We start from the raw sequence: 144179 nt of genomic DNA, 5'->3' as shown, positions 1-144179 counted from the left end.
GTCCACGGATCGTCAGTTGGGGGAGGGTTTCTGGGCCCGCAGGAGAGGTTTGCACCCAACGAGTCCACGCCCGTCTAGTATATACATAAAACATGACTTACATCTCTTTTCAAAATATACCCTAACGCATAATCCATAGACACATAGATACATAGACAATAGATGCAGGAGGAGGCTTTTCGGCCCTTCGTGCCAGCACCACCATTCAATGTGATCATGGCTGATCATCCACGATCAGTACCCCGTTCCTGCCTTCTCCCCTTACCCCTTGATTCCGCTAGCCCTAAGAGCTCTATCTTGAATGCGTCTAACTCTCTCTTGAATGCATCGAGTGAATCGGCCTCCACTGCCTTCCGAGGCGGAGAATTCCACAGATAGTAAATGTAAAGTAGATGGCAGCCAGTTTACACACTGCAGGGGTAGAATGATAGGTTACTAGGCGATGTTCTTTGGGCATTGGTTAAGGGATAAACATTGGCCACAAAATAAAGGAGAACCATTCTGCTTTCAAAACATTGCCTTTGATTCAAGTACCTCCTCTTTAGGCTCAGAACACGTTTAACAGATTGTGCTTTTCAAAGGTGCCACAGCTGTAGATTTTAATGTGTTGCTGCTAGAAATTGTTCATGTTGAATTTAAGAAACTCACTTAATATTACAGAGCTCCAAAGGAATCCTTTATATACAAAAGCGCAGCGGGTAGAGCTGCTGCCTCACAGCGCCAGAGACCCGGGTTCCATCCCGACCTTGGCTGCTGTCTGTGTGGAGTTTGCATGTTCTCCCTGTGACCACGTGGGTTTCGTCCAGGTGCCCTGGTTTCCTCCCACATCCTGGATCTGGAGGCCAATTGGCCTCTGAAGAATTGTCCCCAGCGGCTGAGAAAGTGGGATAACATAGAACCAGTGTGAACGGGCGATGGAGGGTCAGCATGGACTCAGCGGGCCGAAGGGCCTGTATCTCTACGCTGATGTGTGAGAATTGATACCTTGTTAGAATTCAAAGCCAAGTTCTAAGGTTCTGTTCTCTCCCCAAAGTCATATACATTTCTCGATCTGAAATATTCATCTGCTTTTTCTTTAGAAGATTCAAGGGCAGCTGCTTTCACCACTGCAAGTGGCAAAGGTTTAGCACTCAAACAAATCTTTATATAAGAACGCTTATTCCCTCACTCTTCACCCTGTGCAACAATTTGAAATTGATGCCATTTTGTTTCATCTTCCACTCTGAGAAAATAGTTCTCCCCACATTTCCTTTCCAAATCCTCGCCATTTCAAAACCTTCCTTGCATTTTCTGCTGTGGTGGAAATAGATCTCAAGTCTTCAAGGGCGGCACGGTGGCGCAGCGGGTAGAGCTGCTGCCTTACAGCGCCAGAGACCCGGGTTCCATCCTGACCACGGACGCCGTCTGGCCAGAGTTTGTACGTTCTCCCCGTGACCTGCGTGGGTTTTCTCCGGGTGCTCAGATTTCCTCCCACGCTCCAAAGACGTGCAGGTTTGTTGGTTAATTGGCTTGGTGTAAATGTAAATTGTCCCGGGTGTGTTAATGTGCGGGTTGATCGCTGGTCAGCCTGGACTCGGTTGGCCAAAGGGTCTGTTTCCACGCTGTAAAACTCTAAAGTCTAAAGTCTAAAGTTAATGGAATAGGAGTAGAGTAGAGGCACAAGGAACTGCAGATGCAGGAGCAAAACACAATGTGCTGGAGGAGCTCAGTGGGTCGGGCAGCGTGTGTGGACATGGATGTTACGAGTTAGGACTCTTCTTCAGACTGATAGACAAATAGGAGTAGTCTACTTCCCTTCTCGTGTTCAGTCAGATGGTAACTGATTGATTGCTTCCCTCTGGATCCTTCAACACCTTTAGTTTGCAAAACGAATCAAATGCTGATCTAAAATTAGCAATTGATCCAGCATTACCACTGAGCTCGCGCCGACCAGCGATCCCCGCACAGTAACACTATCCCGCACACACTAGGGACAATTTGCAATTACACTAAAGCCAATTAACCTTCAAACCCGCACGTCTTTGGAGTGTGGGTGGAAACCGAAGATCTCGGAGAAAACCCACGCAGGTCATGGGGAGAACGTGCAAACTCCATACAGACAGCACCCTTGGTCAGGATTGAACCCGTGTCCCTGCGCTGTGAGGCAGCAACTCTACCGCTGCGTCATCGTGCCGCACTTATCCAGACTTTAAAGGTGAACTAAATATTTGAGAAGGCAAAACATGATGGGCCGGTATTCCTGTAATTGGAGAAGATGTTCCGAGCCGGAAAACTGCTGTGGGTGTGAACATGTTGCACAAAATATTCTCATTTCGGGCTATTAGTTTGGTAACTTTGAAAATTATGATTTGATGGTCTAATCAAAGCAACAGTTCGTATGCTTGACGAACATGTTTAATTCAGACTGTCTGCACAGCTGCTATTGATCAGATCATTCACTTATTTTTTTTAACTTGGAGGTTGCCCTAAGCACCAGAAATGTGATTTTCATATGAAGAACGAAGACTTCTTCATGACATATTAAATAATTGCATTCAGTCTCAAACTTAGGCCATGATATGATCAGTGAGGAAAGTTATCCACATTTACTGAACGGCCTGGATCAACGACAGAAGTGCCACTAGGAATGGTAGATGGAAATAAAACTCTGCCATATATATGTGTGTGTGTGTGTGTGTTTGTGTGTGTGTGTGTGTGTGTGTGTGTGTGTGTGTGTGCGCGCGTGTGTGTAAATGTATATGTTTATGTATGTATATATACTGTATATGTGTGTATGTTTATCTCTCTCTCTCTCTCTCTCTCTCTCTCTCTCTCTCTCTCTCTCTCTCTCTCTCTCTCTCTCTCTCTCTCTCTCTCTCTCTCTGTATTTGTAAGAAACATTTAGACAGGTACATGGATAGGATGGGTTTCAAGGGACATATGTATACGTACAGAAACACACACATACATACACACACATATGTATATATATGTGTGTGTGTATGTTTATATAAAACACACACACACACACACACACACACACACACACACACACATATATATATATATATATATATATATATATACAGAGACAGAGAGAAAGGAACACACACATGCACAAACATATACATACACACACACATATACTCTGCCATATAGACACATGTGTGTATATATATATATATATATATATGGAGACAGATACAAAAAGCTGGAGTAACAGCTGATCAGGCAGTATCTCTGGAGAAAAGGATTGGGTGATGTTTCTGGTCGAGACCCTTCTTCAGACTCGAAAGAAGGGTCTCGACCCAAAATGTCACCTATTCCTTTTCTTCAGAGATGCTGCCTGACCCGCTGAGTCACACCAGCATTTTGTGTCTGTCTTCAGAGTAGAGAGATATCTATGAGAGTGAGAAAGGAGTGAGAAAGGATGCAGAGAGGATTTGTGAGGATGTTTCCAGGACTAAAATGATTGAGCTAGAGGGAGGGGTTGAGCGGGCTGGGTCTCTATTCCTTGGAGAGCAGGAGGCTGAGGGGTGATCACATGGAGGTGTATAAAATCATGAGAGGAATAGATCGGGTAGATGCACAGAGTCTCTTGCCCAGAGTAGGTGAATCGAGGACCAGAGGACATAGTTTGATGGTAAGAGGGGGAAGATTTAATAGGAGCCTGAGGCGTAACATTTTCACACAGAGGGTGATGGGTGTATGGAACGAGCTGCCGGAGGAATTGTGGCTGGGACTATCGCAACGTTTAAGAGACATTTAGACAGGTACATGCATAGGACAGGTTTGGAGAGATATGGAACAAATGCAGGTAGGTGGGACTAGTGTAGCTGGGACATTGTTGGCCGGTGTGGGCAAGGTGGGCCGAAGGGCCTGTTTCCACGCTGTCTCACACTATAACTCCACGACATTCAAATGGTCTTTAACTCAGCAAAGCCAACACACTGAAAGAAAGGCAGACCTGGTGGTTAGTGAACAGTTTCCCACTGGCCGAGGGCCCTGTTACCTGTGGCTATACTGTTCTATGTTCCAATACACTTCACAGGTACGTTTCCCAATACGTTTTACACCACACTCCTCTGGATAGACAATAGACAATAGACAATAGACAATAGGTGCAGGAGTAGGCCATTCAGCCCTTCGAGCCAGCACCGCCATTCAATGCGATCATGGCTGATCACTCTCAATCAGTACCCCGTTCCTGCCTTCTCCCCATACCCCCTGACTCCGCTATCCTTAAGAGCTCTATCCAGCTCTCTCTTGAAAGCATCCAACGAACTGGCCTCCACTGCCTTCTGAGGCAGAGAATTCCACACCGTCACCACTCTCTGACTGAAAAAGTTCTTCCTCATCTCCGTTCTAAATGGCCTACCCCTTATTCTTAAACTGTGGCCCCTTGTTCTGGACTTCCCCCAACATTGGGAACATGTTTCCTGCCTCTAATGTGTCCAATCCCCTAATTATCTTATATGTTTCAATAAGATCCCCCCTCATCCTTCTAAATTCCAATGTATACAAGCCTTTACACTGTAGGTTGGCAGATCACATGGGAAATAAGATGGGTTTGAACATAGGGCAGTGGAGCTACATTATCGCAGGAAAATACATGAGCAGAAGGGGAGAACTGGACAGGAGGATTTTTTTGTTGTTGTGTATCAAGTTAATTATCAACCGTATTTAAATCAAGATTATTTTAACTAGCAATTACTCTTTGCGGTATTAACATATGTGAGTTTAATGGATCAAAACATCCATTAGATCAGGGAACAAAGGAAGAACATACATTAAACATTGATGAATTAATATCACAAGTTGCCCTTTCTAGGTTTTTAATGAGCTGGATGCGTGGCCCTTCAGAAGCATACTTATTTAATGTATTTGCAGTTCATGAAAAGGTAATAGAATTCATTGTCTGTCACTGGTTGATTTTAAGACAGAGAGTCTGAAGAAGGGTCTCGACCCGAAACGTCACCCATTCCTTCCCTCCAGAGATGCTGCCTGTCCCGCTGAGTTGGTCTATGCGTGGATATTGAAACTGGGTGCCTGGCACTTAATTGGCTACATTGTTTGAAAGATACAGCATGGAAACAGGCCCTTCAGCCCGCTGAGTCCACGCCGACCCTCGATCGCCCCTTCTCACTCACTCTATGTCCGTATCAATAGACAATAGACAATAAGTGCAGGAGTAGGCCATTCAGCCCTTCGAGCCAGCACCGCCATTCAATGCGATCATGGCTGATCACTCACAATCAGTACCCCGTTCCTGCCTTCTCCCCATACCCCCTCACTCCGCTATCCTTAAGAGCTCTATCCAGCTCTCTCTTGAAAGCATCCAACGAACTGGCCTCCACTGCCTTCTGAGGCAGAGAATTCCACACCTTCACACTTGAGGGCAATCTACAGAGGGGCGATTAACCTGGAAACCAGCACGTCTTTGGGATGAGGGAGGAAACTGGAGCGCCCGGAGGAAACCCACTTGGTCATCGGGAGAGCGTGCAAGATTCACATACACACGTAGCACCCGAGGTCAGGATCGAACCTGGGTCTCTGGAGGTGCCAGGCAGTGGCACTGCCACCAGGGCCTAGTGCCACCTCTTCACCAGTCTCAACCCTTGGAGCTTGTGGGACCAAATTCCATATTTATTTTCTTTAAATTTCCATCATATTTTGATACTACAAGATTCTTGTTGTCTGAAAGTAAACATAAAGAAGAGGAATCACTTCAAAACATACTATGTCCTGCTCCACATTTAAATTAACATTAAAATACAGAGGAAAAAAAAATCATTGATTCTTTTGCTGATGGGCAGATGATTATTTTTTTCTGATCCAAGAGACTTTTTTGAACTAATTCTGCTTTTAGCAAGAAAGATGCAATTTTAAGTAGCTTTGCAGCATTTAGTTTTTGATGACTTCTGGCTAAAATCAGATGAAAAGGATCTGATTGATTTTTACTTGTTTGATATTCTAACTGAGGCCAGCTGGAGGAAAGGCTGACCGAGGAACATGATTATAATGTTCAACCCGAGGAAATAAATACTAGGTCGGAAGGAACTGCAGGTGCTGGTTTGCACCGGAGATAGACACAAAGTACCGGAGTAACTCAGCGGGTCAGGCAGCATCTCTGGAGAGAAGGAATGGGTGACGTTTCGGGTCGAGACCCTTCTTCAGACCCTGGTCTCGGCCCAAAACGTCACCTATTCCAAATAAAAACTTGGTGTAAGACTCCTTGTAATCTTTGATTGTCATACCAGAATGGTGACTTTAGTAAAAGTAGATAGACACAAAATGCCGGAGTAACTCAGTGGGACAGGCAGCATCTCTGGAGAGAAGGAATAGGTGACATTTCGGGTCCTGAGCCTTCTTCAGGCTTTGTAAACAGACTTAGTTGACTTTAGTAAATGTGTGTTGCAATAAATTGTGCTGTTTTTCAGAAGTTATTGAGGCAAATGTCACCCATCTCCCAATCAACAGCTACCCCCCTCCCTTCCTCCTGCCTCTCCTGTATCCACCTATCACTTGTCAGGATTTGTCCCGCACCCATCTCTTGTCCAGTTTTCACCCCCCTGACTACAATCAGTCTGATGAAGGGTCCCTACCCGAAACGTCATCTAAATGTCAGAGTAACCTGCTGAGTTACTCCAGCACTTTGTGTTTTGTTCAGGATTCCAGCACCTGCAGTTCCTTGGGGGCCTCCACAGATTTACTTTCTTTTGCTAGTAGATTTGCACATCTGTCCATCCAGATTTTCCACAGCTCCATCACACCGCATTGCTAACGACCCATCACGCTTTTCATGAGGGTTTCCTGCTTGAATAGTGGTAGTGCTTGGTAAATTAGTCCTGTACAATCCTGACTACCCTAACACTTGATACAAGGAACAGTGTGTGATCAAGAGTTTTATGAAGGACCCAAGTTTTCTTCCTGAGATCGCACTGTATCTCTAAACTAAACTAAACTAAACTAAACTAAACTAAACTAAACTAAACTAAACTAAACTAATCTCTCCATCCATCAGAGATCTATTTTCCACTTTTCCTCACCATTGTCTGCTTTGATCTGTCGTTTTCTCACCTTACCCTTCCATATCTCCAGACACCCTTTCCCCTGACTCTCAGTCTGAAGAAGGGTCGCGTAGTTCTCCAAACAGTCTGACTGTCATCCTGATTAAACTTTACATTGTATGCCTCGTTGCCATCTTCCCCGAGCTAACAATGATCTGTACTACATTTTCCTTAAACTTCGCCCCCTTTGATCTCTCATTTTCACACCTTACCCTTCCACAACTTTAGATAGATCCTCTGTCCCTCTCTTCCCCTCCCCCTTCCCAGATCTCCCTCTATCTTCCTGTCTCCACCCATATCCTTCCTTTGTCCCGCCCCCCTGACATCAGTCTGAAGAAGGGCCTCGACTCGAAACGTCGCCCATTCCTTCTCTCCCGAGATGCTGCCTGACCTGCTGAGTTACTCCAGCATTTTGTGAATATATTACCCTTCCACATGCTCGTTTCCCTCTCCCCTGACTCTCAGTCTGAAGAAGGGTCTTGACCCAAAACGTCGCCCATTCCTTCTCTCCAGTGATGCTGCCTGACCCACTGCGTTACTCCAGCATTTTGTGTCTACCTTGGGTGTAAGCCAGCATCTGCAGTTCCTTCCTACACCGATATTCTCTAGATATTTGGCACTGGTCTGGAATTCCTGTTGGGCAGAGTCCTTAGTGGAATCATTACGTAAAAATGTGAAGTGACACACCGTGAGAGGACTAACATTGAAAGATATTACAGCGAGAGTTCAACAATGAAAAGTGTATAAGCCTGAGTTCCTGACTTCATTGTCCTTTAAGGACATAAGGAATAGGAGTAGAATTAAATCCACGAATAGGATTGAATCCACTCCGCCATTCAATCATGGCTGATCTATCTCTCCCTCCTAACCCCATTCTCCTGTCTTCTCCCCACAATCCCTGACACCCGTACTAATCAAGAATCTATCTATCTCTGCCTTAGAAATATCCACTGACTTGGCCTCCCACAGCCTTCTGTGGCAGAGTTCCACAGATCCACCACCCTCTGACTAAAGAAATTCCTCCTCATCGCCTTCTTAAAAGAACGTCCTTTAATTCTTCCACAACAACCACAGCCAGAATATCAGGAGGGCATAGCAGTCTTATCAACAATAGTACAATACAATACAATACAATATATCTTTATTGTCATTGTACCCAGGGGTACAACGAGATTGGGAATGCGCCTCCCATACGATGCAATAATTTAGGTAATTTAGACAGCAGCAACCCAACGAAACGAACAGTTGTAACAGTTTTGGACAGGGTAAAGTGCAAGTTGATCTATGCGTTGTGGCCATCCGGCTCAGCAGGACCGGTTCATAGCAGCTATGGCCCTGGGGATGAAGCTGTTCCTGAGTCTGGAGGTGCGGGCATAGAAGGCCTTGTATCGTCTGCCCGATGGAAGGAGTTCGAACAGACTGTTGCAGGGGTGTGAAGAGTCTTTGTGGATGCTGGTGGCTTTTCTGAGGCATCGTGTGTTGTAGATGCCCTCCAAGTCTGGTAGCTGTGTTCCGATGGCCCTCTGAGCTCTATGGACTACCCGCTGTAGAGCTTTCCTTTCTGCCTCCGTGCAGCTGAGGTACCACACAGGGATTCCATGCGTTAGGATGCTCTCTATGGTGCAGCAGTAGAAGGTCGTCAGCAGCTGTTGGGGTAGACCAGACTTTTTCAGTGTTCTTAAGTAGAACAGTCTTTGTTGTGCCTTCTTGACCAGCGCAGCAGTGTTATTGGACCATGTTAGGTCCTCCGAAATGTGAGTGCCCAGAAACCTGAAGCTGGACACTCTCTCCACACTGACCCCGTTGATAGAGATCGGGGCATATTCCCCGTTATGTGACCTACGGAAGTTGATGATCAGCTCCTTGGTCTTGGTGGTATTTAGGGACAGGTTGTTATCCGAGCACCAGTCCGCCAGGTTCTGCACCTCCGCTCTATAGTTTGTTTCATCCCCGTTGGTGATCAGCCCGATCACCGTTGTGTCATCTGCAAACTTGACAATGGTGTTGGTGTCGAATGCAGGAACACAGTCGTGTGTGAAGAGGGAGTAGAGCATGGGGCTCAGAACACAGCCCTGTGGTGTGCCGGTACTCAGGGTGATAGTGGAGGACAGGTGCGGGCCCATTCTCACTGCCTGCGGTCGTTCCAGCAGGAAGTCCAGGATCCAGTCACATAATGACGAGCTAAGGCCTAGCTGGTGGAGTTTGGTGATGAGCTTGGTGGGGATGACCGTGTTGAAGGCGGAGCTATAGTCTATGAATAGCATCCTCACGTACGTGCCCTGTCTCTCTAGGTGAGTCAGGACAGTGTGAAGAGCCAGAGAGATGGCGTCCTCTGTAGATCTATTTGCCCTGTATGCAAATTGATGTGGGTCCAGTGAGTCAGGGATGCTGGATTTGATGTGTGAGAGGACCAGCCTCTCAAAGCACTTCATGACTATCGGCGTTAGGGCAACCGGGCGGTAGTCGTTCAGGTTGGAGATCTTTGCTTTTTTCGGCACCGGAACTATGATAGCCAACTTCAGGCACTTGGGGACCGTAGCCAGAGAGAATGACAGGTTAAAGATCCTGGTGAATACCTCAGCCAGCTGTTCAGCACAGTCCTTCAGTACCCTTCCTTGAACACCATCCGGTCCTGCAGCCTTGCGTGGGTTGACCCTTTGCAGAGCGCGTTGTACCTCCTGTGTGCTCAGTTGCAAGACCTGTCCCACCGCCTCGGCTGGGGTTCTTTCACTCAAGGTGGTTTTGCCAGTTTCAAAGCGGGCAAAGAAGGTGTTAAGCTCGTTGGTCAATGCCATATCGCTGTGGGGGCAGGCAGGGCTGCTCTTGTAGCCAGTGATGTCCCTGACACCCTGCCACATGCTTCTGGTGTCCGTGGTGTTGAAGTGGTCTTCCACCCGTTGCCTATGGGTGTCTTTGGCCCTTTTAATACCTTTGCTTAGGTGTGATCTGGCAACACTGTATGCTGAAGTGTCACCAGATTTAAAGGCATTGTTGCGTGCCCTCAGCAGGTTCTGTACCTCCTTGTTCATCCAGGGTTTCCGGTTTGGGAACATCTTTATCACCTTGTCCTCCGTGACATTCTCCACACAGCAGTTGATGTAGGAGAGCACAGTGGATGCGTATTCCTCCAAGTCTACCTCTATCTCTGAACCGTAGGTGGCCTGTTGTGCAAACAGGTCCCAGTCGGTGCGATCAAAGCAGTCCTGGAGTTGTAGGGTGACATCCTCGGGCCATGTATGTAGAAGCATGCATTTGCTTTCCTTTTCTTCTAAAGAGCAATTTCACATTAGATTACATCACCTTGAAAGTATTATGCTCATTCCGAGGGAATAATGTAGTGTTGTGCACAGCTACGAAATCCTCCTTTCCCATGTACCTGTCAAACTCTCTTTATAAAACATTTTTTTGGGTGAGACAAACTTCTCCTCATCATTCAGAACTGCCAATGTGTTCAAATCAATCATCTTAGATTTTAATCTGTTTGCCATATGGAGTGTTTTTTTTTCTTCTATGAAAACCTCCTTTAGGTCAAACCTAAAACTTTGCTGCCCTGAGCAGGCCAAGAACTATCCCACAACTGATGTCCCTCGTCGCTGAGAACGCTTGTTGCGAGGAGAAGGCAGCAGAATGGGGTTAGGAGGGAGAGATAGATCAGCCATGATTGAATGGCGGAGTAGTCTTGACGGGCCAAATGGCCTGATTCTACTCCTATTCCTTATGACATTAATACAGGGAAAGTGTAAAGTCTGAAGAAGGGTCCCAACCCGAAACGTCACCTCTCCATTTCCTCCACTGTTGCTCAGAAACTCTATGAAGAGCTTGCTAATGTTGCTAATGAATCCCAATAGATACAGATTGCACAAAAAGTTGGAGTGATTCGGCAGGTCAGGCTGCATCTCTGGAGAAAAGGAATAGGTGACGTTTCGGGTCGAGACCCTTCTTCAGACCCGACCCGAAATGCCTAGACCCGAAATGTCACCTATTCCTTTTCTCCAGAGATGCTGCCTGACCCTCTGAGTTACTCCAGCTTTTTGTGCCTATCCTTGGTTTAAACCAGCAGCTGCAGTTTCTTCCTGCACAGACAGACCGAGCTTGCAGGTTGAGGTGCAATGGGGTGTGTGGAATTTTGCATTTGGGCGGTTTTTAATGTGTGTGGTGTAGTTGTTAAAATTGGCACTTGTATATACAGACTTTGACGTTGCATAAATTTAGTTCAGTTTATTGTCACGTTTATCGTGCTACAGTGAAAAGGTTTTTGTCGCGTGCTATCCAGCCAGCAAAACGACGATGCATGATTACAATCGAGCCGTTCAAAGTGTCCAGATACAGGATAAAGGGAATAACATTCATGCGAGATAAGGTCCAGTGAAGTCTGATTAAAGATAGTCCGAGGGTCTCCAATGAGGTAGATGGGAGGTCAGGATCGCTCTCCAGTTGTTGAGAGGATTGTTCAGTTGCCTGATAACAGCCGGGAAGAAACTGTCCCTGAATCTGGAGCTGTGCGTTTTCACACTCTTGTACCTCGTGCCTGATGGGAGAGGAGACAAGAGGGAGCGGCCAGGGTGAGACTGGTCCTTGATTATGCTGCTGGCCTTGCCGGGGCAGCGTGGAATGTAGATGGGGGCAGTGGAAGGGAGGTCGGTTTGTCTGATGGTCTGGGCTGCGTCCACAATTCTCTGCAATTTCTCGCGGGCGATGATGCAGCTGCTCCCGAACCAAGCGGGGATGCAGCTGCTCCCGAACCAAGCGGTGATGCAGCCTGCTCCCGAACCAAGCGGGGATGCAGCTGCTCCCGAACCAAGCGGTGATGCAGCTGCTCCCGAACCAAGCGGTGATGCAGCCTGCTCCCGAACCAAGCGGGGATGCAGCTGCTCCCGAACCAAGCGGTGATGCAGCTGCTCCCGAACCAAGCGGGGATGCAGCCTGCTCCCGAACCAAGCGGGGATGCAGCTGCTCCCGAACCAAGCGGTGATGCAGCCTGCTCCCGAACCAAGCGGGGATGCAGCTGCTCCCGAACCAAGCGGTGATGCAGCCTGCTCCCGAACCAAGCGGTGATGCAGCTGCTCCCGAACCAAGCGGTGATGCAGCTGCTCCCGAACCAAGCGGTGATGCATCTGCTCCCGAACCAAGCGGTGATGCATCCCGATAAAATGCTTTCTACGCTGCATCTGTAGAAGTTGGTGAGAGCTGTTGGTGACGTGCCGAGGTGGTAGAGGTGGTAGTGTGCTTTCATGGCCATTGCTTCAATGTAGAGGGGGGAGGGGTGTCCAGGCCAAGTTGCTGGTGATATTTATTCCTAGGAACCTGACGTTTTCAACCATCTCTACTTTGGCACTGTCAGTGTATGTGTACTGGTGTGCAAGGCCATTGAACGTCTTGTGGCATTACAGCCAGATCTTCAAGCTTTGGTATTCCACAGCTATTGCCACTCGTTGCCTTCTCAACACATGCCTGAATGGCCTCCCAATGTAAAAGTTACAGGCCCGCGCTGCCAGGGGTGGGGGCGGAAACAGATCCAAGAGTGACTTTGAAGTGGCTTCCAGAGAGTCACGTGGATAAGCAGGGAGTGGAAGGATATGGGCCACGTGCAGACAGAGGAGATTAGTTTATCTTGGCACCATGTTAGACAATAGACAATAGGTGCAGGAGGAGGCCATTTGGCCCTTCGAGCCAGCACCGCCATTCAATGTGATCATGGCTGATCATTCTCAATCAGTACCCCGTTCCTGCCTTCTCCCCATACCCCCTGGCTCCACTATCCTTAAGAGCTCTAACTAGCTCTCGCTTGAATGCATTCAGAGAATTGGCCTCCACTGCCTTCTGAGGCAGCGAATTCCACAGTTTCACAACTCACTGACTGAAAACGTTTTTCCTCATCTCCGTTCTAAATGGCCTACCCCTTATTCTTAAACTGTGGCCCCTTGTTCTGGACTCCCCCAACATTGGGAACATGTTTCCTGCCTCTAACGTGTCCAACCCCTTAATAATCTAATACGTTTGGCACAGACATGTGGCCCAAAGGACCTGTTCCTGTGCTGTACTGTTCTATGTTCTAGGACATCTACCTATTTTTGCAAACACAGTATTCAAAGCTTGGGACGGTCCTCTTTGCTATTTGCTTTCGACCTGCTCCAGTTACCTCCAGTTTATGAGCTGCGAGCAGGTTGAAGAAGTGCAGGCTGATCTTATTTGGAGCTCAGCCATTCATGATGTTGCCCTTCTGTTGATGTGTCCAGCACTCGAGCTGCTTGGACCTTTGCTGACAGCACGCAGAAATCATTCAAAATTTTTGGTTTATTCACAAAATGCTGGAGTAACTCAGCAGGTCAGGCAGCATCTCAGCAGAGAAGGAATGGGTGAAGGAATGTTTAGTTTAGTTTAGTTTAGTTTAGAGGTACAGCGCGGAAACAGGCCCTTCGGCCCACCGAGTCCGGGCCGACCAGCGATCCCGGCACATTAACACCATCCTAGACACACGCTAGAGACAATTTTACATTTATACCAAGCCAATTAACCTACAAACCTCTACGTCTTTGGAGTGTGGGGGGAAACCGGACAATCTCGGAGGAAACCCACGCAGGTCACGCAGGAGAGAACGACCTAGCTCTGTACAGACAGCGCCCCTGGTCAGGATCGAACCCGGGTCTCTGGCGCCGTAAGCGCTGTAAGGCAGCAACTCTACCGCTGTGCCACCGTGCCGCCCAATGTGTGTTCTCCCATTTCTTTTAACGCCTCCAGCTCTCAACCTCCCCCTCCCCCCCCCCCCCCATCACTTACTTTCAGTCTGTAGAAGGGTCTCGACCAGAAACGTCACTCACCCATCTTCTCCAGAGATGCTGCCTGACTCGTTGAGTTACCAGTACTTTGTGTCCCTCTGCGGTATAAACCAGCATCTCTAGTTCTTTGTTTCTCCTGCTTATTTTGATTGCTGCCTGCATTAGAGTGCATGGGCTAGTTTCAACACACGTCATGATCCCTGTATCCATTCTTAGGGGGAGAAAGAGGGGTGCTATACAATTTAGCCTCCGAAATATTTTCAGGTACAGCAGTTGGTAAGAGTTTCTTTTATAGTTTAGGTACAGCACTCATTACGGACATCAAGCATGGATGATAGAAAGCAGAACAAGTTTACTGATGCACATGGTTGACATTTTCATCTTGAGGTTTTTAAAGAGCACTCTCTTTAATCTCTGCTGTGCATCTGTGAAAGAGCCAAAGTAAAAGGAGACCCTCAAAAGCTGCAAAGGTTTAGTTTAGAAAAGAAAACTGCAGATGCTGGTTTAAATCGAAGATAGACACAAAATGCTGGAGTAACTCAGCGGGTCAGGCAGCATCTCGGGAGAGAGGGAATGGGTGACGTTTTGGGCCGAGACACTTCTTCAGTCTGAAGACCCGAAACGTACGTCCCCCATTCCTTCTCTCCAGAGATGCTGCCTGACCCGCTGAGTTACTCCAGCATTTTGTGTCTACCTAAGGTTTAGTTTAGTTTAGTTTAGAGATACAGAGTGGAAACAGGCTCTTTGGATCACTGAGTCCGCACCGCCCATCAATCGACACGAGGGACAAATTATAGAAGCCAATAAACCTACAAACCTGTACGTCTTTGGAGTGTGGGAGGAAGCCGGAACACTTGGAGAAAACCCACGCAGTCACGGGCAGAACGTACAAACTCCATACAGACAGCACCCGTAGTCAGGGTCGAACCTGTGTCTCTGGCGCTGTAAGGCAGCAACTCTACCGCTGCACCACCTTGACATATGGAGGAGTCTTTCTCCTTCTTAACCTTCTGAATGTGGGTTTGATCGGTTTCCCTCACACGCACTCTGGATTGGGACCAACATCATCTCTTCAAATTAGTTTTACGACTACATGCGTGTAGGAAGGGACTGCAGATGCTGGTTCACACCGAAGACAGACGCAAAATGCTGGAGTAACTCAGCGGGGCAGGCAGCATCTCTGGAGAGAAGGGATGGGTGACGTTTCGGGTCGAGACCCTTCTTCAGACTGAGAGTCAGGGGAGAGGGAAACGAGAGATATGGAAGGGTAAGGTGTGAAAACGAGAGATCAAAGGGGACGGAGATCAAGGAAAAGTTAGAATAGATCATTGTTATCTAGGGGAAGATGACAACGAGGCATACAACGTAAAATTTAATCAGGACAACAGTCAGACTGGTCGGAGAACTAGGATGGGGGAGGGTTGGAGAGAGGTGGAAAGCAAGGGTTACCCTTATATTTCGCTTGGGCAGCTTAAGTGACCCTTGGTAATTACATAATGACCACATATCAGAAATTCAGGCTAATATACTACAAATAACAGAAGTTAAGCACATTGCTGTGTTGCGGTGGGAATTATGTAATTAAATTGTCAGCTTTAAGTGGTTAGATCTGAAATACATCTCTAAACCAATATCTCCAAACTAAACTAAACTAAACTGAACCGTGAAGAGAAGATAGAGGCATAAATCCAGTGCAGGAATATACAGCATTTATATTTATAATATTTAATATTCATTTGCCAGGTTCAGTTTCAGAACCAAAGCCAAGTGTGCAGAAACAAAGCGTATTAAATGCTTATGGCAAAGGACAATGGCGGAATGGCGGGACTATCATATGTTGAAAGTCTGGAGCGACTAGGCTTGTATACACTGGAATTTAGAAGGATGAGAGGAGATCTTATCGAAACGTGTAAGATTATTAAGGGGTTGGACACGTTAGAGGCAGGAAACATGTTCCCAATGTTGGGGGAGTCCAGAACAAGGGGCCACAGTTTAAGAATAAGGGGTAGGCCATTTAGAACTGAGATGAGGAAAAAAAAATTCAGTCAGAGTGTTGTGAATCTGTGGAATTCTCTGCCTCAGAAGGCAGTGGAGGCCAATTCTCTGAATGCATTCAAGAGAGAGCTAGATAGAGCTCTTAAGGATAGCGGAGTCAGGGGGTATGGGGAGAAGGCAGGAACGGGTTACTGATTGAGAATGATCAGCCATGATCACATTGAAAGGCAGTGCTGGCTCGAAGGGCCGAATGGCCTCCTCCTGCACCTATTGTCTATTGTCTATTGACAAATTTGTACCATTCTGCCATCTGTTAAGAAAGAACGTCAATGAAACACATTAATTAGCTGGTCGAGCTGCCGCCTCACAGCACCAGTGACCTGGGTTTGATTCTGTCTATGTGGAGTTTGCATGTTGCCCCTGTGACCGCGTGGGTTTCCTCTGGGTGCTGCAGTTTCTTTCCTCATTGGTCCCTCCCTCTCTCCATCCCTCCCCCATCCCAGTTCTCCGACCAGTCTGACTGTCCCCTGATTCGATTTTACATTGCATGCTTTGTCCTAAAAAATTTGTGTCACCACCATCTGATGCAATCGCTGGTCTGAGGAACGTTGAGAACTATATTCTGCACTCCGTATCTTCCCCTTTGCTCTACCGATTGTACTTGAGTTTGTACTTGTTACTGTGGCTTTAAACTAAGTAGTGGGGGGGAGGGGTTAACAAATTGTGAATATGAAGATGAGGTTAAAGGGAATACAGGAGATATTGCAGAAGACTCTCGGAAGAATGGGAACAGAAGTTCTAGAGGGGGAAAGAGATTAAGGGCAGGGCCATTTGTGACCGATGTGAGAGGGGAGGTAAATACAGAAGTTAAAGTGTTGTACTTAAATGCGCGTAGTATAAAAAATAAAGTGGATGAGCTTGAGGCTCAGTTAGTCATGGGCAAGTGTGATGTTGTAGGGATCACTGAGACATGGCTACAAGAGGACCAGGGCTGGGAACTGAATATTCAGGGGTACACAACGTATAGAAAAGACAGACAGGTGGGCAGAGGGGGTGGGGTTGCTCTGCTGGTAAGGAATGATATTCATTCCCTTGCAAGGGGTGACATAGAATCAGGAGATGTTGAATCAGTATGGATAGAAATGAGGAATTGTAAGGGTAAAAAGACCCTAATGGGAGTTATCTATAGGCCCCCAAACAGTAGCCTCGACATAGGGTGCAAGTTGAATCAGGAGATAAAATTGTCACAAATGTAATGCTACGGTGGTTATGGGAGATTTCAACATGCAGGTAGACTGGGAAAATCAGGTTGGAAATGGACCCCAGGAAAGAGAGTTTGTAGAGTGTCTTCGAGATGGATTCTTAGAACAGCTTGTACTGGAGCCTACCAGGGAGAAGGCAATTCTGGATTTAGTGTTGTGTAATGATCCTGATCTGATAAGGGGACTAGAGGTAAAAGAGCCATTAGGAGGCAGTGATCACAACATGATAAGTTTTACTCTGCAAATGGAAAGGCAGATGGGAAAATTGGAAGTGTCAGTATTACAGTATAGCAAAGGGGATTACAGAGGCATGAGGCAGGAGCTGGCCAAAATTGACTGGAAGGAGGCCCTAGCAGGGAAGACGGTAGAACAGCAATGGCAGGTATTCCTGGGAATAATGCAGAGGTTGCATGATTAATTTATCCCAAAGAGGCGGAAAGACTCTAAGGGGAGTAAGAGACACCTGTGGCTGACAAGGGAAGTCAAGGACAGCATAAAAATTAAGGAGAGGAAGTATAACATAGCAAAGAAGAGTGGGAAGACAGAGGATTGGGACTCTTTTAAAGAGCAACAAAAGTTAACTAAAAAGGCAATACGGGGAGAAAAGATGAGGTACGAGGGTAAACTAGCCAATAATATAAAGGAGGATAGCAAAAGTTTTTTTAGGTACGTGAAGAGGAAAAAAATAGTCAAGGCAAATGGTGGTCCCTTGAAGACAGAAGCAGGGGAATTTATTATGGGGAACAAAGAAATGGCAGACGAGTTGAACCATTACTTTGGATCTGTGTTTACTGAGGAGGATACACACAATCTCCCAAATGTTCTAGGGGCCGGAGAACCTAGGGTGATGAGGGAACTGAAGGAAATCCACATTAGGCAGGAAATGGTTTTGGGTAGACTGATGGGACTGAAGGCTGATAAATCCCCAGGGCCTGATGGTCTGCATCCCAGGGTACTTAAGGAGGTGGCTCTGGAAATAGTGGAAGCATTGGAGATCATTTTTCAATGTTCTATAGATTCAGGATCAGTTCCTGTGGATTGGAGGATAGCAAATGTTATCCCACTTTTTAAGAAAGGAGGGAGAGAGAAAACGGGTAATTATAGACCAGTTAGTCTGACATCAGTGGTGGGGAAGATGCTGGAGTCAATTATAAAAGACGAAATTGCTGAGCATTTGGATAGCAGTAACAGGATCATTCCGAGTCAGCATGGATTTACGAAGGGGAAATCATGCTTGACAAATCTACTGGCTTTTTTTGAGGATGTAACTAGGAAAATTGACAGGGGAGAGTCAGTGGATGTGGTGTACCTCGACTTTCAGAAAGCCTTCGACAAGGTCCCACATAGGAGATTAGTGGGCAAAATTAGAGCACATGGTATTGGGGGTAGGGTACTGACATGGATAGAAAATTGGTTGACAGACAGAAAGCAAAGAGTGGGGATAAATGGGTCCCTTTCGGAATGGCAGGCAGTGACCAGTGGGGTACCACAAGGTTCGGTGCTGGGACCCCAGCTATTTACGATATACATTAATGACTTAGTTGAAGGGATTAAAAGTACCATTAGCAAATTTGCAGATGATACTAAGCTGGGGGGTAGTGTGAATTGTGAGGAAGATGCAATAAGGCTGCAGGGTGACTTGGACAGGTTGTGTGAGTGGGCGGATACATGGCAGATGCAGTTTAATAGAGCGCACGGTAGCGCAGCGGTAGAGTTGCTGCTTTACAGCGAATGCAGCGCCGGAGACTCAGGTTCGATCCTGACTACGGGTGCTGCACTGTAAGGAGTTTGTACGTTCTCCCCGTGACCTGCGTGGGTTTTCTCCGAGATCTTCGGTTTCCTCCCACACTCCAAAGACGTACAGGTTTGTAGGTTAATTGGCTGGGCAAATGTAAAGATTGTCCCTAGTGGGTGTAGGATAGTGTTGATGTGCGGGGATCGCTGGTTGGCGCGGACCCGATGGGCTGAAGGGCCTGTTTCCTCACTGGGCGGCACGGACTTGGAGGGCCGAAAAGGCCTGTTTCCGCTGTATATATATGATATGATATGATAAGTATGAGGTTATTAACTTTGGAAGTAAGAATAGAAAGGCAGATTATTATCTGAATGGTGTCAAGTTAGGAAGAGGGGATGCTCAACGAGATCTGGGTGTCCTAGTGCATCAGTCACTGAAAGGAAGCATGCAGGTACAGCAGGCAGTGAAGAAAGTCAATGGAATGTTGGCCTTCATAACAAGAGGAGTTGAGTATAGGAGCAAAGAGGTCCTTCTACAGTTGTACCGGGCCCTGGTGAGACCGCACCTGGAGTACTGTGTGCAGTTTTGGTCTCCAAATTTGAGGAAGGATATTCTTGCTATGGAGGGCGTGCAGCGTATGTTCACTAGGTTAATTCCCGGAATGGCGGGACTGTCGTATGTTGAAAGGCTGGAGCGATTGGGTTTGTATACACTGGAATTTAGAAGGATGAGGGGGGATCTTATTGAAACATATAAGATAATCAGGGGATTGGACACATTAGAGGCAGGAAACATGTTCCCAATGTTGGGGGAGTCCAGAACAAGGGGCCACAGTTTAAGAATAAGGGGTAAGCCATTTAGAACGGACATGAGGAAGAACTTTTTCAGTCAGAGAGTGGTGAAGGTGTGGAATTCTCTGCCTCAGAAGGCAGTGGAGGCCAGTTCGTTGGATGCTTTCAAGAGAGAGCTAGATAGAGCTCTTAAGGATAGCGGAGTGAGGAGGTATGGGGAGAAGGCAGGAACGGGGTACTGATTGAGAGTGATCAGCCATGATCGCATTGTTTTGTGTTTTGTGTCTACCTGCTAATTGCAAATTTTGGGATTAGAATAATGGCAACAGGATTATCATCTATAGTTGCACCAAGCTGTGACGGGACTTGTCAGGAATGTTCACCACACAAGTTTCATGACGGGTCAAGGCAGGTTAACTGGGTTCTTAAAGGGCAATGAGTCAGTTCTATGGTATGTAACAGAAAAAGCGGCACGGTGGCGCAGCGGTAGAGTTGCTACCTCACAGCGAATGCAGCGCCGGAGACTCACGTTCGATCCTGACTACGGGCGCCGTCTGTACGGAGTTTGTACGTTCTCCCCGTGACCTGCGTGGGTTTTCTCCGAGATCTTCGGTTTCCTCCCACACTCCAAAGATGTGCAGGTTTGTAGGTTAATTGACTGGGCAAATGTAAAAAATGTCCCTAGTGTGTGTAGGATGGTGTTAGTGTGCGGGGATTGCTGGTCGGCGCGGACTCGGTGGGCCGAAGGGCCTGTTTCCGCGCTGTATCTCTAAATCTAAATCTAAAAAAAAAATCTAAATCTGAATGGCGGTGCTGGCTCGAAGGGCTGAATGGCCTACTCCTGCACCTATTGTCTATTGTCTATTGTCTATTGTTTGACACAAAGTGCTGGAATGACTCAGCGGTTCAGGCAGCATCTGTGGAGAAAAGAAATGGGGGACTCTTCGGGTCGAGACCTTTCTTCAGACTGGGGCTCGGAAATTGGGGAGGCCATCAAATATACAAGCCCAGGAAAGGACTCAATGCTTGAGTTGAGTATAGGAGCAAAGAGGTCCTTCTGCAGTTGTACAGGGCCCTAGTGAGACCGCACCTGGAGTATTGTGTGCAGTTTTGGTCTCCAAATTTGAGGAAAGATATTCTTGCTATTGAGGGCGTGCAGCTTAGGTTTACTAGGTAAATTCCCGGAATGGCGGGACTGTCATATGTTGAAAGACTGGAGCGACTAGGCTTGTATACACTGGAATTTAGAAGGATGAGAGGGGATCTTATCGAAACGTATAAGATTATTAAGGGGTTGGACATGTTAGAGGCAGGAAACATGTTCCCAATGTTGGGGGAGTCCAGAACAAGGGGCCACAGTTTAAGAATAAGGGGTAGGCCATTTAGAACGGAGATGAGGAAAAACTTTTTCAATCAGAGAGTTGTGAATCTGCGGAATTCTCTGCCTCAGAAGGCAGTGGAGGCCAATTCTCTGAATGCATTCAAGAGAGAGCTAGATAGAGCTCTTAAGGATAGCAGAGTCAGGGGGTATGGGGAGAAGGCAGGAACGGGGTACTGATTGAGAATGATCAGCCATGATCACATTGAATGGCGGTGCAGGCTCGAAGGGTCGAATGGCCTCCTCCTGCACCTATTGTCTATTGTCTATTGAATGTGCTGGGGTAAGTTGCAGCGGTAGAAAAAATAGGTAAAGGCTTGGAACATGTTCTGGGAGCAGAGAATAGTTGCTAAGAGTGGAGCAGATGTAACATATGTGTTGATGCATAACGGCAGCACATTTTATTACAACTTGCGAGGAAAGACTGAGGGGAAACATGCTTTGTGAAAATGACTAGCATTCTCTAGGAGGCTAGTCATAATTCAAATGTTCCAGCAAGTCATAAAATGGAAGCTGTGACCAAGAGGAATAAGCATCTTAACCTCAAATCAGGCATTCGACCCGAGTGAGAAAAAAAAACCTGAAATGAAGGAACTAAATCATAAAAGTAACAAATGTTGCCGTAAAACCCCTCTCCTCAGAAGCACTTCACAAGGCCTCTGGGCCTAGCCTTTTGGTGCAATATTAATACACAGGGCGTCACGGTGGCGCAGCGGTAGAGTTGCTGCCTTGCAGCGCTTTCAGCGCCAGTGACCCGGGTTTGATCCCGACCACAGGTGCTGCCTGTACGGAGTTTGTACGGTCTCCCCGTGACCTGCGTGGGTTTTCTCCGAGATCTTCGGTTTCCTCCCACAGTCCAAAGACGTACAGGTCTGCAGGTTTATTGGCTTGGTATAAATGTAAGTTGTCCCGAGTGTGTGTAGGATAGTGTTATCGTGCGGGGATCGCTGGTCGGTGCAGACCCGGTGGGCCGAATGGCATGTTTCCGCACTCTATCTCGAAACTAAGCTAAACTAAACTTTGGCCGCAAGTTAATATTTTTGACGCAAAGTGTAATCGAGGAAGTTGCCGATGATTGTTCACGTTCACACAACAATGAGAAGCATTACTGAGATCCATTAATTATCACGTTTGAATACGTGGTTGCCTATTGAAAGAGGCAGGAACACTGGAGTCAAAGAGTCAATAGTGTTTTATTGCCATGTGTCCCGAAACGCAGCAATGAAATTCTTACTTGCAGATATGGAAACCTAGTACATGGGGATGGCACGGTGGCGCAGCGGTAGAGTTGCTGCCTTACAGCGCCAGAGACCCGGGTTCGATTCTGACTACGGATGCTGTAAGACGGTAGATTTGTAGGTTAATTGAATTCTCTAAACTGTCCCTAGTGTGTGGAATAGAACTAATGTACGGGTGATTGCTGTTCAGTGTGGATTCAGTGCGCTGAAGGGCCTGTTTCCATACTGTATCTCAAAACTAATCTCAGTAGACACCATAATAAATAACAAAAATAAGTTCAATATATAACACAGTAAAGTATAAAATATATGATTTTGAATTTACGGAATGAAGTTTGGAAGGCATTGTGTTTCTGCTTAACTGAAATAGGGAAAGGTAGGCAATGAGGAAAGAATCCGGAGCACCCAGAGGAAACCCATGAGGTCACAGGGGGAACATGCAAACTCCACATGGACAGGATCAAACCCAGGTCACTGGTGCTACGAGGCAGCAACTCTACCAGCTAATGAATGTGTTTCATTGTGTAGGAAGGAACTGCAGATGTTGGTTTCCACCGAAGATAGACACAAAAAGTTGGAGTAACTCAGCGGGACAGGCAGCATCTCTGGAGAGAAGAAATGGGTGATGTTTTGCGACCCGAAACATCATCCATTCCTTCTCTCCAGAGATGCTGCTGCCTGAACCGCTGAGTTACACCAGCTTTTTGTGTCCAATGTGTTTAATTGACGTTCTTTCTTACCAGATGGCAGAATGGTACAAATTTGTCCTTTGCTGTAAGCATTTAATACGCCTTGTTTCTGCACACTAGGCTTTGGTTCTGAAATTGAACCTAGCAAATGGATATTAAATATTATAAATATATAAGAAAATAACTGCAGATGCTGGTACAAATCGAAGGTATTTATTCACAAAATGCTGGAGTAACTCAGCAGGTCAGGCAGCATCTCGGGAGAGAAGGAATGGGTGACGTTTCGGGTCGAGACCCTTATATATAAATATATATATGCTGTATATTCCTGCATTGGCCATTGGATTTATGCCTTTATCTTCTCTACATGTTTAGTTTAGTTTAGTTTAGTTTAGAGATATTCGTACAGAGATGTATTTCAGATCTAAGGACTTAAAGCTGACAATTTAATTATATATCACCTACCACAATATAGTAAAGTGCTTAATTTCATTTATTTGTAGTATATTAGCCTGTATTTCTGATATGTGGTAACTGTGTAATGAGTCACACATACCATCTGAAGTGTGTTAAAAAGCTGCCATTTCCTTTTGGAAGTTTGTTCTAAACATTTTGGGACATTGAATTTATTTTTAATACCAATCCCTTAGCCACCACTTTTACAGACTTTATTATGGACATTTCTTTAAAAAGTAGTTTAGTTTAGCGATACAGCGCGGAAACAGGCCCTTCGGAACACTGAGTCCACACCGACCATCGATCCCCATACATTAACACTACCCTACACACACTTGTAAATTTCCCCGGTGTGGGACAAATAAAGGAATATTTTATTATTATTATTATTATTATTATTATTATTATTATTATTATTATTATTATTATTATTATTATTATTATTATTATTATTATTATTATTATTATTATTATTATTATTATTATTATTATTATTATTATTATTATTATTATTATTATTATTATTATTATTATTATTATTATTATTATTATTATTATTATTATTATTATTATTATTATTATTATTCGAGACAATTTACATTTATGCCAAGCCAATTAACCTGCAAACCTGTGCGTCTTGTGGGAGGAAAGCGAAGATCTCGGAAAAAGCCCACGCGGGTCACGGGGAGAACGTTCAAACTCCGTACAGACAGCACCCGTAGTCGGGATCGAACCCGGGTCTCTGGCGCTGTGAGACAGCAGCTCTACCGCTGCGCCACCGTGCTGCCCGTGAAAGTGCTAATCGTTCAACTCATATTTTTAAAGCCGTTTGTGTGCACAAATTTGCTGTTTTCTTTCCTTTCAATTTAAAACTTCACAAGGTATTTAATTGGATGCTGTGAATGACAGGACTAAGACACTCTCCTCGGTTGAGGCATTGGGTATAAGAATGAGAAAGTCATGACGCAGCTCTACAAGGCATTGCTGAGGCCGCATCTGGCGTATTGCCCCATTAAAGGTGGGGGACTTTGGAAAGCATACAGAAGAGGCTTACCAGATTGCTGACACAAATAACTGCAGATGCTGGAATCTTGAGCAAAACACAGCATCTCGATCATTTGCAGTTCCTTGTTTCTACATCGCCTATTCATGTTCTCCAGAGACGCTGCCTGACCCTCTGAGTTGCTCCAGCACTCTGTGTCTTTTTTTGTAAACCAGCATCTGCACTTCCTTGTTTCTACATCACCTACTCATGTTCTCCAGGCAACTCTTCCCGACCCGCTGAGTTACTCCAGCACTCTGTGTCTCTTTTTGCCAAGTGTGACCCTTATCATTACCTCACATACTCGAAAGTTTTGAAATAGTTAAAATTATTTGTAGTTTTAAGCCGTTTCCACATCATCTTGTTGAATTTTATGTCCGCTCGCTATTTGCTTTTGCTTGAAACCCCTGGTAATTCTTTACCCCGTTATCATTTACATGACCTCCATGGTTTCCTGATCGGTTGCACAGGATGGCTGGAGGTGCCATAAAGTGCCCTTCTTCCTCCTTAACTCCCCGTCCAAAGTGTGCTGCTATTTCTGCCCCGCTTTCTCCCGCTTGTAAATGACGGGAATAGACTGCTAGACTAGAGAAGCTGTGCACAGCTCGGCAAATAGTTCCATCTCAGGAGTCCCCATTACATATTGGCTTGGAGCCTGTGAGATCTGTGTACAGTATCAACTGACAAGATTAGCCTTTCTTTACTATGGAACATTGTCCATCTTCTTTGCTCTTAATAAGTAAACAGCTAACGTCCAGTATAAATATAGATATGGACCTTCGAGGCAGATTAACTTAATGAACCCTGGGAACAGATGCAGAAGCTAAAATGCCTTCCCAACCCCCTTTTAATGTTTTGGGATTGTTCATTTACTAAATGGTCTGGACCAGTGCATTGTGCCAGCACTTTCTCCCGTTGTTGAGAGTGTATTGTGCTGACGAGAGAACATTTTATCAAGTAGCCGGTAAATTATTTTCTATGTGCAGGAAGGAACTGCAGACGCTGGTTTAAACTGAAGATAAGACACAAAATGCTGGAGTATCTCAGCGGGTCAGGCAGCATCTCTGTAGAAAAGGCTTTGGGTCGAGTCCCTTCTCCACAATGGTCCGTTGTTGGCTGTGGGCTGGGTAGTAACGAGTTATACAGACAATGACACCCAACAGGACAACAGCGAAACTCGTCTGATGACTATGGAGGTATAGTGTTTGTGGTTTCAGGTTGATGGAGAGGCACTACCAGCGGAGGCAGCTTGCACTTCTTTCATCACCCGCCCATCCACCCACCCACCACCCACACACCCACCCACTCACCCACCCACACACCCACCCACACACCCACCCACCCACCAACTCACCCACCTACACACCCACCAACTCACCCACTCAACCACCCATCAACTCACCCACCCTCCCACCCACCCACCAACTCACCCACCCTCCCACCAACTCACAAACTCACCCCCCACCCTCCCACCCACACACCCACCACATACCAACTCACCCACTCACCGTCCCACCAACTCACACACCCACCCACCCACCAACTCACCCACCCACACACCCACCCATTCACCCACCCACTCACCCACTCATCAACTCACCCATTCACAAACTCACCCTCCCACCAACTCACAAACTCACCCCCCACCCTCCCACCCACCACACACCAACTCACCCACTCACCATCCCACCAACTCACACACCCACCCACCCACACACCCACCACCCACCCACCCTCCCACCAATTCACCCACCCACACACCCACCAACTCACCCACTCAACCACCCATCAACTCACCCACCCTCCCACCCACCAATTCACCCACCCTCCCACCAACTCACAAACTCACCCCCCACCCTCCCACCCACACACCCACCACATACCAACTCACCCACTCACCGTCCCACCAACTCACACACCCACCCACCAACTCACCCACCCACACACCCACCCATTCACCCACCCACTCACCCACTCATCAACTCACCCACTCACAAACTCACCCTCCCACCAACTCACAAACTCACCCCCCACCCTCCCACCCACACACCCACCACACACCAACTCACTCACTCACCATCCCACCAACTCACACACCCACCCACCCACACACCCACCACCCACCCACCCTCCCACCAACTCACCCACCCACACACACACCCAGATGCTGCCCGACCCGTAGAGTTCTTCTTGTGCTTAAAACAGCTACGTTCTCTCTGACGATCACCATTCAATGAATCCTCATAAAAGATTTATGGACATTATTTGTGGAGATAGGATTGCGATGTTTTCTCAGCCACATCAACATTCCGTCTATGTTCATGTACGAAGATCAGCACTTTGTTAAGTTACTAGAAAGCTGCCGGTACCTGTGACATGCTGATCTTTGGAGAATGCATGAATAATATACCGGGTGATGTCTGTTTGATGTATAGTACGGATTGATTTTATTCCTCTTTTTTTTTTTTTAGCCTTTATTTAAGAGGCTGCCGGTCCAAAAATATCCAATATGTTGCAAAGTTCAAAACATAGTTTAACGAGCTACATTTCTTTCATTTTTCATTAACGCGTCGAACAAGCAGCTTGTTTGGAGAGATGCAGAGGCATCATTTTGTTTAGATTTTTCTTATTTATTTTAATAAGATGGTTAGCCAGAGCATGGTTTATGTCTGTCAAAAGGCTTGGACTGTTTACTTATTCACAATGAAAACTGTGGTTACGGCCAAGCTTATTGTAGGGACATAAATATTTAATAAATGTGGAATGAACTCGGTACGCTTATTAAAATATACATTTCTGTAAATGAGATTGTGCAGTTTTCTCATAAGGGGCGGCACGTTTGAGCTGCTGCCTCACAGCGCCGGAGACCCAGGTTCGATCCTGACTTCGGGCGCTGTCTGTACGGAGTTTCTATCTTTAGTTCAGCTTCGTTTATTGTCATGCGTGTCACCGAGGTGCAGTGGAAAGCTTTTGTTGCGTGCTAACCAGTCAGCGGAAAGGCAACACATGATTACAATCGAGTCATCCACAGTGTACAGATGCAGGATAAAGGAAAAAAACGTTTAGTGCGAGATAAAGTCCAGTAAAGCCCAATTAAAGATAGTCTGAGGGTCTCCAATGAGGTAGATAGTAGCTCAGGACTGCTCTAGTTGCTATCGAGACAAAAAGGTGAAGTAACTCAGCGGGAAAGGCAGGATCTCCGGAGAGAAGGAAGGGTCGAGACCCTTCTGAGAGAATGGTTCAGTTACCTGAAGACAGCTGGGAAGAAACTGTCAATGAATCTGGAGGTGTGCGTTGTCACACTTCTGTACCTCTTGCCTGAGATGAGAGGAGAAGAGGGAGTGACCTTGGTGAGAGTGGTTCTTGATTAGATCTCCATGTGACCACGTTGGTTTTCTCCTGGTGCCCCGGTTTCCACCCACACTCCCAATACGTGCAGGTTTGCAGGTCATTGGATTCTGTAAATTGCCTGTGGCACTAGTGTAAGGGTAATCGACAGTCGCTGTGAGGCGAAGAGCCCGTTTCCACGTTGTGTCTCTAAAAACAAAAAAAATGCAAAAGATAAATCTGTGACTCCATGAGTTGACTAAGTGGGACAGGCAGCTCCTCTGGAGAGAAGGAATGGGTGACGTTTCGGGTCGAGACCCTTCTTCAGACTCAGCGTCTGCAGTTCCTTCCTGTACACAGACAGCTCCCACAGTCGTGATGGTACCCTGGTCTCTGGCACTGAGAGGCAGCTACTCTGCCACCGAGCCGCCCCAAAAAAACATATGGAAAGCTTGACGAATTTGTGTGACATTGTTCACTTTTTCCACCATTGCGATTTGCAAAGGGCACTTTCCAAACAAATCCTCTCTCCTGCCTTCCTGCCTTCCTGCCTTCACTCCCCCAATCCCCCATACCAACCTCCCTTCTCCCCGTCCTTCCAGGCCTGAAGTGGAGATGTTTAGCTTTGCCTAATTTGGGATGGATGGCCTGGAGACGACTTGTCTGCAGAACTAGGCCAAGTGGAATTGGCCTGGAAAGCAGTCAAGACTCAAGACTTTGATCTGTATGCTAATTAATTGTACTTTGTCAAAGCATTGACTTTTCCTCAGAAACCCGAATGCCATGCGAGCATTTGCTTATCAACATTTAACGCGGCAGTTTACACAACTTTTGTCTTTAATTCCAAGTGATTGAAAGCATCAAATGTGGAAGCGTTTGGAATGATTAAATGGTTCTTCCTAAGTCCTGGTTCTGGCTGGGTTCCAGAGGGAGATTCGCGTCATAAAGCACCGTGGCAGATCTTCTACCGTCTTGTCTCACTGCCCCGGACTCTCATCCCAAGAGCATTCTCCAAACAAGCGGCCTGCTTTCAATGCTTGGGTGAAGAGCAGGCTTTGCAAGGCGTGCAGGAAGGAACTGCAGATGCTGGTTTAAACCGAAGGTAGACACAAAAAGCTGGAGTAACTCAGCGGGTCAGGCAGCATCTCTGGAGAGAAGGAATGGGTGACGTTTTGGGTTGAGACCCCCTCTTCTGTCTCGACCTGAAACGTCACCCGTTCCTTCCTTCTCTCTGGAGTTGCTGCCTGTCCCGCTGAGTTACTCCGGCATTTTGTGCCTAAGGTTTTGCAAGGCTCTTTTTTCAGTCCAACTGGCTGGCTGTGTTGGCGATAAACAACATTAATTGTTTTTCACAAAATGCTGGAGTAACTCAGCAGGTCAGGCAGCATCTCAGGAGAGAAGGAATGGGTGACGTTTCGACCCGAAACGTCGCCCATTCCTTCTCTACCGAGATGCTGCCTGACCTGCTGAGTTACTCCAGCATTTTGCGAATAAATACCTTCGATTTGTACCAGCATCTGCAGTTATTTTCTTATATTAATTGTTTTTCAATTAATAATTTCTTAAGAAGCAAGATTGTGAACTGAATTAATTGTAATACTTTTGCCATATGATTGTAAACAGTAAGAAGGTTTAGGTTTATTATTGTGGTCAGGTACAGTTTGCATCAGATCAGATATTGATATACAGGGTGCTGTAGTGGTAGCGTTGCTGCCACACAGCGCCAGAGACACAGGTTTGATCCTGACTACAGGTGCTTGTCTGTACAGAATTCCCTCCCACACTCCAAAGACGTACAGGTTTGTAGATTAATTGGCTTGGTATAAATGTAAAAAAACTCCGTGCAGACAATGCCCGTAGTCAGGATCGAACCTGGATCGCTGGCACTGTAAGACAGCAAACCTACCGCTGTGTGTGTGTGTGTGTGTGTGTGTGTGTGTGTGTGTGTGTGTGTGTATGTACATATGTATGTATATATATATATATATATTTGTGTATGTATAGAGATATACTGTATAGGTACTGAACTTTGTATATTATAGTGTTTACAGTGTACTAGGTTTCCATTTCTGTTGTGCTGCTGCAAGTAAGAATTTCATTGTTTCATTTCGGGACATTTAACAATAAAGCATTCTTGACTCTTGAAATGTTGTTACTTTCTAAGAAGATGTCCTCAAGCCCCTGGGACATCTATATACTAAAACTCTCGTTTGTTTGTTTGTTTGCTCCTGAACTACAGCCAAAACGGTGCACGATAGCGCAACAAATTTAGGCCCACCTTATTCACCGTCGTCCCTTTGGTGCTAATGGAAGAAGTTTCATTGAAATCGGTGTTATATTTTTAAAGTTATTCACATTTTAAAGTTTAAATCTATCTCCTATGGAGGGAGGGGGAGGGAGGGAGGGAGGATAAGGGGCGTTGAGGGGGATGGAGTGGGGGGGAGGGGAAGGGGGGGGGAGGGGACAAGGGGAGGGGAGGAAGGTGAGGGGAGGGGGAGGGAGGGAGGGGGAGAGTGGGGGAGGGGGAGGGGGAAGGGGGAGGGGAGGATAAGGGGGGTTGAGGGGGTGGAGTGGGGGGAGGGGAAAGGGCAGAGGGGACAGGGGAGGGGAGGAGGGAGAGAGGGAGGGAGGTAGGGGGAGAGTGGGGGAGGGGATGGGGAGAAGGGGGGAGGGGAGGGAGGTGGGGAGGGAAGGGGGAGGGGGAGAGGAGAGGGTGCAGGAGAGGTTTGGGCCCATCGGGTCCACTTGGTCGAGTATGACAATAAAACACTCTTGACTCTTGATGCATCTTGGTTACTATCTTTTTCTAACTTAGAAATATTCAAGCACTGCTCCCACTGCCCTGTTGAGGAAGAGAGTTTGTTCCATCGACTCAAAAAAGTGCCGAGAAAAGAAAAGCACCTCCTTGCTGCCAAAAATGGATGACTCCTTATTTTGAAATGATTCGTCGACATGAGGAAACCTCCAAGGCTCGGCGATCGTTTTGCTCAACACCTTCGCTCAGTCCGCCTTAACCAACCTGATCTCCCGGTGGCTCAGCACTTCAACTGCCCCCTCCCACTCCCAGTCTGACCTTTCTGTTATGGACCTCCTCCAGTGTCATAGTGAGGCCCACCGCAAATTGGAGGAACAGCACCTCATATTTTGCTTGGGCAGCTTGCAGCCCAGCGGTATGAACATTGACTTCTCCAACTTTAGATAGCTCCTCTGTCCTTCTCTTCCCCTCCCCCTTCCCAGATCTCCCACTGTCTTCCTGTCTCCACCTATATCCTTTCCCTATCCCGCCCCCCCTGACATCAGTCTGAAGAAGGGTCTTGACCCGAAACGTCACCCGTTCCTTCTCTCCAGAGATGCTGCCTGACCCGCTGAGTTACTCCAGCATTTTGTGATTCCTATGTTTCAACCAAGTCGCTTAAATCTCAACGGTTTTGTGTTGGTACATCCAACTTTTCCTCTCGTGACAGCTCTCTCATTCCAGGTGTTAGTGCAATAAACCAGTAGGTCGATTCCAACACATTTACACCTTTCCTTAAAGCATATGGAAGGCCCCATAACTGTACTCAGTACTCTGCCATAGGAAGGAACTGCAGATGCTGATTTAAACTGAAGACAGACACAAAATGCTGGAGTAATTCAGCAGGACATCTTGGGAGAGTAGGAATGGGTGACATTTTGGGTCGAGACCCTTCTTCCGTGGTTTCACCCAAAGCCCCAGGTAACTGAAGCATAACCTTTGTATTATTTTGTACAATTCCTCTGGAAATAACCAATAACATTAGGCTCAACGCAAAGCACAAGAAGGACTGTGGGTCGGGCAGCATCTGCGGTTGGAAGGGACAGGTGACATTTTACTTTGGGGCCCTTCTTCAGACCTAGCACATTGAGCTAACTTTCTTGATTACTCCAGCACGCCGTTGTGTTTGGCTGCCTGTCGTCACTCACCTAGAGATCCCACTGTATGTTTCTTTTTTTTCTCCTTAGTACCTAATCAGATGTACAGCACTTTGGTCAACGTGGGTTGTTTTTAAATGTGCTATACAAATAAAATTGACTTGACTTGACTATATGCCTTTTTTAAAATAAACTGGCATCTACAGTTTTTTAAAAACAAAATAGGTATAATTACAGGTACAAAATCATGGTGCCTGACCTGCTGAGTTACTCCAGCATTTTGTGATACCTATGTTTCAACCAAGTCGCCTAAGTCTCAACAGTTTTGTGTTGGTACGTCCAACTTTTCCTCTCGGGACAGCTCTCTCATTCCAAACTACTCTGTTTTCAAGAGCGAGTTAGATTTAGCTCTTCAGGCTAAGGGAATCAAGGGATATTGGGAGAAAGCCGGAACGGGGTACTGATTTTCGATGATCAGCCATGATCATATTGAATGGCGGTGCTGGCTCGAAGGGCCAAATGGCCTACTCCTGCACCTATTTTCTATGTTTTCTACATTTCTATGACATCTATCTGAGAGGGAGAGATAAATCAGCCATGATTGAATGGCGGGGAGTAGACTTGATGGGCTGAATAGCCTAATTCTGCTCCGATCACATGAACTTAAATGGGCAATGTCACGATTCTTGTCATCCACTCCAGTGGAGACACAAGGAACTGCAGATGCTGGGTTACCAAAAAACCCCACAGAATGCTGGAGTGACTCGGGCAGTCTGAAGAAGGGTCCCGACCCAAGACGCCACCGATCCATAATCCTTAAAGGAGATTGTATAGGAAGGAACTGCAAATGCTGTTTTAAACCGAATATAGACACAAAATGCTGGAGTAGATTTAGATTTAGATTTTTAGATTTAGAGATACAGCGCAGAAACAGGCCCTTCGGCCCACCGGGTCCGCGCAGCCCAGCGATCCCTGCACATTAACACTACCCTACACCCACTAGGGACAATTTTTACTTTTGCCCAGCCAATTAACCTACATACCTGTACGTCTTTGGAGTGTGGGAGGAAACCGAAGGTCTCGGAGAAAACCCACGCAGGTCACGGGGAGAACGTACAAACTCCGTACAGACGGCGCCCGTAGTCAGGATCGAACCTGAGTCTCCTGCACTGCATTCGCTGTAAGGCAGCAACTCTACCGCTGTGCCACCGTGCCGCAATCGGTAGCTCAGCGGGACAGGCAGCATTTCTGGAGAGAAGGAACGGGAGATGTTTCAGGTCGATATCACCAGGGACTAATTTAATTTACTGTATTAATTTATTTTTTGTGCTAACATTTTTTTTTCTCTATTCTGTTTTGTAGTTTAGCACAATCCGCAGGCGTTGCCACTTTCATTTCACTGCACATCTTGTATATGTATGTGACAAATAAACTTGACTTGACTTGAGACCCAGAGTCCGAAGAAGTGTCTCGACCCGAAACGTCACCCATTCCTTCTCTCCAGAGATGCTGACTGTCCCGCTGAGTTACCCCAGCATTTTGTGTCTATCTTCAGGAGCTTATACAAATGAGGGAGGGAGGAAGATGAGGGTGGTGGAAAATGTAGACATGAAAGTGTGTGTGTGTTAGGTGTGTGGTCACCAAACACAACACCTGCAAGGTTATTTTCTCGCCTCTAGTCTTGAGTTTCTTCAGCTTTTCCCAGAGTGAGTTTGTGTGGTTTGTATTAAATTTATATACCTGTGTATGTCAAGTCAAGTCAATTTTATTTGTATAGCACATTTAAAAAACAACCCACGTTGACCAAAGTGCTGTACATCATACATATGGTGAATCTGTGGAATTCTCTGCCACAGAAGGTAGTTGAGGCCAGTTCATTGGCTATATTTAAGAGGGAGTTAGATGTGGCCTTTGTCGCTAAAGGGATCGGGGGGTATGGAGAGAAGGCAGGTACGGGATACTGAGTTGGATGATCAGCCATGATCACATTGAATGGCGGTGAAGGGCCGAATGGCCTACTCCTGCACCTATTTTCTATGTTTCTATATACATACATACATACATACATACATACATACATATGTATGTATATAGAAACATATATATATGTATGTATATAGAAACATATATATATATATATACACACACACACATGGTAAAGTGAGTGTACAGTGCCTCTTGCGTGTGATGAAGTTACTCCATCCTTGGCAGCTGCTTCAAGTGTTTGCTGAAGCCCTTTTATTTTGGAGGATTGGAAAGTGTCCCCTCCCTTCCATCTGCCGCCCTCTAACCACACAGCACAAGGGAAAGAAAATCAGTGTGGTTGCAGCCTGTGGTGCTGTAATCTATGAGAAGGTGTCAATCGTGTTCCCCTGGCGGGTGAAGTGGGTTTTTTCCCCCCCTATGCTTTTCCTTTGCTCTCTTCCCTGTGTGTGTGTGTGAGTGTGAGTGAGTGAGTGTGAGTGAGAGTGTGAGTGAGAAAGGGGGAGGGCTGTACAATCGCAGAGAGAAGCTGAGCAGAGGAGCAAGCAGTTCCAGGATGGACTGAGAGGCGTTGTGAGCTTGTTGGAGCACAGCAGACCAGAGCAGAGAGCAAAGCAAGGGTGGCAACTAGACCTGGACTACCTTTAACTTTAACACCATCACCACTATATCAACCCCCCCCCTGCTCTAATGTGCCTCTAAAACGCTGGCAGATGCAGCGAGGCAGCTAGAATGGGCAAACTCCACTCGAAACATGGTAAGACAGCTTTGATCAAAGCCACTACATTGATTTTTTTAACTGCAAAAGCAAATGTAAAAAGTAACCCACGTTTATTTTCCACCCCTCCTTTCCAATCTGCAGCCGCCGTTTGCAAACCCAGAGAAAGCCCAGAAGGTGAGTAAAGTGTGTAATTGTGTGTGTGTGTGTGTGATTAAAAAAAACCCAAAACACAACTCTTTTTTAACTTAACCCTCCCCACCACCACCACCTAATCAGAAAGAGTAAAAGTTTCGCCATGTTTGCCTGTGTTATACTCTGTGACAGAGGGGAGGAATGGAACTGACCGCTTTCTTTTGCTCTCTTGTGTGTATGTGTGTGTGTTTAGGTGACAGTTTCGTGGTGAACGCTTGCCTCAATCGCAGGGGTCTGGAGGAATGGGTGGTCGCACGGAACAAGGTCCCGGGTTGCAAGGCACTATCCTGCCGGCTCTCCACCGCGGTAAGCGAGCAAGCAAGCCAGCTAGCTTAGCTCCCTTCCTCCCTCTCCCTGTCTTCCTCAACTCCTTGTACTGGCTGGGGTCTGGACAGCAGGAGAGGGCTGAGGGGTTTAAAATCCTACAACCCCCTCCCCCCCCTCCTCTAAAAAAAGAAAGCCCCTCTCCCATTGTGTCCCTCTCCCATTATTGTGTCTCCCATTGTCACAACTAGACAATAAAACACTCTATTTGCTGAAACGTTTGCTGAAACTAGACAATAACTAGATAACTAGACTACTGTTCCTTCCACACAGTTGCAGGACTCTGGTCATTTAACCCTCTCACTCTACAAACTACCATGCAGCCAAACGTTTCAGCAAATAGAGTGTCACAGAGAGAGAGAGAGATCACGTTGGTGAGGGTGTTGGAGGGGGGATAGATTGGCTGGAAATTGCACTACCAACCCCCCAATATCCAGGTGACTGAAGGAAAATGTTTTACAAATTCCAACTAGTTTCTGGTCGCACGCCTGTTTCTTTTTAACAGCCCCTCACGGTTGTCCCGAGATGGGAATCGGTGTGTGTTGATCCATAAAGATGTTCTGCATATCCATAAAGATGTTCTGCTTGCTCTCTCTCTCTCTCTCTCTCTCTCTCTCTCTCGCTCTCGCTCTCGGATATCTGACCGACTGAGATGGAGTCAAGAGTGTTTCATTGTCGTGTGTCCCAGATAGAAAGAACAATCACATTCTAACTTGGGGCAGCACAACAGAATATGTAAAGTGACCTACACCCCCCTCCCTCCCCAATTAAAAATGTCCCATAGGCTATCTGATTGATTTATCTTCTACCTCCCTCCCTCGAGTGCCCCGCAGAGTGCCTGACCTCCCTACCTACCCCTCACCTCCCTAAACAAAAGTGGCCCATAAATCTGACTTGACTTCCCAAACTCTGTCCCCAGAGTGTCCTGGAGAATGGGTTTCTGCCTAAATCCCCCCCCCCCCCCCCCACCCCTCTCCAAAAGTGTCCCGCAGAATATTTCACAGACCTCTCGACACCCCCCCCCCCCCCTCCCCTCCCAAAAAGTGCCCCACAGAATGTTTAGCAAGGAACCTATTTGATGCTGGTTTAAACCGAAGATAGACACAAAATGCTGGAGTAACTCAGCGGGACAGGCAGCATCTCTGGAGAAGAAGAATAAATAGTTGACGTTTTGGGTCGAGACCCTAGCCCTCCCCCCCCCAAAGGTGTCCCAGCCAGATGGGTTTTCTGGCTAGCTTAGTCTTGAGCGGGGGTGGGGTGGTTTGGGGGTGGGGTGGGGGGGGGGGGAATGAAGAGAGGGCTGTTTGAGGAGTTAAAACAGGCGCTACCAGTTTGGGAACAAGTCCAGGTGAACGGTGAAGAGAAAAAATATTATTTGATGTCGAAACATAGAAAATAGGTGCAGGAGTAGGCCATTCAGCCCTTCGAGCCAGCACCGCCATTCAATATGATCATGGCTGATCATCCAGAATCAGTACCCCGTTCCTACTTTCTCCCCATATCCCTTGATTCCTTTAGCCCTAAGAGCTCTATCTAACGCGCTCGTGAATACATCTGATGAAAGGCCTTGCCTCACGGTTTTACAAATGTACTCTGACTGTGTGATATTTGGCTTGCATCAAAGGGCTGGATTCTGGCAGGCTGCCTGGTGGAATCTAATGTACATCCCTTCAAAAGCCAGCGTAGTAACTAAGCACGATTTTAATGTCTGTTTTTTAAAAAATCCTGGGGCAGGCAGACCAAGTGTAGTGGTGATTTTTGTTGCCTCTTTTCAACGTTCAGTCTTGTCTCTGTGATTTGCTCTGGGATGTTGGCACGTACTTTAGTCGGGCACTCGTTTAAAGTTTAATCTCGCAGCCCAAAATGCGACGAAACGCTCATCGTTTGAGTAGACTGGATAAATAGGAATGGGTGACGTTTTCGGGTCGAGACCCTTCTTCAGACCGAGTGTCAGGGGGAAGGGAATTGAGAGATAATAGACGGTGATGTAGAGAGATGTAGAACTAGTACTGGAGTAACTCAGCGGGACAGGCAGCATCTCTGGAGAGAAGGAATGGGTGATGTTTTGGGTTGAGACCTTTCTTCGGACTGAGAGTCGAGGGACTGGGTCACGGGCTGAAATGTCACCCATTCCTTCTCTCCAGAGACGCTGCCTGTCCCGCCGAGTTACTCCAGCATTTTGTGTCTATCTTCAGTGTAAACCAGCATCTGCAGTTCCTTCCCACACATAGAACTAGTACTAGTTTCCCTGTCACCCTGTTGAGTTTCATTGGCTGTATAACTCGTTATCACCTGGTCCACAGCCAACAATGGACCATTGTGGACTCCACGTTTCCTTGATCATCCTTCCTTTCTGCACACTTTTCACTCATTTGTTCTACATTTGTTCTAACTTTTTCAGTCAGAGAGTTGTGAATCTGTGGAATTCTCTGCCTCAGAAGGCAGTGGAGGCCAGTTCTCTGAATGCATTCAAGAGAGAGCTAGATAGAGCTCTTAAGGACAGCGGAGTCAGGGGGTATGGGGAGAAGGCAGGAACGGGGTACTGATTGAGAATGATCAGCCATGATCACGTTGAATGGCGGTGCGTACAGGCTCGAAGGGCCGAATGGCCTCCTCCTGCACCTATTGTCTATTGTCTATTGTCTATTGTCTATCTCTCTACATCACCGTCTATCTCTGTTTCTCTCTCCCCTGACACTCAGTCTGAAGAAGGGTCTCGACCAGAAACATCACCTATTCCTTTTCCCCAGAGATGCTGCCCGACCCGCTGAGTTACTCCAGCTTTTTGTGTCTATCTACAGTTTAAACCAGCATCTGCAGTTCCTTCCTACACATTTCTAAATAATCTGGCCATTTCTCCCCATCGGCCTGTGCTGTGTTTACTGTATTTTTGGCATCTGGTTTGATTGGGATCCTTAATGATTGTGTCCACATTTACCGAGAAGCAGATCTAAAAGATAAATAGCAGTACCGACGGCATTGTGTTCTCCTCTAGATACTGGTTTGGTGCATGTTTCTGTGAACAGTGAGTTTTCAAGAAGTAATCTTTGTTTAAAAATGTCTTTGTTAAATTGCAATTCATATACTGTACTTTTGGCAGTGAGGTGGTAGTTTAGGGTCTCGACCCGAAACGTCGCCCGTTTCTTCTCTCCAGAGATGCTGCCTGTCCTGCTGAGTTACTCCAGCATTTTGTGTCTATCCTGTGCTGTATGTTCTATATCGAGCAGGTTAAAGGCAAACAGAGGAGTTCATAGATGGACACAAAATGCTGGAGTAACTCAGCGGGTCAGGCAGCATTTCTGAAGAGAAGGAATGGGTGACGTTTCAGGTCGAAACCCTTCTTCAGACTGAAGACGGGTCTCAACTTGAAACGTCACCCATTCCTTCTCTCCGGAGATGCTGCCTGACCCATCTGAGTTACTCCAGCATTTTGTGTCTACCTTCGATTTAAACCAGGATTTGCAGTTTTCTTTTCTACAGAGGAATTCATGTACTTTTCTATCCAGCCTGCACCCCATTTTGCACACTCCAAACAATTATTCCAAGCCCATTAACCAATTATGTCAAGCCAACAAACTCCGTAGGTATTGTGCCAGGTATTGTGTGACACTGGCTACTCTCTTTGGGTTTCTTGCAGCGAGCACGGTGGCGCAGCGGAAGAGTTGCTGCCTTACAGCGCCGGAGACCCGGGTTCGATCCTGACCACGGGCAGGGCCGTTTTTACAGCATTATGGGCCCCCGGGCAAAGCAGTGTACTGGGGCCCCTACCGTTACTCTCCCCCACCCCCTTTCCCTATCAGCCCCCCCCCTGTCGTGCCGGCAAAAAGCACTTACCGATGGACAGGGTGCTACATTGTTGCGAAAAGCACTTACAGTTCGCTGTGAGAAGCACTTTGGGACCGAAAATGTTGCGAAAAAAGCACTTATTGAACCAACATTTTTAAAGTAGTATTTATTTATTGCAAGTCACTTAACATACACAGATCAGCATGGGGACCCTATGCTCGTGGGCCCCCGGGCAAGTGCTCCTCAGGCCCACGCGTTAAGACGGCCCTGACCACGGGTGCTGTTAATACGGAGTTTGTACTTTCTCCCCGAGACCTGCAAGATCTCCGGTTTCCTCCCACACTCCAAAGATGGAGTACAGGTTTGTAGGTTAATTGGCTTGGAATAATTGTAAGAATGCCTCTGGTGTGTGTAGGATAGTGTTAGTGTGCGGGGATCGCTGGGTCGGCGTGGACACAGTGGGCCGAAGGGCCTGTTTCCGCGCTGAATCTCTAAACTAAACGAAAAGGTTTGTAGGGGCATACACTCTTGGAGAACAAGGCATTTTCAATGAGACATTGTTGCAGTGGTGAGGAATGTTTGGTAGGTGCAGCTCCCGAATAATTTGACGCAAAAATGTTGACGGAAAATTTCCGGCTGAGTTTGTAGATGACTTTGCACTGTATCAACATCTTGCTATTATATCCGAAGGTTTATTCTCTCCTTCCCACCAAAGGTCTCAGCCTCAGAAGGCAGTGGAGGCCAATTCTCTGAATGCATTCAAGAGAGAGCTAGATAGAGCTCTTAAGGATAGCGGAGTCAGGGGGTATGGGGAGAAGGCAGGAACGGGGTACTGATTGAGAATGATCAGCCATGATCACTTTGAATGGCGGTGCTGGCTCGAAGGGCTGAATGGCCTCCTCCTGCACCTATTATCTATTGTTAAGCATTTGTTTTGCTGATTCAAATAATGATCAAGCTGTGATACAATTATGATTATAATTAAGTACATATTTGTCCTGTAAGCATTTAACTTTATATGGTAGATGCAAAATGCTGGAGTAACTCAGCGGTTCCAGGCAGCGTCTCTGGAGAGAAGGAATGGGTGGCGTTTCGGGTCGAGACCTTTCTTCAGACTGAGAGACTAAGAGCCCTGTCAACTGACCTCAGTCAGGCGAACGACAACAAACAAAGACAGCAGAAGCAGAAGCAGCTTCATAACTTCTGCTGCCTCAAACGCAAGAAGATATGGAAGGGCAAGGTGTGAAAACGACAGATCAAAGCAGACAGTGATCAAGGAATGGTTCATTGTTGGCTGAGGGGATGGTGGCAACGACACGCACAAACAGTAAAATTAATTGGGAGGACAATGAAACTAGTCGGAGAACTAGGGTGGGGGAGGGATGGAGAGAGAGGGAAAGCAAGGGTCACTTGAAGTTTGGGAAATCAGTGTTCATACTGCTGGGTTATAAGTTGCCTGAGCAAAATATGAGGTGCTGTTCCTCCAATTAGCCCTGGGACTCGCTCTGACAATGGAGGAGGCCCAGGACAGAAAGGTCGGCGTGGGAGTGGGAGGGGAGTTAAAGTGCTGAGCAACCGGGCGATCAGGTAGGTTTAGGCGGACAGAGTGGAGGTGTTCAGCGAAACGATCGCTGAGCCTGCGCTTGGTCTCGCCGACGTATAGGAGTCCACACCTGAAACAGTGGATGAGGTTGGAGGAGGTGCAAGTGACATTGTTTGTGCAGTTAGACGGTTGACAGACGCCCACAAATTTGACAGTAAGAAATTCTTCCTCTCTTCAAACGCTGGCAAACTTTAATTTCCTCTTTGGCTTTAGCCGGAGGGCAGCCTTTTGTTTTAAAAGCTGCAGTTCGAGACAGTCCCGGCTACATCGGGAGGTCAGAGATGTCATGAATGGAGAGGGAGACGGTTCATGTTTCCCGATTGTATTCGGACGTTCGGTAGACGTGGGGCCATTTATGGAGTTCTCTCGACTTTCTGCCGAAACCGAAAACACAACAGCAGAATCTCATGAACCCATCGCCTTGCTGGAGTTGCCCGATGAAAGTGCAATCATAAATCACGTAGACGCCAAGATCGCAGCGTGGTGGGGAGGTGTCCAAAGGCACCTTGTAGTTTGCCAGAAGGCACTTGATCTTAAGTGAGAACCAGCCTCAGTTAGGTCGCGGCGTGAGTCGCGTTGCAGGGAGCACAGCTACGAGGACAGATGAAATATGTTCGAATAACAGCTGCTGGAAGTGGGAAAAGAGACTGGAATTTTTATGTTACAAGTGCATTCTTTCTCTCCCTCCACTCTCCCCACTCTCTATTTTGTCAAACTGCAGACTTTAGTCCAGTTTAGTTTATTGTCACGTGTGCCGAGGTGCGGTGAAAAGCCTTTGTCGCGTGCTGACCCAGTCAGCGGAAAGACAATACACGATTGCAATCGAGCCATTTACACAGTGTACAGATGCATGATGTGGGAATAACGTTTAAGATGCACGATAAAGGAATAACGTAAAGTTAACGACAAAGATAGTCACCAAATGAGGTAGATAGTAGTTCAGGACTGCTCACTGGTTGTGGTGGGATGGTTCAGTTGCCTGATGACAATAGATAATAGGTGCAGGAGGAGGCCATTCGGCCCTTAGAGCCAGCACCACCATTCAATGTGATCATGGCTGATCATTCTCAATCAGTACCCCGTTCCTGCCTTCTCCCCATACCCCCTGACTCCGCTATCCTTAAGAGCTCTATCTAGCTCTCTCTTAAATGCATTCAGAGAATTGGCCTCCACTGCCTTCTGAGGCAGAGAATTCCACAGATTCACAACTCTTAGACTGATGAGAAGTTTTTCCTCATCTCCGTTCTAAATGGCCTACCCCTTATTCTTAAACTGTGGCCCCTTGTTCTGGACTCCCCCCAACATTGGGAACATGTTTCCTGCCTCTAATGTGTCCAACCCTTTAATAATCTTATACATTTCGATAAGATAACAGCTTGACTGCACTCTTTTAAGTATTTATTATTTGATCTGATGCACTGTTTCATATCTCAGTGATGCAAGTAAGTTGGTATGTTTCCGATAGTGCGATTTGGATACTTCTCTCACTTGAGATAGCTGTTGTCCACACAAATAATCGAGCTGCTACTAAGCAGGTTTTTCACTGCATAACTTTGTAGAAATCCATTAACTGACCTTGCTGAGAGGTCAGAAGGATTAACTGGGTTGAGGTTATGTTTGCTGTAGTGTCCGGTAGCAAAGGCAATACTGTAGCACTCATCTAAAGAGAACCTGTGTTTTTGCATCAGAACTTGCTGGGCTCCTGTGGATCGTAGTGAAAGGTTTTTGTAGCCTTCATTTAACGTGAGTGTATGGCGAGTCCGAAACTTGTTGGTTGTAGAAGAAGTTTATTGCAGCCGCAATATTCGAATACAGAGTTAAACAACAAGGTAAAGGACAACCATTACAAACTTACTGTCTTCCTTGAAGACTTCGCCGAACTAACTAAATCGGGCGCCAAACGCGCACATGACATCGCTGGCCAATCAGCGATGTCGCTTCCTGGACCAATCCCCATGGTCGCGTTCCCACGTGACCTCGCTGGCCAATCCGAGGGTTCGACGACCTGGACCATTCTCTATGGTCGCTACATGACCCCCCCCCAGAACCTGAGGTGCGGAACCTAACAGGGAGCCGGATTTCGCGACCATAACCGGTACGGAGAGGGACAGCCTGAACCACAGGAGCCGGAGGTTCCGGACTTGGCGGAACAGCCGGGACGGGAGGTTCTCGAGGAACTACCGGAACGGGGGGTCCAGGAGGAACTGCCGGAACGGGGGGTCCTGGAGGAACTGTCGGAACGGGGGGTCCTGGACTGAGCGGACTTAACGGAGGTCGGCCTCTCCTAGGGGTTTGACCGACCAGGACTGGTTGATCCGGATCCAAATGGGCAGGTTTGAGCCGGGACACCGAGACGAGCTCACTCTTGCCGCACATGTCTAAGGTGAAGGTAGCCGTTCCCTTACGCAAAACCCGGAACGGCCCTTGATAGACCCTCTGCAACGGGGCGCGATGGGCATCTTTACGCAAAAAAACAAACTCACAGTCCTTCAGGGAAGACGGTTCATGTACCATGGGACACCCATGACGTGAAGTCGGAACTGGAGCCAGGGAGCCCACCCATTCCCGGAGAGATGCTAGCACTGATGGGACGGTAGGCAGCTGGTCTGAAGGGTCAGGAAACAGATCTCCGGGTACTCGAAGTGTCGAGCCATATACTAGCTCTGCGGACGACGCACCGAGATCTAGCTTAGGAGCAGTCCGGATGCCCAAAAGAACCCAAGGGAGTTGGTCTACCCAGTCCGGGCCTTCAAGCCTTGCACTGAGGGACGCCTTAAGTTGGCGGTGGAACCTTTCTACGAGTCCATTTGCCTGGGGGTGATAAGCAGTCGTGGGTTGTAACTTGGACCCGTACAGTTCTGCCAGCGCGGCCCAGAGGGACGAAGTGAACTGTGGCCCTCTGTCAGTGGTAATAACTGCCGGGACCCCGAAACGAGCTACCCAATGAAGGGCCAAAGCCCTAGCACAAGACGCGGACGAAATATCAAACAATGGGAAAGCCTCTGGCCACCGGGTGAACCGATCCACCACCGTGAGGAGGTGGGTGTAGCCCCGGGAGGAAGGTAAAGGCCCAACCAAATCCACGTGGATGTGGAAAAAACGAACAGCCGGGACCTCGAAATCCTGTACGGGGGGCTGGACGTGGCGCTGGACTTTAGCGGTCTGACAGGGCACGCAGGGACGTGCCCACCCCGCTACCTGTTTCCGCAGGCCATGCCAGACAAACCTCGCTGCTACCAAGGCAGAGGTGGAGCGGATAGACGGGTGCGCCAGCCCATGAATGGCATCGAAAACCCGGCGCTGAAGGGAGGGCGGTACTACCGGCCTGGGACGGGGAAGAGAAACATCGCACCAGACTTTCGTGCCCTCCGACCCACAAGCTACCAGGGCCAACTTCAATCCCGAAGTGGTGGACCGGTAAGTCGAAACGGTATCCGCTAGGAGCTGTGCCTCCGCAAGCTCCTGGGGATCCACCTCGCAGTCCACCGCCGAAATAGGGGGAAAAGCAGGTCTAGGCAGGGCGTCAGCAACGGCATTAAGCTTACCCGCGACATGACGGACATCGGTGGTAAATTCGGAGATAGCAGTCAGATGCCGCTGCTGGCGGGCCGACCATGGGTCAGACAATTTCAAAAAAGCAAATGTTAATGGCTTGTGGTCCGTAAATGCCACAAATGGGCGGCCCTCGAGGAAGTACCTGAAATGACGAACAGCTAAATAGAGAGCCAGAAGCTCTCGGTCAAATGCGCTATACTTCAGCTCGGCCGAATTTAGTTGCCGGCTGAAAAACGCTAAAGGCTGCCAACGGCCACCGACCTGCTGCTCCAGAACCCCGCCCACCGCCACGTCAGAGGCGTCAACCGTCAGGGCCGTGGGGGCGGAGGGGCTCGGATGGACCAACATGGTGGCGTCTGCCAAGGCTGCCTTAGCTGCTGTAAAAGCCGACTCAGCGGTCGGGGACCACAACAACTCTACCGGATTCCCTGCAAGGCATTGGAAGAGCGGGCGCATGACTCGCGCAGCTGCCGGAACGAACCTATGGTAGAAATTAACCATGCCTACGAACTCCTGCAGCCCTTTTACTGTGGTGGGCCTGGGAAATGCCCGGATAGCCTCCACCTTCTCGGGCAAAGGGGAGGCGCCGGCAGGGGTAATTCTGTGCCCTAGAAAATCAAGAGCAGGAAGGCCGAATTGACATTTGGAGGGTTGGATTATGAGCCCGTGGTCTTGGAGCCGCTGGAACACGGTCCGCAAATGGGCCTGGTGTTCCTGCACGGAGGGGCTGGCGACCAGGATGTTGTCTAAATAAATAAACACAAACGGTAAACCCCGGCCCACGCGGTCCATCAGCCGCTGGAAAGCCTGTGCCGCGTTCTTTAAACCGAAAGGCATACGCAACCATTCAAACAGCCCGAACGGAGTAATTGTTGCAGTTTTCTGTATGTCCTCCGGTCGCACCGGAATCTGATGGTATCCTCGCACCAAATCGATTTTGGAAAACACCACCGCTCCTTCCAGCCCAGATGAAAAATCCTGTAGGTGTGGTATGGGGTAGCGATCAGCCGTGGTGCCAGCATTGAGACGCCGATAATCGCCACATGGTCTCCACCCCCCAGATGCCTTGGAGACCATGTGTAACGGCGAGGCCCACGGGCTGTCAGACTGACGGACAATTCCCATTTCCTCCATTTTCCTGAACTCCGCCCTTGCCACCACCAGTTTGTCTGGCGGTAGTCTCCTGGCCCGAGCGAAAACGGGAGGGCCTTCGGTGCGGATGTGATGGACCACACCGTGCTTAGCCGAAGGCGTGTCAAAACGTTGGACGAGCAGCTCCGGAAACTCTGCCAGAATCGCAGCATACGAGTCGGGGGCCGCGACGATGGCCTGGACAGTAGGGCTGGGCGAGGAGGCGATTGTCGGAGCGACGTGCTCATCTTCGGCGGAGGGTCGGAGGTCGTTACCGCGGACATCAGGAACCAGTGAAAAAGCCCAGAGAAAATCTGCGCCGAGGATCGCTTGTTTGACGTCGGCTATGATGAATGGCCATTCGTACGTGCGGAGGCCTAACACAAGGGACATCTTCCGTGTACCGAAAGTGCGAATTGGGCTGCCATTAACCGCGATGAGGGTGGGACCTGTCTTACCCGATCTGGTTTCGAGGTCGGTCGGCGGCACTATGCTGACGATGGCTCCCGTGTCTACCAAAAATTCTGTGTCCGTGAATCGATCATGGACATAGAGGCGCCGGTTCTGGCCAATCGTAACTGCCCCTATGTACGATCGGCCGAGGCATTTCCCGCGAAGGTACAAGGCAAACGGCAGTTGCGGGATTCGTTACCCCATCGTAGGTGATAATAGCACCAGCCGCGCTTGTGCGGATCTTTTTGGCGGGCTTTCGGAGAATTGGCGGGAGACGTGGCGCCATCTTGCCGTCGCTGTGGCGTGGTCACTGATGTCGAGACTTTGTTGATCGAACCACTTGCCTTGTTTTTTGCCGCTATGAGCGCGTCCGCTTTCGCTGCATATGCTTCGGGGTCCTTAAAAGAACAATCCGTGAGCAGCAGTCGGACATCCTCGGGAAGTTTCTCGCGGAATGCCTGTTCGAACATAGGGCAATCCGTATGCTCACCGGCTAGCATCATCATTTCGGCCATGAGGACGGAAGGCAGTTGGTCTCCAAGATCTGGTAGGTGCAGAAGTTTTGCCGCACCACCATGCTTATTAAACCCGAAGGTTCGCAGTAATACTTTCTTCATGGCCTCGTACTTATTTTCCGCAGGTGGATCCACGATGAACCGCATCAGGCGCTTGGTTGTGTCCGGCGATAGAGCGCTGACGAGGTAGTAGTACTTCGTGGATTCGTCCGACACCTTCTTTATATGAAATTGAGCCTCGGTGTGGATAAACCAAGCTTGCGGTGCGTGCGTCCAAAACAACGGAAGATGAACGCTTCCGGCGCTTGACTCCGGTGTGCCCGGCTCGGTCATCGTCAACGAGGCGTCGGGTTCCTGCTCAGTCGGTGATCGTCCAGATCACGTCGGGGTCACCAATATGGCGAGTCCGAAACTTGTTGGTTGTAGAAGAAGTTTATTGCAGCCGCAATATTCGAATACAGAGTTAAACAACAAGGTAAAGGACAACCATTACAAACTTACTGTCTTCCTTGAAGACTTCGCCGAACTAACTAAATCGGGCGCCAAACGCGCACATGACATCGCTGGCCAATCAGCGATGTCGCTTCCTGGACCAATCCCCATGGTCGCGTTCCCACGTGACCTCGCTGGCCAATCCGAGGGTTCGACGACCTGGACCATTCTCTATAGTCGCTACAAGTGAAGATAAAGCAAGGCACTGTGTAAAGCTGCAGACTGTGCGGTCAGTTGTCTTATTATCCCATTAAATTCAGCCTAAAGCATTGAAGGTACACTTTGGAAACATGGCCGTGGGGAGGTGATTGTGTCCGGCATAGAACCATCTGTGGTTTATGTCTGGTATTTTCTCGTGAACCGAGGTAGTTTTAGTTCAGTTTTTCATATGAAGAAAGACTGGATAGACTAGGCTTATACTCGCTGGAATTTAGAAGACTGAGGGGGGATCTTATAGAAACATATAAAATTCTTAAGGGGTTGGAGAGGCTAGATGCGGGAAGATTGTTCCCGATGTTGGGGAAGTCCAGAACCAGGGGTCACAGCTTAAGGATAAGGGGGATGTCTTTTAGGACCGAGATGAGAAAACATTTCTTCACACAGAGAGTGGTGAGTCTGTGGAATTCTCTGCCACAGAAGGTAGTTGAGGCCAGTTCATTGGCTATATTTAAGAGGGAGTTAGATGTGGCCCTTGTGGCTAAAGGGATCAGGGGGTATGGAGAGAAGGCAGGTACAGGTTACTGAGCTGGATGATCAGCCATGATCATATTGAATGGCGGTGCAGGCTCGAAGGGCCGAATGGCCTACTCCTGCACCTATTTTCTATGTTTCTGTGTTTCTATTGTCACGTGGACTGAGGTACAATGAAAAGCTTTTTTTGTTGAGTGCTGTCCAGTTAGCGGAAAGACTGTACACGATTAGGATTGGGCTGTCCACAGAGTACAGATACTAGCATAAAGGGAATAACATTCAGTGCAAGGTAAAGCCCAATCAAAGATAATCCGAGGGTCGCCAAAGAGGTAGATAGTAGTTCAGGACTGCTCTCTGGTTGTGGTGGGATGGGTCGGTCCACAGAGTACAGTTTCAGGATGAAGGGAATAACGTTTAGTGCAGGGTAAAGTATGATTAAAGAGAGTCCGAGGGTCTCCAATGAGGTAGTTGGGAGGCCAGGACTGAGCTCTAAAAGCATTGTTTTGCATGTTATTGGGCGGCACTGTGGTGTAGCTGGTAGAGCTGATGCCTCATAGCTCCTGGTTTGATCCTGACCTCGTGGAGTCTGCACGTTCTCGCTGTGACCACGTGGGTTTCCACCGGGTGCTCTGGTTTCCTCCCACATCCTAAGGACGTGCGGGTTTGTAGGTTAATTGGCCTCTGTAAAATTGCTCTGACTACGCAATAGTTCTTTATCAGGGCGGCACGGTGGCGCAGGGGTAGAGTTGCTGCCTCACAGCGCCAGAGACCCGGGTTCAATCCTGACTTCGGGCGCCGTCTGTACGGAGTTTGCTCGTTCTCCCCGTGACCGCGTGGGCTTTCTCTGGGTGCCCCGGTTTCCTCCCACACTCCAAAGACGTGTACATTTGTAGGTTAATTGGCTACGGTGGATTTGTTAATGGTCCGTGGTGCGTATGATACCGCTAGTCGCTAGTGTACGGGGTGATCGATGGTGGGCGCGACTCAGTGGGCTGAAGGGCCTGTTGCCATGCTGTCTCTAAGGTCTAGAGATTGGTTTCAATAAAGCATGGGATGTGAGCTTTGCACACTGGAGATCCATTCTATGCTTTCATGGGTGATGTATTACTGATGTTGAAAGCTACTGCCAAACATTTACAAGCAAAAAAACGGTTGTAGGATGAGTAGTTTCCTTTAGGTAGCCCCTTTCCACCTCCCAGCTATAGATGGTGTAAAATGAACCTGGCATCAAGTTCCTCTTGCATTCTCTGGTTAAAAGGACGAGTGCAAGTTCTGAAAAGATACTGCCACAAGCGAAGAAAATACTGGCTTCAGTACAAGGAATTCAAAGTCTCCTTGCAATGTGTAGTTGGTAGTTTACCATTCTAAATCAGTGAGACCTGCATTATACATAACTGCGTGTGAATACTCAGAATGTGTAGGAAGGAACTGCAGACGCTGGTTTAAACTGAAGACAGACCCAAGAAGCTGGAGTAACTCAGCGGGACAGGCAGCATCTCTGGAGAGAAGGAATGGGGTGACTTTTCAGGTTGCGACCTTTCTTCGGACTCAATGGGTGACGTTTCGGGTCGAGACCCTTCCTCAGACTGAAGAAGGGTCTCGACCCGAAACGTGACCCATTCCTTCTCTCCGGAGATGCTGCCTGACCCGCTGAGTTCCTCAAGCTTTTTGTGTCTCTCTGTGGATACTCGGAGTACATAACTCAGCGGGTCAGACAGGATCTCTGGAGAAAAGGAATAGGTGACGTCTCGTGTCTGGAAAGGTCTCGACCCGAAACGTCACCTTTTCCTTCTCTCCAGAGATGTTGTCTGACCCACTGAGTTACTCCAGATTTTTGTGTCTATCTTCGGTTCAAACCAACATCTGCAGTTCCTTCCTACACATTATGAATACCTCAGATGCAAACGATTAGTTTGTTCAGGGTAGTTTACGGCTGTTTTCAGTATGCCAGTGGTTTTTAAATAGTTTAAATAGTCCAGGCTAATCTCTCTACTGATGCTGATAATTTAGTTTCAAGACACAGCAGGGAAAAGGGCCTCGGCCCACTGAGTCTACGTTGACCATTGATCATGCTAGTTCAATGTTATCCCACTTTTGCATCCACTACCGACACACAAGGGACAATTTTACAGAGGGGCTAATTAACCTACAAACCAGTGTGTGGGAGGAAACTGGAGCTCCTGGGAAAGAAACCATGGAGAATCCACACGCTCCAAAATCCACACACGGACAGGACAGCGCCCGGGGTCAGGATCGAACCCGGCTCTCTGGTGCTGTGAGGGAACTGCTCTACCTGTCCTTCCTTGGGCTCGATAGGACCCTTTTAGTCTGAAGAAGGGTCCTGACCCGAAACGTCACCTATCCGTTCCCTGCACAGATGCTGCCTGACCCGCTGAGTTCCTCCAGCACTTTGTGGGGGTTTTTTTGCTCAAGATTCCAGCATCTGCAGTTCCTTGTGTCTAATTTACCTCCCTATCCTCTGCATCGTATTATCTAACCTATCAAGGTAGCGTTCCTTAGTGAAGATAGAAACACAGACACAGAAAATATGTGCAGGTGTAGGCCATTCGGCCTTTCAAGATGGCACCGCCATTCAATGTGATCATGGCTGATCATTCAAAATCAGAACCCCGTTCCTGCTTTCTCCCCATATCCCTTGATTCTGTTAGCCCTAAGAGCTAAATCTAACTCTCTATTGAAAGCATCCAGTGAATTGGCCTCCACTGTCTTCTGAGGCAGAGAATTCCACAGATTCACAACTCTCTAACTGAAAAAGTTATTTCTCATCTCAGTCCTAAATGGCCTACCCCTTATTCATAAACTGTGACCCCTGGTTCTGGACTACCCCAACATGGGGAACATTTCTCCTACATCTAGCCTGTCCAATCCCTTAAGAATTTTATATGTGGCAGAGCACATCGGCGAGACCAAACGCAGGCTCGGCGATCGTTTCGCTCAACACCTTTGCTCAGTCTGCCTTAACCAACCTGATCTCCCGGTGGCTGAGCACTTCAACTCCCACTCCCACTCCCAGTCTGACCTTTCTGTCATGGGCCTCCTCCAGTGTCATAGTGAGGCCCACCGCAAATTGGAGGAACAGCACCTTATATTTCACTTGGGCAGCTTACACCCCAGCGGTATGAACATTGATTTCTATAACTTTAGATAGCTCCTCTGTCTCTCCCTTTCCCCTCCCCCTTCCTTCCCAGTTCTCCCACTGTCTTCCTGTCTCCAACTACATCCTTTCTTTGTCCTGCCCCCTCTCCTGACATCAGTCTGAAGAAGGGTCTCAACCCGAAACGTCACCCATTCCTTCTCTCTCGAGATGCTGCCTGACCCGCTGAGTTACTCCAGCTTTTTGTGATACCTTCGATTTGTTAGCATCAGTTGAATAATCTTCAAAACATTTTTATCCCTGAAACAGTACAGATGTTGCCCTCAGAGAAAGTTAAGTATTTTTAACATTTTCTGTTTTGGCAGTATATGTCAGATACAGTCCAAATAAACAGTTTGCAGTTGAGAAATTCAAATCAGCAGAGATCATTAACTCTAATGCTGGAGTAACTCAGCAGGACAGGCAGCATTTCTGGAGCGAAGGAATGGGTGACGTTTCGGGTCGAGACCTTCTTCAGATTGAGTCTGAGTCTGAAGTCGGGTCTCGACCCGAAACGTCACCCATTCCTTCTCTCAAGAGATGCTGCCTGTCCCGCTGAGTTACTCCAGCATTTCGTGTCTACCTTCAATTTAGATTTAGAGATGCAGATATAGCGCGGAAACAGGCCCTTCGGCCCACCGAGTCCGTGCCGCCCAGCGATCCCCGCACATTAACACTATCCTACACACACTAGGGACAATTTTTACATATTACCCAGTCAATTAACCTACATACCTGTACGTCTTTGGAGTGTGGGAGGAAACTGAAGATCTCGGAGAAAACCCACGCAGGTCACGGGGAGAACGTACAAACTCCGTACAGACTGCGCCCGTAGTCAGGATCGAACTTGAGTCCCCGGCGCTGCATTTGCTGTAAGGCAGCAACTCCACCGCTAAACCAGCATCTGCAGTTCTTTCCTACACATTAACTCTTAACACATTTTATCCAGTGAGATTTTACAGTAGGACCAAGCAAATGTTGTGGGAACTTTCTTCTGTATTTCTAATTCACACAGAAAGCAAACTATCCAAATAAAATTGACACGTATTGTATATTTAAAACTTGGGGAAATTCTTTTGTATCAGTGAAGATGTTAAAATAATACGTGAAAATTCGCTCCATTAACTGACAAAGCAAATTACTCTGAAGATAGACACAGAAAGCTCAGCGGATCAGGCAGCATCGCTGGAGAGAAGGGATAGATGATGTTTCGGGTCGGGACCCTTCTTCAGACTGAGAGGCAAGGGTCCCTAGTGTGTAGGATAGTGTTAGTCCAGGGTGATCGCTGACTCGGTGGGCTGAAGGGCCTGTTTCCACACTATATCTCCTAAAGTCTGAAAGTCTATTAGACAGGCAAATACTTCCTGTACTTTACAATGCACATCTGCTAGTCTTAATTTCCTGAAAGAAAGTTGCTTTTTTTTAAACAGTTCTATATTATAGTTTATCGAATTAACCAATAATTGATTTGTATTTCCGATTGATGTGCAGGTTTGTAAGTTAGTTGACCTTTGTTTCCAGATCTGTTATGCCACTGCAAGTAAGAATTTCATTGTTCCGATCCGGTACATATGACAATTAAATGCTCCTGACTCTTGAATCTTGAACTTCTGTTCCTGTTACAAACTGCATGGGGGAAAAAATGAACAATTCAGAAACAGAGAAAAATAGGTGCAGGATTAGGCCATTCAGCCCTTCGAGCCAGCACCGCCATTCCTCCAAAGACATACAGGTATGTAGGTTAATTGGCTGGGCAAATGTAAAAAATTGTCCCTAGTGTGTGTAGGATAGTGTTAGTGTGTGCGGGGATCGCTGGGCGGCGCGGACCCGGTGGGCCGAAGGGCCTGTTTCCGCGCTGTATCTCTAAATCTAAAACGAAAATCATTCAAGATGATCATGGCTGATCATCTAAAATCAATACCCCTTTCCTGCTTTTCCCCATATCCCTTGATTCCTTTAGCCCTAAGAGTTAAATCTCACTCTCTCTTGAAAACATCCAGTGAATTGGCCTCCACTGCCTTCTGTGGCAGAGAATTCCACAGATTCACAACTCTCTGGGTGAAAAAGTTTTTTTCTCATCTCAGTCCTAAATGGCCCACCCCTTATTCTTACATTAACATTGTTTGCTGGAGCCTTTTAAAAAAACAAAAAAAAAAACAAAGACCTCTTTCTCCTACCAAGCTGTGAATTACCTGTATTTCCTTTTGTTTGGAATATATTTACCGGTTCACTATTGGTCTTGTGTATTGTGAGGGGCAGCTGGTACTCATTGAAATCCCTAAACAGTGAAGTGTTTTTTTTAAAAAAAAGCTTAGCAAGTGTAAGCTAGTCTGCTCTGCTTGTGACTGTTAAAAGAGCTGTGAATGCTCAGCCAAGTGGTCTCTTTTGTGGTGATTGCTGTTGGCTGCACAAATAGCTGGACTACAGCGATGGAATGTGTTGCCTCAGTAAAGGCGAAGAAAGGATGTGGCTCTTGTGTTTTGCCGAGTTCTGCGTTTTACAAGGAGGCACAGGTCCTTGTAGCCCACTGAGTTTGGAATTTGCATCCAGTCTGTTTGCTTTAGTGGCGGTGTAAATACGTGTCTTGTACGATGGCCCCGTGGCTTCTGTGTATCTTGTGAAGACCTACAGCTGAATACTGCGAGGTTTAGTTCAGAGGCACAGCGCGGAAACAGGCCCTTCGGCCCACCGGGTCCGCGCTAGCCAGCGATCACCTCGTACACTAGCAGTTTTCTACACACGCTGGGGGCAATATTCCAATTTTACTGAAGCCGATTAGCCTACAACCCTATTCACAAAATACTGGAGTAACTCAGCGGGCCAGGCAGCATCTCAGGAGAGAAAGAATGGGTGACGTTTCGGGTCGAGACCCTTCTTCAGTCTGAAGAAGGGTCTCTACCCGAAACGTCACCCATTCCTTCTCTCCTGAGATGCTGCCTGACCTGCTGAGTTACTCCAGCAATTTGTGGATAAATACCTTCGATTTGTACCAGCATCAGCAGTTATTTTCTTACACCACCTTTTTAGCCTACAAACCTATACGTCTTTGGAATGTGGGAGGAAACCGGAGGAAACCCACGCAGGTCACGGGGAGAACGTACAAACTCCGTACGGACAGCACCTGTAGTCAGGATTGAACCCTGGTCTCTGGCTCCGTTAGGCAGCAACACTACCACTGTGCCACTGTGCCTAATTTGAGATAGAAAGAAATATCTGTTCTGGATGGTTTTTAAATCTTTTTCCTTTCCTCCTGGGTTTATTGTTCAGCTGGAATGCGTTTCCTCTTTAGTCATGGAAAAATCACAAAGTGCTGGAGGAACTCAGCGGGGCAGGCAGCATTTCTGGAGAGAAGGAATGGGTGACGTTTCGGGTCGAGACCCTTCTTCAGACCGAAGAAGGGTCTTGACCCGAAATGCCGCCCATTCCTTCTCTCCGGAGATGCTGCTTATCCCGCTGAGTTACTCCAGCACTTTGTGTCTATCTTCGGTTTAAACCAGCATCTGCAGTTCCTTCCTACACATCTCCTTGAAGGATATGGATAGGTGGCGTTTTGCGTCGGAACCCTTCTTCAGACTGCCCGAGTTACTCCAGCCTTCTGTGTTTTTTTTTGTAACCCAGCATCTGCAGTTCCTTGTGTCTCCACTAGAGTGGATGACGAGAATCGTGACATTGGCCATTTAAGTTCATGTGATAGGAGCAGAATTAGGCCATTCAGCCCATCAAGTCTACTCCGCCATTCAATCATGGCTGATCTATCTTTCCCTCTCAACCCCATTCTCCTCCCTTCTCCCCATAACCTCTGATACTAATCAAGAATCTGTCAATCTCCGCCTTAAAAATGTACACTGCCTTGGCCTCCACAGCCGTCTGTGGCAACGAATTCCACAGGTTCACCACCCTCTGACTAAAGAAATTCTTTCTTGTCTCCTTCCTAAAGGAACGTCCTTTAATTCTGAGGCTTTGGCCTCTGGTCCTAGACTCTCCCACTAGTGGAAACATCCTCTCCACATCCACTCTATCCAGGCCTGTTGCTATGAGGTAGGTTTCAATGAGGACCCCCCTCATCCTTCTAAACTCCATCAAGTATTGGCCCAGTGCCATCAAATGCTCATCAGATGTTATCCCACTCATTCCTGTATTTGAGGGGCTGAGACTGTCATGGAGCACAGGCACTGATTGCCTCACTCTGAATGAAATGGTGTTGCAGGTGAGACAGGTAGGATTAATTAATGAGGCAATAGATAATAGGTGCAGGAGGAGGCCATTTGGCCCTTCGAGCCAGCCATTCAATGTGATCATGGCTGATCATTTTCAATCAGTACCCCGTTCCTGCCTTCTCCCCATATCCCCTGACTCCACTATCCTTAAGAGCTCTATCTAGCTCTCTCTTGAATGCATTCAGAGAATTGGCCTCCACTGCCTTCTGAGGCAGAGAATTCCACAGATGTTAAAATAATAAGTGAAAATTCACTCCATTAACTGACAAAGCAAATTACTCTGAAGATAGACACAGAAAGCTCAGCGGATCAGGCAGCATCGCTGGAGAGATGGGATAGATGATGTTTTGGGTCGGGACCCTTCTTCAGACTGAGAGGCAAGGGTCCCTAGTGTGTAGGATAGCGTTAGTCCAGGATGATCACTGGTCGGCGCGGACTCAGTGGGCCGAAGGGCCTGTTTCCACGCTGTATCTCCTAAAGGCAATGCTTTCAGTGGCAGCACTGTCTATTGAGCAAGTATAATTGTTAGTTACCAGATGCGTTGTGGAATTCGAGTTTTGCAATATTACAGTTTGCAATTTAGTTCATTGTCACGTGTACCGTGAACAGGTTTTGTTGCGTGCTAACCGGTCAGTGGAAAGACAATGCACGTTTACAATCGAGCCGTTTACAGTGGGTAGATGCATGATAAAGGAGATAACGTTTAGTGCAAGGTAAAGTCCGATCAAGGATCGTCCGACGGTCTCCAGTGAGGTAGAATATTAACAAATCATGGATCTTTCTGTACCGCAGTTGATTTAATTTTGCACCTTGAACGAAGCATGTGATACACTTTAGTTTAGAGACACAGAGATGCGGCGCGGAAGTAGTCCCTTCGGCCCACCGAGTCCGCGCCGACCAGCGATCCCCGCACACTAACACTATCCGACGCACTCTAGGGACAATTTACAATTTTACCGAAGCCAATTAACCTATAAACCTGTACCTCTTTGGAGTGTGGGAGGAAACCGGAGCACCCGGAGAAAACCCGTAGTCAGGATCGAACCCGGGTCTCTGGTGCTGTGAGGCAGCAGCTCTACCCGCTGCGCCACCCTGCTGCCTTTTGTGGAGGGTTTTTTTTTTTCTGATTGGAGGCAGTGAGCAGGGGAGTTCTTCTAGTGGTCCACGATTGTTTTGTGATCTACATTGACAATTCGGATGACAATTTAGTTCCCAGCGGTAGTAAGTTTGTAGATGATACCTAAATTGCTGATGGAGTGGACAGGACAGGACAGTTCAGCTCAGCTTAGTTTATAGTTGACACGTGTGCGGAGGGACAGTGAAAAGCCTTTGTTGTGTTTCGGAAGGACGTCTAAATTTCCCAACGGGATCTAGATCACTTGGGAAGGTGGGCCAAGGAATGGCAAATGGAATTACATTCTGACAAGTGTGATGTGGTGCATTCTGTGTTTTGCCAGAACCAGACTCCAGCAAGGGAAACGGGGGGGGGGGGGGGATAAAAGTGGAGCCAGCACCATCATCCCCAATGCTTGTCAGTCAGAGAGTTGTAAATCTGTGGAATTCATTGCCTCAGAAGGCAGTGGAGGCCAATTCTCTGAATGCATTCAAGAGAGAGCTAGATAGAGCTCTTAAGGATAGCAGAGTCAGGGGGTATGGGGAGAAGGCAGGAACGGGGTACTGATTGAGAATGATCAGCCATGATCACATTGAATGGTGGTGCTGGCTCGTAAGGGCCGAATGGGCTACTCCTGCGTCTATTGTCTATTGTCACAGTGAAAGTAGAAAAGACCACATTGTATACTTTACCACAGATACAGAAGACCATTGAAGGCACACAAGGAGCATGAGGACACAGCAATACTGCTACCAAAAACATGTTTAGTTTGGTTAATTGTCACGTGTACCGAGGTACAGTGAAAAGCTTTTTGTTGCGTGCAATCCAGTCAGCTAAAAGACTATACATGATTCCAATCGAGCCGTCCACAGTGTATAGATACAGGATAAAGGGAATAATGTGAATAACGATCAATGGAAGATAAAGTCCAGCAAAGTGCCATTAAAGATAGTCCGAGGGGCCTCCAATAAGATAGATGGGATCGCTCTCTAGTTTTTGGTAGTCAAGTCAAGTCAAGTCAATTTTATTTGTATAGCACATTTAAAAACAACCCACGTTGACCAAAGTGCTGTACATCTGATTAGGTACTAAGGAAAAAAATGAAACATACAGTAGTACGCAAACAGTTCACAGCGCCTCCTCAATGAGCCTCAAACGCTAGGGAGTAGAAATAGGTTTTGAGCCTGGACTTAAAGGAGTCGATGGAGGGGGCAGTTCTGATGGGGAGAGGGATGCTGTTCCACAGTCTAGGAGCTGCAACCGCAAAAGCGCGGTCACCCCTGAGCTTAAGCCTAGACCGCGGGATAGTGAGTAGCCCCAAGTCGGCCGACCTGAGGGACCTGGAGTTAGAGATGGGGGGGTTAGAAGATTTTTGATGTAGGGGGGGGGAATGTCCATTTAGGGCTTTATACGTGAATAGGAGGAGCTTGAAGTTGATTCTGTACCGTACAGGGAGCCAGTGGAGAGAGGCCAGAATCGGGGTGATGTGGTCCCTTTTACGGGTACCCGTCAGGAGTCTCGCTGCGGCGTTTTGGACCAGTTGCAGGCGGGACAGGGAAGATTGGCTGATCCCAGTGTATAGGGAGTTGCAGTAGTCTAGGCGGGAGGAAATGAAAGCGTGAATGATTTTTTCTGTGTCGTCGAATTGGAGGAAAGGTTTGATTTTAGCTATGGTTCGAAGTTGGAAGAAGCTGGCTTTTACCACAGCGTTGACTTGCTTATCAAATTTTAATGCAGAGTCAAATATCATGCCGAGGTTTTTGACATGCGGTTTGACTAGGCAGGATAGGCTTCCAAGACTGCCTGTTATCGATTTGATGGAGTCGGGGGGGCCGAATAGGATGACCTCAGACTTGCTCTCATTTAATTGGAGGAAGTTCTGTGCCATCCAACATTTTATGTCCTCAAGGCAGTGTAAGAGGCTGTTTAAATTTGACTGGTTGTTGGGTTTCAGGGGGAGTTAAAGCTGAGTGTCATCGGCATAGCAGTGGAAAGAAATGCCGTGCCTTTGAATGATTTGGCCAAGGGGGGGATGGTTCAGTTGCCTGATAACAGCTGGGGAAGCAACTGTCCCTGAATTTGGAGGTGTGCGTTTTCACACCTCTGTATCACAAAATGCTGGAGTAACTCAGCGGGTCAGGCAGCATTTCAGGAGAGAAGGAATGGGTGACGTTTCGGACCGAGACCCTTCTTCAGTCTGAAGAAGGGTCTCGGTCCGAAACGTCACCCATTCCTTCTCTCCTGAGATGCTGCCTGACCCGCTGAGTTACTCCAGCATTCATCAGTCTGAAGAAGGGTCTCGACCCGAAACGTCACCCATTCCTTCTCTCCTGAGATGCTGCCTGATCCGCCGAGTTACTCCAGCATTTTGTGATACCTTCGATTCGTACCAGCATCTGCAGTTATTCTCCTTCACGCTTCTGTACCTCCTGCCCGATGGGAGAGGGGAGAAGAGGGAGTGGCCGGGGTGAGACTCGTCCTTGATTATGTTGTTGGCCTTGCCCAGGCAAGGTCCCTGGATCGGTGTGGACTTTCACACTTCTGTACCTCTTGCCTGGATGTAAAAGTTTTTTTTTTTTGCCAGAGTTGTTGCACGCACGTGAACAGCTTTGTGAATCCCAGAGCTTTTTGAACAAAGCCCCTGTTGTCCACGCTCGGTGAAGCACAGAGACCCCCCCCACCAACACATGCACACCTACTGGCATGGCAAGCTGCTCACTTTGAAGAGTCAGGGGCTGCCCCAGGCTTGTGGCCCACAGCTGGGCCAGCTAACATTTTTATTTATTCAAACATTCTTCAGTTCTCCAAATAATTATCTCCACACTATCAAAGAACACTATGCTACAGCCTGTGGCAACCGTCTGCCCCAAAGTGAATCACACATCTTTGGTGAGATGCTGGTGGTGTAGGATTCGATATCTCGTATGCTCAATATAATTACGGTCTGCTTTACACCTTTACTATACAGATAACCCTCGTTATAAAAGACCATAGCTTTTGGATTTAGAGTTTTGCAGCGGGGAAACAGGCCCTTCAGCCCACCGAGTCCATGCCGACCAATGATCACCCCATACACTAACACTATCGCACACGCACACACACACAAACACACAAACACACACACACACACACACACACACACACACACACACACAATTTTACCGGAGCCAATTAACCTACAAACCTGCAGGTCTTTGGGGTGTGGGAGGAAACCAGGGCACCCGGAGAAAACCCACGTAGGTCACGGGGAGAACGTACAAACTCCGTACAGACAGCACCCGTAGTCAGGTTCGAACCCGGGTCTCTGGCGCCGTGAGGCAGCAACTCTACCACTGCGCCACCGTGCCGCCCGTAGCAGTTGATGTTGTATTAACACAGTTGACATTAGGTTTCAGTAAAGCCGCTAACTAAGGTCAAAGTTTTTTTGACAAGAATTACCGCAAGGAACTGCAGAAGCTAGTTATTAAAAAAGATGCAAAGTACTGGAGTACCTCGGATTGTAAGAAAATAACTGCAGATGCTGGTACAAATCGAAGGTATTCATTCACAGGCAGCATCTCAGGAGAGATGGAACGGGTGACGTTTCGGGTCGAGACCCTACTTCAGACTGATGTCGGGGGCGGGACAAAGGAAGGAGTACCTCGGAGGGTCGGGCAGCATCTTTGGAGAACATGGCAGGGTGACATTTTGGGTCGGGGCCCTTCTTCACGCTGATTGTGGCCGGGAGGCAACAGCTGGAAAGCTGTGCCCTTCAGCGGGTTCCCTCCTGCTGTTCGGTGGGTGTCGTTGTGTTAGGTGGCAGCTCACGGAGTGCCGTGCTCCACAACGCCAGTCCTGGCGTCACTCCACTGACTGCCGAACATTTACAGTGACGTGCAGGAAAGAACTGCAGGTGCTGGTTTACAGTGAGTCGTAAATAGACAAAAAATGCTGGAGTAACTCAGTCCCAGCCCCTCCATGACAGGAATGAGTGGGTTAACATACGATCAGTGTTTGTCGGCACTGGGCCTGTGCTCGCTGGGGTTTAGAAGGATGAGGGGGGGTGGGGAACCTCATTGAAACGTACAGAATAGCGAAAGGCCTGGATAGAGTGGATGTGGAGAGGATGTTTCCAATAGTGGGAGAGTCTAGGACCAGAGGTCACAGCCTCAGAATTGAAGTATAAGAAAATAACTGCAGATGCTGGTACAAATCGAAGGTATTTATTCACAAAATGCTGGAGTAACTCAGCAGGTCAGGCAGCATCTCGGGAGAGAAGGAATGGGTGACGTTTTGGGTCGAGACCCTTCTTCAGACGGGTCTCGACCCGAAACGTCACCCATTCCTTTTCTCCCGAGATGCTGCCTGACCTGCTGAGTTACTCCAGCATTTTGTGAATAAATGCCTCAGAATTGAAGGACGTTCCTTTAGGATGGAGATGAGGAGTGGTGAATCTATGGAATTCATTGCCACATAAGGCTGTGGAGGCCAAGTCAATGGATGTCTTAAAGGCGGAGGTTGACAGAATCTTGAGTTGTATCAGCGAACATGGGGATAAAGCAGGAGAATGGGGTTGAGAGGGAAAGGTAAATCGACCACGATTGAATGGCGGAGTAGATTTGAAGGGCTGAATGGCCTAATTCTGCTCCTATCAAATGAATTCATGAACGTATAGTGTGTAGGAAGGAACTGCAGATGCTAGTTTAAATCGATGATCGACACAAAATGCTGGAGTACCTCAGCGGGACAGGCAGCATCTCTGGAGAGAAGGGTCTCGACACGAAACTTCACCCATTCCTTCTCTCCAGAGACGCTGCCTGACCCGCTGAGTTACTCCAGCATTTTGCGCCTTTCCTCAGCTAGACATTACCATCTTCCCACCCAGCTAATCACCCTCTGCAACGCGGCATGGAGCTCCACAAATGTGCAACCTCCTTGTCTTTTGGAACTAACCGAGCACCTAGACTGCACAATTATACACACACACACTGTACAGACAAAGCTTTAGAAACTTGGATAGTTTGATCAAGGAGAGAAATAACATACAGCAATTGGAAATATTTAGCTGCTCATAGTCATGCAGGATGGAAACAGGCCCAACTTGCCCACACCGACCAAGATGCCCCATCTACCCTAGTCCCACCTGCCCTCGTTTGGCCCATATCTCTCTAAACCTTTCTTATCCATGTGTCTTTTAGCTGTTGTGATAGTCCCTGCCTCAACTACCTCCTCTGGCAGCTCGTTCCACACACCCACCCCCCTCTGTGTGAAGGAACAAAGTGCTGTGAAATGTACTGAAACTATCAAATTGCAAAATGAACACGGGTTTGATCCTATCTACAGGTGCTGCCTGTACATTGTAGGTTTCCCATGACCCGCGTGGGTTTTTTTCCCGGGAACTCCGGTTTCTTCCCACACACCAAAGACGTACAGGTTTGTAGGTTAATTGGCTTGGTGTTATTGTAAATTGCCCCCAGTGTTTGTAGGATAGTGTAAATCTGTGGGGATTGCTGGCCAGTGCAGACTCGATGGGCCGAAGGGCCTATTTCAATAGACAATAGACAATAGGTGCAGGAGGAGGCCATTCGGCCCTTCGAGCCAGCACCGTCATTCAATGTGATCATGGCTGATCATTCTCAATCAGTACCCCGTTCCTGCCTTCTCCCCATAATCCCCTGACTCCACTATCCTTAAGAGCTCTATCCAGCTCTCTCTTGAATGCATTCAGAGAATTGGCCTCCACTGCCTTCTGAGGCAGAGAATTCCACAGATTCACAACTCTCTGACTGAAAAAGTTTTTCCTCATCTCCGTTCTAAATGGCCTACCCCTTATTCTTAAACTGTGGCCCCTGGTTCTGGACTCCCCCAACATTGGGAACATGTTTCCTGCCTCTAATGTGTCCAACCCCTTAATAATCTTATACGTTTCGATAAGATCCCCTCTCATCCTTCTAAATTCCAGTGTATACAAGCCTTTCCGCACTATATCTCTGAACTAAACTAAACTAAACACCCTTTGATTCCACATCTGATTTTAAATCCATGTGGCTAACTCACCTTGGGTTCCAAGCACTCTCACCTTCCAGACCAACCCACCACACGGGACATGGTCAAAGGCCTTGCTGAAGACCATAGAGACAAAGGCCACTGCCCGGCCCTCCTGGAGACCAGTGAAAGGCCTGGATAGAGTGGATGTGGAGAGGATGTTTCCACTAGTGGGAGAGTCCAGGACCAGAGGTCACAGCCTCAGAATAAAAGGACATTCCTTTAAGAATGTCAAGTCAATTTTATTTGTATAACACATTTAAAAACAACCCACGTTGACCAGAGTGCCGTACATCAGTTCAGGTACTAAGAACGAACATACAATGGCACACAAGCATAACAGCACATACATAAACAGTTCACAGCGCCCCCTCAGAGGGAGGTGGCAGTTCTGATGGGGAGAGGGATGCTGTTCCACAGTCTAGGAGCTGCAACCGCAAAAGCGCGGTCACCCCTGAGCTTAAGCCTAGACCGCGGGATAGTCAGTAGCCCCAAGTCGGCCGACCTGAGGGACCTGGAGATAGAGTGGTGGGTTAGAAGAGTTTTGATATGGGGGGGACAAGCCCATTTAGGGCTTTGTATGTGAATAGGAGGAGCTTGAAGTTGATTCTGTACCGTACTGGGAGCCAGTGGAGAGAGGCCAGAATCGGGGTGATGTGGTCCCTTTTACGGGTACCTGTCAGGAGTCTCGCTGCGGCGTTTTGAACCAATTGCAGGCGGGACAGGGATGATTGGCTGATCCCAGTGTATAGGGAGTTGCAGTAGTCTAGGCGGGAGGAAATGAATGCGTGGATGGAGGAATGGAGGAGGAATTTCTTTAGTCAGAGGGTGGTGAATCTGTAGAATTCTTTGCCACAGAAGGCTGTGGAGGCCAAGTCAATGGATATTTTTAAGGCAGAGATTGATAGATTCTTGATTAGTACGGGTGTCAGGGGTTAAGGGGAAAAGGCAGGAGAATGGGGTTGAGAGGGAGAGATAGATCAGCCATGATTGAATGGTGTAGACTTGATGGGCTGAATGGCCTACTTCTGCTCGTATAACTTATGACCCCATGAACCTCTTCAAAAACACTTGATCTTTGGGCTGAATGACTAGTTTCTATTCTGTAAATTCTTTGCGACAATTTCCCAATAAAAGAACAAAGACCTTACTGTGGTTGTCCATTGGAGCCTTAGATTAAATTAGCCGACTGCAGAACGGAATTGAAACGTGATTTGGGTAGTCTGTGTTGCCGACTCTCGCTTAAGCCACAGAGCAAATCTATTCTGTGTGGCTAATGAATTGTAGCTGTGTGCTGCATTGAATTAGTATTAATTTGTTAATTGGGAAGTAGGTTTCAAGTCATAAAACCATGGAGTCTTACAGCTTGGAAACAGGCCCTTCGGCCCAACTTGCCCACGCCGTCCAACGTTGCCCCATCGACACTAGTCCCACCTGCCGGCGTTTGGCCCATTTCCCTCCAACGGAGATGAGGAAAAACTTTTTCACTCAGAGTTGCGAATCTGTGGAATTCGCTGCCTCAGAAGGCAGTGGAGGCCAATTCTCTGGATGCTGTCAAGAGAGAGTTAGATAGAACTCTTAGTGATAGCGGAGTCAAGGGATATGGGGAGAAGGCAGGAACGGGGCACTGATTGTGAATGGCAGTGCTGGCTCGAAGGGCCAAATGGCCTACTCCTGCACCTATTGTCTATTGTCAAATCTGTCCCATCCTTGTACCTGTCTTAATGTTTGTTATTAGTAGATGGATAGTACTTGCCTCAACTACCTCCTCTAAATTGTCACGGTCTACTGGACCTCCTGGTTGCTAAAGATTTTAACTCCCCTTCCCATTCCCACACTGACCTTTCTGTCCTGGGCCTGAGTGAGGCCCAGTGCAAACTGGAGGAAAAGCACCTCATATTCCGCTTGGTTGATACAAAACGCTGGAGTAACTCAGCGGGTCAGGCAGCATCTCGGGGGAGAAGGAATGGGTGACGTTTGGGGTCGAGACCCTAGGAATAGGAATCTGAGGAGTAACTTTTTCATAGATCGGGTAGATGCACAGAATCTCTTGCCCAGAGTAGGGGAATCGAGGACCAGAGGACATAGGTTCAAGGCAAAGAGGAAAAGATTTAATAGGAATCTGAAGGGGAACTTTTTCCACACAAAGGGTGGTGGGTGTCTGAAACAAGCTGCAAGAGGAGGTAGTTGAGGCTGGGACTATCAGAACATTTCAGAAGCAGTTAAACAGGTACATAGACAGGACGGGTTTGGAGGGATGTGGACCAAACGCAGGCAGGTGAGACTAGTGTAGCTAGGACATGTTGGCCGGTGTGGGCTAGTTGAACCGAAGGGCCTGTTTTCACACTGTATCACTCTATGACTCTATTATCCCAGTCATGCTGACTGACGGAACCTTTGGGCAGGTTCCTGGTACCACGGCCTGCCAAGCCTTCGGATAGTCCGGGCAGATTCCCGATTCTGCGGCACCTCGGGAAGTGTTTGTAATGTATTCAAGACGTTTGTTAATTAAATAAGGGCAAGGTTCGATCCCGACTACGGGTGCCATCCGTGCGGAGTTTGTACGTTCTCCCCGTGTCCCGCGAGGGTTTTCTCCGAGACCTCCGGTTTTCTCCAACACTCCAAAGACGTGCAGGTTTTTAGGTTAATTGGTTTGGTGTAATTGTAAAAAACTGTCCTCAGTGTGTGTAGGATAGTGTTAGTGCGCGGGGATCGCTGGTCGGCGTGGACTTGGTGGGCCGAAGGGCCCCTTTTCCATGCTGTATCTCCAAACTAAACTAAACCATCAATGGAAGCTTTGATATTCCTAGTACTGGGTGACTCCGTGACTTGTAATATCTGAACCGCGGCAACAGATAAAGTATAAACGTTGAGATAAATGTCTGCATGTTGTTAGTGGAAAATATAGACGTACATGAAAGTGGTTCTAAGCCTCTGCTGGAGAAACGCTGTCATTTGTTGAAATAGTTCTCTGCTCAAGCTCCTCGTTCAAGAACTGAGGGTTGTAAAAAAAAAATTACAAAATGAAAACATGTGGCAGTGCTGTCTTTCCGTTGATTTTTGTAATGATACCCAGAGTCATGGAGTCACACAGCGTGGAAACAGGCCCTTCGGTCCAACCTGCCTACACCGACCAACATGTCCCATCTACACTGGACCCACCTGCCTGCGTTTGGCCCATATAGAAACATACAAAATAGGTGCAGGAGGAGGCCATTCGGCCCTTCGAGCCAGCACCGCCGTTCAATATGATCATGGCTGATCATCCAAAAATCAGTACCCCGTTCCTGCTTTTTCCCCATAATCCCTTGATTCCGTTAGCACTAAGAGCTAAATCTACCACTCTTTTGAAAACATCCAGTGAATTGGCCTCCACTGCCTTCTGTGGCAGAGAATTCCACAGATTCACAACTCTCTGGGTGAAAACGTTTTTCCTCATCTCAGTCCTAAATGGCCGACCCCTTATACTTAGACTTGGATCTCTCTAAACCTGTCCTATCCATGCACCTGTCCAACTGTTTCTTTAATGTTGCATGTCTCTTTGGCCTAATCCCAGACTGTTCGGTGAACAATCAAAGGAGTTTAGAGAAGATGAATGAATGAATGAATGTTTATTGGCCAAGTATGTGCATATACAAGGAATGTGCCTTGGTGCTCCGCTCACAAATGACAACACAAACATACAGTTAACAAATAAGAATAAAGCATAAACACATCAAAACAATAATGATTCAACATTACGGTCAAAACATGTGGGTGAAAATAAACCAGAGCAAAAAAGAGACTACAGACTTTGGTTATTGAGTAGAGCTACTACTCGTGGAAAAAAAGCTGTTTTTATGTCGGCCTGTGACTGCTTTGACAGTCCGGAGTCACCTTCCAGAGGGAAGTGCTTTAAAGAGTTTGTGGCCAGGGTGAGAGGGGTCAGAGATGATCTTGCCCGCATGAAGAATCTTCAGTCTGAAGAAGGGTCTCGACCCAAAACGTCACCCATTCCTTCTCTCCGGAGATGCTGCCTGTCCCGCTGAGTTACTCCAGCATTTTGTGTCTACCTTGGGTGTAAGCCAGCATCTGCAGTTATTTTCCTAGCGAAGATTGATGATGATCTTGAGGCAAAAGACCACTTTAGATCTGCAATTGAACCATTCATATTTTTAAAAGTTGCCTTTTTAAAATATAATTATTATTTCACAAATGATTTCTACATCCGTTGTTAAATTAGATGGGACTTTTTAAAAGTTTGATTTGCAAATTACTTGACATTGAAAATGCGTCAGATCAAATTACATTAGGGCGGCACGGTGGCATAGTGGTAGAGTTACTGCCTCACAGCGCCGGAGACCCGGGTTCGATCCTGACAACAGGCGCTATCTGTATGGAGTTTGTACGTTCTCCCCGCGACCTGCGTGGGATTTCTCCGAGATCTTCAGTCTCCTCCCACACTCCAAAGACGTACAGGTTTGTAGGTTAATTGGCTTGGTATGAATGTAAAATTGTCCCCAGTGTGTGTAGGATATTGTTAGTGTGCGGGGATCGCTGGTCGGTGCGGACTCGGTGGGCCGAAGGGCCTGTTTCCGCACTGTATCTCTAAACTAAACTAAATCAAGTGATTCACACTTGCTCTGTTTAAGTTGCTGAAAAGAACTTTGCAATAATTAGATTGTTCATTGTACTTGTTTCCTTAACTTGTTGTTACAGAATAGAGACTAATTGAGTATGATTTTGCTTTCATTTTAACATCAGTTATGCATGGGATCATGACTGGATTCTTTAGACTTTTACTTTTGGCTCTAGAGATGCAGCGCAGAAACAGGCCCTTCGGCCCACCGAGTCCGCACCGATCAGCAATCCCCGTACACTAGCACTATCCTACACACTAGGGACAATTTTACAATGCTACCGAAGCTATTAAACTACAAACTTGCACATTTTTGGAATGTGGGAGGAATCCGTAGCACCCGGAGAAAGCCCACGCAGTCCCAGGGAGAACGTACAAACTCCGTACAGACAGCACCCGTAGTCCGGATCGAACCCGGGTCTCTGGCGCTGTGAGGCAGCAACTCTACCGTGATTCATTCATATATTTGACCTGTCCAGTGGATTTCAACGTAATTTGAAGTCCAGTTCTCTGTGATGGCAGCACAATGGTCGTTTTGTACCTTTGCCAAGTGCCGCTGTTGTGTGGAATGTCAGCAACGAATTGCCACCTTTTAAGCCTTGTTTTAAATTAATTGCTTTTGTGCGCTGCATTGCCACGAATTTAGGACAGTGTCGGCAGGAGTCAAAAGTGTGGACAAGTTTGCAGAATTCCAGGGATCCATTACTTCTGATCTCTAACCAAGAATGCCTGCCTTTGTTCCCTGCAATATGTTATTTTTCAAGATGCTTTGGTAAACGATACTCTTTCCTTCGAAAGCGCACGATGCCATCTGGAAAACGGATACAGTAAAGTAAAATCCTTGTGTCCCTTTTTGTGGCTTCAACTTGTTTACGTAAGAGTTAAAATTCCAATTAGCACCGGCATGAAATAACTTAAAAATTGAACTTTTGTAGAAAAAAAATGTTTGCTTCAGTTTGAGATGAATTCCAAGGCTGCACTTTAGGGTCTTTACTGAAAAGCTTTGAAGTTGCTCCACACATGGGATTGCAGAAAAAGGTTAATTAAGAACAAAAGTGAGAGAAAATCAAAAGGACCTAATCCCTTTTTAAAAAAAAAAAATCTATATTTTAGTTTGTTCTTTGCATGCCAACAAAAAGAAGATCCCATTTTTTTGTTTTTAATGCCCGGTTCATTTTCCATTTATATTTGCGATCATTGAACTTATTAGAGGAAGTCACAGTTAGAGTCAGAAATAAACGCGGTGGGGGTGGGGAGGGGACGACTTCAGGAGAAAGATTTGAGAATGGTACAGTCAGTGGAACTTAAATGCGAAAATCCTGCCTCTTAAATTGAAATTTCACACCGACGGGCGAAAAAAAGTGCTTTTATAAGATTCGTGACAGGGGTTTAATGGTGAAGAAAGAAGCCTCTTTGTTTAAAGAGCGGGCAGGCATTAGGAAAGCGTATGATTGTAAAATGCAAGCACTAAGTTCCTTCCTCAACGCCTCTCTGGATTGCAGAGGGAGGAGCTGGCATTTCTTGTGATGTTGGCTGAGTTGGCGGTGATTGTACTCTTTAGTCTTCCCTTTGATGTTTTGCAAGGCCGTCGACCAATTAACCCTATCTGCTAAGAGTAGAACAGGTCGACATAAAACAATCCCATTGATGTGGTCCAAGAAGTCTCAAAAGGGATGCGGGATATTTCTGTGGTGCAGGCTTGTGATCAAAGGCAAATATAGTATCCGATCTCATTAAAGCCAATTATTTTGTTGCTCAGACCCCCCCCCCCCCCCCCTCCCCCCCCCTCCTGTGATCTGCTCTTTTGTTTGGAAGCAGTTGCAACTTTTAAGTCGGGAGAGGATGCAGAAGAGGATGTGATTTTCAGAGGGCTCAATTTGTGATAAAGGAACTAGGACTGTATGTTGTTGTGTGTGTACGAGTATTAATCGGTGTCAATTGTGCTAACGCAGGCAGTTTATTTAAGCCAAAAGGAATATCGGTAATGTGTAGGAAGGAACTGCAGATGCTGGTTTACACCGAAGATATGCACAAAATGCTGGAGTAACTCAGCGGGACAGGCGGCATCTCTGGATAGAACAAATGGGTGACGTTGTGGTTCAAGACCATTCTTAGGGCTGGTCGGAATGTTTAGTTTCGAGATACAGCGTGGAATCAGGCCCTTCGGCCCACCGAGTCCGCACCGCCCAGCCAACACCCGCACACTAGTTCTATGTTAGGGCCACTTTTGACATCCTGCACAATAGGGACAATTTACTGAAGTCAGTGATCTCCGTACACTAGCACTGTCCAACACACACGGGGGACGTTTTACAATTTTTACCGAAGTCAATTACTCTCCAAGCCTGTAAGTCTTTGGAGTGTCGGAGGAAACTGGAGCACCCACGCAGGTCACAGGGAGAACGTGCAAACTCCACACAGACAGCATCCGTAGTCAGGATCGAATCCAGGTCTCTGAGGCATCAACTCTTATCACTGCGCCACCCAATAAATAAATGTATTGTAAACTGTGAACAATGAATAGGTAAATACATTGGTGATACCATGCAACCAGAATATGAAAACATTCCTTCAGTAATTATTTATTGAGGATAAGAATTGCTAAATAATAAAAGTGCAAGACAAATGTGAAAGTATATTGAAATGTCAATACACTTTGATTATGACCGTTGTCTTGCTCTTTGGAAGAACAGATATTACTGGCCACTTAGACCGTAACTGTGGAGTGTTGATTAAGTCTTGCTGGCGTTCTGAATGGAATTAAAGTAAAATATGTTCCATTTCAGATCTATTTTGAAAGGGCTTGACCCGGCTTTGCAGCATTTGATGGACTAACCCCTTGCAATGACAACTCCCGTCCCTCTCTAAATGTTTCTCTTTCCCCAGTATCTTCTCTGTTCCTTTCTAAGGAGATAAAAGGTTGCTCTTGTAACTGATCCGAGCCGCTTCCTGACCTGGTGTAGGATACGGAACGGTGTAAACAGCTGACGGGTTTGCCAATTGAAACTCGTGCTTGGTCACGGAGGAGAGGGTGAGGTGAAGGGGAGAGAGAGATGTGGGGGGAGAGAGATGTGGGGGGGATAGATAGATGTGGGGGGGAGAGAGATGTGGGGGAAGAGGTGTGGGGGAAGAGGTGTGGGGGGAGAGGTGTGTGGGGGGAGAGGTGTGGGGGGGGAGAGGTGTGTGGGGGGGGAGAGAGATGTGGGGGAAGAGATGTGGGGGAAGAGGTGTGGGGAAGAGGTGTGGGGGGAGAGGTGTGTGGGGGGGGGAGAGATGTGTGGGGGGAGAGAGAGAGGTGTGGGGAGAGAGGGATGTGGGGGGGAGAGAGGTGTGGGGGGGAAGAGAGGTGTGGTGTGGGGGGAGAGGGATGTGGGGTGGAGAGAGATGTGGGGGGGAGAGGTGTGTGGGGGGAGAGATGTGGGGGGAGAGGTGTGTGGGGGGAGAGGTGTGTGGGGGAGGGAGAGAGTGGGGGGGGAGAGAGGGATGTGGGGGGGGGAGAGAGGGATGTGGGGGGGGGAGAGAGGTGTGGGGGGAGAGGGATGTGGGGGGGAGAGGTGTGGGGGGGAAGAGAGGTGTGGTGTGGGGGGAGAGAGGTGTGGTGTGGGGGGAGAGAGGTGTGGGGGGAGAGGGATGTGGGGGGGAGAGGTGTGGGGGGGAAGAGAGGTGTGGTGTGGGGGGAGAGAGGTGTGGTGTGGGGGGAGAGAGGTGTGGGGGGAGAGAGGTTGGGAGATGTAGATAGATGGAGAGAGAGAACACATTTTTGGGAAAATAAGTATGGTGGGTTGTATCTTAAGAAAATAACTGCAGATGCTGGTACAAATCGATTTATTCACAAAATGCTGGAGTAACTCAGCAGGTCAGGCAGCATCTCGGGAGAGAAGGAATGGGTGACGTTTCGGGTCGAGAAGGGTCTGAAGAAGGGTCTCGACCCGAAACGTCACCCATTCCTTCTCTCCTGAGATGCTGCCTGACCTGCTGAGTTACTCCAGCATTTTGTGAATAAATTGGTGGGTTGTATCTAATGCTCTTAGATCTTCTGCTGTTTTCTGAATTCCAATACGTATCCATAAAACATGAAATAAGAGATTCAGTCTGGCCTCTTTAGCTGAGCGTTTTTTTTAGCTATTCAATCAACTAATACGAATGTAAGATAGCTTCCAAAGCCTCAGACTTCTTTCATTAAGTTTGCCTGATATTATGTTCTTGGATGAAGACCTAAATTTCCTCCACAAATTGAGCGGCTTCGGAGACAAAATGTTGATCAAATCCGTTGAACACTTAATGGCATTCGTTAAGGTGATCCAGTGCAAGAAGCAGTGACTGCGGCCTTTGATCAGTGAAGCGGTCCTTTCAGTGGGCTTTGGAGTCAGAGATGGTTCCCTTTCATCACATGGGCTTGGGTGGGACGACGTGTTTGATGAGGAACACAGATGGCGACGGCCTGCTGGTTTTGGGGGGGAGGGGGAGGGAAATTAAACGTGACAATCGCCACACGGTTGGGACGGGAGCTGAGAAAACAACAGCGGGGCCCACAGCAAGAGAGCCAGGGCGTTTTATTGTCGTGTGTCCCAGATATATATATGTGTGTGTGTATGTATAAATATACATAGACGAAAAAATAAAAACAAACGGTAGTGCAGAAAGGCAGACCCCAAGTCTGTGTAGTTCCAAGCTTATTTGGGGGTTGTACCGTTTCCTCCCACACTCCAAAGACGTGCAGGCTTGTAATTTAATTGGCTAGGTATAAAATGTAAAATTGTCCCTCGTGTGCGTAGGGTAGTGTTAGTGTGCGGGGAGATCACTGGTTGGCGCGGACCAGATGGGCCGAAGGGCATGTTTCCGCGCTGTATCTCTAAACTATACTAAACTAAAATGCAATCATGTCAAGTTCAAATACAAAATGTCGAAACAAGGAACTGCAGGTGCTGGTATATTCAAGTACAATAGATAGGATAAAGATGCTTTCTTACTTAAATTCTTGCAACTAGACCAAGTGTGTAAAATTCTTGTCAGAAACCGCAAGTTGCAACCTAGTGAATTGCTGAACCTTGAGTTTCCTTGTTCAGATACATGCATATTCCAAATTGCTTTGAAATTCTCTCCGTTAGCAACAGTAAAAGCTGATGATCCTTGCTGTTAACCTCCATGCGGGTTCCAGCTCGCTACAATAAGTAATGAGTTTTGGCATTGATTTTTAAACTTTTTTTCTACATTCCAGCTGTTTTGAAGTCAACTTTGCATTCTGTCTGCCTTAGTTATAAGGTCATAAGTGATAAGGAGCAGATTTGGGCCATTTGGCTCACAAAGCCTACTCTGCCATTCAATCATGGCTGATCTATCTCTCCCTCCTAACCCCATTCTCCTGCCTTATCCTCACCACTACTAATCAAGAATCTATCGATCTCTGCCGTCAAAATATCCACTGACTTGGCCTCCACAGCCTTATAATACGTGTCTGCCATATAATACGGATCAGGCTTCTGCATGGTCCTACCATAAGCTAGTGTCTGGGTCCTACCATAAGCTAGTGTTCTGTCCGATTCACCTCCACCTCATTGCACATATTGAATAGATTGGACAAATGTACAAAGGCTTTTACCCAGAGTAGGGGAATCAAGAACCAATGGTCAGAGGTGTAGACTCGATGGGCCGAATGGCCTAATCCTTATGACCAACCTGAAAAAAGTTACCTATCCAAATTCTCTAGAGATGCTACCTACCTGTTACTTTGTGCCTTCCTGTCCAGTATGTTTAGTTCTAGTTTAGTTTTAGTTTATTGTCACGTGTACCGAGGTACAGTGAAAAGCTTTATTGTTGCCTGCTTTTCAGTCAGCGGAAAGACTGTACACGATTACAATCGAGCTGCCCACAGTATACAGATACGGGATAAAGGGAGTAACGTTTAGTGCAAGGTAAAGTCCGACTGCACCTGGCCTGCGGGTCTCCAATTTAGTTGGTAGCTGAAGACTGATGATGGGTCAGGTATGTTTTGGGTTTATACTTTATTGGGCTGTTTAACAGCTGCTGAGGCTTTGCGTAGATTCTAGATTGATACTAATCTGGACCTGCATTGACAGTTCTACCCAGCGCACATCTGCAATTGATAACTTTGGGACAAATACGAGGTTAGGAATTCATCCTGCACTGAGGTATAACATGGTGGTGATTAAGCTGTGCGCTGTTGTGTAGGAAAATAACTGCAGATGCTGGTACAAATCGAAGGGTATCACAAATTGCTGGAGTAACTCAGCGGGTCAGGCAGCATCTCTGCAGAAAAGGAATGGGTGACATTTCGGGTCGAGACCCTTCTTCAGACTGATGAATGCTGGAGTAACTCAGAGGGTCAGGCAGCATCTCAGGAGAGAAGGAATGGATGACGTTTCGGGTCGAGACCCTTCTTCACACTGATGTCTGGGGAGGGGGCGGGACAAATATTGACTTCTCTAACTTCAAGTATCCCTTGCTTTCCCTCTCTCTCTCCCCATCCCTCCCCTTCCCTCTTCTCTGACCAGTCTGACTGTCCCCAATTACATCTCATCTCTGTTTGCTTCGTTGTCACCTTCTCCTAGCTAACAATGATCTATTCCACATCTTCCTTGATCTCCACCCCCTCTCTCTCTCGTTTTCACACCCTACACTTCCTTACACTGTCTCTGCAACTCCCTCTACCCTGACATCAGTCTGAAGAAGGGTCTCGACCCGAAAACGTCACCCATTCCTTCTCCTGAGATGCTGCCTGGCCCGCTGAGTTACTCCAGCACTTTGTGATACCTTCCAGCTGTGCTGCTGAAGTTGTACGATCGAATTTCAGAGGTGGAACGCAGGACACAAGTGCTCCTGCTTTGTGTGTTCCGCAACTGAAAGTGATTGCCTGCCCCGTGATTTTTACGCAAAACAAAATCGTGAACTTTTACATTTGATAATTGGTAAAGCATGGTTCTTTTGGCTCTGATGCTGCCCAGCAGTATAGTGGAGGCAAAGTCTAAAACCCAGCAGGATCTTGCACGCAGAAACAAACAACTGTGGATGCTGGTTTATGCCAACGATAGACACACAGCGCTGGAGTAACTCAGCGGGTCAGGCAGCATCTGTGGAGGGGTGATTTTCACGCCTTGTCCATCCATATCTCTTCGCCTCCCTCTCCCCCTGACTCTCAGTCTGAAGAAGGGTCCCGACCCGATGTCTCACCCATCCCCTTTTTCACCAGAGATGCTGCCTGAGCCGCCGGAGTTACTCCAGCTCTTTGTGAGGATCTTGCTTGTGACTTACCCAGGACATTAAGCAGACAGTCGACGTAAAATTACTCACAGCCCGAGTCCACGCCTCCAGACAAGTTGAATAATTCACACAGGTTACAAGTTCACAAGTTGTAGGAGTAGATTTAGGCCATTCGGCCCATCTGGGGGAGTCCAGAACAAGGGGCCACAGTTTAAGAATAAGGGGTAGGCCATTTAGAACAGAGATGAGGAAGAACTTTTTCAGTCAGAGAGTGGTGAAGGTGTGGAATTCTCTGCCTCAGAAGGCAGTGGAGGCCAGTTCGTTGGATGCTTTCAAGAGAGAGCTGGATAGAGCTCTTAAGGATAGCGGAGTGAGGGGGTATGGGGAGAAGGCAGGAACGGGGTACTGATTGAGAGTGATCAGCCATGATCGCATTGAATGGCGGTGCTGGCTCGAAGGGCTGAATGGCCTACTCCTGCACCTATTGTCTATTGTCTATTGTCTATTGTCTATTGTCTATCAAGTCTACTCCGCCATTCAATCACGGCTGATCTCTGTCTCCTAATCCCATTTTCCTGCCTTCTCCCCATAACCTTTGACACCCGTCCTATTCAGTAATCTCAGCAGGCTGGTACAAAAGGTACAGAAGTGTGAAAACGCACATCTCCAGATCCAGGGATAGTTTCTTCCCAGCTGTTATCAGGCAACTGAACCATCCTACCGTAACCAGAGAGCAGTTCTGAACTACTATCTACCTCTCCGGACGGAGACCCTCGCACTATCTTTGATCATGGGGAGGGATGGGGAGAGAGAGGGAAAGCAAGGATTACTTGAAGTTAGAGAAGTCAATATTCATACCACTGGAGACGAGAGTAGATGTGTTTCCTTACCACCATGGGCAAGTTGGGCTGAAGGACCTGTTTCCCTGCTGTGTGACTCCATGACTTTCCATCTTCCAGTCAACCATAGGGCCACTTGATTGATTGATTATAGACAATAGGTGCAGGAGTAGGCCATTCGGCCCTTCGAGCCAGCACCGCCATTCAATGTGATCATGGCTGATCATTCACAATCAGTACCCCGTTCCGGCCTTCTCCCCGTACCCCCTGACTCCGCTATCTTTAAGAGCTCTATCTAGCTCTCTCTTGAAAGCATCCAGAGAATTGGCCTCCACTGCCTTCTGAGGCAGAGAATTCCACAGATTCACAACTCTCTGACTGAAAGGCACAGCATGGAAACAGGCCCTTCGGCCCACCGAGTCCACGCCGACCATCGATCGCCCGTTCACACCAGTTCTATGTTTTCCCACTTAAGCATTAGGGGCAATTAACCCATAAGCTCGCACGTCTTTGGAAAGTGTGGGGGGAAACCAGAGCGCCAGGAGGAAACCCACGTGGTCACGGGGAGGACGTGCAAACTCCGCACGGACAGCGCCCGCAGTCAGGGTCGAACTAGGGTCTCTGGCGCTGTGAGGCAGCAGCTGAACCGCTGTGCCTCCGTGACCAGCTTGTTGTGTTTGCGTGTGGCGTGACTGCCACTCGTTTGACTGCTCTGTGCAGCGTAGTGTGGGTGAGACAAAATGAAAGGGTTTCACACTGTGTAGAACTGAGGCTAATGAGGCCTGTTTACTGTGTATGTTGTTTTTCAGAAACACACGAATGTTTATTTCAAATGACAGCCTGTAACTATTAAAGTGCATGTGACAACATAATTTTCATTGATATGCCAATATATACATATCAAAGCATACCAGGCAGTCAGCACTTCATAATTAGGCACGTTTCCAACAAGGCCCACTCTTGCATTGGCTTCTCTTCATTGATTTATTTTTAGTTCCCGTGCACGTTAAATTTGACTCTCTGATTGGAAAGTGAGAAAGGGGCAACATGTGGCGGCACGGTGGCGCAGCGGTAGAGTTGCTGCCCCGCAGCGCCGGAGGCCCGGGTTCGATCCCGACTACGGGCGCTGTCTGTAGGGAGTTTGTACGTTCTCCCCGTGACCTGCGCGGGTTTTCTCCCCGTGCGCCGGTTTCCTCCCACTTTCAAATGACGTGCAGGTTTGTAGGTTAATTGGCTTCGGGGAAAAATTGTAAACGGTCCCGTGTGTGTGTAGGATAGCGCTAGGTGGTCGGCGCAGACACGATGGGCCGAAGGGCCTGTTACCGTGCTGCATCTCTTGAGTCTAAAGTCTAAACCAGAGGACGTAGGTTTAAGATGAGAGGGGAAAGACTTAAAAGGAACCTGAGGGGTAACCTTTGTACACAGGGGGTGTTGGGTGTATGGAAGAAGCTGCCAGAGGTAGCAGTTGATGGACTGAAGGGCCTGTTTCCGCACTGTATCTCCAGTCTGTATCTCTCAGCCATGATCACATTGAATGGGGGTGCTGGCTCGTAGGGCTGAATGGCCTACTCCTGCACCTATTGTCTATTGTACCTCTCAAGTCTGAAGTCCATTAATATTTATGAATCGCACTGCGTTGCAACTCAAACACGATTCCTCCCCCAGAAATGTACTTGTTTCCATTTACTGTTTCCATACATTTAGTTTAGATTCATTTAGTTTAGACATACAGTGCAGCAACAGGCCCTTCGGCCCACCGAGTCCGTGCCGACCAGTGATCCCCGCACACTAACACTTAACCTACACACACACACACGTAGGGGACAATTTATATTTAGTTAACCTTCAAACCTGCATGTCATCTGAGTGTGGGAGGAAACTGCTAAGATCTCGAAGATCATGGGGAGAACGTACAAACTCCGTACAGGCAGCACAGGATCGAACCCGAGTCTCTGGTGCTGTGAGGCAGCAACTCTACTGCTGCGCCACCGTGCTGCCCCTGGTCTTGTCTCTCGGCTGTGTGAATTTTATGTTTCTTTCATTGGAGTGGGTTGGGAGTTACTTTTGTCTGGTATGCGCACTGCCTTGTGAATATGAAGCAATCCCTAATTGATAAGGATGAGAGGGGATCTTATAGGATCTTATAGAAACATATAACATTCTAAAGGAATTGGACAGACTGGATGCAGGAAAAATGTCCCCGATGTTGGGGGAGTCCAGAACCAGGTGGGTCACAGTTTAAGAATAAGGGGCAGGCCATTTTGGACTGAGATGAGGAAAAACTTTTTCACCCAGAGAGTTGTGAATCTGCGGAATTCTCTGCCGCAGAAGGCAGTGGAGGCCGATTCATTGGATGTTTTCAAGAGAGAGTTAGATATAGCTCTTAAGGCGAAAGGAATCAAGGGACATGGGGAGAAAGCAGGAACGGGGTACTGATTTTGGATGATCAGCCATGATCATATTGAATGGCGGTGCTGGCTCGAAGGGCCGAATGGCCTACTCCTGCACCTATTTGCTATGTTTCTATGATATGTGTTGTTTGGCTGGTTTACTATATTTTGAAAGGCAATTGCGGATTTTGGGGAAATACAGCTACAATCTTCTCTTTTTACTTTGGTGCGCTACATTTTAATCGGCGAGCTTTCCTGGTTGCAGTCAGAGATATAGTGAGGAAACAACTCCTCATCACACACCCAGACCGACCTCATATCTGTCTTGCTCCTTCCAATTCCAATTTAAGAACAAAGGCTATAGATGTAAAAGGGACAAAGGGGTATCGGATTTAGACTTCACAGCACAGAAACAGGACCTTTGGCCCACCGAGTCCGCGCCGACCTGAGATTGCCCCGTACACTAGCACCATCCTCAAGAGGGTCAGGTGTTTCATTGTCGTCTGTCCCAGATAGAACAATGCGCAACAGAATGTGTAAACATAGTCCACTGTAAACGATATAATCATATCATCATATCATATCATATACATACAGCCGGAAACAGGCCTTTTCGGCCCTCCAAGTCCGTGCCGCCCAGTGATCCCCGCACATTAACACTATCCTACACCCACTAGGGACAATTTAAAAAAAAAATATTTACCCAGCCAATTAACCTACATACCTGTACGTCTTTGGAGTGTGGGAGGAAACCGAAGATCTCGGAGTAAACCCACGCAGGTCACGGGGAGAACGTACAAACTCCTTACAGTGCAGCACCCGTAGTCAGGATCGAACCTGAGTCTCCGGCGCTGCATTCGCTGTAAAGCAGCAACTCTACCGCTGCGCTACCGTGCCGCCCTATAATAAACGAGAAAAAAACGTTCAGTGTGTGTGTGTATACACATGTGCACGCACACACACACGCGCACACACACACACATACGTACACACACGTAAACAAACAAACAAACAATAATGGGCCATCTTTCTTATTATTGCACTGTGTAGTTCAGAGCTTATTTGGCGTTGTGGTGTTTAACAGCCTGATGGCTGAAGGGAAGAAGCTGTTCCTGAACCTGGACGTTACAGTTTTCAGGCGCCTGTACCTTCTTCACGATGGCAGGGGTGCAATGAGAGCGTGGCCAGGGCGGTGTGGGTGACCGAGGGACAATTTACAATTTTACCGAAGCCAATTAACCTACAACCCTGTACCCACAGCTCTTCGGAGTGTGGGGGGAAACCGGAGCACCCGGAGAAAACCCACGGGGTGAACGTACAAACTCTGGAACAGACAGCTCCCGTGGTCAGGATCGAACCTGGGTCTCTGGCGCTGTAAGGCAGCAACTCTACCGCTGCAACACCCTCATAGACAATAGGTGCAGGAGGAGGCCATTCGGCCCTTCGAGCCAGCACCGCCATTCAATGTGATCATGGCTGATCATTCTCAATCAGTACCCCGTTCCTGCCTTCTCCTCATGATGGAAGAGACGGCATTGGGAAACTATGAGACCTGGGGCAGGAAATTTACTTCCCATATCTGAGGAAGGATGTGCTGGCCCCTGGAGAGGGTCCAGAGGAGGTTTACAAGAACGATCCCAGGAATGAGTGGGTTAACCTACGATGAGCGTTTGTTGGCACTGGGCCTGTACTCGCTGGAGTTTAGACGAATGAGGGGGGACCTCATTGAAACGTGCAGCATAGTGAAAGGCTTGGACAGAGTGGATGTGGAAAGGATGTTTCCACTAGTGGGAGAGTCTAGGACTAGAGGTCACAGCCTCTGAATTAAAGGACGACCTTTTAGGAAGGAGATGAGGAGAAATTTCTTTAGTCAGAGGGTTGTGAATCTGTGGAATTCTTTGCCAATGAAGGCTGTGGTCAGTGGATATATTTAAGGCAGAGACAGATAGACTTTTGATTAGTACGGGTGTCAGAGGTTATGGGGAGAAGGCAGGAGAATGGGGTTAGGAGGGAGAGATAGATCAGCCATGATTGAATGGCGGCGTAGGCTTGATGGGCCGAATGGCCTAATTCTGCTCCGGTCACTTATGATGCTTCCGCGGAGGATTTTGGGCTTGCTGGCACATATCGTGTCAAACTGTTCAGGAGATACTCCGAGCCCTGGCAGGAATCTCCACCAAATGTGGAATAATCTTGGAAAAATGAGCACATCTGGCTGCCTGATCACATCCATACCAGATATCATCTATTTTTTTAAAATCCTTGTAGCTGGAGCAGTGAAGAATCCAAATGTACATTGCCGAAGATACACAAAAGGCTTTCGTAACTCAGCGGGACAGGCAGCATCTCTGGAGAGAAGGAACAGGGGACATTTCGGGTCGAGACCCTTCTTCAGACTGGTTGGTGTTTCACCAGTCTGAAGAAGGGTCCCGAAGAAGGGTCCCGACCCAAAACGTCACCCATTCCTTCTCTTCACAGAGAAGGTGCGGTGCCTGTCCTTTAATTCTGAGACAATGACCTCTGGTCCTAGATGCTCCCATCCTCTGGAATGCTCCCATGCTCCCTAGATGCTCCCACTGCTGGAAACATCCTCTCCACATCCACTCTTTTTTTATAATTCTATTTTTATTTTGATTTTCCAGTTCCATACATTCCACAATGATACACATTCTCATTCACCTTAAACCCTCCGTAGTTAACAAATACTGCATATTCCAAATTAAATCATACCACAGGTATTGGAAGCACTACAAGGATGGGTAATGACTTACTGGACATTTGATCATATCCAAAACTTAACTACATACAAAAACAAAAACAAAAACAACTCAAACCAACATTTGGGGTATACCTCTATAATATTTCATCACTACTTCTGGAGCGGTATGAAATCAAGGAAAATGAGATAGGACACGGAAGTAGGATACAAAGATCCGCTTTAAACAAATGATGGCCGTACGGGCATAATGTACAACATCCATTTTTCCCACCTTTTCAAAAATATTCCCTGTTGCAATCTTAAAGCAAAAATTATCCTTTCCATTATAAAAATATCATATACAATGTTAATCCAGCCATCCACATTAGGTTTTCCAGGTTTCAACCACTTCCTAGTAATAGCTTTCCACATCCACTCTATCCAGGCTTTTCACTATTCGGTAAGTTTCAATGAGTCCCGTCCCCCCTTCATTTTTCTAAACTCCAGCGAGTACAGGCCTAGTGTCATCAAAGGTTAACCCACTCATTCCTGGGATCATTCTTGTAAACCTCCTCTGGACCCTCTCCAGAGCCAGCATGTCCTTCCTCAGATATGGGGCCCAAAATTGCTCACTTTGGTCCAAATGCGGCCTTACCAGCGCCTCACGGAGCCTCGGCATTAAGCTCCTGTTTTCGTATTCTAGCCATCTCGGAATAATTGCTAGAGTGATAGATATTATTAAAGCCAGGGGCATGGATGGGGCTAGAAGAACCTCATCTTGGGCCAACTTTCCACCCCACCTCAGACTTAAAATCCAGGTCAGAGGATTGTGACCTGTCTTCGTTAGTGGGGCATAAAGGCTCCTAACATACTTGGAGGAATTATAGAAACAATGTCATGAATAAAAGCCATTGAACGTTGAAATGCACCGTCTCCCTCATCGTTTTAACCGTGTAATCCACTTAAATCTCAGCGCTTGATGTTTCAATGTGTGGCGCATGGTCAAATTTTAATGGTGGCTTTAAGGCCTCATGGCTTTGCATGCCGATCAGAAACCTTTATTTAAACCTTGCCGTGCCACATCTGTTAACTTTTAGGGATCGGGGAACAAAACAGTGAGATTAGTTACAGGCTAAAGTTATTCACCGAGCTTGAAACGATCAAAAAAAAGATGATAAACCTTCACCTTTGTTTCCATTTAAGGAAATGTTCTCTGGCGTAGGCTTGTCCAACAGAACATTGGACCTTTCCCCCAGGTTCTCTTGTGCAATGTTGAAGTTACAGAGCTGAGGGACACGAAGAATTTGTTTCTTTTTGCGCAGATTTCGTTGTGTACATTCGCATGAGGGAATTCAATGGCCCATATCACTCTAAAGCTTTCCTCTAAAGTTGTGTCATCAAGGTCTGAAGAAGGGTCTCGACCCGGAAACGTCACCCATTCCTTCTCTCCAGAGATGCTGCCTGTCCCGCTGAGTTACTCCAACTTTTTGTGTCTATCTTCAGCATAATCAAGGACCAGTCCCCCCCAAGGTCGGTCACTCCCTCTTCTCCCCTCTCCCATCAGGCAAGAGGTGCAGAAGTGTGCAAACGCACGCCTCCAGATTTTGGGACAGTTGTGTAGGAAGGAACTGCAGGTGCTGGTTTACACCGAAGATAGACACAGATTGCTGGAGTAACTCAGTGGGTCGGGCAGCATCTCCGGAGAGAAGGAATGGGTGACGTTTTGGGTCGAGACCCTTCTTCAGACTGAGTCAAGGACAGTGTTTTACCCAGCTGCAACTGAACGGTAGCGGCACGGTAGAGTTGCTGCTTTACAGCGAATGCAGCGCCGGAGACTCAGGTTCGATCCTGACTACGGGTGCTGCACTGTAAGGAGTTTGTACGTTCTCCTCGTGACCCGCGTGGGTTTTCTCCGAGATCTTCGGTTTCCTCCCACACTCCAAAGACGTACAGGTATGTAGGTTAATTGGCTGGGTAAATGTAAAAATTGTCCCTAGTGGGTGTAGGATAGTGTTAATGTGCGGGGATCACTGGGCGGCACGGACTTGGAGGGCCGAAAAGGCCTGTTTCCGGCTGTATATATATGATATGATATGATATGAACCATCCTATCACCAACTAGAGAGCAGTTTTACCTTTTACCTGCCACCTCACTGGATACCCTTGGTCCCTCGTTAATGGAACTTTACTGGACTCTACATTGCACTAAACGTTACACCCTTTATCCTGTATCTGTACACTGTGGACAGCCTGATTATAATCATGTGTAATCTTTCCGCTGACTGGACTGCACGCAACAAGAAAGCTTTTTGCTGTACCTCAGCACACGCGACAAACTAGACTAAACTAAACTACAGTGAGATAGACACACAATGCTGGATGGAGCAACTCAGCGGGACAGGCAGCATCTCTGGAGAGAAGGCAAGGGTGACGTTTCGGGTCGAGACCCTTCTTCAGACCAGAAGGGTTTTGACCCGAAACGTCACCCAATTCCTTCTCTCCAGAGATGCTGCCTGTCGCGCTGTCATTCCAGCATTTTGTGACTATCTTCGGTGTAAACCGGCATCTGCAGTTCCTTGTCTATAAAGGAGCTGCAGATGCTGGTTTAAACCCGAGATGGGCACGAACCGCTGGAGTAACTCAGCGGGACAGGCAGCATCTGTGGAGAGGTGATTTTCACACCTTGCCCTTCCGTATCTCTTAGCCTCCCCCTCCCCTGACTCTCAGCCTGAAGACGGGTGGAGACCCCGAAATGCCACCTGTGCCTTCTCTCCAGAGACGTTGCCCGTCCCGCTGAGTTACTCCAGCATTTTGCGTCTATCTGCAGTTCCTTCCTGCACATGAAGAAGAGTGTGAATTCTGCACGTCGGTCATGTTATGAAACCTTGTTGGAATGTGCACAGAACAGATACACCGAGTGAGCTGTGCTGTGCTGTCCAGTGCTTGCATGTAGCCGAGATGGATTTAACTGTTGTAACTCCAACCTTCACAAAGAGAGCCCTTGAGTCACAGTATCCTCACTGCGTGCTACTTGGACCGTCTCAGAAATGAAATGTATACACAGTGTCACTCGTTTTTCCATGATCCTATTAATAAACACCGACTATTGATTTAAATGGCAGCCACGTGCAGTTCAAACGCTGCAGGAATCCAGGTCCAATCGCCAACTTGCACATTTGAGCTCGGGCCACCCAGGGAGAGGAGGCTGAGAGTCCCAGCAGAAGCAACTGCACTGAAAGTCCTCGTAATCTTATCAGTGGAGATGTATCTGTGGGTTTCAATGTATCTCTCCAGGCGTGCTTTACGCACTGAGTTTCTGGTCCTTTATCACTGGGCCTGGAGTTTTAGAAGGATGAGCTAAAGACAAAAATTGGCCCTAGTGGGGGGGGGGGGGGGGGGGTTCCTCCTTGAAACTTACCGAATAGTGAAAGGCTTGGATAGAGTGGATGTGGAGAGGATGTGGAGGGTGGGTGGAGAGTCTTAAGACCAGAGGGTATAGGACATCAGAATTAAAGTACGTTCCTTTAGGAAGGAGATGAGGAGGAATCTCTTTAGTCAGAGGGTGGTGGAATTCATTGCCACAGACGCCTGTGGAGGCCGAGTCAGTGGATATATCTTAAAGGGAGAGGTTGATAGATTCTTGATTAGCAAGGGTGTCAGGGGTGATGTGAAGAAGGCAGGAGAATGGGGGTAGGAGGGCGAGATAGATCAGCCGTGATTGAATGGCAGAGTAGACTTGATGGGCCGAATGGCTTAGTTCTGCTCCTATCACTTAAGAACTGTGTGGAATTCTCCCTTGTGGAATTTGTGGAATTCTCTGCCACAGAGGGCAGTGGAGGCCAATTCACTGGATGAGTTTAAAAGAGAGTTAGATAGAGCTCTTGGGGCTAGCGGAATCAAGGGGTAAGGGGAGAAGGCAGGAACGTTTTACTGATTGTGGATGATCAGCCATGATCATGTTGAATGGCGGTGCTGGCTCGAAGGGTACAGAGATACAGCGCGGAAACAGGCCCTTTCGGCCCACTGGATCTGTGCCGACCCGCGATCCCCCCACATTAACACTATCCTACACACACTAGGGACAATTTTTACATTTACACCAAGCCAATTAACCTACATACCTGTACGTCTTTGGAGTGTGGGAGGAAACCAAAGATCTCGGAGAAAACCCATGCAGGTCGCGGGGAGAACGTACAAACTCCGTACAGATGGCACCCGTAGTCGGGATCGAACCCGGGTCTCCGGCGCTGCATTCGCTGTAAGGCAGCAACTCTACCACAGCCCCACCGTGCCCACGCCCAGACACAAAAGAGGGGTTAGGGGTGATGTTATAGAAGTGTACAAAATCATGAAGGGAATAGGTAGTGTGAATGCCCAGAGTCTTTTAACCCAGAGAAGGGGAATCAAGAACCAGAGGTTGACGGTCAGAGGGGTAAGATCAGTCTGAAGAAGGGCGGCACGGTAGCGCACGGTAGAGTTGCTGCTTTACAGCGAATGCAGCGCCGGAGACTCAGGTTCGATCCTGACTACGGGTGCTGCACTGTAAGGAGTTTGTATGTTCTCCCCGTGACCTGCGTGGGTTTTCTCCGAGATCTTCGGTTTCCTCCCACACTCCAAAGACGTACAGGTATATAGGTTAATTGGCTGGGTAAAATGTAAAAATTGTCCCTAGTGGGTGTAGGATAGTGTTAATGTGCGGGGATCGCTGGGCGGCACGGACTTGGTGGGCCGAAAAGGCCTGTTTCCGGCTGTATATATATGATATGATATGATATGATAATGTGCAGGTGGATGAGATTAGTTTACTTTGGCATCGTGTTCAGCACAGGCGTTGTGGGCCACAGGGCCTGCCCCTGTGCTGTCCTGTTCTGTGGTCTATGTTTTGTAGATTTGCTTACTTCTACTATTAAAGTAGTTCTGTTGTGAGAAAGTGGAGCCTGTGTATTTTACGTACAGGAAATATCCTCATTTAAGACGATGCTTAATTATTTCTGTGCTTTACATTGACAGTAAAATAACTCTGGATATTCTGTTACAGGGGTCGGCTGGTGAATTTGGCAGGGAAGGATACAGTGAAGAACAATATCCTTTAGAAGGTAACGATCAATAGTTAGTAAGGAGCAATAAATAGGTTTAATTTCCTATTTTTGTTTTATTGCAAATCCCTTTTGTACCACGGTTTCCCGTTGATTCATGTGCTCTGAGCTTGTGGTTCACAAAATAACTGTCAGAGTGGGCAAGAGGAATTAATTTTTCTGTTTGTTTATTTGCAAACTTTGCAGAAAAATTAAATTTTAGAAGAATTAGAGTTGCTGCCATACAGCGCTTACAGCGCCAGAGACCCGGGTTCAATCCCGACTACAGGTGCATTATGTATGGAGTTTGTACGTTCTCCCTGTGACTGCGTGGGTTTTCTCCGGGTGCTCCGGTTTCCTCCCACACTCCAAAGACATGCAGGCTTGTAGGTTAATTGGCTTGGTATAAATGGAAATTGTCCCTAGTGTGTGTAGGGTAGTGTTAATGCGCGAGGATCGCTGGTCAGCGCGGACTCGGTGGGCCGAAGGGCCTGTTTCCGCGCTGTGTCTCTAAACTAAACTGAACTAAAATAAGCAGCATTGGGGTTGAATTTACCAATGAATTGGCAAATATCCTGTCTTCAGCTGTGTTCTTTGTGGAGGTTGCAGGCTCTCCCCTACTTATGCAGTAGGCGGCGTGTGCAAACTCGCGCTTATGTACACAGTTCTGTGAGCGGTCCCCAGTGTGTGTAGGCTGGTGTTAATGCGTGGGGATCTCTGGTCGGTGCGGACTCGGTAGGCCGAAGGGCATGCTTCCATTCTATATTTCTAAACCAAACTAATAAACATTGAATGTCAAGTTGGTTTATAATTTCCACAACACTGTACAATCACTCACTTTTACATCAGAAACAAGCCGGCAATGGCGGCTGTGCTTACCCAGAAGGCCGTGCGGCGCTGCAGAAAGTGCCCTGGACGCCGCTGGGACAGTTCATACTCTCAGTGAGGTATGGGGGATTGGGTTGGAGGTTCCGACTTACATAAGGGTTCACGGAACCCACCCTTACGTAAATCGGGGAGTGCCTGTATCATTCGGCGTGGAAACAGGCCCTTCGGCCTACCGAGTCCGCGCCGACCAGCGATCCCCGCACGTTAACATTGCCCTTCACACACTGGGGACAGTGTACAATGACACCAAGCCAACTAACCTACAAACCTGCACGTCTTTGGAGCGTGGGAGGAAACCGAAGATCTCGGAGAAAACCCATGCAGGTCACGGGGAGAAGGTACAAACTCCGTACAGACGGCGCCCGTAGTCAGGATGGAACCCGGGTCTATGGCGCTGTGAGGCGGTGATTCTACCGCTGCACCCATGGTGCTTCATTTGTCTTGCAAGTGTCATGTCTTGCAAAATGTCTTTGGAATGAAGGTAGCATATTTTTCAGGGCTAAGTTACACTTTTCACGATGTGTTGCATTGTCCGACAGGAAAACTTAAAACAAATATTTTATCACTTTTTAAAGATGCTATCGTTGGTTGTTAATTGGCTTTGACAGCTCTTTAAATGAAGGCGTTTTAGTGATGGGGTATGCCAACGCCAAATAATGTTTGCTCCAAATGTGTATCATAATCTCGCTCACTGTTATTGAGGTGATTCAGTTTCAGTTCAGTTTATTGTCACGTGTACCGAGGTACAGTGAAAAGCTTTTGTTGCGTGCTATCCAGCCAGCGGAAAGACAATACATGGTTACAATCAAGCCAATCACATACTTGATAAGGGAATAAGGTTTAGTGCAAGGTGAAGCCGCCAAAGTCCGATCAAGGATAGTCCGAGGGTCATCAAAGAGCTAGATAGTGGTTTAGCACTGCTCTCTGGTTGTGGTAGGATGGTTCAGATGGCCCGATAACAGCCGGGAAGAAACTGTCACCACACGGTGGTGAATCTGTGGAATTCTTTGCCACAGAAGGTTGTGGAGGTCAAGTCAGTAGATATTTTTAAAGCAGAGATCGATAGATTCTTGATTATGGGGAGAAGGCTGGAGATGCTATGAGGTTGCAGGGTGATTTGGACAGGTTGTGTGAGTGGGCGGATGCATGGCAGATGCAGTTTAATGTGGATAAGTGTGAGGTTATCCACTTTGGTGGTAAGAATAAGAAGGCAGATTACTATCTGAATGGTGTCAAGTTAGGAAAAGGGGACGTACAACGAGATCTGGGTGTCCTAGTGCATCAGTCACTGAAAGGAAGCATGCAGGTACAGCAGGCAGTGAAGAAAGCCAATGGAATGTTGGCCTTCATAACAAGAGGAGTTGAGTATCAGAGCAAAGAGGTCCTTCTGCAGTTGTACAGGGCCCTAGTGAGACCGCACCTGGAGTACTGTGTGCAGTTTTGGTCTCCAAATTTGAGGAAGGATATTCTTGCTATTGAGGGCGTGCAGCGTAGGTTTACTAGGTTAATTCCCGGAATGGCGGGACTGTCATATGTTGAAAGAATGGAGCGACTAGGCTTGTATACACTGGAATTTAGAAGGATGAGAGGGGATCTTATCGAAACATATAAGATTATTAAGGGGTTGGACACGTTAGAGGCAGGAAACATGTTCCCAATGTTGGGGGAGTCCAGAACCAGGGGCCACAGTTGAAGAATAAGGGGTAGGCCATTTAGAACGGAGATGAGGAAAAACATTTTGAGTCAGAGAGTTGTAAATCTGTGGAATTCACTGCCTCAGAAGGCAGTGGAGGCCAATTCTCTGAATGCATTCAAGAGAGAGCTAGATAGAGCTCTAAAGGATAGCGGAGTCAGTGGGTATGGGGAGAAGGCGGGAACGGGGTACTGATTGAGAATGATCAGCCATGATCACATTGAATGTTGGTGCTGGCTCGAAGGGCCGAATGGCCTACTCCTGCACCTATTTACTGTCTAATGGGATTAGGAGGAAGAGATAGATCAGCCATGATTGAATGGCGGAGTCGACTTGACGGGCCGAATGGCCTCATTCTGCTCCTACCACTTATGATCTTATGATACCCGAATCTGGAGGTGAGCGTTTTCAAACTTCTGTACCTTTGGCCAGATGGGGAGAGGGGAGAAGAGGGAATGGCCAGGGTGCGACTCGTCCTTGATTATGCTGCTGGCCTTGCCGAGGTGATGAAACTGTATCAAATATTTTGAGCATAGGATTTCATTATTGCCGGAAATATGAATTTGTTTGATTGATGTTTCTGCCTGGCGGATTCAACTAAATATAGTTGAGCCGATATTTCAACAGCCGTGTATAATCTGAGGTGTGGGGTTTAACGTTCTTTTATCCCACTATGCTTGTCCGTCTGATCTCTCTTTACAGCTTGGAACGGTAGCTTCACTGTGGGATTAAGTAAATCCCCGCAAACAGCCTAATTGTGAAGAGGGGAAGTGCGTGCGTATATTGACTTGAACGCAGAGAGGGTTTGTGGGGATGTTACCAGGAGTTGAAGGCCTGAGCTACAGGGAGAAGTCGAGCAGGCTAGGACGTTATTCCTTGGAGGGCAGGAGGCCAAGGGGTGATCTTATAGGGGTGTATAGGATCATGACAATAGACAATAGGTGCAGGAGTAGGCCATTTGGCCCTTCGAGGCAGCACCGGCATTCAATGTGATCATGGCTGATCATTCTCAATCAGTACCCCGTTCCTGCTTTCTCTCCATACCCCCTGACTCCGCAATCCTTAAGAGCTCTATCTAGCTCTCTCTTGAATGTATTCAGAGAATTGGCCTCCACTGCCCTCTGAGGCAGAGAATTCCACAGATTCACAACTCTCTGACTGAAAAAGTTTTTCCTCATCTCTGTTCTAAATGGCCTACCCCTTATTCTTAAACTGTGGCCCCTGGTTCTGGACTCCCCCAACATTGGGAACATGTTTCCTGCCTCTAATGTGTCCAACCCCTTAATAATCTTATACGTTTCGATAAGATCCCCTCTCATCCTTCTAAATTCCTATGAGGGGAATAGACAAGTTAGATACACAGTGTCTTTTGCCCAGAGTAGGGGAATTGAGAACAGGAGGACATAGGTTTAAGGTGGGGCATGAGAGGTTTAACAGGAATCCGAGGGGCAACTTTTTCATACAGAGGGTGATGGGTTTGTGGAATGAACAGCCAGAGGTGGTAGTTGAGGCAGAAACTATCAAAACATTTAAAAAGACATCTGGACAGGTACGTGGATAGGAAAGGTTGAGAGGGATATGGGCCAAACGCAGGCAGGTGGGGACGAGTGTAGATGGGGCACGTTGGGCGGCATTGGCAAGTTGGGCCGAAGGGCCTCTTTCCAGGCTGTGACTCCTAAAAGGAAGAAGAATCAATGCTTTTGGCAGTGATCGCAATTATTAGCGGTTTAGTTTACTGTCACGTGCACCGAGGTACAGTGAAAAGCTTTTGTTGCGTGCTGACCAGTCAGCGGAAAGACAATACATGATTACAATCGAGCCATTTACAGTGCGCAGATACATGATAAGGGAATAAAGTTTAGTGCAAGGTGAAGCCAGCAAATGATCAAGGATAGTCCGAGGGTCACCAAAGAGGTAGACAGTGGTTCAACACTGAACCTAGGCTATGGTTGGGCTTCCTGAGTTGAAGTTGCGGTCCGTGAGATTGTAACTGAAGTGTTGATCAGACAGCGACACGCGTTTCATGTGATGTAGGTGCTGCAACTGTCAACATCCATCTCGATTACAGTCAGGGTGATACATGATGGGACAGGTGGAGTATTCTGATAGTGAATCTTTCCAGTCCTATCAGTATGTGGGGAATCCGAGAGGCAGACTTCAATGGCTCTGCTGGCCCTCCATCTCCAGGGAAAAAGCAAAGGTCAGGATTTTATTTGACCACGTAGACACAGTGGCGCAGCGGTAGAGTTGCTGCCTCGCAGCGCCAGAGACCCCGGGTTCGATCCTGCCCACGAGTGCCGTCTGTACGGAGTTTGTACGTTCTCCCCGTGACCTGCTTGCGCTTTCTTCAGGATCTCCGGTTTCCTCCCACACTCCGAAGACGTACAGGTTTGTAGGTTATTTGGCTAGGTAGAAATATAAGATTGGCCCTCGTGTGTGTGTAGGGTGGCGTTAGTGTGCGGGGATCGCTGGTTGGCATGGACTCGGTGGGCTGAAGGGCCTGTTTCCGCGCTGAATCTCTAAAACTAAATAAACTAAGATAAAAGGCAAAAGATTATTGCTTGGATCCGAACAATTTAGCCTCTGACTTAAAGCACCAGGTAGAAGCGAAGGTCCATCTAAGTTCAACGTTTGAAGAATGTTTGGCAGTCATTAACATTTTCCTTGTGTACAGACAGCCAACAGCTTTGGGTTGAGAGGCATCTTTTAAATTCCAATTTTTTTAGTATCTGAAGGAGGAACTGCTACTAATTATGGAGCCATGCACACTAGCAGTCTGAGTTATTCTGAACTTAATCTGTAGCATATAATATTATAAGTTGCCATTAAACCCAGATCTTAGTTTAATTTGGAGATACAGTGTGGCAACAGGCCCTTCGGCCCACTGAGACCGTGCCGACCAGCGATCCCTAGCGTACACTAGCCCTATCCTACACGCCAGGGCCAATTTGCAATTTTACTGAAGCCAATTAACCTACAAACCTGAGAAAGTAGGATAACATAGAACGAGTGTGAATGGGTGATCCAAAGTCGGCCTGGGAAGTCGGCGATGGGAACGGATCTGCCGGCTCGGGCCGGGCCGGAGTTCCAGAGCCCAGGCCGCAGGGAGGCAGATTCCACCCGCCGATCGGCCGCGGAAGTCCCGAAGAGGCCGAGATCAGCCGCCCCACCCGGCCTGGGCGCCATGTTTTTGGGGGGGGACTTCCGGAGGGGTCTTTCAAATACGCTCTGGGTGATTTTTCCGGGATTAAAGGAAGTGCCAGACCATCAGTTGCCAGAAAACCGGTGGTGGACCTGTACATTGTACAGTGTCTTGACCCGAAACACCTCCACCTATATCCTTCCTTTGTCCCGCCCCCCTGACATCAGTCTGAAGAAGGGTCTCGACCCGAAACGTCACCCATTCCTTCTCTCCAGAGGTGATGCCTGGCTTGCTGAGTAACTCCAGCAATTTGTGTCTATCTTCGGATTAAACCAGCAGCTGCTGTTCCTTGCTGTACATTGTAAAATGTGTGGTGATTCTAACATCACATATCAGCTGTACAAATACTGGTTCAAACTAAAATCTTTATTGAACATCATATTTCATTGTAGGATGCTGCTTGAAGTTTTGATTTGCTCTTAACCCGGTGATGGACCTTTACATTTGCTGAGAGACTGTTGTGAATTTAATTGCTTATAGGTTGGTTTGGTGAGATTACATTTTACAATGGGTTAGGCTGCCTAATTCTGACTGACCCGAAATATCGCCTATTCCTTTTCTCCAGAGATGCTGTCTGTCCCGCTGAGTTACTCCTGCATTTTGTTTCTATCTTAGGCAATCTTATTCGATCCACTTACCAGAGGTTAGTGGTCCGAGCCATAGAAACGCACATTCTTAAGTTATTCATTGGGAATTGCTGTTTTAAAAATTGGTGTTTAATGTCAAGGTTTTTCGTTCATTAAATGTACGACGTGAAAGCACACGTTAAGTATGGATTACCATGAAGAATCATCTTCCTGGTTTAGTTCTTTTAGTTTAGAGGTACAGTTTAGACAGGCCCTTCGGCCCACCGAGTCTGCACTGACCAGCGATCTCCTGAAAGGACGTTCTTTTAGGAAGGAGATGAGGAGGAATTTCTTTGGTCAGAGGGTGGTGAATCTGTGGAATTCATTACTACAGATGGTTGTGGAGGCCAAGCCAATGGATATATTTAAGGCATAGATAGATAGATTCTTGATTAGTACGGGTGTCAGAGGTTATGGGAGAAGGCAGGAGAAAGGGGTTAGGAGGGAGAGATAGCTCAGCCATGATTGAATGGCGGAGTAGACTTGGTGGGCCGAATGGCCTAATTCTACTCCTATCCCTTATGACCTTATGACCCCACACATTAACTGTCCTACACACACTAGGGACAATTTATATTTATACCAATCAAATTAACCTACAGACCTGCACGTCTTTGGAGTGTGGGAGGAAACCGAAGATCTCGGAGAAAACCCATGCAGGTCATGGGGAGAACGTACAAACTCCGTACAGACGGCACCCGGAGTTGGTCTCTGGCGTTGTGAGGCGGCAACTCTACTGCCGCGCCACCGTGCCGCCCCTGGGTTATGAATCCCCTTACAGTATTTACCTCTGGGTTGTTTGGAGTTGTTTAGAAGAATCCAGCCTGGTTTTAGTTGACATTAGAAAGGGCTGTGATGGTGCGTGCCTTGTATCACTGTGAAGGGTTTTTGGAGATCACAGAGATGGAGAATATGTGGTTCAACTCCAGCCAATTTGGCACCGGTTTAGTATTTGGCTCCAATGTGACAGATTAACGTTTTGCATACACGCTGTGCGGAACAGCAACAAGAATGAAGTCTTAACTTTTAAAATAACACATTAAAAGTGCGCAGCGGTCGAGTTGCCGCCTCACTGCACTCACAGCACCAGAGACCCGGGTTCGATTCTGACAATGGTGCTTGTTCGTACGTTCTCCCCGTGACCTGCGTGGGCTTTCTCCAAGATCTTCGGTTTTTCCTCCCACACTCCAAAGACATACGGGTTTGTCGGCTAATGTCGGGCTTGGTGGAAATGTAAATTGTACCCTAGTGTGTGTGGGATGGCGTTAATGAGCGGGGATCGCTGGTCGGCCGACGGGCCTGTTTCCGCGCTGCATCTCTGAACTAAACTAATAAACTGAAAAGATGCCGTAAGTAAGCAAGCTGGAAAAGTTTGCAATTCGCGGAGAGGAAGTATAGCTCTCCCTCCGTGAGAATCTTTGATATTGGAATTAGATTAATTAACAACAGAGCACGCACAAAGTGCTATAATATATAGTATAAGAAAATAACTGCAGATGCTGGTACAAATCGAAGGTATTTATTCACAAAATGCTGGAGTAACTCAGCAGGTCAGGCAGCATCTCAGGAGAGAAGGAATGGGTGACGTCTCGGGTCGAGACCCTTCTTCAGACTGAGCTTTGTGCTGGAGGAACACAGCGGGTCATTCCATTCACCGTGGTCCATCCTCTCCACAGATGCTGCCTGACCTGACGAGTTCCTCCAGCACCTCGTGTTTTGCTCAGGATTCCAGCATTTGCAGTTTCTTGTTTCTTCGATAGAAACAGAGCTGCCTAGGAATTGGGGTGCAGCTGTTCCAGATGTGTGACGATATCACTGCGTGTTGCTGATATAAGTTTTTTACACCAATCTAACTTGCAAATATACTGCCGTTCCTCCACTGTCACGGGTTTGATCCCGACTCCGGGTGCTGTCTGTACGGAGTTTGTACGTTCTCCCTGTGACCTGCGTGGGTTTTCTCTGCAATCTTTGGTTTCCTCCCACACTCCAAAGACGTGCAGGTCTGTAAGTTAATTTGATTGGTATAAATATAAATTGTCCCTAGTGTGTGTAGGACAGTTAATGTGTGGGGTCATATGGTCTTAAGGGATAGGAGTAGAATTAGGCCATTCGGCCCATCAAGTCTATTCCACCATTCAATCATGGCTGATCTATCTCTCCCTCCTAACCCCTTTCTCCTGCCTTCTCCCCATAACCTCTGACACCTGTACTAATCAAGACGTCAAAATGCTGACATCTCATTTCACAATGCAACACGGGTCCACCACCACTGATTGTCCGGCAACTGGTGGTCCGGCACCTCCTTTAATCCGGACAAAATCACGAGAGCGCATTTGGAATCCCCCCCCTCCCGGAATTCCCCCCGAAAACGTGGCCCCCAGGCCGGGTGAAGCGGCCGATCTCGACCTCATCGGGACTTCCGCGGCCGATCGGCGGGTGGAATCTGCGGCCGGGGCTCTGGAACTTCCGAGGCCGACTATGCGGGGCCGGTGTCTCGGTGTCTCGGCGGAACGTTCCGGTGCCGTTGGACTCCTTTCAGAGGCCGTGACCTCTGTAATCCAGTAAGGCTCTGGAACCGAGCGTGGTGGACATGCATAATGTTGCCTCACAGCTGAATAGAGTTTTCATCCAGGATACTAACTAACATCCCTTCATTCCCTGCATACCCCTGAAGGGCTACCGGAATCAAGGGATATGGGGAGAAGGCAGGAACGGGGTACTGATTTTGGATGATCAGCCACGATCATATTGAATGGCGGTGCTGGCTCGAAGGGCTGAATGACCTACCCCTGCACCTATTTTCTATTTTTCAATGTCTCCACATGCCTATCTAAAAGCCTCTCAAACGTAATTAAGAGTAGTTAAGAGTAGTTAAAAGAGGGCGGCACGGTGGCGCAGCGGTAGAGTTGCTGCCTTACAGCGAATGCAGCGCCGGAGACTCAGGTTCGATCCTGACTACGGGCACCGTCTGTACGGAGTTTGTACGTTCTCCCCGTGACCTGCGTGGGTTTTCTCCGAGATCTTCGGTTTCCTCCCACACTCCAAAGACGTACAGGTATGTGGGTTAATTGGCTGGGCAAATGTAAAAATTGTCCCTAGTGTGTGTAGGATAGTGTTAGTGTGCGGGGATCGCTGGGCGGCGCGGACCCGGTGGGCCGAAGGGCCTGTTTCTGTGCTGTATCTCTAAATCTAAATCTAGTGAAGTAATCAGCTGTGTTTTGAGGGAATTAGCCAGGTACTAATGACAAACTGCATAGAAATGTTTCCCAAAAGTAAGCCATTTCATCTCGAAATGATGGCAATGTGGGTCCAATCACTTTTATGCCTGATCTGATCATAAAATAAAGGGTGCAAATTGATCCCAATTTCCAAGCAAAATGTTCCTCAATTATCCCGGATGAATAAAAATTCTTCAAAGCTCCTGAGTTACTGGGAAGGTGTACAACCTATGGAGGTGTACAAAGGCATGAGAGGAATAGATCGGGTGGACGCACAGAGTCTTTTGTCACTGTTATTTGTATAGCACATTTAAAAACAACCCACGTTGACCAAAGTGCTGTACATCAGTTCAGGTACTAAGAAACGAACATACAATGGCACACAAACATAACAGCACATACATAAACAGGTCACAGCGCCCCCTCAGAGGGCCTCAAACGCTAGGGAGTAGAAATAGGTTTTGAGCCTGGACTTAAAGGAGTCGATGGAGGGGGCAGTTCTGATGGGGAGAGGGTTGTTGTTTCACAGTCTAGGAGCTGCAACCGCAAAAGTGGGTCACCCCTGAGCTTAGGTGAGGGGTTAGGTGAGGGGAAGGGGGAAAGATTAAATAGGAACCTGAGGGGTAACTTTTTCACACAGAGGGTGGTGAGTGTACGAAACGAGCTGCCAGAGGAGGTAGTTGAGGCAGGCACTATCAGATATTTGAACAGGTATGTGGATAGCACAGTTGTAGAGGGATATGGACCAAACGCAGGCTGGTGGGACTAGTATCGGCCAGTGTGGGCAAGTTGGGCCAAGGGGCTTGTTTCTGCGCTGTATGAATCTATGACTCTATAACTGATTAGTACGGTTGTCAGAGGCTAAGGGGAGCAGGCAGGAGAATGGGGTTAGGAGGGAGAGATAGATCAGCCATGATTGAATGGCGGAGTAGACTCAATGGGCCGATCGGCCTAATTCTACTCCTTTTCCTTATGACCTTATGATAACTGCTGTGGCTTGTTTTCTTTAAAAGAGTACGCTGCAGGATAAAAGATGTTGGAGTATAACTTTAATCAGATGTGCAGAAGCGTGATATGATCTTTTGTCTTCGATTTCAAGGAGACAAGATTTCAGGTTTCTGAACGGAGAATTTATTGGTGATGGACTGGTACATTAGTGGCCCTTTTGAACTGTAGAAAGAACAAACTAAACATCAAAGTAGTGAGCTGTGAGAGCAGATGTTCACTCAGTGAAACTCCAGCTGAAAGGTTATGGCTTCTACCGAGTGCTGGATTGAATCTATATAAAATGGAAAGAAACATTTCGTCTCTGATGTATCTCGTACTTATGTTTGACTTTGGAATGGAGAAGACAGCAGAGAATTAAGAGGTACTAATGCCGCTTTCCATTGTAGATACATAGAACAGTACCACACGAGAGCAGGCCCTTCGGCCCATTATGTCTGTGCCGCAAAAGAGGGCAAGATGGTGGCACAGTGGTAGAGTTGCTGCCTCAGAGCGCTAGAGACCCAAGTTTCAATCCTGACTCAGTGGGCTGTCGGTACAGAGTTTGTATGTTCCACCCGTGACCTGTGTGGGTTTTCTCCGGGAGCTCCTGTTCCCTCCCACACTCCCAAAGATATAGGTGTTTATAGGTTAATTAGGTTGGTGTAAATGTAAATTGTCCCTGGTGTGTGTGGGTTAGCGTTGATGTGTGGGGATCGCTGGTCGGCATGGACTCGGTGGGCAGAAGGGTCTGTTTTCACGCTGTATCACTAAACTAAACTAAACTCTTGATAGACACAAAATGCTGGAGTAACTCGGCGGGACAGGCAGCATCTCTGGAGAGAAGGAATAGGTGACGTTTCGGGTCGAGTCCCTTCTTCAATTGCCTGGGCTGGGCACCATCTTGTCAGAGGAGATGGGTGGATGGGGGAGGGGAGGGGCATCTTCTTTGATCTTCAAATAAAAGGGCCGCTCTTCGGGCTAAAACATAGAAACAGTGTTTAAATTTTAACTTAATGAATTAGTAATTCTATTTAATTCTGTCTGATCTACAGCCAAAATACGTTTTCTTAACATGAGAATTGAGGATCAAAGAGTTCCAAGTGAATATGGTCAAATAAAGAGTTTAAATTGGCAGTTTGCTATTTAATAGGATAAACCGAGGGGTATTTGCATGGTTGGCAGTTCAGACTACGAACTGCAAAGCTTGTAGAATAAACAGGGCATCTAAACCAATAAATAACAATCTGTTTGGAGTATTGAGTGTAGAAGTTGGGAGGTCATGTTGCAGTTGTATAAGACGTTGGTGAGGCCGCATTTAGAGTACTGCGTTCATTTCTGGGCACCGTGTTATAGGAAAGATGTTGTCAAGCTTGAAAGGGTTCAGAGAAGATTTACGAAGATGTTGCCAGGACTGGAGGGTGTGAGCTATAGGGAGAGGTTGAGCAGGCTGGGACTCTATTCCTTGGAGCGCAAGGAGGATGAAGGGTGATCTTATAGAGGAGTATAAAATCATGAGAGGAATAGATCGGGCAGATCTCTTGTCCAGAGTAGGTGAATCGAGGACCAGAGGACATAGGTTCAAGGTGAAGGGGAAAAGATTTAATAGGAATCTGAGGGGTAACTTTTTCACACAAAGGGTGTTGGGTGTATGGAACGAGCTGCCAGAGGAGGTAGTCGAGGCAAGGACTACCCCAACATTTAAGAAACAGTTAGACAGGTACTTGGATAGCACGGGTTTGGAGGGATATGGGCCAAATGCAGGCAGGTGGGACTAGTGTGGCCGGGACATGTTGGCCGGTGTGGGCAAGTTGGGCCGAAGGGCCTGTTTCCCATGACAATTTAATTTGTAAATTACAGATGATCCTTGTTATAACAGAGGGTGGGGTGGGGGTGGGATGGGTGGTGAGGTGGCGTGGGGGGGTGGGGTGGGGGGAAGTGGAGTGGGGGGGTGGGAGGGATGTGGTGGGGGGGGTGGTGTGAGTTGGGGTGGGGGGGGTGGGGTGTGGTGGGGGGGGATATAGTGTCTGTTGTTGGCAATTGTCCGCAATATCGGAGTAAGGGAGTTAAGTACGTACAGTATTGGATAAACATCCAAAAAACTAAACTGCAATAAATGTTTGTAATACTCGTTACCACCTTCCCCACAGCCAACAATCGATCATTGTGGGCTCCACCTTTCCTTGATCATCGTTACTGACTTTGACCTGCCTTTTGGCATATCTTTTGTTAAGTTGTTCTATGAACCTTGTCATATCTCTCGGTTCCCTCTCCCCTGACTCTCAGTCTGCCGAAGGTCTCGACCCGAAATGTGGCCTCTTCCTTTCCTGCAGAGTTGCTGCCTGACCCGCTGAGTTACTCCGACGCTTTGAGTCTATCTTGTTGATTGGCTTTGATTCCTCCCCAAATGTTAAGAGGCAAGGGAATTCAAAGGGAATTCAATGTTTTATTGTCTTTTGTCCCGAAACGGAATGATGAAATTCTTGCCTGCTGCAGCACAACAGCTACGTAGATATGAAGATAGACACAAAATGCTGGAGCAACTCAGCGGGTCAGGCAGCCACCCAGGAGATGCTGCCTTCTCCCTGTACTTAGTGACGTTTCAGAACCCCTCTCCAGACCGAGAGTAGAGAAAATAATTGGGTGCAGGTTTAGTTTAGTACAGCGCCCGTAGTCGGGATCGAACCTGAGTCTCCGGCGCTGCATTCGCTGTAAGGCAGCAACTCTACCGCTGCGCCACCGTGCCGCCCTTCGTTTCCAACCCAGTAAAAATGGCTCGCTGTACGTTTCTAAAATGTTGAAATGGTTCCCTGGTGGGGCCAGAACACCCGTGTAGTTTGGGCCCCCCAAAACCATTGCGCCTCAGTATTAATAATGGTTCTCATTCAACACATGGTAGGTAGAGCTGCTGCCTCACAGCGCCAGAGACCAGGGTTCGATCCCGACTACGGGTGCTGTCTGTACGGAGTTTGTCCTTTCTCCCCGTGACCTGTGTGGGTTTTCTCCGAGATCTTCGGTTTCCTCCCACGCTCCAAGGACGTACAGGTTTGTAGGTTAATTGGCTTGTTATAAATGTAAATTGTCCCCGGTGTGTGTAGGATAGTGTTAGTATGCGGGGATCACTGGTCGGTACAGACACGGTGGGCCGAAGGGCCTGTTTCCGCGCTGTATCTCTCTACTAAACTAAATGCTATTAAATGAATGCCTTGAAAAATGGTTATTTGATGCATGCTTTAATAATTCAAGGGCCTGAGGAAGGGTCTCGACCCGAAACGTCACCCATTCCTTTTCTCCCGAGATGCTGCCTGTCCTGCTGAGTTACTCCAGCATTTTGTGTCTACCTTTGATTAGAACCAGCATCTGGAGTTGTTTTCCTACCAGTGTGGTTTCAGATCCCTTGTTAGGGGGTAAGGTGACTTAGATACATCCCATTCCTTCACTCTACTCCACTTCTCAATGACACAAACTAGCTGGTATAACTTGGCCCAGCCAGGTTTTGCAAGAATAATCTAAACGTAAAATGTACGAGCCTGACTTTAAACAGCAGATTTCCATATAATTAATTACTTCTCTGCTCCCATATATATTCCTGAGCTCCTGATGTTTCTTTTTATTTGTAGCTGTCTCCCTTTGATAAGGCTGAAGTGAAGATTAAATGAAACTGGTTTTTAAAATGGGACATGGTTTATTTCCATATTTTTTGTGATTAACTGGATTACAGAGTAAGTTTTAAAAACACTAGCTGGGGAAAGAGTCTTTGTTCATCCTTGCAGAGAGTGAAGTTTAAATATCATGCGTCTGTTGTGAAAGTTAGCAATTTACTGACAACATTTCTTTTGATCCGATTTATATGTGCCAATTGCCAATGAATTATTAAAGCATGCATCAAATAACCATTTTTCAAGGCGTTCATTTAATAGTATTTAGTTCAGTTTAGAGATACAGCGCGGAAACAGGCCCTTCGGCCCACCGAGTCCGCACCGACCATCAATCCCCGCACACTAACACTATCCTACACACACCAGGGACAATTTAACTTTATAACAAGCCAATTAACCTACAAACTTGTACGTCCTTGGAGTGTGGGAGGAAGCCGAAGATCTCGGAGAAAACCCACACAGGTCATGGGGAGAACGGACAAACTCCGTACAGACAGCACCCGTAGTCGGGATTGTACCCGGGTCTCTGGCGCTGTAAGGCAGCAACTCTACCGCTGCGCCCATGTGTTGAATGAGAACTATTATTAATACTGAGGCACAATGGTTAAGATATTGGCTTAAGGCCACACACAACGTAATGAACTTAACCTTTACCCCACTAAGTCACCATAGAGCTTATTAGTCTTTCAAGCCAAGGATTGTAGTTGGATATCTATTAAATTAAAGGTGTGTCCAATTTATCTTCCTCAGCTCTCAGCTGACTAAACTCTTCAATCTATTGGCAAGTTACCAAACGTAAATCTCTCTTTTCTTGCGCTTTGCATTATAGACATGAATTGTTTCTGATAAATTATTCATAGAGAGTAAGTAATGACTGTTATGTAAATTCAAATATATCTTATAATAATGAAATTATTAGCGGCAGTTTGTTCGTGTGCAATTGTTCACTGGTCCCGACGAGATACAGCTTTTCCAGACCACCCTCGGCCATTGGTTAGTAAGTCAGAACTAAAGTCTCTAAACTCAATGAAAAAGTAATTAAACAAAAACAGAAGGGCGGCACGGTGGCGCGGCGGTAGAGTTGCTGCCTTAACGCGCGTGCAGTACCAGAGACCCGGGTTCGATCCCGACTACGGGCGCCGTCTGTACGGAGTTTGTACGTTCTCCCCGTGACCTGCATGGGTTTTCTCCGAGACCTACGGTTTCCTCCCACACTCCAAAGACGTGCAGGTTTGTAGGTTAATTGGCTTGGTATAAGTGTAAATTGTCCCTGGTGTGTGTAGGATAGTGTTAGTGTGTGGGGATCGCTGGTCGGTGTGGACTCGGTGGGCCTGTTTCCCCATTGTATCTCCAAACTAAACTAGACAATTCAAATTAATCTGAGCACGCATTTACCCGAGGTCATTCCAGCCGGCACGGTTTGCTGGCATGTCGGCTGTCCATTAAGAACCTCGTTTTGAGTCATACAACATGGAAACAGGCCCTTCGGCCCAACTACGGGTGTCGAGGGTTACGGGGAGAATGCAGGAGAATGGGGTTAGGAGGGAGAGATAAATCAGCCATGATTGAATGGTGGAGTAGACTTAATGGGCCGAATGGCCTAATTCTGCTCCTATCACATGACCTTATGAATTTCCCATGTCTCATCTACACTTTCCTGCGTTTGGCCAATATCCCTCTAAACCCGTCCTATCCATGTACCTGTCCAATTGTTTTTAAACATTGTGATATCACCTGCCTCCACTACTTCCTCCGGCAGCTCGTTCCATATACCAACCACTCTTTGTGTAAAAAAAGTTGCTCCTCAGGTTTCCTGTGAAATCTTTTCCCCTTCACATTAAACCTATGCCCTCTTGTTCTTGATTCCCCAGGGCCTGTTTTCATCCTGTATCTCTAAACTAAACAAATAACTTAATGGACCTCAGGAGTCCAGCCTAGTGGAGCAGCAGTAGAGTTGCTGCCTTACCAGAGATCCAGGTTCCATCCTGACTATGATTTCTGTCTCTACGAAGTTTGTACGTTCTCCCTGTGACTGCGTGGGTTTTCTCCGGGTGCTCCGGTTTCCTCCCACGCTCCAAGGACGTGCAGGTTTGTAGCTTAATTGACTTCAGTAAAGTTGTAAATTATTCCTAATGGGTAGGATGGCACTAGGGGGGTATTTTCAGTCTGAAGAAGTGCCCCCACCCGGAACGTCACCTATCCATATTCTCCACAGATGCTGCCTGACCCGCTGAGTTACTCCAGAACTTTGTGCCTGTCTTTACCAGAATGATCATGCCTGTGGTATTAGCTGTAGAGAGTGGTTGGACTGGCTTGGATTGTTTTATCTGGAACGCCAGAAGTTGCAGGGAGACCTGATAGAAGTACTGCATATAAAATTATGAGAGGCACAGATAGGGTAGACAGTCAGAAACTTTGCCCCAGGATGAAAATATCAAATATTGATTGGAAAGCATAGGTTTACGGTGAGAGGGGCAAAGTTTAAAGGAGATGTGCGGGGTGAGTTTTTCTACACAGAGGGTGGGTGGGGGCCTGGAACGTGCTGCCAGGGGTGGTGCTGGAGGCAGATACGATAGTGGTGTTTGAGAGACTATTGGATGGGCACATGGACATGCAGGGAATGGAGGGGTGTGGGTTATATAGAGACAGACGAGTTGGTCTTGGCATCATGTTCGGCACAGACATTGTGAACTGAAGGGCCTGTTCTATAGTTTAATTTAGTTTAGTTTAGATATACAGCACGGAAACAGGCCCTTCGGCCCACCGAGTCCAGGCCGACAAGCAATCCCCATACACCAGCACTATCATGCACACTAGGGACAATTTACAATTTTACCAATGACAATTAACCTGCAAACCTGCACGTCTTTGGAGTGTGGGAGGAAACCAGAGCACCCGGAGAAAACCCATGCGATCACGGGGAGAAATTACAAACTCTGTCCAGACAGCAGCCGTGGTCGGGATCGAACCTGGGTCTCCGGCGCTGCAAACGCTGTACGGCAGCAACACTACTGCTGGGGCGTGGTCCATGAGACACATATATGTTCTGAAGCCTCATTAAGTAAAAGTCCTGAGGTCAGGACTATGGCATTTTACTCCAGTTTTAACTGAAGTTGCAATGGAATTCGTGAAAGTTATTGCAATGTACTCAATTAAAGGGCGCTTGTAAGGAAAGGTCCCAAAACAATCCAGGATTATGTGCGAGAAAGGAGGCATTGGTAAGGATTCTATATTTAGTTTAGTTTAGTTTAAAGATACAATGTGAGAAACAGGCCCTTTGGTCCACCGAGTCCACACCGACCAGCGATCCCCGCACATTAAGTTACTGACAAGTAGACCGTTTATTTTTTGGGGGTTGAATTTACTGAAGAGGCTTCTCCACGATGAACTCTTGATTGTATTTTGGAATAGTTTTGGTATTTTAAATAATGATTGCAGGGTGGGTTTCTGATGTTTATGAAATGGTATAACAATGCATAAAACGCAGAGTTTCAAGATGCACGCGGCGACTGTGTCTATTGAAATCTTCTCTTGTACTGCATCGACTGGCTACTAACCCACACTTTTTCGTTTGGAATTCGAAGTTGCTCTACCTCCAGAGAACATGGAAGGCTTCATTGACGCAGCTGAGAAGACGACGGAGAAGAGGGCTGGTCAAAGCAGCGTGAAGAAACAATTGAAATTTGAAGTGAGTTTTGTTTCCAACATCTCTGCTTAATAATGTATCGTGTGCACAGGTCAATAAGGGTCTTGGCAGCCGTACCGTGCTGGAGACTAAAGGGAATTGTCAACCTAAAATCTTTTACCGCCATCAATATTTTATAAATGCGGCCAATCACACATTGTGCGCAGATGTTGGCTTAAACCGAAGACAGACACAAAGTGCTGGAGTAACTCAGCGGGTCAGGTACGATCTTTGGATAGAAAGGATGGGTGACGTTTTTGGTTGGGATCCTTTAGTTTAGTTTAGAGATACAACGCGTAAACAGGCCCTTCGGCCCACCGGGTCCGCACTGACCAGCGATCTCTGAGCGCTAACACTATCCTACACACATTGGGGGAAATTTACATTTATACCAAGTCAATTAAAGTACAAACCTGTACGTCTTTGGAGCATGGGAGGTAACCGAAGATCTTGGAGAAAACCCATGCAGGTCACGGGGAGAACGTACAAACTCTGTTCAGATAGCAGAGTCAGGATCGTACCTGGGTCTCTGGCGCTGCAAGTGTTGTAAGGCAGCAACTCTACCGCTGCGCCACCGTGATGCCCTTCTTCAGACTTGACTTCAGACTTGTCTAAAGGAGGGTCTTCACTTTGAAGAAGGGTCCCGACCCGAAACGTCACCCATCCCTTTTTCTCCAGAGATGCTGCCTGATATGCCAAATTACTCCAGCACTTTGTGTCACTCACACATAGTCCCAATTTATAATTTGAAATGGGGAAAGAGAGTCAATCTGTTACATATTCTGTTCTCTTCTGCGGGCAAACTCTATCTGCTGAAGACATGTGTTCCATCTTCGGTCACATCCTAGACTAGGACAATGGTTTCCATATTAACAGTGCTCTGGGGCAGTTCTAGACTCATTGAGCCACACAGCCCAACTTGTCCACGCCGACCAAGGTGTCCCATCTAAGTTCAATGGTTCCTTTATTATCACGTGTACCAAGGTACCGTGAGATTCTTTCTTTACATACAGATCAGTAAGACTATTGCCCTACGGAAGTACAATACCCAATTAAGCAACTAAGGCATAGAAAAAGCCCACTGAGACTATATATCCAAGAGTAACCAGGTTTTGGTCCCATTTAAGTTAGTTCCACCTGCCTGCATTTGGCCCCTTATCCCTCTAAACCTCCCCCATCCACATACCTGTCCAAGTGACATTGGTAGAGAAATGAAGGCAAACTTGGAGTTTGGAACTGCAAAGCTCGGGACTTGGTTATCAGGCAACAGAACAGTCCCCTTGCCAGCTAGAGAACGGTCCTGACCTCCCATCTATCTCATTGGAGCCCTTTGAACTATCTTTAATCGGACTTTACTGGACTGTATCTTGCACTAAACGTTATTCCCTTTATCCTGCATCTGTGTGGAATGCTCGATTGCAATCGTGTATTGTCTTTACGCTGCCTCGATAACACGCAACAAAAAAGCTTTTCACTGTACACGTGTTAATAAGAAACTAAACTAAACTAGTTAAAGAACCAACACTTTGAACAGAATCTTTTGTTGAATGCACAGATTATTTTACCCAGAGTGGGGGAATCAAGAACCAGAGGACATAGTGTTAAGGTGAGAGGGGAAAGATTTATTTGTATCTATATATGTGCACTGTGGACGGCTAGATTGCATTCATATATAGTCTTCTCTTTGACTGCATAGCACACAAATGAGAGCTTTTCACTGTACCTCTGAACACGTGACAATAATCAACTAAACATTCTGGGCAAAAGATTGTGCGGCACGGTGGCGCAGCGGTAGAGTTGCTGCCTTTCAGCACCAGAGACCTGGATTTGATCCTGACTACGGGTGCTGTCTGTATGGAGTTTGTACGTTCCCCCCGTGACCTGTGTAGGTTTTCTCCTGGTGCTCCAGTTTCCTCCCGCACTCCAAAGACGTACAGGTTTGTAGGCTAATTGACATGGTATAAATGCAAACTGTCCCTGGTGTGTGTAGGATAGTGTTAATGTGCAGGGATCGCTGGTCGGTGCAGACTCGGTGGGCCTGAGCGCCAGAGATTCGGGTTCGATCCTGACTACGGGTGCTATACTGTACGGATGTTTGTACGTTCTCCCCGTGAGCTGCGTGGGTTTTCTCTGAGATCTTCGGTTTCCTCCCACATTCCAAAGACGTACAGGTTTGTAGGTTAATTGGCTGGGCAAATGTAAAAATTGTCCCTAGTGGGTGTAGGATAGTGTTAATGTGCGGGGATCGCTGGGCGGCGCGGACCCAGTGGGCCGAAGGGCCTGTTTCTGCGCTGTATCTCCAAATCTAAAAAAGAAATCCGCTCTCTATCTCTAAATTAAACTAAATCAAATTCTTGATTAGTGCGGGTGTTTAGGGGTTATGGGGAGAAGGCAGGAGAATGGGGTTAAGAGCGAGAGATAGACCAGCCATGATTAAATGGTGGAGTAGACTTGATGGGCCAAATGGCCTAATTCTGCTCCTATCACATGACCTGATGACCTTAAACTAAACTGGTTATTTAAAAGTCCATCCGTCAATGATGGATGAATTAGTGCAAAGTTTGCGAGGCTAGCGTTAGAGGAAAAATCCTCGGACTTTTCTGGCTGCAAAATATTAAGGCGTGTGCACTTTCATACTAACATTTCCTCAATGATCCCTTGTGATTTGCAAGCAAACCTGACCAAAGCAGGCTGGGTTCCTGTCATCAATACTTCACTGCCCTGTAACATCAAATCTTACCCCTACCAATTCTGCATCACTCTATATAGCATAGCAAAGAAGAGTGGGAAGACAGAGGATTGGGACTCTTTTAAAGAGCAACAAAAGTTAACTAAAAAGGCAATACGGGGAGAAACGATGAGGTACGAGGGTAAACTAGCCAATAATATAAAGGAGGATAGCAAAAGTTTTTTTAGGTACGTGAAGAGGAAAAAAATAGTCAAGGCAAATGTGGGTCCCTTGAAGACAGAAGCAGGGGAATTTATTATGGGGAACAAAGAAATGGCAGACGAGTTAAACCGTTACTTTGGATCTGTCTTCACTGAGGAAGATACACACAATCTCCCAAATGTTCTAGGGGCCGGAGAACCTAGGGTGATGGAGGAACTGAAGGAAATCCACATTAGGCAGGAAATGGTTTTGGGCAGACTGATGGGACTGAAGGCTGATAAATCCCCAGGGCCTGATGGTCTGCATCCCAGAGTACTTAAGGAGGTGGCTCTAGAAATAGTGGAAGCATTGGAGATCATTTTTCAATGTTCTATAGATTCAGGATCAGTTCCTGTGGATTGGAGGATAGCAAATGTTATCCCACTTTTTAAGAAAGGAGGGAGAGAGAAAACGGGTAATTATAGACCAGTTAGTCTGACATCAGTGGTGGGGAAGATGCTGGAGTCAATTATAAAAGACGAAATTGCTGAGCATTTGGATAGCAGTAACGGGATCATTCCGAGTCAGCATGGATTTACGAAGGGGAAATCATGCTTGACAAATCTACTGGTATTTTTTGAGGATGTAACTAGGAAAATTGACAAGGGAGAGTCAGTGGATGTGGTATACCTCGACTTTCAGAAAGCCTTCGACAAGGTCCCACATAGGAGATTAGTGGGCAAAATTAGGGCACATGGTATTGGGGGTAGGGTACTGACATGGATAGAAAATTGGTTGACAGACAGAAAACAAAGAGTGGGGATAAATGGGTCCCTTTCGGAATGGCAGGCAGTGACCAGTGGGGTACCGCAAGGTTCGGTGCTGGGACCCCAGCTATTTACGATATACATTAATGACTTAGACGAAGGGATTAAAAGTACCATTAGCAAATTTGCAGATGATACTAAGTTGGGGGGTAGTGTGAATTGTGAGGAAGATGCAATAAGGCTGCAGGGTGACTTGGACAGGTTGTGTGAGTGGGCGGATACATGGCAGATGCAGTTTAATGTAGATAAGTGTGAGGTTATTCACTTTGGAAGTAAGAATAGAAAGGCAGATTATTATCTGAATGGTGTCAAGTTAGGAGGAGGAGGAGTACAACGAGATCTGGGTGTCCTAGTGCATCAGTCAATGAAAGGAAGCATGCAGGTACAGCAGGCAGTGAAGAAAGCCAATGGAATGTTGGCCTTCGTAACAAGAGGAGTTGAGTATAGGAGCTAAGAGGTCCTTCTACAGTTGTACCGGGCCCTGGTGAGACCGCACCTGGAGTACTGTGTGCAGTTTTGGTCTCCAAATTTGAGGAAGGATATTCTTGCTATGGAGGGCGTGCAGCGTAGGTTCACTAGGTTAATTCCTGGAATGGCGGGACTGTCGTATGTTGAAAGGCTGGAGCGATTGGGCTTGTATACACTGGAATTTAGAAGGATGAGGGGGGATCTTATTGAAACATATAAGATAATTAGGGGATTGGACACATTAGAGGCAGATAACATGTTCCCAATGTTGGGGGAGTCCAGAACAAGGGGCCACAGTTTGAGAATAAGGGGTAGGCCATTTAGAACGGAGATGAGGAAGAACTTTTTCAGTCAGAGGGTGGTGAAGGTGTGGAATTCTCTGCCTCAGAAGGCAGTGGAGGCCAGTTCGTTGGATGCTTTCAAGAGAGAGCTGGATAGAGCTCTTAAGGATAGCGGAGTGAGGGGGTATGGGGAGAAGGCAGGAACGGGGTACTGATTGAGAGTGATCAGCCATGATCGCATTGAATGGCGGTGCTGGCTCGAGGGGCTGAATGGCCTACTCCTGCACCTATTGTCTATTGTCTATTGTCTATATACAGCTCATAGTCAATAGGATTCACCTTTACAACAAAAATAGCGGGAAAGGAAATTTTGGGGGGACATTTAAAAAAAAAAGTCTTATCTTCCACTAAACTGCAGAGTCAGAAGGATTATAATGCTTAATTATAATAGGAGAATAAAGAGTCTATTAATTATATATCTTCTGCTTACTGGCACAGTGGCGCAGCAGTAGAGTTGCTGGCTCACAGCGCCAGAGACCCGGGTTCTATTCAGACTACAGGTGCTGTCTGTATGGAGTTTGCACGTTCTCCCCATGACCTGCGTGGGTTTTCTCAGAGATCTTCGGCTTCCAACGCTCCAAAGACGTGCAGGTTTGCAGGTTAATTGGCTTGGTATATATGTAAAATTGTCCCTAGTGTGTGTAGGATAGTGTTAGTGTGCGGGGATCGCTGGTCGGCGCGGACTCGATGGGCCGAAGGGCCTGTGTCCACGTTGTATCTCTAACACTAAACTAAACTAACCATCAAACATTAAACTTGAAACTACGTCAAACATTACCAACTAGCAAAGTGTTTAGGAAAGAACTGCAGATGCTGGTTTAAATCGAAGGTAGACACAAAATGCTGGAGTAACTCAGCAGGACAGGCAGCATCTCTGGAGAACATGGATTGATAACGTTTCGGGTCAGGACCCTTCTTCAGATGCTGAAGTGTTTAGGTGAAGCAAAGTGGTTAGGTATTTTTAAACGATATTCATCAAACCAATAGCCAAATTCATATTTTGGGACAGGAAGAGTTCCGTATGAATGAAATAAAAAGGAACTGCAGGTGCCGGTTTATGCCAAAGATAGACACAAAGTGCTGGAGTAACTGACAGCTCAGTGGGTCAGGCAGCATCTCTGGAGAACACGGATTGGTGACCTTTCGGGTCAGGACCCTTCTTCAGACTGACTGTAGAGGGGAGGGGAAGGACGGGGGTGAGGGGTGGGGGGAAGAAAGCTGGAAGAGTGGGGAGACAAGGACATAGTGTGGGAGGTAATAGGTGGTCACAGGCAGGGGGTGGGGGGTTGATAGGCAGATGGTTGAAATAAAAGTCAGAGATAAAAGCAGATGTAAGGCGGATTGAAGAGTTGCAAGTTAATCAGCGGGTGTACTTTCAAAGGCACTTTATTGCTCACATATACCGAGGTACAATGATATCCATTTTTGTATACAGTGCAATACAAGTATCATTATACATAAGCACTAAGTTACATCTTCGATCAGCATCTAAGACACAGCACAAGTGTATAGCAGTGGTACACTGAGACAATGTACAGAGTCGCCATTTTCAAGTCCCAGTTGTTATAGGTCTTGGTCTTCTTATTTGAGGAAGGACGTCCTTGCTATTGAGGCAGTGCAGCATAGGTTCACGAGGTCAATCCCCGGGATGGCGGGACTGTCATATGAGGAAAGATTGGAAAGTCTGGGCTTGTATTCACTGGAATTTAGGATGAGGGGGGATCTTATAGAGATGTATAAAATTATAAAAGGACTGGACAGGCTAGATGCAGATAAAATGTTCCCAATGTTGGGGGAGTCCAGAACCAGGGGCCACAGTCTAAGAATAAAGGGGAGGCCATTTAAAACTGAGATGTGAAAAAACTTTTTCACCCAGAGAGTTGTGAATTTGTGGAATTCTCTGTCACAGAAGGCAGTGGAAGTCAATTCATTGGATGAATTTAAAAGAGAGTTACATAGAACTCTAGGGGCTAGTGGTATCAAGGGGAGAAGGCAGGCACAGGTTACTGATTGTGGATAATCAACCATGATCACAATGAATGGCGGTGCTGTCTCGAAGGGCCGAATGGCCTCCTCCTGCACCTATTTTCTATGAATCGAGGGGTATGGGGAGAAGGCAGGCACAGGTTACTGATTGTAGATAATCAGCCATGATCACATTGAATGGTGGTGCGGGCTCGAAGGGCCAAATGGCCTATTCCTGCACATATTGTCTATGTATCTATGTAGGTGCGGAATTATGAAGCCAGAGGGGTGGGAGGGGTGAGAAATAGTTGGGAGTCCAGGTGAGGGGGGGGGGGAGAAAGTGGGGGGAGTGTGGATGAGAAAGGAGAGAGGGAAAGGGGGGTGGTTAGAGGGATACCTAAAATTAGAGAATTCATACCGCTGGGTTAGACAATAGACAATAGACAATAGGTGCAGGAGTAGGCCATTCAGCCCTTCGAGCCAGCACCGCCATTCAATGCGATCATGGCTGATCACTCTCAATCAGTACCCCGTTCCTGCCTTCTCCCCATACCCCCTCACTCCGCTATCCTTAAGAGCTCTATCCAGCTCTCTCTTGAAAGCATCCAACAAACTGGCCTCCACTGCCTTCTGAGGCAGAGAATTCCACACCTTCACCACTCTCTGACTGAAAAAGCTCTTCCTCATCTCCGTTCAAAATGGCCTACCCATTATTCTTAAACTGTGGCCCCTTGTTCTGGACTCCCCCAACATTGGGAACATGTTTCCTGCCTCTAACGTGTCCAACCCCTTAATAATCCTATCGTATGAGGAGCTGTTCCTCCAGTTTGGGGAGGAGGGAACTGCAGATGCCGGTTTAAACCAAAGGTGGACTCAAAAAGCTGGAGTAACTCAGCGGGACAGGTCGCATCTCTGGAGAGAAGGCGGGTCAGGACTGCTCTCTAGTTGGTGATTGGATGGTTCAGTTGCCTGATAACGGCTGGCTAACAAACTGTCCCCCTGACTCTCAGTCTGAAGAAAGGTCTCAACCCGAAACGTCACCCATTCCTTCTCTCCAGAGATGCTGCCTGTCCCGCTGAGTTACTCCAGCATTTTGTGTCTTATCTTTAGCTTGTCAGCAAACAGATGTGAAGTGACATCCTATTTGCCGACATCTGTGGTAGTGGTAGTGGTATGGAAATATCATTTGAGTGGCGGTTGATGTAAAATGCCCAGGGAAGGGACTGATCATTGGTAAAATATGTTTTCAGAGTTTATTGTGCTTTTTCACGTATAGAATTTGTTCTTTGATAAGGCACGGTGGCGCAGCGGTAGAGTTGCCGCCTCACAGCGCCAGAGCCCCGGGTTCGATCCCGACGTCGGGCGCCGTCTGTACGGAGTTTGTACGTTCTCCCCGTGACCTGCGTAGGTTTTCTCCGAGATCTTCGGTTTCCTCCCACACTCCAAAAGACGTGCAGGTTTGTTGGCCAATTGGCTTGGTGTAAATGAAAAATGTAAAATTGTCCCTGGTGTGTGTAGGGTCGTGTTAGTGCGCGGGGATCGCTGGTCGGCGCGGACTCGGTGGGCTGAAGGGCCTGTTTCCGCACTGCACCACTAAACTAAACTAAACCAATTAGCAGTGCCGGTAGAGAGAAGCTATACTTACTTGCGTAATGCTTTAAATAGCTGTCTGGAGACTGCAACATTAGACCTTTCAGTGGGACAAGAGTTCTCGGACGGAGGTATTTTCACAGGTCTATGTCCAACTGGCGGGCACTGAGGACTGGCAATATTCCGACACCCAGATATTGGTGCTGGCCAGAACTCCAGTCTCAGCTGCTGTTCAACCTCTGACCCATTGAAGCTCAGGAATTGGAAGCAGCCTCAGTATTGCCTCTCCGCTGGTCTCTTCACCCGCTATGTACCACTGGATCCAACCGTACGAGAAGACCGAGACAGAGTGCTGGAGTAACTCAGCGGGACAGGCAGCATCTCCGGAGAGGAAGGAATGAGTGACGTTTCGGGTCGAGACCCTTCTTCAGACCGCAGTGGACCAGACGAAATGTGTTGGAAGGAACTGCAGGTTTGTAGGTTAATTGACCCTAGTGTGTAGGATAGAACTAGTGTGAATGGGTGATCAGTGGGCTCGGTGGGCCGAAAGGCCTGTTGTATCTCTTGGCATTAGATACATAGACAATAGGTGCAGGAGTAAGCCATTCGGCCCTTCGAGCCAGCACCGACCGCCATTTAATGTGATCATGGCTGATCATCCAAAATCAGTACCCCGTTCCTGCTTTTTCCCCATATCCCTTGATTCCTTTATCCCTAAGAGCTCTATTGAACTCTCTTTTGAATGCAACCAGATTCACCAGAATAGACAATAGACAATAGGCAATAGGTGCAGGAGGAGGCCATTCGGCCCTTCGAGCCAGCACCGCCATTCAATGTGATCATGGCTGATCATTCTCAATCAGTACCCCGTTCCTGCCTTCTCCCCATACCCCCTGACTCCGCTATCCTTAAGAATTCTATCTAGCTCTCTCTTGAATGCATTCAGAGAATTGGCCTCCACTGCCTTCTGAGGCAGAGAATTCCACAAATTCACAATTCTCTGTGTGAAAACGTTTTTCCTCATCTCCGTTCTAAATGGTCTACCCCTTATTCTTAAACTGTGGCCCCTGGTTCTGGACTCCCCCAACATCGGGAACATGTTTCCTGCATCCAGCACGTCCAATCCCTTAATAATTTTGTATGTTTCGATAAGAAAGCTGTATCTCTAAACTAAACTAAACTAATTTGCTAGCTACATAATGGAAAAATCAGCCATCAGTCTGAAGAAGGGTCCCAACCCGAAACATCGCCTGCCCTTTCCCTCCACAGATGCTGCCTGACCCGCTGAGATTCCCATCAATTTGCATTTTACATTCGATTATACAACTTCAGATTTAGATTTTTAGATTTAGAGATACAGCGCTGAAACAGGCCCACCGGATCCGCGCCGCCCAGTGATCCCCGCACATTATCACTATCCAACACCCACTAGGGACAATTTTTACATTTGCCCAGCCAATTAACCTACATACCAGTACGTCTTTGGAGTGTGGGAGGAAACCGAAGATCTCGGAGAAAACCCACGCAGGTCACGGGGAGAACGTACAAACTCCGTAGACGGAGCCCGTAGTCAGGATCGAACCTGGGTCTCCGGCGCTGCATTCGCTGCAAGGCAGCAACTCTACCGCTGCGCCACCATGCCGCCACGTCATCTGTCTGTAGCAGTAAATGCATCTGCAGTTCCTTGCGTCTACACATTCCTACGTGCTGTGGTTTTGTGAGCACATTAAACACAACAGCGAGACAAATGAATATGTTCTAAATTATCAGTTCATCGAGGCAAACCAGACCCTGAGAGTGCAAGTGAAAGTATACGGTGGCGTAGAGCCTGTCGTAACTTGGTGCCAAGGTTGGGTTGTGGGCAGGTGTGGTGCACGGTGGTTCAAAAGCCTGATGATTCATGGGAAGCAGCTGGTCTTGAACCCAGAGATCATGGTTCTCAGGCTCATGTCCCTCGTGAAAGGCTGGGATAGAGTGGATGCGGAGAGGATGGTTTCCACTTGTGGGAGAGTCTAGGACCAGAGGTCACAGCCTCAGACTTAGAGGGCCTTCCTTGAGGAAGGAGATGAGGAGGGGTTTCTTTACTCAGAGGGCGTTGAATCTGTGGAATTCGTTAGATCTTGATTAGTACGGGTGTCTGGGGTTATGGGGAGAGGGCGGGAGAATGGGGTTGAGAGGTAAAGATAGATCAGCCGTGATTGAATGGCGGAGTGGACTTGATGGGCCGAATGGCCTAATTCTGCTCCCGTCACCTATGAGCTGATGAGCTGTGGCCTTCTTCCTGTTTGCAGTGAGTTGTGAGCGTGGCCAGGGTTGCGTGGTTCTTTGATGATATCAGCTGTCTTCCTGAGACATTCCACTCCCCTGACATCAGTCTGAAGAAGGGTCTCGACCCGAAATGTCACCCATTCCTTCTCTCCAGAGATGCTGCCTGACCCGCTGAGTTACTCCAGCATTTTGTGTCTACCTTCCTGAGGCAACTCTTCATGCGCATAGAACAGCACAGCACGGGAACCGGCCCAGCAGCCCACAATGTCTGTGCCCACCATCATGCCAAGTTAAACTAATCTTCTCTTCTCCGCCATTTTGGCTAGGGTGTATTTTGGAGTAGTCTTTACTTTAGACTCTAGTGATAGAGCACGGAAACAGGCCCTTTGGCCTACCGAGTCCGCGCCGACCAGCGATCAACCCAGACGCTAAAGATAGACACAAAACGCCCGAGTAACAGGCAGCATTCCTGTGGCGCTGAGTTACTCCGGCATTTTGCGTCACTCTTCGGTGTAAAAAAAGCATCTTCCTACCCGATACACTAACCTACACACTCTAGAAACAACTTTTTTTACAACTTATCAGCGGCAATAAAGCTACCAATCATGCACGTCTTGGGAATGTGGGAGGAAACTGGAGCACCGGGACAAAGCCCACGCTGTCACAGGGAGAACATACAAACTCCGTACAGACAGCACCCGAAGTCAGGCTTGAACCCGGGTCTCTGGCGTTGAAAGGCAGCAACTCAACCGCTGCGCCACCGTACCGCCCAATTTCTTTAATGGAATTATGTGTGGTCTGTGCAAATCATAGATATCTTGCTTAACACAGTAATTGATATCGTCAACGAGGAATCAATTAAAATATAAACTGCTTGGATAATTGAGATGTTGATTGTAATTTATTTATTAAGACGGGCAAGCACCAACTCTGTGAAGATATGTTTATTTGGGATGAGAGGGAACTACACAGTCTGGCCCATTACGTGACACGGCCTGTTATATTCTGTATCGATTATGTTAATTGGCGTCGATTCAAGTGAAATTGGAGGACAGCTTCTTCTACCTGAGGTTTTAACTTTGCCGGTTGTTGTAGGGTAGAATGTATCAAGACCTTTGTGCTGAGAGAAAGACTCAAGTGGCCCCTAACGCTGCATTTTACAGGAGTTGGAATGTGATGTGTCTGTAGAAGACGACAGCAGGCAGGAGTGGACATTCACCTTGTATGACTTCGATAACAATGGCAAAGTCACCCGAGAGGTAACCCGAACATACAACAGCTTTACATTTCGTTATATTTTCAACTAAACGTGATTTGTAATGTGGCATAATTTAATATAAGATTGTCTTTTGATGCATGATTTGACCATTGCAATGCTCTAATACTGATAATCAAATTAGAATTGGTTAGAACTGATGGTTCGATAGTTAGACAATAGACAATAGGTGCAGGAGGAGGCCATTCGGCCCTTCGAGCCAGCACCGCCATTCGATGTGATCATGGCTGATCATTCTCAATCAGTACCCCATTCCTGCCTTCTCCCCATACCCCCTGACTCCGCTATCCTTAAGAGCTCTATCTAGCTCTCTCTTGAATGCATTCAGAGAATTGGCCTCCACTGCCTTCTGAGGCAGAGAATTCCACAGATTCACAACTCTCTGACTGAGTTAGAACTGGTTCTGTTCTACTGGTTAAATAGTTAGAACCGGTTCAGAATAGGTTTCTCCGGGTGATCCGGTTTCCTCCCACACTCCAAAGTTTACAGGTTTGTAGGTTAAATGCCTTCTGTAAATTGTCCTGGGTGTGTGTAGGATAGAACTGGTGTACTGATGGTTTGGTCGGCACGGACTCGGTGGTCCCAAAGACCTGCTTCCACGCTGTATTGCTAAAGCTAAAACTAAAACTAAATAAGTTAAAAACGAAGGACAATTTACTGAAGCCAATTATCCGACAAACCTGCACGTCTTTGGAGCGTGGGAGGAAACCGGAGCACCCGGAGAAAACCCACGCGGTCACGGGAAGAACGTACAAACTCCGTACAGACAGGACCCATAGTCAGGATCGATCCTGGCGCTGTGAGGCGGCAACTCTACCGCTGTGCCACTATCCTAGTGTGAAGGATAAAACTAGTGTACGGGTGATCGATGAATGGATTAATACTTTCTCGTCACATGTGTCAAGTCACAGTGAAGATCTTTGCTTGCTTCCCCAAGGTGTGCAAATAGTCACCACACAAAGGGCGCCGACCAAGATACAAGGGGCCTGTTTTTCCACAAGGATGGAACCTGGGTCTCTGGCGCCATACAGCACGAGAGCTCCTGTAGCAATCATGTATTGTCTTTCCGCTGGCTGGTCAGCATGCAACAAAGGCTTTTCACTGCACCTGTGGCGGCACGGTAGCGCAGCGGTAGAGTTGCTGCCTTACAGCGAATGCAACGCCGGAGACTCAGGTTCGATCCCGACTGCGAGCGCCGTCTGTACGGAGTTTGTACCTTCTCCCCGTGACCTGCGTGGGTTTTCTCCGAGATCTTCGGTTTCCTCCCGCACTCCAAAGACGTGCAGGTTTGTAGGTTAATTGGCTGGGCAAATGTAAAAATTGTCCCTAGTGGGTATAGGATAGTGCTAATGTGCGGGGATCACTGGGCGGCGCGGACCCGGTGGGCCGAAGGGCCTGTTTCCGCGCTGTATCTCTAAATCTAAATCTAAACCTCGGTACACGTGACAATAAACTGCAAGCGGAGGGTTTCTGTGGGCATTGTGTGTGAGCTGCGTCCCAAGTCACTTCTAACTCCAACTGGAATCAAAGACACTAAATATGATCATGTAAAACTAATTCATTAACTGCTAAATAATTAGGGTGGATAATAATCTGCCCATTTCGACGTAATTCAGAAATAGTAGGCAATGCACCAATGAGATAACGTGTCCCTTATTTCCTATTGAGCGGCTGAAAACTGCCATGAATAATTAATTCAGAACAAATTTGCACGTAATTTGTAGAATGGGTTCTCAAACTTGTTGAAAATTGTTTTTCATGGCATTAGAGTTTGCGATTCTTTTATGTTCTTGATTAGTAGGGGGATGGGGTGGATGGATTGGAGGTGATGGGGAGAAGGCAGGAAAATGTGGTTGGGAGGGAGAGATAGATCAGCCACGATTGAATGGCAGAGTAGACTTGATGGGCTGAACGGCCTTATTCTCCTCCCAGAACCTCTGAACTGACGAACATATACCAATTAATTTTATTATAGAAAGCGTTGCGAAAACAGTTTTGTAACCGAAGATCTCGGAAAAAAACCCATGCAGGTCACGGGGAGAACGTTCAAACTCCTCACAGCTCCTCACAGCGCCAGAGACCCGGGTTCGATCCTGACCACCAGTGCTGTCTGTACGGAGTTTGTACGTTCTCCCCGGGACCGCGTGGGTTTTCTCCGGGTGTTCCCGTTTCCTCCCACACTCCAAAGACCTACAGGTATTTAGGTTAATTGGCTTCGGTAAAGATTGTAAATTGTCCCTGATGTGTCGGATAGAACTAATGTACAAGGTGATCGTTGGTCGGCGAGGACTCAGTGCGCTGAAGGGCTCGTTTCTGAACTAATCCAAAAGAGAAGATTAAAAAATTCTGAAACATTATGGACTAACAAACACTGGATAACCTTACTCAATATTATTCAAAGGCTTAACTAATTTTGCTTTCGTGGTCTGTTGTGAACTATTAGTTATATTTTAAATTATATTCACAGGGACCTTGGTTAAGATAAATGGGAATCAAAATTGTAATGTCAAATGAACCAAGAGTCAAGAGTGTTTTATTGTTGCGTGTCCCAGATAGAACAAAGACATTCTTACGTGCAGCAGCACAACAGAATGTGTCAACACAGCACATTGTAGACAAGATAATAAACGAGAAAAAAAAAGTTCCGTGTGTATGTATTCACATACTCACATATACATAAACACACACACACACACACACACAAATATATATGTGAAGACGGATCTCGACCCGAAACGTGGCCCATCCCATCTCTCCAGAGAAGCTGCCTGACCCGCTGAGTTACTCCAGTTTTTTGTGTCTATCTTCGGTTTAAACCAGCATCTGCAGTTCCTTGCTACACGATATATAAATGTGTGTGTATATATATATATAATATGTGTGCTTGTGCCTGGGTGTGTATATATATATATACACACAGGCACAAGCACACGCACACACTCACACGCACACACAAACACACATGCACACGCACACACACTCGCACGCACACACAAACGCACACATGCACACACAAACACACACACATGCACACACACAAACACTCACACGCACACACAAACACACACTCACACGCACACACAAACACACACACGCACACACAAACACACACACATGCATGCACACGCACACACAAACTAACTAACAATAATAGTGCAAAAAGCCAAAACCATTGCCCCTAATCCTATGTAGTTCGGAGCTTATTTGGAAGTTGTCATTATTAATGCAAAGAGTTTTGCAGCCAATTTGCTTGAAGTGATTTAAAGCTTTCACTTGCTGGAATTGTCAGGTGGTTTGTAGGTGACAGCAGTGTAATTTGTAGTATAATTAAAAAGCTTGTTCAAGCGGAATGTGCTTCAACACGGAGAAAACCATGTGTTCCATGGCGTTAATAAATCAAGAGCTGATTCGGTGCTGACTGTGCATTAACTCTGCTCCAGCTCAGGAAGGTTTTCCTCCACATCACCTTTGCAGATTGCTCTTGTAGATCTTGTAGTGTGCGGCACGGTGGCGCAGCGGTAGAGTTACTGCCTTACAGCGCTTACAGCACCAGAGACCCGGGTTCGATCCTGACTACGGGTGCCGTCTGTACGGAGTTTGCACGTTCTCCCCGTGACCTGTGTTTGGTTTTCCCCGAGATCTTCGGTTTCCTCCCACACTCCAAAGACGTACAGGTTTCTAGATTAATTGGCTTGATATATTGTAAGTGTAAATTATCTCTAGTGTGCGTGGGATAGTGTTAATGTGCTGGGATCGCTGGTCGGTGCAGACTCGGTGAGCCGAAGGGGCTGCTTCCGTGCTGTATCTAAAAAATTAAAATCGGCTTTCTTGCCATTTTGGCATTTTAGATTATTGTAGAAGTATCAAAGAAGAGATTCACATTGGATAGTTTCTTCCCAGTTTCTTCAGACAACTGAACTATCGTACCACAACGAGGGAGCTCCTGAACTACAATCCACCTCAATTGGAGACACATCTTTGATCGGACTTTGCTGGCTTTACCTTTCACTAAGCGTTATTCCCTTATTGTGTATCTGTACACTGCGAATGGCTCGATTATAATCATGTAAGAAAATAACTGCAGATGCTGGTACAAATCGAAGGTATTTATTCACAAAATGCTAGGGCGGCACAGTGGCGCAGCGGTAGCCTTGCTGCCTTACAGCGAATGCAGCGCCGGAGACTCAGGTTCGATCCTGACTACGGGTGCTGTACTGTAAGGAGTTTGTACGTTCTCCCCGTGACCTGCGTGGGTTTTCTCCGAGATCTTCGGTTTCCTCCCACACTCCAAAGACGTACAGGTATTTGACTGGGTTAATGTAAAATTGTTCATTGACTGGGTAAATGTAAAAATTGTCCCTAGTGTGTGTAGGATAGTGTTATTGTGCGGGGATCGCTGGGCGGCGCGGACTTGGTGGGCCGAAAAGGCCTGTTTCCGCGCAGTATCTGAAATATGAAAATAAATAAATATGACAAAATGCTGGAGTAACTCAGCAGGTCAGGCAGCACCTCAGGGGAGAAGGAATGGGTGACGTTTCGGGTCGAGACCCTTCTTCAGACTGAAGAAGTGTCTCGACCCGAAACATCACCCATTCCTTCTCCCCTGAGATGCTGCCTGACCTGCTGAGTTACTCCAGCATTTTGTGAATAAATACCTTCGATTATAATCATGTATTGTGTTTCCGCTGACTGGTTAGCACGCAACAAAAGCTTTTCACTGTACCTCAGTACATGTGACAATAAACTAAACTAAACTAAAACATATAGAACTGCAGATGCTGGTTTATACTGAAGATAAACACAAAGTGCTGGAGTAACTCAGTGGGTCAGGCAGCATCCTTGGAAAACATGGATAGACGATGTGATATGTTTTTCCAAACAAATGATTCCAATTGTATTGTTCATGGCGGCACGGTGGCGCAGCGGTAGAGTTGCTGCCTCACAGCGCCAGAGACCCGGGTTCGATCCCGACTACGGGTGCTGTCTGTACGGAGTTTGTACGTTCTCTCCATGACCTGCGTGGGCTTTCTCCGGGTGCTCCCGCACTCCTACAGGTTTGTAGGTTAATTGGCTTGTGGTATAAATGTAAATTGTGCCTAGTGTGTGTAGGATAGTGTTAATGTGCGGGGATCGCTGGGCGGTGTGGACTTGGTGTCTCTGCGCTGTGCCTCGAAAACTAAACGTAAACTAATGCCTGTGAGGTATTTGCAATGCTTCAGGCTAATTGCAGGGATTTGAAAACGGATGTTTATGTAGAAAAGAATAGCACTCGTAATGTAGCCCACATAACCTGCTCTAAGTAACAGCGTTCTGTGATAGATCTTAAATAGATATTTAGTTCTGATTGAGGGCAGGAATTAAGTTAGCAGCCTCCCACATGGAAGATTTGTTTTAATTACTTGCACACGTGTGGAGAGGATATTGCTTCCAGGACTGTGCGCTCTGCAGTCTCCAATCTGAAAACGTGGCAGAAGGGGGAACGTTTGAATCATTTTACAAAACCTGCTTCTTACATTCAACCAGTGAGCTTTTCTTTGGTGACGTTACGGCATACCGACACCTCTTTAAAAAGTTCAAGGCATTTTCGCTTGCTGGCAAGGTGATATGTATCCCTAGGCAGCACGGTGGCACGGCGGGTGGAGCTGCTGCCTCACAGTGCCAGAGTCCCGGGTTCGATCCTGACTGCGGGCGCTGACTGTGTGGAGTTTGCACGTTCTCCCTGGGACCTGCGTGGGTTTCCTCCGGGTGCTCCGGTTTCCTCCCACGTCCCAAAGACGTGCGGGTTTGTAGGTTAATTGGCCCCTCTGTAAATTACCCCCTAGTGGATGAGAAAGTGGGATAACGTAGAACTAGTGTGACTGCGTGACCGATGGTCGCCGTGGATTCGGTGGGCCCAAGGGCCTGTTTCTATGCTGCGTCTGAACTAAACATTATCAATCGTGCATTATCAATCAGTCTGAAGGAGGGTCTCGACCCGAAACGTCACCCATTCCTTCTCTCCTGAGATGCTGCCTGACCTGCTGAGTCACTCCAGCATTTTGTGAAATAAATACCTTCGATTTGTACCAGCATCTGCAGTTATTTTCTTACATTATCAATCGTGCATACTGGCACCATTTCGTCTACAAAGAAAGTACTGGACCCAAGCCATCTTTGCTCCTTTACACATAAGGTTTAGTCAACTTGTTTTAGAATTGATGTATGTTCCTGATCTTCTTGTCAAATCCAGATTTTCTCTTCATTTTCCCTTTCTGATTCTTGGCCATCTTTCCTCGTGTTGGTTACAGTTCCTCAGTTGAAAGCAGTCTCGCGTATCACAAATTACACCTCCCATCCCTAGGGGGCATCTTGGCCAGTATGGAGGCGTTGGGCCGAATGGCCTGTTTCCGCACTGTATGACTCAGTGACTATTTTCACCTTCACCAGCCCCACCATGAAAGTTCTTTGCACAAAACACTAAGTGTTGGAGTAACTCGGTGGGTTAAGCAGCCAATCTGGCTTCAAAATTCACGCAACTCTTCAATCCTGTCTTGCACCTTCTGTTTTTATCTCTGGCCTTTATTCCAAACGTCTGCCGATCAAAATCCCTCCTCACCTGTGTCCACCTATTACCTGCCACGCTTTGTCCTGCCTCTCCCCTTTTCCAGCTTCCACCCCCCCCCCCCCCCCCCACTCCTCTACAATCAGTCTGAAGAAGAGTCCCGACCTGAAACGTCACCCATCCATGTTCTGCAGGGTTGCTGCCTGACCAGTGGAGTTACTCCAGCACTTTGTGTCAATTTGTTTATCACAAATTCCTGGTGCATTGAGAATCTGAATTGTCACTACCAGGATGCTGAAGGGATCTTGGATCCCACTTTCACCCATAGAAAACCCAGGGGAATTATTTTGGTAGTTCTGTGTAGCGATGTGCAAAATGGTTATTGAAGGATTTCCCTGATTGTTCTTTCAACGGCTTGTGAATTGGCATCGAGAGACTTCCTCGCCCAATTTATTAGGCTGCCATCATCTATGGGGCGGCATTCACAGTTTTGTAGTTTATCGACCATCACCTAAAAATGTTGGCTTTTTAGTTCAGTTTAGCTTAGAGATACAGCGCAGAAACAGGCCCTTTGGCCCACCGGGTCCGCACCGACCAGCGATCCCCGCACATTAACACACGCACTAGGGACAATTTACAATTACACCAAGCCAATTAACCTTCAAACCTGTACATCTTTGGAGTGTGGGAGGAAACCGAAGATCTCGGAGAAAACCCACGCAGGTCACGGGGAGAACGTACAAACTCCGTACAGACAGCACCCGTGGTCAGGATCGAACCAGGGTCTCTGGCGCTGTGAGGCAGCAGCTCTACCCGCTGCGCCACCGTGCTGCCCAATAATAGATTTTTGCTTTGCTCGTGTAACTCTAATGCGATGTGGTCAGTGGTGATATCTACCTGCATGTACTTGGAATGAGGCAGCCATTTTACTTTGTAAAGAGTTTACCTAATCTGAGCACGTAGTTAAGATTCTTTTTAAAATTTACAATCTCTTTCAAAGTGGCCAACATTAAATTTATTTTAGATTTATTTTAGATTTAGAGATACAGCGCGGAAACAGGCTCTTCGGCCCACCGGGTCCGCGCCGCCCAGCGATCCCCGCAAATTAACACTATCCTACACCCTAGGGACAATTTTTACATTTGCCCAGCCAATTAACCTACAAACCTGTACGTCTTTGGAGTGTGGGAAGAAACCGAAGATCTCAGAGAAAACCCACGCAGGTCACGAGGAGAATGTACAAACTCCGTACAGACGGCGCCCGTAGTCAGGATCGAACCTGAGTCTCCGGCGCTGCATTCGCTGTAAGGCAGCAACTCTACCGCTGCGCCACCGTGCCGCCCATGGTGGCCCCCCCATTTAAGGTCCTTGGAGATGATGGTTCCAAGGAACTTAAATGACTCCACAGATGTGACTGTGGTGTTGTTGATGGTGAGTGGGGGGAGGGGAGGGGGAACTCTCCTAAAATCTACAATCAGTTCCACTGTCTTCAGAGCATTGAGCTCCAGGTTGTTGTGATGGCACCAGGATGCCAGCTGTAGGCAGATTCCTCCCCATCCTGGATCCAGTTCCACAGATTCACCGCACTCCGGCTAAAGAAACTAAAACATTAGTTTATACTATGCTCTAATGTGGGCGAGCTAACTTATAAGAGTATTAAAGTGTATTTGTCTCGTACGTTTGCAGGATATCACAAGTCTTCTGCACACTATCTATGAGGTGGTGGATACATCTGTGAACAACACCCCAAGTAGCAGTAAAACTCTACGGGTAAAGCTATCTGTGACACCTGATGCCAAGCACAAGAGAAAAGCCAATCAAACATGCCACGCCGGTAAGCGAGAGACCTTTATACCAACCGAAACCACGTCATGGCAAATGATGAGAAAACAGAAACACTCAATAGGTCAGGCAGCATCTGCGGAAAGAAGATTCGAGTTAACATTCCCGGTCAAAGATGCTTCTGACCTGCTGGGTTTTTCCAGCATAAACTGACTTTATTTCTAAGTCTGAAGAAGGATCTCGACCCGAAACGTCACCCATTCCTTCTCTCCTGAGATGCTGCCTGACCTGCTGAGTTACTCCAGCATTTTGTGAATAAATACCTTCAAATTATTTCTAAGATTTCTTTTTGGTGACCCTCGGAGTATCCTTGATCAGACTTTACTGCGTTCACCTTGCACTAAACGTTATTCTCTTATCATGTATCGCTGTAAATGGCTCGATTGTAATCATGTATTGTCTTTCCGCTGACTGGACTCGGTACACGTGACAATAAACTACACTGAACTGAACATAGAATCCAACATAGAATCATTTCAATCTGAAGAAGGGTCTCGACCCGAAACGTCATCCATTCCTTCTCTCCAGAGCAGGTGCCTGTCCCGCTGAGTTACTCCAGCATTTTAACCATCATCTCCAAGGACCTTACATCTTCAAAGTAAACCAGCAGCTGCGGTTCCTTGCTACACATAGAATCATACAGCATGGAAACAGGCCCTTCGGCCCAACACATCCGTGCTGACCAAGATGCCCCGACTAAGCTAGTCCCATTTGCCTGCATTTGGCCCAACATCTGAAGATTTTTTATTGATTTTCATCAGTTGTGAATGCTGCTAGAAATAATGGTCTCTCACTCACTTTAGGTAAAACAATTTAAAAAATCACTTTAGCCGGTCAGAACTTTATGATAATGGAGATTTTTTACATCTTAAATAGTCCTTCGTGTTCTGAGCTCAGTCAGATACTTATGCCTCTGATACAGTACAGAATCAACTTCAAGCTCCTCCTATTCACATACAAAGCCCTAAACGGGCTTGCCCCCCATATCAAAAATCTTCTAACCCACCACTCTATCTCCAGGTCCCTCAGGTCGGCCGACTTGGGGCTACTGACTATCCCGCGGTCTAGGCTTAAGCTCTGGGGTGACCGCGCTTTTGCGGTTGCAGCTCCTAGACTGTGGAACAGCATCCCTCTCCCCATCAGAACTGCCCCCTCCATCGACTCCTTTAAGTCCAGGCTCAAAACCTATTTCTACTCCCTAGTGTTTGAGGCCCTCTGAGGGGGCGCTGTGAACTGTTTATGTATGTGCTGTTATGTTTGTGTGCCATTGTATGTTCATTCTTAGTACCTGAACTGATATACAGCACTTTGGTCAACGTGGGTTGTTTTTAAATGTGATATACAAATAAAATTGACTTGACTTGACTTATGGAGTTAGGGGCAGCCATGGTGGTACAGCGGTAGAGTTGCTGCCTTACAGCGCTTTTAGCGCCAGAGACCTGGGTTCGATCCCGACCACGGGTGCTGCCTGTGCGGAGTTTGTACGTTCTCCCCGTGACCTGCGTGAGTTTTCTCCGAGTTCTTCGGTTTCCTCCCACACTCAAAAGACGTACAGGTTTGTCGGTTAATTGGCTGGGTATTAATGTAAATTGTACCTAGGGTGTGTAGGATAGTGTTAATGTGCGGGGATCGCTGGTCGGTGCGGACCTAGTGGACTGTGGGGTCTGTTTCCGTGCTGTATCTATAAACTAAACTAACTTAAACCGAAAATGTAAACGCTTGAATTTCTCCCCATTGTTTCGTTTAAGTTTATTTTAGAGATACAGAGTAGAAACTGGCCCTTGGGCCCACCCAGTCCACACTGACCAATGATCCCCGCACCCAGTTAACACTATCCTGCCTTTTTTTATCGAAGCCAATCAACCTACAAACCTGCGCATCTTTGGAGTGTGGGAGGAAACCGGAGCACCCGGAGAAAACCCACGCAGGTCACGAGGAGAACGTACCAACGCAACAAAAGTTTTTCACTGTACTTCGGTACATGTGACAATAAACTAGAACTGAACTGAACTCCATACAAACAGCACCCATAGTCAGGATCAAACCCGGGTCTCTGGCGCTGTAAGGCAGCAACTCTACCGCTGCGCCACCGTGCCACAAATATTGATATATATATATTTTTTAATTGTTTAATGAACCTAGGTAGAAGATTGGAAATAAATGTATACAATTGAATTAACATGTTGGGCAAGTTGGGCATGTTTCCACACTGTAAAACTCTAAGTTAACCGTCTAAGAAATCACAAGGACTTCTGATGGAGTAGAAAGGTGCTTTCTTCCTCTATGTGATTATAATAGGAATAATACCACAGTGTGTTAATGAAGAACAGTTTTCATGCACAATATGTAGGAGAAAAATGCTGAAAAGGAGAGCCTGTTGTACATTTTGTTATCCCGGGTATGAACAGTATACCCTTTCAGATGATTCAAATCAGACTAAAGTCTTTGAATTGCAGGGAAAGCTAAAGCTTGTGCCTATAGTGAACCCTTGATTACTTGCTGGAGTAGAGGCACAGATGGAATGCATCCAACTTAAAGGAAACAAGATTGGAAGTTAAGAGAATTTGCTGCTGATTTTTTTTTTCTCCTTTTGAAGCTCATTAAGACAAGAGGTACTGGAAAGATTGGGGAATAGTTTATGTTCCATTTTCTTGGAAGAAAATCAAGAAATCCGACCTCCAGATTTATAGATATATATCAATATAAGAGGAAACGCATTGGAGGCTTATTATAAAGGAATCCATTTAATTGCGTATCTTAATGAGTAACAACAACATCATCTTGTAGAAGTAACATTTCTCTGAAGGCTTAACTAAATTTGTTTAAAATATTCATATTTATGATGTTTACCTAAGATAGACACAAAAGGCTGGAGCAACTCAGCGGGTCAGACAGCATCTCTGGAGAGAAGGAATACTGTGGGTGGCGTTTCGGGTCGACACCTTTCTTCAGACCAGTCTGAAAAAGGGTCTCGACCCGAAACGCAACCTATTCGTTTTCTCTAGAGATGCTTACAGGGCGGCACGGTGGCGCAGCGGTAGGGTTGCTGCCTTACAGCACGTGGAGCGCAGGAGACCCGGGTTCGATCCCGATTACCGGTCCCGTTTGTACGGAGTTTGTACGTTCTCCCCCTGACCTGCGTGGGTTTTTTGCTCTGAGATCTTCGGTTTCCTCCCACACTCCAAAGACGTACAGGTATGTAAGTTAATCGGCTTGGCGTATGTGTAAACTGTCCCTAGTGTGTGTCGGGTAGCGTTAATGTGCGGGGATCGCTGGTCGGCGCGGACTGGGTGGAGTGAAGGGCCTGGTTCCGCACTGTATGTCTAAAAAAAAAATGCTGTCTGACCCGCAGAGTTACTCCAGCTTTTTGTGACGACCTTCGGTTTAAACCAACATCTGCAGTTCGTTCCCACATATGATATGAACAGTTCAGTTCCAGTTCAGTTTAGTTTATTGTCACGTGTACCGAGGTATAGTGAAAAGATTATTTGTTGCGTGCCAACCAGTCAGCAGAAAGACTGTACATGATTACCATCCATCCATTTACAGTGTACAGATACATGATAATTTCCATGGTGGGTGATGCATTGCAATGGTGCCGTGGGTCAGTGACCAGACTCTGCTTTACACCGTCCGGCACGGCCTGGAATAGGCCGCGGGATTTTCTCTGCCCGGCGGGGGCTTCAATGTCGGGAGCCACGACCGCCCCGACGTGGCAAGTTCAACAGCCTGACCGCGGGAGAAGACGGCAGGGGAAGAGAAAAGACATTGTGGCCTTCCATCACTGTGAGGAGGTGACTGGAGGAGACTCACTGTGATGGATGTTTCTTTTTGTTTTATGTTGGTTTATGATTGTGTGTGTTATTGCATTTTTTATTGCTTATTTTTATTGGTCTTATTGTTGCACTGTGGGTAATCTTTCATTTCACTGCACATTTATGCGTATGTGACAAATAAATTGACTATTGACTATTGACTTGATTAATGCCAGTGCTCACGGCTTTAGTTTGACATTGCCTCGCTTGTGCGAACCTGCTCAACTCAAGAGCTGAAAAACTAATATTCTCGGTTTTCTTGCCCGTCTTAGATGCTAGCAGTCCGTGGCAAAAGGCGGAGAGCAAAAGTGTGGAGGAGTCAAAAAACACGGAGAAGAAATCTCGCCCGCCTCTCCAGTAAGCAATGCAAAAGAGTTCAGTCATCAGTTTCCACATCTCGATGAATTTTATTTTAGCCTAAGAATTAGATTATATAATTGGAAAAATACTGTCAGGTGATTTCCAGATCAGAAATGTGTCTAATTATATCTTCATAAATCTCTCCGTCTTTCTCTACGTCTCCATCGCTCTGTCTCTTGCATCTCTCTCTCTCCCCATCTCTCTCTCTCTTCCCCATCTATCTCTCTCTGTCTGTCTGTCTGTCTGTCTGTCTGTCTGTCTGTCTGTCTGTCTGTCTGTCTGTCTGTCTGTCTGTCTGTCTGTCTGTCTGTCTGTCTGTCTGTCTGTCTGTCTGTCTCTGTCTATCTCTGTCTGTCTCTCTGTCTCTCTCTCTCTCTCTGTCTGTCTCTCTGTCTGTCTGTCTGTCTCTCTCTCTGTCTGTCTCTCTCTCTCTGTCTGTCTCCCTCGGTCTGTCTCTCCCTTTGTCTGTCTCTCTGTCTGTCTCTCTCTGTCTCTCTGTCTGTCTCTCTCTCTCTCTCTCTGTCTCTCTCCCTGGAGTAGCACATTTCCACTGGTGTGGACTAAATGCAGCATTTGTTCATCGTGGGACTGGGAGCAGTGCAAACACAGTGACTTGGTGTGACCCTTGGTGCCCACACTGTCAATGTGTTTCCACACACGTAACAGCAACGTATCGTGACGATATTGTTCTGAACGGCATTACTCTTGTCGTGGCGCGACGGTAGAGTTGCTGCTTTACAGCGAATGCAGCGCCGGAGACTCAGGTTCGATCCTGACTACGGGCGCTGTACTGTAAGGAATTTGTACGTTCTCCCCGTGACCTGCGTGGGTTTTCTCCGAGATCTTCGGTTTCCTCCCACACTCCAAAGACGTACAGGTATGTAGGTTAATTTGATGGATAAATGTAAAAAAATTGTCCCTAGTGTGTGTAGGATAGTGTTAATGTGCGGGGATCGCTGGGTGGCGCGGATTTGGTGGGCCGATAAGGCCTGTTTCCGCGCTGTATCTGAAATATGAAATATGAAATATGAAATAAATAATTGACCGGGTGTGTGTCCTGAACATCACAGTGTATGTGGGAGCTTCAGATACAACTTGCTGCAGCTGTGTTGTTGATTTTTGCAGCGTTGTGTCGCCCACGGTCGGTACATCACTAACCTCCTCTATTTCACAGACGCCACAACAGTGACCAGCATCCACAGCACAATACCTGTGATCAGTACTGTATGGATGACAACACAGAGAGGAGAAACCACTACCTTGACTTGGCTGGGATTGAAAACTACACCTCAAAATTTGGACCAGGTACGTAGCCACAGTTCAGTCCCTTGTTACTTTGCCTGCGATAGTGTTTTCCCTCTTTATGTTAGACAATAGACAATAGGTGCAGGAGGAGGCCATTCGGCCATTCGAACCAGCACCGCCATTCAATGTGATCATGGCTGATCATTCTCAATCAGTACCCCGTTCCTGCCTTCTCCCCATACACCCTGACTCCGCTATCCTTAAGAGCTCTATCTAGCTCTCTCTTGAATGCATTCAGAGAATTGGCATCCACTGCCTTCTGAGGCAGAGAATTCCACAGATTCACAACTCTCTGACTGAAAATGTTTTTCCTCATCTCAGTTCTAAATGGCCTACCCCTTATTCTTAAACTGTGGCCCCTTGTTCTGGACTCCCCCAACATTGGGAACATGTTTCCTGCCTCTAACGTGTCCAACCCCTTAATAATTTTATACGTTTCGATAAGATCTCCTCTCGTCCTTCTAAATTCCAGTGTATACAAGCCTAGTCGATCCAGTCTTTCAACATATGACAGTCCCGCCATTCCGGGAATTAACCTAGTAAACCTACGCTGCACGCCCTTCTAGTTTAGTTTTGTTAGAGTTTAGTTTAGTTTAGTTTAGTTTAGAACATAGAAAAATAGGTGCAGGAGACGGCCATTCGGCCCTTCGAGCCAGCACTGCCATTCAATATGATCATGGCTTGCCATCTAAAATCAATACCCTGTTCCTGCTTTCTCCCCATATCCCTCGATTCCTTTAGCCCCGAGAGCTAAATCTAACTCTCTTGAAAACACCCAGTGATTTGGCCTCCACTGCCTTCCGTGGCCGAGAATTCCACAGATTCACAACTCTCTGGGTGAAAAAGTTTTTCCTCATCTCAGTCCTAAATGGCCTAACCCCTTATTCTTAAACTGTGACCCCTGGTTCTGGACTCCCCCAACATGGGGAACATTTTTCCTGCATCGAGCCTGTCCAACCCTTTAAGAGTTTAGTATAGTTTAGTTTAGATAGACAGCATGGAAACAGGCCTTTCGGCCTGCCGAGTCCGTGCCGACCAACGCTCAACCATACACCAGTTCTATCTTAGGCACTAGGGACAATTTACAGAAGCCAATTAATCTACAGACCCGCCACCTTTGGAGTGTGGCCTCCTGCGGTCAGCGCTAGATCTCCGTGCCACGGGGCACCGGCCACAATCGGCATCGCCATCCTCTCTACCCGCCACGCCGCCATGCCACCCTCGGTTCAATACCAGCGATATATCAAGTCTGAAGAAGGGTCCCGACCCCATAATGTCACTCATCCCTTTTTCTCCAGAGATGCTGCCTGATCCGCTGAGTTACTCCAGCACTTTGATAGATACCTTCGGTGTAAACCAGCATGTGCTGTTCCTTTTTATTTCATTCGTACTCAGCACACCGTCCCGGAATATGCACCTGGGTATTGGTGTGATGAATATCGTTTCACAGAGTGATACCGCGTGGAAACAGGCCCTTCTGCCCAACTTGCCCACACCGGCCAACATGTCCCAGCCACACTAGTCCCACCTGCTGACGTTTGGTCCATATCCCTCCAAACCTGTCCTATCCATGTACCTGTCTAACTGTTCCTTAAATGTTGGGATAGTCCCAGCCTCCACTACCTCCTCTGGCAGCTCGTTCCGTACACCCACCACCCTCTGTGTGAAAAAGTTACCCCTGAGATTCCTATTAAATCTTTTCCCCTTCACCTTGAACCTATGAACCTAGATGCCCCTACTCTGGGCAAGAGATTCTGTGCACCCACCAGATCTATTCCTCTCATGATCTTATACACCTCTATAAGATCACCCCTCATCCACCTGCGCTCTAAGGAATAGAGTTTCAGCCTACTCAACACTCTCCCAACAGTTCACACCCTCGAGTCCTGGCAACATCCTCGTAAATCTTCTCCGTACCCTTCCCATTCAGCTCAGTTTAGTTTATTGTCACGTGTGCCGAGCGAGGCACAGTGAAAAGCTTTTGTCGCACACCAACTAGCTTGGCAACATCAACGTTAGTTGTCTGAAGAAGACGAAGCATAGGCAATAGGTGCAGGAGGAGGCCATTCGGCCCTTCGAGCCAGCACCCCGCCATTCAATGTGATCATGGCTGATCATTCTCAATCAGTACCCCGTTCCTGCCTTCTCCCCATACCCCCTGACTCCACTATCCTTAAGAGCTCTATCTCGCTGTCACCTGTTCCTCTTCTCCAGAGACGCCACCTGTCCCGCTGAGCGACTCCAGCATTTTGTGCCTATACTTGCCGACTGACGCACGCTTCTGTCTCACAGGTTCAGTCCCCGCGGCTTCGAGGAAGGAGAACCAGGCGAAGGTTTTGCAGCAAGCCAGGTCGCGCTCCCATGAGCCGGAGGCAGCGCACGCCCACCACAGGAGATCGCAACCCATCGACCCCCGGCACAGCCACCTCAGCCACCCCGCGTACCACAGGGCGGTGGAACTGCAGCAGCGACTGCGCAGCCAGGACTACGCCAGGCACCCCGTGAAATCCCCCAAAGCCCCTGGTAAAGACGCCACAGCGTCGGGAGCGGCCGGGAAGGTTGGAAGGAGCAAATCCTTGCAGGGTCCCTGCGCGCCGACGGCCTCTACCCCCGTGGCGGCGGCGGCGGCAGGCCCGGGTATTCACTGCCTACCCGCCCAGCTGGCCCACCCGCACCACCCGCCTCCGGCCCACAAGAGGCAGCACAGGCAGAGGGCCAGGGCCGAGGCCCACCCGGCCTACAAGACCTTCCAGCCCTCGTCGCGGGTAGTGGAGCAGGAACACGTGAAGGATCTGCCCTCCCTCCTGCTGTACGAGGGGCACGTCGGCCGCATCATCCAGAGGCACGAGCACCACCATCACCACGAACACCACCACCACTACCATCACTTCTACCAGACATGAGCGGGGCCCACAACCACAGCCTCCAATCCTGAAAGACTGCCTTGTTGTGACCACTAGACAGTATTGTTAACCATAATTATAAGATGAGCAGATCGTAACTTTTGACCCGTGAAATCTAATGATGTCGAAGTGAAACTAAAAGACTTAAGAACAGCTGACTACCTCCAGTTTTAATTCAGATTCTATTTTCTTTGGCCTGTTAAATGAGTCACGAGGGGTTTTACTGTTCTGAACACTTGTAACCTTTTTGTGTTGTCCAGAATCTCTGTGATTTATTAACTGTATTAAGATTCACGTTAGCCACACATAGAAACATAGAAAATAGGTGCAGGAGTAGGCCATTCAACCCTTCGAGCCTGCACCGCCATTCAATATGATCATGGCTGATCATCCAGCTCAGTAACCTGTACCTGCCTTCTCTCCATACCCCCTGATCCCTTTAGCCACAAGGGCCACATCTAACTCCCTCTTAAATATAGCCAATGAACTGGCCTCAACTACCTTCTGTGGCAGAGAATTCCACAGATTCACCACTCTCTGTGTGAAGAAATGTTTTCTCATCTCGGTCCTAAAAGACTTCCCCCTTATCCTTAAGCTGTGACCCCTGGTTCTGGACTTCCCCAACATCGGGAACAATCTTCCCGCATCTAGCCTCTCCAACACTTGCCAATTCTTCAGTTAGTGTAAGACTAAATTGTTCTTTTTTTTTTGTTGCGGACTTAAATCCTTTTGTTTCAACCTTTTTGAAATGTGAGAGTTCCTGGAAGAAAGGAATTAAGGCGTGGATGGTCATTGTGGGACATTAGTGCCGTTATCAGTGTCTGAGTTTATTTGTGCAGGAAGGAACTGCAGATGCTGGTTTACACCGAAGACAGACACAAAAAGGCCGGAGTAACTCAGCGGGACAGGCGGCATCTCTGGAGAGGAATGGGGGACGTTTCGGGTCAAGACCCTTCTTCAGTCTCGACCCAAAACATCGCCCTTTCCATCTATCCTGAGATGCTGCCTGTCCTGCTGAGTTACTCCAGCTTTCTGTGTCTATCTTCTGAGTTTATTTGTTGTTTAAGTTAGGCAACGTCTGAAAAATTATCGATTTGAATGTTTTTGAACTGAACTTGGGTTTTATTTCTTTTGGGTACTCAAAGCAGTGTTGTATCTCCCCCAGGTTAACTTCTTTCTAACTACATACTTGCATTGAGTGAATTGACTAACCTATACCGAGGATATAAGTTCCAGCTTCCTACATCAGTAAGTTTATTTGATCAGATCAGAGGTTTATACGTGCATAAGTTCAAGGAGCAGAATTAGGCCATTCGGCCCATCAAGTCTACTCCGCCATTCAATCATGGCTGATCTATCTCTCCCTTCTAACCCCATTCTCCCGCCTTCTCCCCATATCCCCTGACACCCGTACTAATCAAGAATCTATCAGTCTCCGCCTTAAAAATATCCACTGACTTGGCCTCCCACAGCCGTCTGTGGCAAAGAATTCCACAGATTCACCACCCTCTGACTCAAGAAATTCCTCCTCACCTCCTTTCTAAAGGTACGTCCTTTTATTTCTGAGGCTGTGCCCTTTGGCCCTAACCTCTCCCACTAGTGGAAACATCCTCTTCACATCTGCTTGATCCAGGCCTTTCACTATTCATTTAGCAAAAAGTATTTTGTGGTATCACTCCTGTGTGACAACGTGCACAGTGCAAACTATAATGACTTGTGTGCCTACGCAAGTGAACCTGAATATCGTTCCCAGATTTGGCAATCCAGTACCGTCGACTGGGCAAACCGTGGGAAGCCATTGTGTGGTAGACCTTGTATAATGTGACAGAGTGGCGCAGCAGTAGGACAGCCACCCCCCTCGACACATTGAGAGGTTGGCAAGTCTATAATCTATCTCAGGTGCATTTTCTCTTAAACTGTGGTTTGAATATTTTTTTGTTTTGGAAAGACTTTGTCAGTTCTGTTGACTGAACTGAAGTAGGGGCTTCTCAGTGAAGGAAGGGGCGTGACATAGAGTATGCTGTTACTCTTTTTGAAGTTGGTCTCTGTATAAAAGTTACGAAATGGCGTCTGAGGGGGCAAGATGCCTTACTCCACGACGGAGACATCCTAGATTGTGTGTGAGTTGGATGTGATGAGTTTATTGCACAAATGTAAGGAGGTCCTGTTTATTCTATGGACCATATTTTGAGCTCTGTTATGAAGGAATTCTGAAACACCACTTTGATGCTGATGAGGATGAACTGTTCAAGCCCTTTCACTCAGCAATAACGATATCACTGCAAAAAAAGTCACCTTGACTCTTAAGAAGTTAATACATTTTAGCTGTTACCGTATAGAAAACCGGGGGGAATAAACCCCCCACCCCCCCCCCCCCCCCCCCCCAGATTTGGCTTTTTATCTCAGTGACGTTTCTGCTGATTTTGCTCATGGTTTTGCCTTGAAATTGTAACATTGTTAACTCTCGAACTGCAAATGGCACGGTGGCGCAGCTGGTAGAACTGCTGCTTCACGCCGCCAGAGACCCAGGTTCGATCCTGACTTCGGCTGCTGCCTGTGCGGAGTTTGCACGTTCTCCCTGTGACCTCGTGGGTGCTCCGGTTCCCCCCCAAATCCCAAAGACGTGTGGGTTTGAAGGTTAAGTGGCTCGGTATAAATGTAAAATCGCTCCTGGCATGTGGGGAGTGGATGGGAAAGTGGGATAACATAGAACTAGTGTGATCGATGGTCGGCGAGGACCTGGTGGGCTGAAGGACCTGTTTCCGTGCTGTATCCCTAAACTAAACATTGGTTGCAGTAATTAGCCCATTGATTTTAAATCACGTAGTAGACTTCTACTGCAGGGAGATCATGTGTATTTCTAGTTGTAATATTATCATGGAGAGCTCTCTTTGTTGCTAAATCTTCAGAGAAATATAAAAACAGTGGAGAATAGCACGTAATGAAGTCCGTGTTACCCAATGCTTCAAAGTAATCAAGTGCTCCATTGCTGTATGAATTGGACTCTATTTCACAGCTGCGAAAGCCATCTTGGCAGGAATAGGGGACAATGTTTTGGACAGTCACATCGTTGCTCAAGGACCAGAGGAGAAAATGGTTTAAGATTGTGCCGTTCCTGCTCACAGCATCAATCTTGAAGAAAAGGATTTTTTTTTAAAAGACGTTTTCAGGATACTTTTGAAATTTATGAAGAAATTAAGAGGCCAGGAAACTGTGTTCCATTGATTTGGGCTTGGACAGAGTTGAACCTTGTTGGGTATGTTCACAATGCTGCTTGTTTCCACCCTCGAGCCCCTCGAAATACACTTTGAGTATTTATGGAATATATATATATGAACTGAAAAATCCCACGTCTACTCAGCATGTTAGCTCCATGTGTCCCAGTGTTTTAATTATTAGTAATCCTGTGTTATCAAAGTTTGATACACTCACGACTCCATCGTTAATATATCTTACGCATTTGTGTACATTCCCAATGTATATCATGTTTTCTGATCGCCATGTATAAGAACAGTATTTAAATTTAAATTTGTATTTACATATTGTACCATTCAGATGTAAGTCTACTTATTTTACACAGTTCATTATGTTCCCTTCTGAAAGCACGTTTTTTTTTCCCCTGCAATATCCTTAATTGAATATATCTTCCGGTCTTTTGTATAGTATATATAGATGGTTTTGACTAAATGCTTTATTTATTTAATCGTAAACTTGTACCAACAGAAAACCCCTTTTCATTAAAGGTAAACTAGTCAATTATATTAAAAGGAGCCTGTGTCCGTGAGATTAATTGTTTTACAAAACGGTACAATTAATTGTTTTACAGCAATGGTTTAAATGGTGCATTTTTTGTCACGTTCATTTTTGGTCACGTTAATTTGCAACTGCACAGTGAAATTCTTTTCACACATATTTACTCACCCGGGTGTAATGCTGAGGCTCGATAAGGCGCTGGTCAGGCCGCACTTGGGAGCATTGTGAGCAACGTTGGGCCCCATATCTGAGGAAGGATGTGCTGGCTCTGGAGAGGAGGTTTACAAGAACGATCCCAGGAATCAGTAGGTTAACCTATGATGAGCGTCTGACGGAACTGGGCCTGTACTCGCTGGAGTTTAGAAGAATGAGGGGGTGACCTCATTGAAACATACAGAATAGTGAAAGGCTTGGACAGAGTGGATGTGGAGAGGATGTTTCCACAAATGGGAGAGTCTCAGACTAGAGGTCATAGCTTCAGAATTAAAGGACATCCCTCTAGGAAGGAGATGAGGAGGAGTTTCTTTAGTCAGAGGGTGGTGAATCCGTGGAATTAATTGCCACAGAAGGCTTTGGAGGCCATGCCAATGGATATTTTTAAGGCAGAGATAGATAGATTCTTGATCAGCACGGGGGTTATGGGGAGAAGGCAGGAGAATGGGGTGAGGAGGGAGAGGTGGATCAGCCATGATTGATGGTGGAGTAGACTTGATGGGCCGAATGGCCTAATTCTACTCCTATTTCTTATGACCTTGTGACATAGTGCTGGAGGAACTTCTCCCCATAACCCCTGACACCTGACTTTTGGTGGTCTTCAAGGAAAATGACTGGATGGTTTATTGAGACTGAGTCAAGAGTGTTTTAGTGTCATGTGTCCCAGATAGAACAATAACATTCTGACTTGCAGCAGCACAACAGAATATGAAAGCAAAAGAAAAAAAAAATTACGTCAATGTTTTTGCCTGAGGTAAACTCCCTGGGTTTATCAAAATTCCTTTGGTGAATTGCTTTCTTCATGCATTGGTAAGAACTGGGTTTTACAAGAAAATAAATGACAGTGCATTTTGCAGACCTATTCCATGTTATTGGTAGTATATTCAATTAAAACAGTCGGGGTAGACGTTGGTTTATTTTATTTGCTTACGTTGCAGCCCTCTCAGAAACTATCAAATAATAATAAAACGAATAAATTATTGAAGTAGAATCTAACTTACTCAACTACTGTGAAGATGGGTGCACAAAGTGCTGGAGGAAAGCAGTGGGACCAATACTTTCGCAAAACCAGATGAGATTAAATGATAGACACAAAATGCTGGAGTAACTTAGTGATGGGACAGGCAGCATCTCACGGAGAGAAGGAATGGGTGACGTTTCAGGTTGAGTCTCTTCTTCAGACTGAGAGTCAGGGGAGAGGGAGACACAGAGATAAGGAGGGGTAAGGTGTGAAAACGAGACATCAAAAGAGATGTGGTGGCTCTGGAGATTGCTTGTCGCGTACCAAAATTCCACGGATTCCAGAAATGTAGCAAATGTATCCGAACCATTTAAGAAAGGGTGGAGAGAGAAAGTAGAAACCACTGTTAAAACATCCTGACAGAACAAGTTGGGGGAAATGGTGGAATCTATTATTAAAGAAATGGTTGCAGGGCATCAAAAAATAGCAAAAGGATCTATCGAGATTCAACATGGATTAATGATTGTACCAAGCAAGTCATGAGTGTTTAATTGTCATATGTACCGACACTAGGTTCGCCAACTTCCTCACTCCCAAATACGGGACAAGGTGACATCGCCGCCCGCGCCCCACGTGACCTTCCCAGCCAGCGGAAACGTGCTCCCGCTCCACCAATGGCGGCCAACCGGGTCGGGAGCCGGGTTGCTACGTGACCTCCGTTAGGCGAACACACTCGGCCCCGTTCCACGAACACACTCCATTAGCCTACTACAGCGCACGGGCCTACAGCGCCCCCCCAGGCCCATTACAGGACGAGGGCGGTCCCGTACGGGACAAACAAATTTAGCCCAAAATACAGGATGTCCCGGCTAATCCATCCGACACAGGATGTATCAGATTGTCCTGGCAACCCCAACCGACACAGAACAATGAAATTCTCGGACTCGGTGGGCCGAAGGGCTATTTCCATGCTGTATCTCTAAGGTTCTAGTTTCCGGCCAACGATCGCCCCACACACCAGCAGTACCCTACACACAAGAGACAATTTATCATTTTACTGAAGCCATTTAACCTACACACTTGTACGTCTTTGGAGTGTGGGAGGAAACCGGAGCACCCGGATAAAACCCACGCGGTCACGGGGAGAAGGTACAAACTCCGTGCAGACAAGACAGGATCTGACCCGGGTTTCTGGCGCTGTAAGACAGCAACTCTACCGCTGCGCCACCGTGCCGCTCCCAAAGTCTAAAGCCAGCTGGTCTGTTTCCTCTGCATATCCTGTTTCAGTGCTGTTTGATTACAGTCTTGTATTAAGACAATAAGCATGTCACGCAAACAGTTCCAATGAACAATCATCTGAAGGCGGATTTTGCAAACAGTGTTTGCAACAGGGATGAAAGGTTTTTCATTTTGTCTGCTCCATCAGAACAGTGTACAACGCACTGAGGCCCTTTGAGAGTTGCAATCTGTCTGCAAAAGACGTGGCCTTAAAACGGAACACCACAAACTGGAAGGATTGTATTAACAACTAGACCAAGTGGACCCGTTGGACCCAAACCTCTCCTGCATTGGTGCAGCACCCCCTCCCTCCCCTCCCCTTCCCACTTCCCCTTCCCCCTCTCCATCCCCCTCAACCCCCCCTTATCCACCCTCTTCCCCCCTTCCCCCTTCCTCCCTCCCCCCCCCCCCCCCACCTCCCTCCCTAGGAGATAGATTTAAACTTTAAAATGTGAATAACTTAAAAAATATAACACCGATTTCAATAGGCTACTTGCTTTACCATTAAAGTGAGGACGGTGAGTAAGGTGGGCCTAAAATCGTCGCGCTATCGTGTACCGTTTTGGCCGTAGTTCGATCTCAAATAAACAAACAAACGAGAGTTCTAGTATATAGATGACTGAAAGACTTGTAACATGGATCTACTGCTTCATTTCCAGAGATAAGGAAAGGCTAATCAAATTTCTTCACTTCTTCCTCCTGCAAAGTTCTCATTCTGTGCAACGAGTCTGTTTGTCAAGTGTTAAAACAAGCCTTTTGCTGATCAACCTCTCTGTTAGATATTATAAAAGAATTACAGCGCCTTATTGCCTAAAACTCATAATTGAGATTTTTTCCGTTGCAGTTTTAGTTCACGTGCCACGTGTACCGAGGTACAGTGAAAAGCTTTTGTTGCGTGCTAACCAGTCAGCGGAAAGACACTACATGATTACAATCGAGCCATTCACAGTGTACAGATGCAGGATAAGGGAATAACATTCAGTGCAAGAATTGAATGGTATCAAGGAAAGTCACAAAGTTAGGCACAAAGTGCTGGAGTAGCTCAGCGAGACAGGCAGCATCTCTGGAGAGAATAGAGGTAACGTTTTGGATTAGGACCCTTCATGGGTTCTAGGAGCAGAATCGGGCCATTCGGCCCATCAAGTCCACTTCGCCATTCAGTCATGGCCGATATTTGTGCCCTCTCAGCCCCATTCTCCTGCCTTCTCCCCATAACCCCTGACACCCAAACTAATCAAGAATCTGGCAATCTCCGCCTTAAAAATACCTAATGACTTGACCACTACCGTCTGTGGCAATGAATTCCACAGATTCATCACCCTCTGACTACAGAAATTCCTCCTCATCTCCTTACTATAGGAACATCCTTTAATTCTGAGGCAATGCCCTCTGGTCCTAGACTCTCCCACTAGTGGAAACATCCTCTCCACATCCACTCTATCCAAGCCTTCTTCAGACGCAAAGTTCTGGAGTTTGTGCGTTCTCCCTGAGACTGCATGGGTTTTCCCCGGTTGCTCCGGTTTCCTCCCACATAAGGTCATAAGTGATAGGATTAGAATTAGGCCATCCGGCCCATCAAGACTACTCCACTGTTCAATCATGGCTGATCTATCTCTTTTCTTAATTAGTACGGGTGTCAGGGGTTATGGGGAGAAGGCAGGAGAATGAGGTTAGGAGGGAGAGATAGATCAGCCACGATTGAATGGCGGAGTGGATTTGATGGGCCGAATGGCCTAGTTCTACTCCTATACCTTATGACATGTCCTTATGACCCTCCTAACCCCATTCCCCTGCCTCCTCCTCATAACCTCTGACACTTGTACTAATCAAACATTCCAAAGACATATAGGTTTGTCGGTGGACACAGAAAGCCGCAGTAACTCAGCGGGTCAGGCAGCATCTCTGGAGAACACGAATAGGTGACGTTTCACAGAGTGCTGGAGTAACTCAGCGGGTCAGGCAGCATCTCTGGAGAACATGGATAGGCGATGTTTCACCTAGTGCTGGAGTAACTCAGCGGGTCAGGCAGCATCTCTGGAGAACATGGATGGGTGACGTTCGGGATCGGGCTTGATTCCGTGGAGGAGTGCTTTGATTTCACTTGCGGCCCTTGGCGATGTCGACGGGCTGCTGCCAAGGCAGATGTGAGAGGGCTTGGCTGCGGCCACTGTTCTGGGTTGTGAGGGATGGATTTCCTGCCAGGACTCTCGCGTCTCATCTCCTGCCAGTGACCGCAGCTGGAAAATTACATACTTGAAGTTTGTGTTAAAAGTGAATCAACTCCGCCAGTCATTTAGTCAAACAGACACGATATCTAGGTCACTCTAAGATGGTGCCCGAGCCAGGCGACTCTTTCTGTGCCTGTCCCAGCGTGTATCTGCGATCATTCATTGCAATCACTCCACTCTTTTAAATCTCACTTCAGTCTAGTTTATTGTCACTTGTACCGAGGTACAGTGAAATGGGCAGGAAGGAACTGCAGACGCTGGTTTAAACCGAAGATAGACACAAAAAGCTGGAGTAACTCAGCGGGACAGGCAGCATCTCTGGAGAGAAGGAATGGATGACGTTTCGAGTTGAGACCTTGGATCTGAAGAAGAGTTTCAACCTGAAACGTTACCCATTCCTTCTCTCCAGAGATGCTGCCTGACCCGCTGAGTTACCCCAGCTTTTTTGTGTCCAACTGAGGTGCAGTGAAAAGCTTTTGTTTGAACGCTAACCAGTCAGTAGCAAGATAATACCTCGTAATCATAATCATGCTTTGTTAGCCAAGTATGATTTGCCACATATGAGGAATTTGATTTGCCACGCAGTCATACCAATGAAAAGCAGCAGGACACACAAAATACATTTTAACATGAACATCCACCACAGTGACTCCTCCACATTCCTCACTGTGATGGAAGGCAAAAAAAAAGTTTAATCTCTTCCCTTCTTTGCCCTCCTGTGATCGGGTGCCTTGAGCCTTCCGTTGGCGGGTCGATCTTGGCTCCCATAGCCGGCGGTCGGGCCCTCCGTGTCGAGGCGATCAAGCTCCCACATCGGGGGGATCTCAGCTCCCCGCGCCGGGTGATCGGAACCCGGGTCATGATTACCATCGAGCCATTTGCAGTGTACAGATACATGATAAGGGAATAACTTTCAGTGCAAGGTAAAGCCAGCAAAGTCCCAATCAAGGATAGTCTGAGGGTCACCAAAGAGTAGTTCAGGACTGCTCTCTAGTTGGTGATAGGATGGTTCAGTTGCCTGATAACAGACAACAGAAGAAACCATCCCTGAATCTGGAGGTGTGCGTTTTCACACTTCTGCACCCTTTGCCTGATGGGAGAGGGGAGACGAGGGAGTGGCCAGGGTGTGTTTACTAAACGTTATTCCCTTTATCATGCATCTGTACACTCGATTGTAATCGTGTATCATTACGCTGACTGGATGGCACTCCACAAAAAAGCTTTTCACTGTACCTCGGTACACGTGACAATAAATAAACTGAACTAAACTAGTTCTTCCAGCACTTTGTGTTTACTCTAATCAGATTATTAGGAGACTCACTGTGATGGATGTTTCTTTTTTTTCCTTTTTTTTTGTGTTGGTTGGGGTTGTGTAATTTGCTTATTTTATTGCTCTTATTGTTGGGCTGTGGGTGACGAAATCTCGTCCAAAAAACTTGTTTTTTTGGATGACAAATAAAGATATCCTGAATTGTTGTTCTCCTTCCATAACCATCAAACCACAAGATTTAAACCTTAATGTGAAACTCTTTTATTTTGATGCAGGTTCGTGGAAATAATGACACGAGCTGAATAACTGTGTTTAATGTAGTTTACTTTAGTGATACGGTGCAGAAACAGGCCCTTCGGCCCACCGAGTCCGCACCGACCAGCGATCCCCGCACATTAACACTGTCCGACACACACTAGGGACAATTTTTACATTCATGCCAAGCCAATTATCCTACAAACCTGTACGCCTTTGGAGTGTGGGAGGAAACCCAAGATCTCGGAGAAAACCCACGCAGGTCACGGGGAAAACGTGCAAACTCCGTACAGACAGCACCCGTAGTCAGGATCGAACCCAGGTTTCGGGCTCTGTAAGCGTTGTAAGGCAGCAACTCTACCGCTGTGCCACTGTGGTTAGCAGAGAGTATAAAATTAACCATTCCTTAATAGTTCTGAAAGTATAAAACAAAATTAACTATTCCTTAATAGTTCTGAAAGTATAAAATAAAATTAACTATTCCTTCAGGGAAGTTTAAGTCAATGTTTAAAATGGCAACTGATTAATTAAAAGACGTTTATTAATGGTATTTTAAAACTCCTTAGAGCTAATTACAGTTACTTAAAAATAGTGCAAATAGTCGCCTGGGTTGGGTATCATCTTGGAAGATTTCTTGGATAACATGATTTCTGCATCTACCCTCGTTGTAACAAATCTAACAAACTTAAATGTAGTAATCAGCCAGGTGCTAGAAATTTAAAATGAAGTTAGAAAATGTTGGCCAACAAAAATACAGGTTATTTCTAAAGGAGATAGACACAAGGAACTGCAGATGCTGGTTTACGGGGAAATAACCACACAAAGTGCTGGAGTAACACAGCAGGGACAAGCAGAATCTCCGGAGGATTGTGGATAGGTGGCGTTTTGGGTCAGGACTCTTCTTCAAACACTGTGTGGCCTGCTTCATTGTCAGAGTGAGCGCAAATTGGAGGCACAGCTCCTCATATTTCGCTTGGGCAGTTTACACCCCAGCGGTATGAACATTGTAGGGGAAGGAACTGCAGATGCTGGTTTACACCAATGATAGGCACAAAATGCTGGAGAAACTCAGCGGGCCAGGCAACATCTCTGGTGAGAAGGAATGGGCGATGTTTTGGTTCGAGACCCTTCTTCAGACCGAGAGTCAGGGGTGAAAGAGACACAGAGATATGGAAGTGTAAGGTGTGATAATGAGACATCAAAGGGGTTGGAGATCAAGGAAAATGTAGAACAGATCATTGCTTGTTAGGGGAAGGTGACAACGAAACATACAAAGATAAAATTTAATCAGGACAGTCAGACTGGTCAGAAAAGTAAGGTGGGGAGGGATGGAGATAGAGGGAAAGCAAGGGTTACTTGAAGTTAGAGAAGTCAATATTCATACCACTGGGGTGTAAGCTGCCCAAGTGAAATATGGGGTGCTGTTTCTCCAATTTGCACTGGGCCTCACTCTGCGGAAGCCAACTGTCCCATATTAGCCGGGACATCCCGTATATTGGGCTAAATTGGTTTGTCCCGTAAGGGACTGCTCTGAACCGTATTAGGCCTGGGAGGCGTTGTAGGCCTGGATACTGTAGGCTCGGACACTGTAGGCCCGGAAACTGTAGGCCCGAGACAGTGTAGGACTGGGCTGTGTGGGCCCGGGGGCCGCTGTGGGCCCTGACAGTGTAGGCCCAGAGGCCCTGGCGCCGCCAAAGGGAGGTTGCGTAGCAACCCACCACCCGGCCCGGGCGGCCGCCGTTGTTGGTGGAGCGGGAGCACGTGGCCGCTGGCTGGGTGAGGTCACGTGGGGCGTGGGGGTCACCTTCTGTCCCTTATTTGGCAGTGAGAAAGTTGGCAACCCTAACCTCCCTCTGACAATGGAGGAGGCCTCGTACAGAAAGGTCGGTGTGGGAATGGGAGGGGGAGTTAAAGTGCTGAGCCACCGGGTGATCAGGTAGGTTTAGGCAGACTGAGCGGAGGAGTTCAGCGAAACGATCGCCGAGCCTGTGCTTGGTCTCGCCGATACATAGGAGTCCACACCTGGAATAGCGGACACAGTGGATGAGCTTGGAGGAGAATGTTGATGTTTTCGAATTCCAAGTACTTCTGCATTCCCTCCCTCCCCCCACCCTAGTTATCCTACCAGTTCCACTGTTCGCATCCCTGTACCCCTTCATTATCACCTCTTCCCCAGCCAACAATGAACCTTTGTGGGCTCCACCCATCCTTGGTCATCTGTTGCCGGCCTCCATTTCGCTCCCCTCTACTCCCAGTCTGAAGAAGGGCCCTGACTCTAAACATCACCCATGTTTTTTCCACACAAACGCTGCCCGAACTGCTGAGGTTATTCCAGCCACTTTCTGTCCATCTTCAGTCTGAAGAAGGGTCAATAGACAATAGGTGCAGGAGTAGGCCATTCAGCCCTTCGAGCCAGCACCGCCATTCAATGCGATCATGGCTGATCATTCTCAATCAGTACCCCGTTCCTGCCTTCTCCCCATACCCCCTCACTCCGCTATCCTTAAGAGCTCTATCCAGCTCTCTCTTGAAAGCTTGAAAGCATCCAACGAACTGGCCTCCACTGCCTTCTGAGGCAGAGAATTCCACACCTTCACCACTCTCTGACTGAAAAAGTTCTTCCTCATCTCCGTTCTAAATGGCCTACCCCTTATTCTTAAACTATGGCCCCTTGTTCTGGACTCCCCCAACATTGGGAACATGTTTCCTGCCTCTAATGTGTCCAATCCCCTAATTATCTTATATGTTTCAATAAGATTCCCCCTCATCCTTCTAAATTCCAGTGTATACAAGCCTAATTGCTCCAGCCTTTCAACATACGACAATCCCGCCATTCCGGGAATTAACCTAGTGAACCTATGCTGCACGCCCTCAATAGCAACAATATCCTTCCTCAAATTTGGAGACCAAAACTGCACACAGTTCTCCAGGTGTGGTCTCACCAGGGCCCGGTACAACTGTAGAAGGACCTCTTTGCTCCTATACTCAACTCCTCTTGTTACGAAGGCCATCATTCCATTGGCTTTCTTCACTGCCTGTTGTACCTGCATGCTTCCTTTCAGTGACTGATGCACTAGGACACCCAGATCTCGTTGAACATCCCCTCTTCCTAACTTGACACCATTCAGCTAATAATCTGCCTTTCTATTCTTACTTCCAAAGTGAATAACCTCACACTTATCTACATTAAACTGCATCTGCCATGTATCCGCCCATTCACACAACCTGTCCAAGTCACCCTGCAGCCTTATTGCATCTTCCTCACAATTCACACTACCCCCCAGCTCAGTATCATCTGCAAATTTGCTAATGGTAATTTTAATCCCTTCATCTAAGTCATTAATGTATATTGTAAATAGCTGGGGTCCCAGCACCGAACCTTGCGGAACCCCACTGGCCACTGCCTGCCATTCCGAAAGGGACCCATTTATCCCCACTCTTTGCTTTCTGCCTGTCAACCAATTTTCTATCCATG

The 144179-nt window shown here is 47.2% G+C and overlaps 1 protein-coding gene across 3 annotated transcripts; it reads left to right on the top strand.

Moving 5' to 3' along the window:
* Positions 1–33947: 33947 nt before the first annotated feature.
* On the top strand, positions 33948–131673 carry nkd1 (NKD inhibitor of WNT signaling pathway 1). Of its 3 annotated transcripts, XM_078400400.1 has the most exons (10): positions 33948–34369; positions 34475–34507; positions 34719–34831; positions 84385–84442; positions 102276–102379; positions 113868–113963; positions 122208–122355; positions 126451–126535; positions 127713–127843; positions 130136–131673. In XM_078400400.1, the coding sequence occupies exons 1-10, from the start codon at positions 34345–34347 to the stop codon at positions 130744–130746; spliced, it is 1404 nt and encodes a 467-aa protein (XP_078256526.1). In that variant the 5' UTR covers positions 33948–34344; the 3' UTR covers positions 130747–131673. The 3 variants fall into 3 exon arrangements, with proteins under 3 accessions (XP_078256526.1, XP_078256528.1, XP_078256527.1); XM_078400402.1 differs by lacking the exon at positions 34719–34831; XM_078400401.1 differs by lacking the exon at positions 113868–113963.
* The last annotated feature ends 12506 nt before the right edge of the window (positions 131674–144179 follow it).

The sequence above is a fragment of the Rhinoraja longicauda genome, chromosome 6 (assembly GCF_053455715.1).
Source record: "Rhinoraja longicauda isolate Sanriku21f chromosome 6, sRhiLon1.1, whole genome shotgun sequence".
Lineage (NCBI taxonomy): Eukaryota > Metazoa > Chordata > Chondrichthyes > Rajiformes > Arhynchobatidae > Rhinoraja > Rhinoraja longicauda.
This window is presented reverse-complemented; position numbering and strand designations above follow the sequence as displayed.

Excerpts from the sequence above, each read along its gene's own strand:
- nkd1 (XM_078400400.1), top strand. The coding sequence starts at position 34,345 with ATGGGCAAACTCCACTCGAAACATG. Across the intron at positions 34,370-34,474 it reads CAAACTCCACTCGAAACATG|CCGCCGTTTGCAAACCCAGA; the intron begins GTAAGACAGCTT and ends TCCAATCTGCAG. Across the intron at positions 126,536-127,712 it reads AAATCTCGCCCGCCTCTCCA|ACGCCACAACAGTGACCAGC; the intron begins GTAAGCAATGCA and ends TCTATTTCACAG.